This window comes from Natator depressus, chromosome 20, assembly GCF_965152275.1.
Source record: "Natator depressus isolate rNatDep1 chromosome 20, rNatDep2.hap1, whole genome shotgun sequence".
Taxonomy (NCBI): domain Eukaryota; kingdom Metazoa; phylum Chordata; order Testudines; family Cheloniidae; genus Natator; species Natator depressus.
Window position 1 is genome coordinate 24,269,577 of NC_134253.1, and position 137,395 is coordinate 24,406,971.

At 55.7% G+C, this 137,395-nt stretch overlaps 7 protein-coding genes across 8 annotated transcripts; 3 read left to right on the top strand and 4 right to left on the bottom strand.

Moving 5' to 3' along the window:
- Window positions 1-12,315: 12,315 nt before the first annotated feature.
- Window positions 12,316-14,096, top strand: GADD45GIP1 (GADD45G interacting protein 1). Its single transcript, XM_074935785.1, has 2 exons — window positions 12,316-12,659; window positions 13,118-14,096. The coding sequence occupies exons 1-2, from the start codon at window positions 12,316-12,318 to the stop codon at window positions 13,434-13,436; spliced, it is 663 nt and encodes a 220-aa protein (XP_074791886.1). The 3' UTR covers window positions 13,437-14,096.
- Window positions 14,097-17,849: 3,753 nt separating this feature from the next.
- LOC141974856 (tetratricopeptide repeat protein 39A-like) lies at window positions 17,850-30,721 on the bottom strand. Its single transcript, XM_074934875.1, has 17 exons — window positions 30,627-30,721; window positions 30,197-30,328; window positions 29,521-29,591; window positions 29,046-29,113; window positions 28,526-28,590; window positions 28,013-28,112; window positions 27,804-27,869; window positions 27,216-27,324; window positions 26,667-26,734; window positions 26,344-26,403; window positions 25,647-25,808; window positions 24,840-24,931; window positions 23,647-23,767; window positions 23,056-23,167; window positions 21,829-21,943; window positions 21,008-21,124; window positions 17,850-20,628 (listed from the first exon to the last, which is right to left on the bottom strand). Exons 1-17 carry the CDS (start codon window positions 30,689-30,691, stop codon window positions 20,511-20,513), a joined length of 1,641 nt encoding a protein of 546 aa, XP_074790976.1. The 5' UTR covers window positions 30,692-30,721; the 3' UTR covers window positions 17,850-20,510.
- An 8,933-nt stretch (window positions 30,722-39,654) lies between these two features.
- Window positions 39,655-55,530, bottom strand: RAD23A (RAD23 homolog A, nucleotide excision repair protein). The gene is made up of 9 exons (XM_074935454.1): window positions 55,329-55,530; window positions 49,733-49,894; window positions 49,117-49,319; window positions 47,218-47,273; window positions 46,067-46,194; window positions 45,492-45,567; window positions 45,014-45,144; window positions 44,510-44,674; window positions 39,655-39,928 (listed from the first exon to the last, which is right to left on the bottom strand). Exons 1-9 carry the CDS (start codon window positions 55,398-55,400, stop codon window positions 39,815-39,817), a joined length of 1,107 nt encoding a protein of 368 aa, XP_074791555.1. The 5' UTR covers window positions 55,401-55,530; the 3' UTR covers window positions 39,655-39,814.
- Window positions 55,531-57,288: 1,758 nt separating this feature from the next.
- On the bottom strand, window positions 57,289-65,558 carry CALR (calreticulin). The gene is made up of 9 exons (XM_074935453.1): window positions 65,360-65,558; window positions 62,621-62,722; window positions 61,806-62,009; window positions 60,997-61,091; window positions 60,678-60,887; window positions 60,329-60,442; window positions 59,152-59,295; window positions 58,564-58,656; window positions 57,289-57,769 (listed from the first exon to the last, which is right to left on the bottom strand). Exons 1-9 carry the CDS (start codon window positions 65,445-65,447, stop codon window positions 57,569-57,571), a joined length of 1,251 nt encoding a protein of 416 aa, XP_074791554.1. The 5' UTR covers window positions 65,448-65,558; the 3' UTR covers window positions 57,289-57,568.
- A 23,110-nt stretch (window positions 65,559-88,668) lies between these two features.
- Window positions 88,669-98,098, top strand: FARSA (phenylalanyl-tRNA synthetase subunit alpha). The gene is made up of 13 exons (XM_074935723.1): window positions 88,669-88,873; window positions 89,980-90,117; window positions 90,458-90,556; window positions 90,902-91,020; window positions 91,663-91,755; window positions 93,114-93,242; window positions 93,822-93,937; window positions 94,416-94,500; window positions 95,139-95,238; window positions 95,561-95,729; window positions 96,178-96,255; window positions 96,959-97,073; window positions 97,761-98,098. The coding sequence occupies exons 1-13, from the start codon at window positions 88,706-88,708 to the stop codon at window positions 97,864-97,866; spliced, it is 1,515 nt and encodes a 504-aa protein (XP_074791824.1). The 5' UTR covers window positions 88,669-88,705; the 3' UTR covers window positions 97,867-98,098.
- Window positions 98,099-109,087: 10,989 nt separating this feature from the next.
- SYCE2 (synaptonemal complex central element protein 2) lies at window positions 109,088-118,871 on the top strand. The gene is made up of 4 exons (XM_074935628.1): window positions 109,088-109,184; window positions 113,384-113,502; window positions 115,900-116,110; window positions 118,677-118,871. The coding sequence occupies exons 2-4, from the start codon at window positions 113,390-113,392 to the stop codon at window positions 118,869-118,871; spliced, it is 519 nt and encodes a 172-aa protein (XP_074791729.1). The 5' UTR covers window positions 109,088-109,184; window positions 113,384-113,389.
- On the bottom strand, window positions 117,093-132,065 carry GCDH (glutaryl-CoA dehydrogenase). 2 transcript variants are annotated; one of them, XM_074935674.1, is made up of 12 exons: window positions 131,920-132,065; window positions 130,942-131,200; window positions 130,530-130,565; window positions 129,859-130,002; window positions 129,148-129,210; window positions 128,103-128,273; window positions 127,080-127,209; window positions 126,407-126,623; window positions 125,564-125,667; window positions 124,675-124,800; window positions 122,915-123,075; window positions 117,093-121,892 (listed from the first exon to the last, which is right to left on the bottom strand). In XM_074935674.1, exons 2-12 carry the CDS (start codon window positions 131,042-131,044, stop codon window positions 121,819-121,821), a joined length of 1,329 nt encoding a protein of 442 aa, XP_074791775.1. In that variant the 5' UTR covers window positions 131,045-131,200; window positions 131,920-132,065; the 3' UTR covers window positions 117,093-121,818. The 2 variants fall into 2 exon arrangements, with proteins under 2 accessions (XP_074791775.1, XP_074791776.1); XM_074935675.1 differs by having other exon boundaries at window positions 130,942-131,277; window positions 131,920-132,047.
- Between the last annotated feature and the right edge of the window lie 5,330 nt (window positions 132,066-137,395).

Here is a 137,395-nt window from a genome sequence, read left to right on the forward strand (position 1 = left end):
TCAGCGGGAGCAGCATCAGGCCCAATGGTGTCACAAGAGCATCAGATAGACTGGCTCTCAGCCAACGCCCTACATACAGCAATATTGTGAGTGGAGAGCTGCGTGGGATTAATGGATCAATATGTCACATCAGCCACTGTCCCAAGAGGTTGGCACTAGGGACGCACGGTCAGGCATGTTTACAGAGCAGGGCTTAGGGCCTGTACTGAGCCACTCAGCCCCATGCCCAGCTTCAGAGTCAGACCCACACATCTGACCACTCGCAGAGAGTCCTCCCTATAGCTAAGCACTCAGCATGTTGCTACATGGGTTGGTTTGTGCAGTCTGTGTATGGAGTAACTGATTCAAAGTCCATTATACAGGGGTAATATTGGTTGTTACTTTGATATGTGTGTGTGGACAGATAGAAAGATAGATCAGACAGAAGTGTGGCGAGAGAGAGAGAGATGGGTGTAAATGGAGATAAATAGATGGGGGGGATAGATAGATAGATAGATAATGCAATGTTCACATTACTCAAGTAGCAAAGCGGCAAATGAAACAGTCAGTCCACTCCAAACCCATGTCAATGAACCCTTTGTCCCCTCCCATGAGGCAGTCGGTCCGCACCACTTGATATGCAAGAAAACTTCTTTTTAAACTGTTTTGGGACTTTCCTGACATATGCTCCAGGGACTATTTTTCATATCACTCCACTGGCAAAACCAACCAAGAGGTTTGGCTTAACCAGGGCCAGTGTTTTCCAAAAGCGATCGCTGAGCTTGGGCGCTTCTGTTTTGGGGGAATCGAGCTGAGACCACACACGCTCCCCTGCCAAGTTTTCAGAGCACCCACATCTCTGTTTGGAGCTGGAGGCCCCCCGCTGTCCCAGGATACACAGGTGGATTTCAGGGTGAAGACAGACATCGCCAAGCAGACATGATGGGACTAGAGGGAACTGGCTGCATCCGGTGACCCATGACCCCTAAAAGGAGATGGGGAGTGGGGCAAGAGACAACCAAGTGGCCTGAAGAAGACATGGAGACCATTACCATCAAGTTAGGGGAAGGTTTTGTTGACCTGTCTGGAAGCTGTTAGAAGCCCAGGAGCCAGGTCTCGTGAGCAAGTGGTTGTTGGCTGGTTATTGCCCGTCAGATGGCTTGGGATATTTAGACACCTGAGACTATTTCTGTCAGGAGGGGAGAGCTGAGAGAGAGAAAGACAGGCTACAACTTCACCAGATGGGCGCAAACAGATTGTCTGCGAATATGGAACAGTCCCTGGGCCAGCTCTGCGGAGATTCAGTGCGGCCGGCGCTGGCGGGAGAGGAGAAGCATTCTGAGAGGGACCTGCCTACATCCCAGAGTACTGACAGGAGCAGGCCTCAGGACGACTGGGTTCTGTTCCCACAGGGGCCTAGCGCTCAGAGCGCAGGATGGGGCATCAGGAATCAGGAGGTCTGTTGCTACTTCAGGAAGGGTGTGTGGTCCAGTGCTTAGAGCAGGAGGCTGGGAGTGTATTTCCAGCTATGGGAGGGGAGTGGGATCTAGTGGTTAGAGCAGGGTGCAGGCTGGGAGTCAGGACTCCTGGGTTCCTTTCCCAGCTCTGGCAGGGGAGTGGGGTCTAGCGGATTAGAGTCAATATTCCTGGGTTTTAGTCCTACCTCTGTTTGGCAGTGTGGCATTGGGCAAGCTACTGCCCCTCTCTGTGCCTCAGTTTCCCCATCTATAAAACAGCGACCATGTTATCCCATTTTCAAACTGCCCCTTATTGCTCCTCATGCAGCAATTTCATCCCTAGGCCCAAGGTTCATGCCCTGCCCTCCCAGAAAGATAGAAGTAGTGAGAGACTCCCAGATCTCAGGACTCCGATCCTCTCCTCCTCCCCCTATCCCCTTGCCAGCTCCAAAGTGACATCCAGTGGCCAGTTCCATTAATCACAGGGGTAGCTTACAGCCCCTGGAGGCGGTAGGGAGAAACCAGGCATCCTGCAGCACCAGGAGCCTGCTGCGATCTCCTTCGCTCTCGGTGGACAATCTGAGCCTGGGGTCATGTCCTGTGACATGGCCAGCTCTTGGAGAGGGGATATCTGGGAGCGGGAGGTGATTTCACAGGTTGAGGGGTCTGAACCCCGCTTTGTGGGGTGGGGCCCAAACACAGCAGAACCAAGTCAGATGGGGCGGGAGAGCACTTCCCCCACTACTGCTGTGTCTGGCGCTATATCAAAGCCTGCGGATGCAGGGATCGGGCTCTAAAATTCAGCAGATCGGGCCCATCTCTGGCTCACCCAATCAAAATAATGGCTGGGGGGTAAAAGAGCAGCTCGGAGAAGGTGCGCCAGTCCTCACACAGATGCATCCCCCACCCGGTACAGGAGCCCTCTAGACATGGATCCTTCAAGAGTGGCAGGCCAGGCCTGGAGTTACCCCTCTCCTGGTAGTGGGGGGCCGCCAGGCACCCATGGATGGGACCCCAGCAGCTTGGATGGCCTGCCCCTCTCCCCCCCAGCAGGAATGGAGTCCTGCTGCAGCCAGGCCTGGCTCGGAGAAGAATCCGCGGCAGGATGGAGGCGCCCAGGTGACAGAGTGCCAGCTAATGCCATCTGCCACCGTGCCAGCCACAGAGAGGATTCCACCCATCTGTTCACTCCCTTGGATAAGGAGAAGAAGGGCTCGGACTGGATTCCGAGGGGGGCCGTGCATGCGGTTCCTTCCGCCCGGGGGAGAAGTGGGACTGGGTCCAGTCCGCGCTGGAACGGGCTCAGCAGGGCAGTGCTTAGCACCGAGGAGGAGGATGAAGAGGAGCTGTGCAGAGGAGAGAGGGGGAGGAAAAGCCCAGACGTGACCATTGTGAGCTCCTGTCTGACCCGTCTAACACAAACCTTCCCTGGGCCCCGCTCCCTGCCTACAGGGTGAAGCTTAAGGAAACGATTGGGGTGGGGCTGGCCCCCCAACTCCCCTATCCCCGTGGGGCAGGCAGGCAGCCCCCACTCCGGAGCTGAGTGCCAGGAGCAGCATTAACCCAGGCCCACGCCCCAGCTCGCTGGGGCCTGGGAGTGAACAATGGGTGCTAGGAAAACTCCCCTCTCGGCAGTCAAGGCTGCAGCATCTGCTGCACTTCAGAGCCTGCGGCTGGTGCCTGCTGCGGTGACACCATGAATCTGCACATGCCCCGGCCATCCACTGGGCCCATCCTCCCAGCCCCCTTAAAAGCCTCTAAAAGCCTCCGTTCCCCGTGGCCTTTGCCACTGTTATTCCTGCCTTCTCCATTGCAGCTTCTCTGCCAGCAGCCCCCTGCTATCCTGGTTCCAACCTCTCCAGGGCTGGGATAGTGGGGGCTGCGGGTGGGGAGTGAGGGGCACCAGCAGAGCTGAGTGTGGGGCTCAGGGCTGGGATGGCAGGGGCTGCGGGTCGAGATTGAGGAGCACCGGCAGAGCGGTGTGTATGGAGGAGACCAGGGCTGGGATAGTGGGGGCTGCAGGTCGAGAGTGAGGGGCACTGGCAGAGCTGGGGGTGGGGCTCAGGGCTGGGATAGTGGGGGGTGGGGGTGGGCTGTGGGTCAGGATCACGATGCACTAGCAGGGCTGCACTGAGAAGCTCACTCTGCACTTTGGCTTCCTCGGCCTGACTCTGCCGCTCCCCATCACCCTGTGTCTCAGTATAAATGAATGTCCCAACCCGCACCCCCCCAGAGATCCCCCCAACGCCTCTGGGATACACAGCCCCTCACCGCATCCCCTGATCTAGCTTGTCATCCCAGCAGCACGACAACAAGCACTGGGGTTAGGACAGGCCCACGCAAACACATCTGCCAAGACAATGGGACCACTGCAATCTGGACAGGCCGCTTAAGGCCCGGATGCCCCCTCCCCCAGCCGGGCTTTTATTTGTGCGTGCAGGACTCAATGAACCATCCCCCTGCACACACCCTGTGATCCTGTTTGCTCCCCAATTCCCACGCACCGCCCGGCGCCCCCTTGTCCTGCAGCCATCTCTGTTTAGCGGCCTCTTGACACCTGCCTGGATGGCTTGGCAGCAAGGGGAGCTTACAGCCTGAGGGAGAGTAAACATGCTCAGCCACGGGCATGGAGCCATGGGCTTGGAGGCCACACCACTGGCGAGGGGGCCACACAGGATCTAGAAGGTTGACATCACTTCCAGCCGAGGAGTGATTTGTCACCGGGCTGCTCAGAACAAGGCCTGACCGAAGCACCGTGGGGAACATAATGTGTTTATGTGGGGGGAATGAAGGGGTTGTAATGACCTGGACATATCCAGTGGCCCTGGAGTCTATTCCTGGCTCTGCCACTGACTTGTTGGGTGGCCTTGGGCGAGTCACTGACCCACTCTGTGCCGCAGTTTCCCCTCCTGCACTTTGTCTTGTTCATTCACTTGATAAGCTCTTCCGGGCAAGGAGCGTGTCTCACTTGGTGGGTACGTCTACACGGGATCTGGATGATGGAATTTCCACTTCGAGAAGACATACCCACACTAGCTCTGACTGAGCAAACGTGCTAAAAACGGAAGTGTAGCCGCAGGGCGGGAGGCGCAGGAGGAGCTGGCCACCCAGAGCGCGATCCCTTCTGCAACCTTCGGGATGTACTTGGGCAGTTAGCTCTGTGCGCCACCACTTCTGCTTTCAGCCCCCTATCGAATCAGAGCTAGCGTTGGAAAGACCCATTCCAGCTCCAGCACGGCCCAGCCCTGAGCTCGGCCAGGGGCCTATGCAGCACCTGCCACAAAGGGGCCCTGCTCTCCTTTGGGGTCTGCCCCCCACCTGCCACAAAGGGGCCCTGATCTCCTTTGGGGTCTGCCCCCCACCTGCCACAAAGGGGCCCTGATCTCCTTTGGGGTCTGCGCCCCACCTGCCACAAAGGGGGCCTGATCTCCTTTGGGGGCTGCCCCCCACCTGCCACAAAGGGGGCCTGATCTCCTTTGGGATCTGCCCCCCACCTGCCACAAAGGGGGCCTGATCTCCTTTGGGGTCTGCGCCCCACCTGGCACAAGAGGGACCTGCTCTCAGCTAGGCTCTATGCAAATCCCAGCATAATGGGGGCCCTGATCTCAGTCAGGCCTTCTAAGCACTCCTGTAGTACAGCAGAGTTTAGTCAGATCAGGGCCTGGTGGGCTCACACAGCTGGATGCTTACACTGGTAAGGCTGAAGTGTGAGGGCCAGGGAGACGGACCAGCACACCCCCCTCGCCCCCCGACAGGGCGGATGCATTGTTGGGGGGAGGAGAAGCATGTCTTGCTGAGGGCACTACTAGCTCTGGCACGCCCCGAAGCTGCCACGCTCCCATCACGCAAAGGGAATGAGGAAATTCCAGCTCCTCTATGTCTCTCGCCCCACCCCCGCCTCGCCTTTGGCTGCACGCTCCCTGCAGACGGTAGCCCAGAGCACTGGAGCGCTGGCTTCCTGGGGAGCTGGGGTTTGGAGCATGGGCAGACTGGCTCACCAGGGAGCTCCACAGGAGGAGCTGGGATCCGGTCTCTCTTGGGGCACCAGAAGGCTGATCCTGGCTCCAAAGCCTGGGAGCTGCCGCCTGTTTGGCGGATGAAGGGGAAGGGGAGGGGGATGCAGAGTGCAGTCTGCAACGTTACCAAATGTCCTGGCTACCATGCCAGAGCCGACCATCTGCCTCCCCCGGCCTGCTCCCTGCCCAGTACTGTGGCTGCCTGCCATGTCCAATCCCCACGAAAGCTACTCGGGGCCCCCCGTTCCAGCACATCCAGGAACACAGCGGGGAGAAGACCCCCTTGCGGTACTGCCAGCCGGAAGCAGGGTCCCCGCTTTCCCAGCAGGGCTGCTGCTCATGGGCTAGGGAAGGAGCTTTTAATGCCAACACCCCCTGATTGCCAAGCAACCAGTTAGCTCATGCCCTGAGCCCCCAGGACTAGTAAAAATCCCCTGGCACTTTTGGCAAGACTCAGGGCTGTTGCCAAATTCAGTCCTGCCTCTCTACACGCCCCCTGCTCCATTTCAGCTGGATCCAGCTGTCTGCCTCGCTTCCTGCCTCTGGCATGGCTCACCCCAGAGGAGGCTGCATCCCAGCCGCTGGCAAAGGGAAGGGACTGCCAGGTGTGTCAGTCGGTAAATAAATTAAGAATGGCAGCACTTATTTCAATTCACACACCAGAGGGTTTTCACCCCCAAGCGGCGGGAAGGGTCATTACCCTCGTTTTATTGATGGGGAAACTGAGGCCCAGGAGAGAGGCCGTGATTTGCCCAAAGTCGCTTGGAGTCAGGAACAGAACTCAGGTGTCCTCGACGCCCAAGCTAGTGTTCTAACCACTGAACTCTGCTGCCTGTCACCGCAAGCACTTCCAAGAGATGGCACCTGAATCAGTAAGAATCAGAGAGGGGCCCCAGGAGCTCCTTGCGCCAATTCTCCGCTGCCTTACAATAACCAAGGAGCGCCAGAATTTACACTTCTACAACCTGTTCCTCTGCCCTCCCCCAGATCAGAGCCTGCCCCCCAGACCCCATAACCAGACAGACATCTTTTCCCATCATCTTCTGCTCCTTTTCTGCTGCCAACGTACAGCTGAGGCCTGTACGCTCTGCCATTCTGAGCGCACACACTGGGGATGGGAATTAACATCAAGCCAGTTTCACTGGAATCAGAGAAATAATTTACCCCAGTGCAAAGTGAAGTCGGATAATGGCGGGGCTCAGTCATCACGTGCCACCATCCGCGCCACCCTGATACACACACCTACCCCTCCCTGCTCCTCCTTGGGAGCCCGGGGGCAGGTCGAGCCACAGGAGCAATCCAGAAAAAGTCCGAAGGCTCAAGCTGAAGTCCACATTCCTTTCCCCAGGGTACGTTCAAAATCTAGGGCAGCCCTTCCCAGCTCGTACAAAGCACCCCCTTCCTGACCACAGCTCTCTCCAATAAACTAGCCTTATGAATGGCTCCCTGGAGGTCACACCTTGACCTTGGCCATGTGACAGCAGCTCCCCTTTATAAAGGGCCCCCAGAGCCCAGTCCCACCACTATTTCCGGTTCAACTGCATTTTCACGAGGAACCCCCATCCCTGGACATTTTCAAGATCAGGTTAGACAAAGATCTGTCCGGGATGGTCTAGAAATGCTTTGCTTCGTTCTGCTTCAGCCTAGGGAGGCCCCTGTAGTTCTGTAATTCAACGCGTGTGACCCCACAACCGAACTCAGGGTCATCTAGAGGATTTTCTGGTTGCAGGGAGACCTGGCATAGGGGACTCAGAACCCCCCCACACACACACACACACACACAAAACAAAAGCTAGAGTCTGACCCCAAGTGCCTGAAGTTAGGCAGACCCCCCACCCCACCCCCCAAAAATAGTCCCTGTTCTGGGAAACGCAGCCCACTCCCTAATTAGGGGGGAAAGGAGCCAGCCTCGCTACGTTCCCGTCGCCGTCATTGGGGGCTACTTGGCCGCGGATCAACCCGCATGCCTAGTAAATATTTCATCTCACGGGGCTGTGGCGCTGATGAAAGATTCAGAGAAAGGATCTGAGGTGAAGGCAGCAGGCAGGCAGGCTCAGGTACGAAGGACCAAAGCCCGTGCCAAGCTGGCCCTCCCTGCCCCAACCCGCGTGGCTTTTATCTGTCTCTCTTGGCCCTGCTGCTCCTCACTCGGGCCGAATGGAGGTGACGCAGGCCGAAGCACAGCCAGTAGAAAGGTCCACAGGGGAAGCCCGTCAAGTGCGGGAGATGGGGGAGCTGTCTGCGAAGAGTTGACGTGAGTTTTGTTATTTGTCTGCCAGTGCCAGAAGCCATTAAAATGTCGTCTTGTTTCAGAGAAGGGGGGGGTCTCTGAAGACAGGCACTGACAGGAAACAAATAGGCTTAAAGAGAGCAAGAGCGAGCAAAGGAGGGACGGGGGGGTGGGGGGGAGGGGAAGAAAGCCCCAGCCGGCCGCGCTCCTGCCACTGACAAATCCACTCATCTGAACCAAGGCGTTTAATTAGCTTGAAAAAAGGGACGCTGAGTTTCACTTATAGTGTTCTGGCTCGGCCCAGCTAGAGGGGGCCAGGGCAGGGGAAGCCAGAGAAAGCAGGGGAACCAGGGAGAAGTGAAGAAAGCAATTTGTCCTCCATTCTCTTCCACCACGTGCAATTCAGCAGGGAACATTATGTCATTAGTGTGGCTCTTAAGCTTCCCCGGCTCGCTCCCTCTCTGGGGAGAAAGGGGAAGGGGATGCCAGTGAAACAATTAACTAAAAGGCAGTTTAAAGTTGGCAAACGCTATTCGGGGAGCCGGTGCCGGATCACGGCTGGTGGGAAAGCTCTGCCAGAGGCTGACGGCTGAAGGGTATAAAGAGCAGGGGAAAGAGAAGCAAACAAAAGATAACGTGGCCTCGAAATGGCACCATTGGAAACTGCTCTGGTTGTGTCAGATTAGGGGCTGGAGGCTGAGCTGGATGAAGGGATAACAGTGTCAGATTTGCTTTTGTCCTCCCTGCTAGCTGTTGGGTAGGATGGTCCCGGGGTTAGGGCAGGGGCTCAGGACTTTGGCAAGCCAGGTTCAGTTCCCTGCTCTGTCACAGATCTCTTGGGCATGTCATGTGGCCTCTCCTCTGTTGCTCAGCTGTACAATGGGGATAATAATATTTCCCTACTTTATGGATGGGTTGTGAGGATAAATACTTTAAAGATTGTGAAGTGCTTTTGAGGTCTCCATTGCTGAAAAGTGCTATAGAAGAGCTATGAATTATTATTCATTTTCCAGTCACTAATAAGATCCCATATCTCTGCCACTAGGGGGCGACAGGGATAGTTCTCTGATCCTCTTGCCCTCTGTTGGATGGAATCAGGACTGTTCTGCCATGTGTCATATGCCCTGTACTGTTATGGCTAATGAAGTGACTTCTTTTGCTCAGGCTATTGGCGCTTTGGGAACAAGGAGGATCCACGCACTAGTGCATTGGAACAGCTTACCTAGGGTTGTGATGGATTCCTCACTGGCAATTTTTAAATCAAGATTGGATGTTTTTCTACCAGAGAGCCTCTAATTGAAAACAGGAATTAATTCAGGGAAGCTCTCTGGCCTGTGTTACGCTGGAGGTCAGACTAGATGATCATAATGGTCCCTTCTGGCCTTACAAGCTATGAATTCCTGATGGTATCCCAACGTGCCGCATAGCCACAACTCCAAAAGCCCCAGGAAACCACCAATTTTTGGCACAGTATCATTCGGAAGCATCTTTCACCTGAAGGTGCCAAGCTGCATATGCAGGGCTCATTCACTGGCTGCTGAAATGCAGCCACCTCTGGTGGGGACAGCACATAGCTTCACACGGCAACCCCGCAAAAAACATCTTCAGATAGCAATAACATTTGCAACTGAAACCACAGTGCGGAAAGTTAGGGAGGCAGAATTTAATTACCAAAGCTGGATACAGGCCAGGACACCAGGGTTAACACCTTGACTTTTAGGAAAAGTGCCTTGGGATATTTAACGACCACGGGTGCTCACCCTCCTCCCAACTAATTCCAGCACTTAAAACCAGTACAAGTAAACTGAGTGCGAGAAAATTCCTGACATGAGTTAACACTGATTTGGAGGGGGCTGTGTGGCAATCAGACCCCAATTATAGACCTGCGGGGGGGCGGGGGGGAATCTGAGTTTGGATCAGCTTAGCAAAGGGATCATTAGTATTACACTCCCATAGAAAGGCACCATTTTTCCAGCACAGCCATTCTGGTGTCTCATTAAAAGTCATCAGGCTCAAAGCAAACAAACCACTGCATGTCAGTTTGGGTTTTATGGGGAGAAATAATTGTTCCCACAGCCCAATGTGTGTATAAAACTCACCCATAAAACTCGACCTAGCTCTCCAGAGGCTGCTCAGAATAAGGTGTGGGGAGGAGGAGGGGAAAGCCATTGTTCCATTGTTAGTTTCATAACAGGGAGAAGGAAGAAAACCTTAAAGGAAGTGGAAAAGCGAAGAATGAAATATCTAGGAAGCGAAATCAACATACTAAGGGCTCATCTACCTGGGGAAATTTACCAGCATTTAAGTTTATAAGTACCTGCCTGGGGAACACAACTTTGATATTGGGCTCTTCAATCTAGCAGTCAAAGGTCTAGCAAAGGCTGGAAGTTGAAAAGCTAGACAAATTCAGACTGGAAATAAGATGCTAATTTTTAACAGTGAGGGTTATTAACCATTGGAACAATTTACCAAGGCTTGTGGTGGATTCTCCAAGGCTGTACATTTTTAAATCAAATTGGATGTTTTTCTAAAAGAGATGCTCTACATGAACAAGAAATTAATTCAGGGCAATTCTATGGCCTGGGTTATACAGGAGGTCAGACAAGATGATCATAGAGGTCCAATCTGTCTTTATAATCTATTAATTTATACTTATACTGCTATAGCTCTCCCCATATAACTCCCTGTTCAGGGACTGAGCTGTAGCTCACGAAAGCTTATGCTCAAATAAACTGGTTAGTCTCTAAGGTGCCACAAGTCCTCCTTTCCTTTTTGCGAATACAGACTAACACGGCTGTTACTCTGAAACCTGTTCAGGGACTCTTATTCCTAAGGAGGAGGGTATCTTTTTCCGGTTTAGCTATGTCGCTTTGGAAGCAGGAGTTATGTGGGTAGATCTATAACAGTATAATTATATCTGTATAGTTATGCCGGTAAATTTCCTACTGTAGATAACGCCCTGACAGTTCACACTGGATTTGCACTGCCACTGTGACATCACTTTCTCTTAGAACGGCGTTGGATGAAGCTCCAATGATGCTATACACAGGGTGCTAGAGTGGAGCTGATGACCCATTTGCAAAGGCCCAACTGTGTGTGTGTGTGGGTAGGTGTGGGTGTGTATGTGGGGGTGCGTGTGCATGTGCATCTCTCCTGTGTGTTACAGCAGAAGAAATGCAACACAAAACTTTTCTGGGGTTCCCTGAACAGGGGCCTTACCGGTAAACTTCCTGAGACAAGCTGGTACCAGCTGTGCTGAGCTTGGGAGTATCTTTCTTCCTGGCTGAGGTGGCAGGAGCTGCACCTAGGAGCTGCTCATGGCAGGAACTGCAATCCCAGGTCGGAATCAAGTGTATCCATCAGGTTACAAGATATGACATGGTGACATTTCGTGAAGTCATAAAGGTTAAAGTCCTTCACATTTCTCCTTGAGGCTGGAATACTCCAACACACTGGTATCTCAGACCCTGAGATGCTGGTTCTTGATGTGACATACTTTGGCACTACGCTGCCAGTTTGCATCACAGGGCATCAGCTGGGGGTCAGCATAACAACACAACATTGCAACGTGCCATTGTCACATCGTCTTGCGAGGCACGGTTTAGCGGCGCTGTGGGGCATCGACTATTCAACTAGACACTGGCGAGCTGGTATTTCATCTGGACACTGTGCATCGCAGCCAGGACGTGGCAGGAGGCCGTAATGGTGCATGGCTGTTTCATTTCAATGGCGTGCTGTTGCATGAGGCCCCCGTGTTGTGAGGTGCTCGGTTTCCCTCCGATGCTGTTTCTTGTGACACCATTGTGCCACGAGGTGATGGTGTTTCATCTTGGTGCCCCATTCAGACAGCAGCCCACGCCATCCCATTGCCTGGGTGCTCGCATGTCATGCCAAGGCCACTTTCTGACCCAGTGCCCCAGCCTGAGCTCATGCCGTGTTCTAATGTAAATGGAACCCTGCCTGGGGGGGAAGGGCGTGTTGCCACCTGTCCAGGTTCTCCCGGGGTCGTCCCTTCGTGGCGGGGGCTGGCCGGGGAGATCTGTGAGTCAGGGTGCAGAGCACACGCTGCCAGCTGGCCGGTTCTGGGGGCTCTGGCCCAGCCTGGCTGTCCCGGTGTTTTGCTGCTCGGAGGTGGCCGCCCTACGGGGGGGCGACCTGACGACACATCGCCTGGACGTGACACCGGCTCGGCGCCAAGTTTGACTCATGGCCTTCGTCTCAACTCAGCACCACGACGCCAGGCGACGGCGCCGCCTTGCTTCCAGGGCATGGGGAGGAGAGGCCTCAGTTTGGGGGTAAATTCCCCCACCCGATGCCCTGACTCCCTCAGCCTCACTTCCGGTCCCCACTGCCCCGAAAGGTCCCACTTCCGGTCCCCACTGCCCCGAAAGGCCACGCTTCCGGTCCCCATTGACCCCCAAATACCCCGCTTCCGGTCCCCATTGACCCCCAAATGCCCCGCTTCCGGCCTCCATCGCCCCACTTCCGGTCTTTCTGCGCCTTCCCGCAAACCAACTTCCGGCCTCCATCGCCCGACTTCCGGTCAGTGGAGGGCGGGGTGTCAGGCACGTCTCTGGGCAGCCCTCGCGACCGCTGGCAGGACCCGCCCCGTGAGGTCACGTGACCAGCCAAGATGGCGGCGCCCATGCGGCGGGCGTGGCTGGGGCTGCTCCGGGCCGCGCTCCCGGCCGCCCGCCCCTATCACGCCCCGCCCCCGCGGCGCAAGCCGGGCGGCGTGTACCGGCCGGACCCCGGCGATCCCCTCACGCCCCTGTGGCAGCTGCAGCCCGCCTACGAGGCCAAGCTGTACGGGCGCCACGGCTCGGCCTCCGGCGTGGACCCGGCCCGGCTCTGGCCCAGCCCCGAGAAGCTGCAGGAGCTGGAGGCCGAGGAGAGGGAGTGGTTCCCCGGGCTGAGGGAGATGGAGGCGGCGCTGGATGCGAAGGAGCAGCAGGAGGAGAGGCAGCGGGTAGAGAGGTGCGGAGGGGGCTTGACCTGGGGGCCGGAGGTCTGGGTCCTGACTGCCGTGGGAAGGGGCCCTGGAACTTGACTCATGCCTGGGGGAGGGGGAGGACCCTAGTCATGGAGGGGTCAGGGACCCCAAAACCTGACCCAGTTCCTGGGGAGGGAGGACCCTACTCCAGAGGTGGGAGAGATGCTGGAACCTAATCCTAGCCCTGGGGTGATGATCCCTATTTGGGGTGTGACACCATCCCCTCCCCCCCAATACATTGCTCTAGGAAATGCTCCCGCCCCACTCCTATGAGCAAGGTCTCCAGGCCCAAGACCTGCCCTCGGGGAAAGGGAATGGTGACCTCTGTCGCCCCCCCGCAAATTACAGTGTAAGGCTTGGGAGCAGCAGTGGCAGTAGAGATACAAAGAGTCCCCCCCCCCTGTGGTGGGTGTCTCACTGCTGGCTTGTTTGCCCTCCGCAGAGAGAAGCTGATTGCCGCCAACATGGCCAAGATGCCGCAGATGATCGAGGACTGGCGGCGGGAGAAGGCGGCACGCAAGGAGAAGGAGCGGGAGGACAAGGCCCGGCGGGAGCGGCTGCTGGCCGAGGCCCAGGAGCGTTTTGGCCACAAGGTGGACTACCGCAGTGCCAAATTCCAGGAGCTGGTGCAGGAGATGGAGAAGAAGCAGCGCAAGGAGCTCAAGCTGAAGAAGAAACAGCTCAAGGAGGAGGCAAAGAAGAAAACAGCTGCTGACCCAGAACCTGTTCCTGTCTCAGCTGGTGGGCCTGAACCAGCCTAGGGGGGCACATGATCTAGGAGCCTCAGATTGGGTCAGTGCTAGAGCCACAGTTGTCACTGAGCTAAATTCTGTTCCCAGCGCGTGCTAGAAGGGGGCTGAGCAGGGAGCTGGTGGCTCAGGTCTGGAACGCCAATCATGCTTCTTGGAGCAGCAAATCAACACCACCATTTACTCTAATTGGGGTGGGGTGCAGGGGGTGCAGCACTGGGTGAATGGGCACTGCACTGCACTGCAAGGTCAACCCCAGTGTAGGAGCTGCCCCCTGGAGTGTGACAGGGGGCGGGGGCAGCCTCCCTCCCTGCGTGTACAGCCAGCCAGCTCAGCCTGGGTTCTTCAGCCACCCCCAGCTGGACTCAGATCTGTGCACGGGCCACCTAATGGAGTTTGAGTAAGGTAGAGGGAGGTCATTAGAAGGTCCTGCACAAAAGCCCTAGGCTCCCCCCAACTTCAGATTGGGAATGATATGTTGTGGGGGAGCTGGCATTACCCTACAGAGTCCCGGGACTCCCGAATGAATGCTGCTATCGCAGAGAGGGTGATGACCACATGGTGACTGTGTTAGTAATGTAACCACTAGGCTCCTTTCTCAGCCAGTTCTGCCCCTACCAAGCCAGCAACCTGAGATCTCTGTACTTTGTATGTTGAAATAAAAGGCTCCGACCAGGACCTTGGCTGCCTGGGACTTTTCTTTATCAGCCAGTTCTGATCCCAGAAGGTTCTAATGTCTCTCCTGGCCACAAATGTGCCTTAGAGACCACTGGTGCTTCTGGTAAGAGATGAGTCTTGCTTCCCCCGCACCCACCTGTCCCCCCATGGGGTTAGTTCACTAGGATGCCCTTTTAACTTTCTGTCTTGAGCTGTCACATTCCAGCCCAGTGGTGGCTGCATTTCAGCAGTGGGCAAGTGACTCCTGTATATAATCGCTCTTAGCTAGGGCTTTTCATCAGTAGGTCTCAAATAGCTTTCCAAAGGAGGTCAGTATCATGACCTCTGTTTTACAGATGGGAAAACCAAGGCATTGGGAGGAGAAGGGACTTGCCCAAAGTCACACAGCAGATCAGGGATCCCAGGTCTCATGACACCCAGGCCTGTGCTCTATCCACTAGCCTCCTTTCCCTACCTCAAGGAGCAGCACGATTTTGTTAGGAAGGAGTGTGATTCATTGATCTTTCATAGGCAAAATACCCGTCCATGGCCAGTTCCCTGCACTCTCTGCACCTAGTTGCATTTTCTTCCAAATTTGGAGACTGACTCATACATGGCAAGGGTGTAACCAGACACTTTGTCCTTCCCTAGAGCGTCGTTACACTCTAGGGAAGGACAAAGAATGTACCACTGTACGCTCAAAGAATCCCTGAGCGTTTGGCTCCTTTCTCTGCTTCAGGGGAGGAAACGTGATCACAGAAGCGTAGAGCTGGATGGGACCTCCACAAATCATCTGGTCCAGCCCCCATGCTGAGGTAGGACCAAGTAAACTGAGACTGGCCCTGTCAAGTGTTGGGCCAATCCATTCATAAAAGCCCCCAAAGACAGGATTCCTCCCGTGGAAGCCTATTCCAGAGCGTAACTAACTCAGAGGCAGGACATTTTTCCTGGTATCTAACCTAACTTGCTGCAGATTAAGCCCGTTACTTCTTGTCCTACCCTCAGGGAACATGAACAACTGATCCCTGTCCCCTTTAGAACAGCTTTGAAGACTGTCATCAACTCCCCCTCAGTCTTCTCTCCTTGAGACTGAACCTGCACATTTTAGAAAAATCTTTCCTCATATTGTAAGAGTAGGGAAGACTGGGAGCCAGGACCCCTGGGTTCTACCTATATTAGGTACTTACAGGGCCCCATCCCTGAGGTATTTGAGCCCCTCACGATTCTTAATGTATTTATCCTGACACACACCCCTGTGAGGCAGGGCAGTGCTAGTATCCCTGTTTTAGGGATGGGGAAACTGAGGCACAGCATGGTTAAGTGAGTTGCCCCCAGGCAGTCTGATGCAGAGCAGGAAATTGAATGTGGGCCTCTCCTGTGCTGAGTTAGTGCCCTAGTCACCGAGCCATTTCTTACCTCCTGAGTCGCTGAACAGCCTTGGCGAGTCACTTCCCCTCTTGCTGCCTCAGGGGCATGGCTGGGAACTGAAATTTGTGACTATTTTGAAAGTGTTTCACAGCTTGGAGGACAGAGGTTTTCCTCCGCACTCTCTGAGCTGGTTTAGACACTTCACTCCCCCCTCTCCCATCCGTTTGGCATATTTCCTGAGCCGTTTCACACAGCTGGGACAGCTCTCCTGATCAAACAGCAAAACTGGTTTCCTCGCAACACTAGCAGCTGGGCTGTTGGCTTGGGAGACCCTTCTTTATGCAGAGCAGGTGTTCGCACGGTTGAAAAACAAAATCCTCCCTCACGGGTTACAGCTGGGAGAGCCAGGCCCAGCTGAACAGCATGGAATCAAGCTCTGAATGGCAGCTTTGCAGCCGGCAGGGGTGCACTTCCCACGGGGGCCGCTAGGAGGCAGCAGCTGCATTAGTGACTCAAAGCTGCTGACCTAGCCCAGTTACAACCTTATATCTGACCCCCCCCCACCCCCCTTAAGGGAGGTTTTGTTTGCTTATTGGGGATCATGTGTGGCAATCGCAGGCTGACTCATCCCAGAGTCAATGCTCAGGGCTTAGCCACGGTTGGGCTGGATGTTTACCAAGGCAGCAATTTCCCCAGACTACAAGTCGGGTGTCATTCCCTATGGGGTAAGGGGGGCAGTTGCCTGCCCCTCTCTGCCTTTTCATAGGTCCATGGGCTCCGCTTTTGATACTGCTTACAACATTCTCTGTTCTGCCATAACCTTGCTGCCCACCCGCCCAACGAGCGGCCACGTGGGAAACAATCCTGGAATAGTTATTACTTAAATCACCCTTGTACAGCAACCCTTTGCTAAGGGGCAAAAATTTTCCCTCTGTCTCACCAGAGCCCGCACCCGGAAGGAAGTTGAAGCTCGACACATTCAGGTGTGCAGTTTTAACAGGGAGGGTAATTAACTATTGGAACAAACTTGCCCCAGATTGCCGTGGATTCTCCAGCTGGGGTAAGCGTTAAATCGAGCTGGGATGTTTTCCTCAAAGAGCTGCTCTGGTTCGAACAGGAATTCATCCAGGGCTGGTGTAATACAGGAGGTCAGACGAGAAGAGCACAGCACACTCTGAATCCACAGCCCAGGTGCTCCCTGAAATCAGTGGAGTTGGGCCCCTAAGTACCCTTGAAGATCTCGGCCTGTGGAACGATTCTGGTAAGCTTCCACATGTAGCCAAGCCCTCGGAATTCCTAGTGAGAGGGACTTTGTAGTGCATTCAACTTCCCTCCCTCATAAGTTGTACCACTTTAAATACCCCACAACAGTTAAACTGGTACAACCCTCTGTAGCCCAGCTGCCGTTATATAAAGGTGTTTCTAGCAGCATCGCTATGCCCACATGGGAAGTAGAGTAAGCGTGTAATTGCAGCTCTGCTAGAGGTTGGAGCAATATTTGTTTAAATAAAAGGTGATACCAGGACAGAATCTGAGTGTAAAGGAGCACAGTCCCATTGGAAAACCTCTATGACTTGCCAAGTAAAAGTACTTTCGAAAGCCTGACCCAAAGGGGGCACAAAATAGTGAACAGGATAAAGGTGCCTGGCGTGTGTTGTTCCACCCTATCATGGTATGATCATCCCTAGCTCTTCATCAGTAGCTCTCAAAGCACTTTCCAAAGGAGGTCAGTAGCATTAGCCCTATTTTTCAGAATGGGGAAACTGAGGCACAGACCAGTGAAAGTGAGGCTAATGGCAGAGTTGAGGAATAGAACCCTGCTCTCTCAGGACCCAGTCCAGTGCTCTATCCACTAGGACATACTGCCTCCCAGCTCAACACATCTAAATCCCCCCCCGAAGGCAATACTTATTTGTACATAAGGTGCCTTTGACCTGCGGAACCCACCAACACATGATATTGGGCCCAAGATTTTATCAGGATGCAAAAAAGGCGATAATTATGCAGAGGATAAGAACAGCTGCAGTTACATTAGACCAGATAAAAACAAAAATTAGGGTTATAGATTCAAGGCATATGTTGACCCCCTTATTGGCTGGGGTTAGGGAGAAATTACCCCATGGGCTGGATATCCCATCATTGCCTACTGGGAGGTGTCTTGCAGGTGGTGTTGACCTGGCATTTCCTGTGGGCCTGAATTCAGCTGAATCAGTGGGATAAACAAATATACCACCCTAATATCAGGCCCCTGGGCAAAGCTGCATGCTAAATAAAACCAACAGGGGGCAGAGTTCAGTATATTCACAGGTGCCCCCCAAACATTTTTGCATCAGGAGAAAAAAATACCCAACACCCTGGAATACAAATTAAACATCTGTATTTTTTATTACATCATCTCCAGAATTAAAAGGTATTAAAACTCTTGATGGAGCCCAATTCGATTTTAAAATAAGATTCCTCCATACAGATCCCAAACATCCATAATTTAACCAATTGTTCATGTAAAGAAAGTCCCATCACCCCTTTAGCACAGCCACCTCGCGAGGGGTGTTTCTTCTCTCGCCAGCTCTGTGCTGGGGTTAGACATTCACACATGGAGCAGGGATCGAACCAGCTGTCTCTTGGTCATGGGGAAATCGTGCAATACGGGTGCTGGCCCCCTCAATAGCAGTTCTGTCCTCTAACAGGGCGTGTCTATTTGAAAGTGCACCTGTGTAACTAAATGGGTTTAAAAGCAACTGAGTCAATTAAATCAATGCAAGCCCATGTGGACACTTATTTTGGTTTAGCTTAAATCTGTTCCTAATGAACTCAGGCCCGATTACATACAAAGTTGCAGCCACTTCACTGAGGCTTTGGCTGCACTGAAAACTGCACTGGGATAACGCCGTGCGTTTCAGATCTGTCATGACAACAGGACAGACTCCTCCCCACTCGAGCGCATTCAACCTCACACCTGTGGGCCAGCGCCTTGCCCGCCCAGCAGAGGTCTCTTGGCAAACAGCCCAGTGCATCATGGGTATGCATCCCAGCATCCTCCAGCAGGCACGTGGCTTGTGGGGCAGCTGCTGTGCATTGTGGGATCCCCCACTAGTCCATCCCATAACCCAGCGCTCTCTTGTGTAATGTACAAGCGCAGGGAAACAGCCTTCTCCATTGTCCTGCTGCGTTTGCAAGGCCCCAGCACCTGGACTCAGCGTGGGATGGCTGGACTGCGAATGCGGCACTAACCCCGACCCCTAACCTTATCCCAGCCCCCAGCCCGGAGCGACATCACTTCTGCTTCGGTAGCTGGCAAGCGAGGACCCGGCCTGCAGCACACGCAGAGCAGGACCCAGGTTGCTGGCCTTGGCACGCTCCCAGCCATGAGGCGTGTGGCTGCCTGGGTTTGGCCCAGCCGCTCCTTCAGCATGACGGGGCCTTGGCCGGGCCGAATTTGAGTGAGTGGCCCCTGTTGAAAGGGGTCGGCCCGTGGCCCAGGTGGCCTCCAGCTCTGCAGCCTATGGGACTGACCAATATCAACCCAATTTCAACCCATGAGCATCTACGCACAAAGATGCACTGGTTGAACTAAACCAATGTCCGTTAAAGTTGCCCAACTTCTGTGTTTAGACAAGCCCCGCAACAAAACCCAAATAAACCCGGCTTAAACCGGAGTCTTTTGCGCTGATTTCGCTAGATCAGATTAAAGTGTAACCGGTGGGACTTTGAATATAGACAAGGCCAGAGTGGACTGAGGTAAATGGTGACAGATGATTTAGTACCTAAAAAGCACCTGGCCTCAAGAGATCTGCGGTCGATTCCCAGTTTCCCCATTTGGTGTCCTTGGTTCACAGTTGCAGGCCACGTTGCCTCAGTTTCCCCATTTGTCAAACGCGGAGGTTACACTCCTCCCTGCATGTACAGATGCGGGGGGGCATGGCTCAGAGGCTGCCCACCTCATTAAAAACACACTGTAAGAACCGGCCGTAGGATTCGGCCCTTTTCCCTGTGCCGAGGGCTTTCACGGGAGACCTGAATTTCCGGACCAAAAAAGAAGAGGCAGAAATAGAAAAACAAGGCCACGGCTGCATTTAAAAAAAAATCACCTGCCAGTGCAGGAGGCAGCGACAGCTCCTGGGTCCCCAGGATCGTCCCCAAACGAGATCTCCACGGCAAACCATAAGTCAACGCCCCACTGGCGATGACGGAAAGAAATACCCATCCAGCTCTTGGCAAGGCGCCGTGGCTCCCATTCCTACAGGATAATGGGAAATACGGATGCAGAAGGGCCCAGCCACAGGGGGGTGTGGAGCCAGCTGGTCCATGGCGGACCAGAACGGCGGTAGGAGGGGGGAACCCTGGAGGGCCAAGGGACCTGTGGATAGGGAGGTTGCAGCTGGACCAGGGAAACCAGCTAGGAAACACAGGGCACAGTGTTTACGGTGCCCCGTACAGCAGTTGGCACCTCCCCAAGTGACTAGTCCCAAATTAGTTTAATTAAAGTGTGCGTGCGGGGGGGCGAGGTTAGCCCTTATCCTAGGAAACTTGGACAGGGGTGGGCATCGCAGGGTGAACTGGCCCTTTAAGCGTATTTGGGTTCAGACTTAAAGGGCCGGCTCACCATGCGGCACCCTCCCGCAGGATCCAGCTCTGCCTCCCTGCCCCCTGTTTGTCACAGTGGTACCCCCTGGTGCTGTGGGCACACTCCCAAAGGTTTGAGCCTTGGCCTGCTAAATCCAGGGTTGTGAGTTCAATCCTTGAGGGGGCTATTTAGGGATCTGGGGAAAAAATTGGGGATTGGTCCTGCTTTGAGCAGGGGGTTGGACTAGATGACCTCCTGAGGTCCCTTCCAACTTTGATATTCTATGGTTCCTCTGAGACGCACCCCTTCCAGGCTCCGCCTTTGGAGACAAAGAAGTCGCTCTGGGGTGCGGAACGGCGCAGGAAGGGTTAAGTCAATTTGGCTTCATTGAAAGTGCAGGGTCCCTCCTTCGGTGGGGGCTGGGGGGGACGCCAGGTGATTCCATCCCCCAGAGTCCCGTGCCCCCCCGGCTCTTCTCGGCGGCGGGGCGCGGTTCCTTAGGAGGAGCTGGGTCCTTCCATGCCATTCTCCTCCTGATCCGCCTTGAGCCGGGACAGAACCGCGTGGATCCGGAAGAGCGTCCGGGACTCCATGGAATAGTTCTTGTAGTTGTTCCTAAATTGGGAGGGCGGGGGGGGGGTAATCACTGGCCACAAATACACCCTGCTCCCCACCCCCACCCCGCCGGGGCCAGAGTCTCTTCATCATACGCACCGGACTCCCCCCACCCCATTCCTGAGCTCCCGGTGCACTGGCCAGTCCTGGGACCAGCTGAACCAGAACCATCCAGCTGAGTGGGGGGGGGGTTCCTCAACTCCCTCCCCCCCAAGCCCTGTCCCCCCCTAAATCAGCCACACAGACAGTTCCAGCCCCTCTGGCCCCCCAGTGCATTCTGGGATACACCCGCTGGAGCTTCTGGGAAGCATCGTGGGACAGGGGAGCACAGGACAGGCTGACATTGTTGCAACACCCTCCTAGTGTAGACAGGCCCCACCTGGCTCGGCGCAGCAGCGGGATGGCCTCCTCGCTCCGGCCCTGGGCCAGGTGCAGGAGGCCGAGCTCCAGCAGTGTGTTGGGCACCAGGTAGTGATCGTAGCGGATCCGCTTCTCACTGCCAGCGGGAGGGACAGACAGACAGACGGTAATTCACCGGGGAGGGGCTTCCCAGACCAAGACCTGCCCCGGGCAGCACCCTGGGGGCAGGAGTTTGGGGGCAGCACCTGGCCAGGGGCCAGACAGACCCGCAAGAGCACGGCGTCCTCCAGACACCCCCAGGCCCCTAGGAGGGGAATGACACCCCCCCCCGCACAGACCCAGGACCCCCCTGATCCCTAGAGGGGGGAATGACCCTCCCACAGACCCAGGACCCCCCTGATCCCTAGGGGGGAGTGACCCCCACACACAGTCCCAGGACCACTCTGATCCCTAGGGGGGAGTGACCCCCAACACAGTCCCAGGACCCCCTTGATCCCTAGAGGGGGGAATGACCCCCCCACAGACCCAGGACCCCTCTGATCCCTAGGGGGGAGTGACCCCCCCATGGAGCATGGCACCACCTGTGACCCCCAGAACGCAGTTCCTTGCCCAGGCAGTGCCCATGTGCTGGGGGGGGGCATTATCCCATTGGGAAAGCCCATCGGTGGGGTAACCTCGAGAACAGCAAACCGGGGGGGGGGGGGAGAACCAGCAGGACCCTCCCTCTGTCACATCCGCAGGGGGTCAGGAGCCAGAGCCCGCCCAGGATGGGGACTCCCCCCGCCACAGATGCCCTGGGCGCCAGGAGCCAGGCGGAGTCTCCCAGCAGGGGGCGCTCACCTGCCCAGCACGGCGCTGAAGCAGGCCTCCGCCTCGGCCGGGCTCCGCCGGTGCCTCATGCAGAGCCCCTTCAGCAGCAGCAGGAGGCACCGGTCGTCCGTCTGGAACTCGCCGGCTGTGGGCAGAGTTGGGGCGTCAGGGGGGGGCCCCGGGGCCCAGCTCCTCTGGGCATCCCCGCGGGGGAGGGGGGTGGCAGGGAGAGCCCCCACCCCAGTGTGCCAGCCCCCCCACAGCCCCCAACCCCGTGTGCCCCCCCTCCACAGCTCCCCAGCTGTGTCTTCTACCCCCCCCCACTGGCTCTGGGCAGAGATGCGGGGGGCTCAGTCTCTCCACTGGGGCTGAGACCCAACAAACACGATGCAGCCACACACGTGTTCTTCATTCCCACCCTGGGGCCGGATGGGAGCTGGCGCCCCCCAGAGGGGAAAGGCCCCGTGTCCCTTCCCCGCCCCCCTTGAGCAAGCCAGTGCCCCACCCTGGGGCCGGATGGGAGCTGGCGCCCCCCCAGAGGGAAAAGGCCCTGTGTCCCTTCCCCCCCCTCGAGCCAGTCAGTGCCCCACCCTGGGGCCAGATGGGAGCTGGCGCCCCCCCAGAGGGAAAAGGCCCCGTGTCCCTTCCCCCCCGCCCCCCGAGCCAGCCAGTGCCCCACTCTGGGGCCAGATGGGAGCTGGCGCCCCCCAGAGGGGAAAGGCCCCGTGTCCCTTCCCCCCCACCCTTGAGCCAGCCAGTGCCCCACCCTGGGGCCAGATGGGAGCTGGCGCCCCCCAGAGGGGAAAGGCCCCGTGTCCCTTCCCCCCCGCCCCCCGAGCCAGCCAGTGCCCCACTCTGGGGCCAGATGGGAGCTGGCGCCCCCCAGAGGGGAAAGGCCCCGTGTCCCTTCCCCCCCGCCCCCCGAGCCAGCCAGTGCCCCACTCTGGGGCCAGATGGGAGCTGGCGCCCCCCAGAGGGGAAAGGCCCCGTGTCCCTTCCCCCCCCCTCGAGCCAGCCAGTGCCCCACTCTGGGGCCAGATGGGAGCTGGCGCCCCCCAGAGGGGAAAGGCCCCGTGTCCCTTCCCCCCCACCCTTGAGCCAGCCAGTGCCCCACCCTGGGGCCAGATGGGAGCTGGTGCCCCCCAGAGGGGAAAGGCCCCGTGTCCCTTCCCCCCCCCTCGAGCCAGCCAGTGCCCCACTCTGGGGCCAGATGGGAGCTGGCGCCCCCCAGAGGGGAAAGGCCTCACATCCTGTTACCTGGCGACTCCTGCAGCTTCTTCTCAGCCTGCGTCAGCGTCTCCAGCGTCCCCTCCAGCAGCTCCCGCTGCTTGCCCAGCACGGTGAAGCCATTCCACATGTACATCATCTCCTGGGGAGGGACGGGGGGGTGTCAGGGCAACAGCCCGGGCTGCTCACCCTGCAGAGGAGGATCTGGACCCCCAGGACAGCCCCCACATCCCGCTGGACAGTAACTAGCCTGTCCTAGGTTCCCTCCCAGTGCCCCCATCCCCCCCTCACGCTGAGCAGGTTATAGCCACTTGCACTCAGAGCCAATGGGAACTGGGGAAACTGAGGCACAGAGAGGGACACAGCCTGTCCAAGGTCATGTGACAAAGATGGGAAATGGGACCCAGCATTCCTGATTCCCAGCCCCTAGGTTCTAACCACCAGACCCCACTCCCCTCCCCAAGCCAGGGAGAGAACCCAGGAGTCCTGACTCCTAGCCCCTCCCATTCTCCAGCACGGCAGATCCTGGGTGATGGCACCAGTTGAGTCATGGCCTTTCCAAGCAGCATCCAGCACAACTTCCCCCCTCGAATCCTCTCCCCACACTCCCTTCCCCCTCACCAGGGCTGGCACCGGCACAGGGACCGGGCGGCTGCCCTTATAGCGCCGGGCTTTCCGGATGGCAAACTTCTCTGTGGGGGGAGACTTGCCCGCGATCTTCTGCTTAAAAGATGACACCTGCCTGGAGGGAAAGAGAGACAGCTGGGTTGCGATCTGTGGGAGGGGGGGCCGCACTGGGGGTCCCCTGGACCCAGAATTGGGTTCCAGAATCTGCACTGGCATTGAAAGCGAAGGTCCCGGTTGTAGCCGACCCGTTTGCCAAAAGGCAGCCCAGCAACATATGCCTGAGTCTGCAGGCAGCCTGAAACGATGGCTCAGAGAGTGCCTGGTTCAGCTCCCATCCTGTTAACTCTTGAACCTAATGGTTGCACACAGGCATCAGCAATACACATATGTGGCTGATTAAACTATGACGAGAGCAAAAACTGAGTCAAACTGGTACCGGGCGGATCCAGCCCTCAAGCTGTGAATGATCTAATTTAATTTAACACGGCCCATGGCATTTAGATCTGCCTGAAGCCGGCACCGTGTTTCCAGCTGAGACTGCAGCATTTAGCTCCATGGAACATGAACCCTCCCAGAGCTGGGCATAGAACCCAGGAGTCCTGGGTCCCAGCACCCCCCTGCTCTAACCAGTAGACCCCACTCCCCTCTCAGAGCCAGGGAGAGAACCCAGGAGTCCTATCTTATGCCCATGTCTGTCTTGTCTCTAGGTAGCCCCTGCCATTCCCCTACACACCCCAGCTTTGCAGCTGGGATAGGAGGGGAAAGGAAGTGGTAAGATTTGGGGGGCCCTGAGCCAGCCAATGCCCAGGGCTGGATGCAGGACGGAGCCAAGCAGGCAGGTAGGGAGGGAATTACCAGTGCCATACGTTAAGCTGAGGAGCAGAAAGGGGGGACGCAACTTCCCATCTGGGGGTCAGTGTTAGTGGGCAAGTGACAGGGGGTTGGGACACACACAGCCCTGCCAATGCCCCTCACTCCCGACCCACAACCCCTGCTCTCCCAGCCCTGGGCTCCCCACTCAGCTCTGCCAGTGCCCCTCACTCCCGACCCCCACCCCCCAAAAGAAGCTCATGTTCCTTGTGCTGCAAGGCCTGAACCCAGATCTCCCGGTGCCCCTCCTGCCCACCCCCATGTTTGGCACCAAACCCTCCTGCTCCCCCAGCACCAGCACCGCCCATGGCCCCTACCTGAACAGCTGCACCTCGCTCTCCCCAAAGGGCCGGGGCTCCTCGGGGGGCAGCATGCTGAGGAAGGCGGCTTTCATATACACATACATGGCCTGCAGAAAGACACCGGCCTGACCCGTCAGCCCCACGCGCACGGCCGGGGGGATGGCTCAGACCCCCAATGGGCCCGGGACGGGCCCAGAACTAGCAGCCACAGAGCAGACAGCCAGGCCATCCGGCCTGGTTAGGTCTCCAACTCTGGACACCTATGGGAGACCCTACAGAAAACCTCCGGCTGCTGCCGTGAGCGGGGCGGGGCGGGGACTCAGCAGGGGGCGCTCTCCCCCACAGTCAGTGCTGGCCCCAATGCCCCAGGGCGGCACTAGGGGGCGCCATGCTGCAGGGAGCAGGGGCTCAGCAGAGGGCGCTCTCCCCCACAGTCAGTGCTGGCCCCAATGCCCCAGCGCGGCACTAGGGGGCGCCATGCTGCAGGGAGCAGGGGCTCAGCAGGGGGCGCTCTCCCCCACAGTCAGTGCTGGCCCCAATGCCCCAGGGCGGCACTAGGGGGCGCCATGCTGCAGGGAGCAGGGGCTCAGCAGGGGGCGCTCTCCCCCACAGTCAGTGCTGGCCCCAATGCCCCAGGGCGGCACTAGGGGGCGCCATGCTGCAGGGAGCAGGGGCTCAGCAGGGGGCGCTCTCCCCTGCAGTCAGTGCTGGCCCCAATGCCCCAGGGCGGCACTAGGGGGCGCTGTGTGAAGCACTGACAGACCCTCCCCAATAAACCCTTTAGTCCCTGGAGAGGGCAGGGCCCCACCCATAACCCCTCACCTTGGACCAGCGGTTCTCCTTGCTCAGCAGGTCGGCGTAGAAATAGGCCATCTTCCACATGCCCTTGTAGGCGTAACACCACATCAGCTCCCAGTAGCACATGTGGTGGAACTGCTTCCAGGCCTGCTGGGCCGAGCAGCCCGCCTCGAACCTGCAGATGGCCTGTGCAGAGAGGTCGAGAGCCCCGTGAATGGGCACGGGGCCTTCCCCCTCTAGGGGGCGCCGGTTCTGATCCGGCCCCAGGGGAATGGGGGGACTGGCTGGCTCCAGGGGGGTGGGGAATGGGGCACGGGGCCTTCCCCCTCTAGGGGGCGCCGGTTCTGATCCGGCCCCAGGGGGATGGGGGGACTGGCTGGCTCCAGGGGGGTGGGGAATGGGGCACGGAGCCTTCCCCCTCTAGGGGGCGCTGGCTCCGATCTGGCCCCAGGGGGATAGGAGGACTGGCTGGCTCCAGGGGGGTGGGGAATGGGGCACAAGGCCTTCCCCCTCTAGGGGGCGCCGGTTCTGATCCGGCCCTGGAGGGATGGGGGTTCTGGCTGGCTCCAGGGGGGTGGGGAATGGGGCACGGGGCCTTCCCCCTCTAGGGGGACGCCGGCTCCGATCCGATCCCGGGCCAGGGGACTGGTTGGCTCAGGAGCACCCCCTGTCCCAGAGCCTGGCTCTGTGAGGGGGGTCCCCCAGGCGAGGGGTCTCTTACCTCGCTGATGTTCCCTTTGATCTCCTCTATCCTGCCAGCGAAGAAGAGGAAGATGGCGCTCTGCAGAGGGGAGAGAAGGGAGCCGATGGGTGGGGGGCAGTGTCCCTGAGGAAGGGCAAAGTGTGGGGGATGCTGGGATCACCCAGGAAGCAAGTTGGGGCAGGTCTCAGCCCAGTTCTTTCCACTCCCTAGTTTTAGCCGGGGCAGCAAAACCCGTCAGGAGGTCAGAGCATGGGGCAGCCCCAATTCTCCCCAGTGAGGACAGATCCCCCCCGGACCCTCCCACCCCGCAGGGGGAAGGGCCCCGCCGGCTGGTCCCGTACCTTGGGGTAGCGAATGAGGTAGGGTCTCAGCAGGCTCTCGGCTTCCGTGAAATCGTCCTCCCCGATCCCTGCAAGGGTGCAAGGAGGGGTCAGCCTGGGGCGAAGCCACCGCTCCCAGTTCTGAGAGAGATCGGGGACCCCCTGAATGGGAATGGGGGGGCCGGAACAGAGCTGGCACCCCCTGGGGGGAAAGGCCCCGTGTCCCGTCCCCTGCCCCCCTGAGGCAGCCCATCCCTGGCCTGGGGCTGGATCAGAGCTGGCAACCCCTGGGGGGGAAAGGACCCATCCCCTGCCCCCGTGAGCCAGCCCACCCCTGGCCTGGGGCCAGATCAGAGCTGGCACCCCCTGGGGGGAGGCCCCATCCCCTGCCCCCCTGAGCCAGCCAGCCCCTGGCCTAGGGTCAGATCAGAGTTTGCACCCCCTGGGGGGAGGCCCCATCCCCTGCCCCCCTGAGCCAGCCCACCCCTGGCCTGGGGCCGGATCAGAACTGGCACCCCCTGGGGGAGGCCCGGTGTCCCGTCCCCCGCCCCCCGCTGGCTGCGGTCCTACCCAGGATGAAGGTGAGGAAGGTGTAGTAGCAGAGGAGCAGCATGGTGCAGAGCAGGGCCCGCAGGTTCAGGGTGGTCGCGCCCTCGTGCAGCTGCTGCAGCCCGTACTCCTGCGCAGAGAGACACAGCAGAGTGGGGGGGCCATTGGGCGCTTTCACCCTTCCAGAGTCCCAACGCGCTGCCTGATGCGGCCACCTCTGGGGCAGCGCAGCCAGCCACTGCCACACACAACGGCAGGGTGAGGCGCCCTCTGGTGGCAGCTGCAGCCCACCAGGCCAGGAAGAGCTGGGGGGAGGGACAGATGTTCGCCTCCCCCAACCAGAGCCCCGAGAGCTGGGGGTGCGGGACTCAGCCCACAGCTCAATGACTCCCTCTGGCTGATGGAGCACTGGCTGCAATGGGGGTGGGAATGGAGGGAAGGCCCATACCCCAATTTCCCCCCCCGACACACCGCAGCTAGCCCCCCAGACCCTCTCCCCTTGCGGGAACCCCCACAAAACCCCCCTTCTCAGCAGTGACCCGGGGAACCCCCATCGCAGGGACCTGCAGACTGTGTGGGGGATGATGGGAGGCCCAGGCAGGGGGTTACCTTGTCCCCCGAAAACCCAGCAAATTCCAGCAACTTCAGGATCCGTGGAGGGAAGAGAGAGAGAGTCTAGGGAGAGAAGAGAGGAATGAAAGGCCCCGTGTCCCATTCCCGTCAGCCAGTCCCCTGCCCTGGGGCCGGGTCGGAGCCAGTGCCCCCTCAAGGGGAAAGGCCCCATGTCCCATTCCCCACCCCGCTTCCTAGTAATTTACCAGATTAAAGGCGCCGATGCCCAGTGCCACCCCTCCCTCCAAGTGTACGTGGGCAGGGCCTGCTGTACAGTGACTGGACTGGATGAAACTGCTCAGTTCCCTGGAAAAGAAACAGGAGAGTCACAGAGTGCTAACCACTAGCCCCCACGCCCCTCCCAGAGCCGGGGATAGAACCCAGGAGTCCTGGTGCCCAGCTCTAACCACTAGCCCCCACTCTCCTCCCAGAGCTGGGGATAGAACCCAGGAGTCCTGGCACCCAGCTCTAACCACTAGCCCCCACTCTCCTCCCAGAGCCAGGGATAGAACCCAGGAGTCCTAGTGCCCAGCTTCCTGCTCACACCAGTACATCACATTGAGTGCCTCAGGAGAACCATCACATTTCCCACCTTCACAGTACAAGAGCCCTTCTGAGGCTGAGGGCCCCGTCTGGGACCCCTCCTCCCCCGCTGGCCCCAAGGCAGCAGCCTGAAGAGGGGCCCCCTCCCCCAGAACCATCGCTGTGACATCACTCACCTGTAGATCAGGTAGCTGCTCCGCACCTTGATCCCCCCCTTGATGAAATTTACCATGTTCTCATCCTGCAGGGAGAAGGGGGGAAATGAGCAAACCCTGAGGGAAGGGATCCCTCACCCGGTGCTGAGATGCAGCCACCTCTGGGGTGGGGAATGGAGGTTGTTTATAGAGGGACCCCTCACCCGGCACTGAGATGCAGCCACCTTTGCAGTGGGATGCGGGGGTTGTTTATCCAGGGACCCCTCACTCGGCGCTGAGATGCAGCCACCTCTGGGGTGGGGTGCCACACAGCAACGTTGTCTCACAATGAGACAGGAAACGAAGGCGAACCCTTGAAAGTGCCCTGGAGAGTGACCCACAGCACCCCCGAGTGGCCCATTGGGGTCAGCACTGACTGCGAGGGGAGAGTGTCCCCCACTGAGCCCCCACCCTGCTCCCTGCAGCACCGGGGATTTAGCTCAGAACCCAGGTGTCCTGGCCCCCTGGCGCTGTACCAGCCGCGTGGAGAGGGATCCGGTACCTGCAGGAAGGTCAGGGCCGCCCGCTGCAGTAGACACTCTGCGTAGCAGACCTCGGCGTGCAGCTCCACTGTGAGGGAGAGCGACAGGGACTGGGGGGGGGCATGCTCATCCCGAAGCCCCGACCCCGCCTCCAGCAACACCGCCACCGCAGCCTACCCACGGAGCTGGGGATAGAACCCAGGAGTCCTGGCTCCCAGCCCCCTGCTCTGACCACCAGACCCCACTCCCCTTCCCAGAGCCAGGGGTAGAACCCAGGAGTCCTGGCTCCCAGCCCCCTGCTCTGACCACCAGGCCCCACTCCCCTTCTCAGAGCCAGGGATAGAACCCAGGAGTCCTGGCTCCCAACCCCCTGCTCTGACCACCAGACCCCACTCCCCTTCCCAGAGCCAGGGATAGAACCCAGGAATCCTGGCTCCCAGCCCCCTGCTCTGACCCACCCTCCGACACCCTGCGGCCATGCCCTGCGTCTCTTACCCTCGGTGAATGAATCCGCCTTGCTGACCAGGCCGGTGAAGGAGCCGGTCACGCTGGATTTCCTCCGAAACCTGGGGGTGGGAGGAAGACGGCTGGGGTGGGGCAGCTACCTTGCCCCTCCCGCATCTCCCCCTACAGGCCTCCCCAGCCCCGCCCGACCCACAGGGTCAGTAACTGCCGAGGAGGGGGGGGATTTTCCCCAGCGAGGAGCCTGTAACTGGAAGGGTTCCCCCATCTTCGCCCCACAGCCTCCCAGGCCCCAGCTCCCCAGTGGGGTTAGGCTCTAACTCCCCCAAGCCCTGGGAAACTCCCCCTCTGCTGGGCAGCAGGTCTATGACACACGACAGGCAGGTCCGTTCCACCCGACAGTGGGACTGGTGCAGAATGACCCCCACACCCCCTGCCCCAGCCCAGAGACCTCCATGGGGCCCAGCCTGGGGGTCCCATTGCCAGGCCAGCCTCCTGCCCACGCCCTGTCACTCCCCATCCAACCGCCAGCCCCTGTGCACCCCATCTCCCCCCACAACACACACACACCCCATAACCCTCCCTGGGCCTTCCCCAGTCCCTGCTATGCCCCACCCTGATGCCGGAGTCCCATCCCCCATCACCCCTTCCCTGGATGCCCCATCCCTGGATGCCCCATCCCCACCTCCCATGTGCGCCCCACCCCCACCTCTGGCAAATCTCCTGTGCCTCCTTCATGGTCTGCCCGGCCTGCACGATGTCATCGTGCTCGAAGGTCATCATGGCCTGCATCTCCAGGATGGTGGCGTAGACCAGGGCGTGGTACATGCTCTCCTTGGTCCTGCCGGGAGCAGGGGGCAGGTGACAGGAGAGAGACTCCCCCAGCCCCCCAGCAACACTCGCCCCAGGGAGCCCCACCATGCCTTAGCTCATGCTCCATGGCCCAGGGTTGGGGGGGGCACGTTCTAGGGTGGCATGGCCCCTTGTGCCCATTGGGATGCAGCATTGGGGGTGGGGAGGATCGAAGGAACCCCGCAGGCCAGGGCGAGCTTCCCTGACGTGCACCCTGCAGATGCCGGGAGCCCTCGGTCCGGCGAGGAGGATCAGGGCCAGGGACCATGGGCAGCTCCTCCACCCACCTGGGCTGCAGCTTCTCCAGGCTCTTGCTGAACTGGTTGCAGAGGAAGGAGTTCATGGCCTCCATGCACTCGTCTAGGGCGGCCGCCAGGTCAGGCGGGGGCCTGTGGGCGGGGAGCAAAGAGGGGCTGCTTAGAGAGTTAGAGATTCCAAGCGAAGGGACCAGGGGGACCCCCTAGTCTAACCCCCAGAGACCTGCCCTGAGTTACTGCAGGCTGAAAATCGCACCGATCTAGGAAAACATCCCACCCCAGTGTGAAACTAGCCCGTGGTGGAGACTCCACCACAGCCCTGGGTCGGTGGCTCCAGGGGTTATTCACCCTCCTGGTTAAACTCTGTGCCTTCAGCCCTGTCCAGCTTCAGCTTCCATCTCATTTGCTCTGCTCTGCAAGACAGCTGAGCCTGCTGGCAAATGCTGGCTCCCCATGGCTGGGAGCAAGTTGCCCTTCGCCTTCCCTTTGGTACACGAACTAGATCGAGCTCCTGGAGTCTCTGGCAGGTTTTCCGACCCTTTAATCCTCCGCGCGGCTCCTCTCTGACCCCTCCCTGATTTACCAACGTCCTTCCTGAACTGTGCACACAAGTCCAGCAGTGGCCATAAGAACGGCCAGACGGGGTCAGACCGATGGTCCATCCAGGCCAGTGTCCTGTCTGCTGACAGTGGCTGGTGCCAGGCGCTTCAGGGGGAGTGAACAGAACAGGGCAATTATCAAATGATTCATCCCCTGTCGGTCAATCCCAGCTTCTGGCAAACAGAGGCTAAGGACACCATCCCTGCCCAGCCTGGCTAATAGCCATTGATGGACCTGTCCTCCAGGAACTTCTCTAGCTCTTTTTAAAACTCTGTTCTAGTCTTGGCCTTCACAACATCCTCTGGCAGTGAGTTCCACAGGTCGACTGCATTGTGAGAAGAAATACTTCCTTGTGTTTGTTTAAACCGGCTGCCTGTTAATTTCATTGGGTGACCCCTAGTTCTTTTGTTAGGAGGAGGAGTAAATAACCCGTCTTTATTCACTTTCTCCTCACCCGTCAAGATTTTGTAGACTTCTGTCAGATCCCCCCTTAGCCGTCTCTTTTCCAAGCTGAACGGTCCCCGTCTTATTCATCTCTCCTCATATGCCCCCCAAATCACTTTTGTTGCCCTTTTCTGAACCTTTTCCAATTCTAATACACCCCTTTTGTGATGCGGTGACCAGAACGGCAGGCAGTGTTCGAGGTATGGCCGTGCCATGGATTTATATCGTGGCACGGTGATTCCAGAGCCAGACACAGAGGTAAAATCACCTCTCTGCTCCTACTCCAGATTCCCCTGGTTAAGTATTCATGGTTTGCATCAGCCCTTTTGGCCCCAGCATCACACTGGGAGCTCGTGTTCAGCTGATTCTCCACCATGACCCCCAAATCTTTGTCAGAGACGCGGTTCCCCAGGGCAGAGCCCCCCAGCCTGTAAGTATGACCTATTCTTCATTCCCAGACGTTTACACCGGCCGAATTAAAATGCAGATTGTTTGCTTGCGCCCGGTTTGCCAAGCGATCCAGGTCGCTCCGTATCAGTGACCTGCCCTCGTCATGATTTATCACTCTCCCATTCTTTGTGTCGTCCGCAAACGCTGTCCATGGATGATTTGATGTTTTCTCCCAGGCCATTGATAAAATGTCAGATATCATAGGGCCAAGACCCGGTCCCTGCGGGACCCTGCTAGAAACACACCCGCCCAACGGTGATTCTCCATTTGCAGTTACATGTCGAGCCCTCTCAGTTAAACCAGTTTATAATCCACTTCACCTGGACCACACTGAACTGGGACCATTCTAGTTTTTGCAATCAGAACGTCGTGCGGTACCAAGTCACGGCAATCTGCTTGGATGATATCACCCTATCGCCTCTAACAACCAAATTTGTAATCTCATTCAAAAATATCACATCACTTTGACAGGAGCTATTTTCCATAAACCCCTATTGATCAGCATTTGTTACATTACTTGCCTTTAATCCTTTATTAATAGCCTCCCATCTCACCAGTATCTTGCCTGGGGCTGATGTCAGACTGACAGGACTGTAATAATGCAGGTCATCCTGTTTACCCTTTTTAAAGACTTAGAGACTAACCAATTTATTTGAGCATAAGCTTTCGTGAGCTACAGCTCACTTCATCGGATGCATACATCGGATCCACAGTATGCATCCGATGAAGTGAGCTGTAGCTCACGAAAGCTTATGCTCAAATAAATTGGTTAGTCTCTAAGGTGCCACAAGTACTCCTTTTCTTTTTGCGAATACAGACTAACACGGCTGTTACTCTGAAACCTTTTTAAAGACTGGCACACCATTAGCTTTCTTCCAGTCCTTGGGAATGTCCCCATAGTTACAAGGCTTAACTCCTTGGCCAACTCTTTTCAAACTCTAGGATGCAAATGACCTGCCCCAGTGACTGAAACTGTCTAACTTTCACAGCTATTGTTTAACATCTGGCTGTTATTTTTGGAATAGAAAATATTTCATCATCATCATCATATGAAAGGATGATGTGGTCTGGCTTTCCCCCCAAACACAGAACAGATGTTTATTTATTAGCAAGGGCTGCAGGGTCTGTTGCAGGAAGAGACTGTAGGTAGCATAGAAGCAGGTAAGGGGCTGGTGAGTTGCAAAGGTGGGAGAGCCCAGGGCTGGGCGAGCAGGGGTTGTGGGTCAGGATTGAGGGGCACCAGCGGAGCTGGGAGGGGGAGCCCAGGGCTGGGCCATCAGGGGCTGCAGGTCAGAAGTGAGGGGCAGCAGCAGAGCTGGGGGGGTGTTTACTCCGCACTTTTCTCTCCCTCTGGCCAGCACCGATCAACCCCCTGCCCCCCCAGCTATGAACATGGACTGACTCCCCCCTCCCCCAGCTGCCAGCCCCCCCACAGGCCGAGGGCAAGGCCGAGGGGCCCCGCTGCCCCCTCTCCCCATGGCCAGCCTCAGCGCTGTGTTTGCCAAAGGCCGCAGCCAGCGTCGCTCAGCTGAACCGGTGCCCGGGAGTGCTGAGCAAACACGGGCTTGGCAGGGCCCTGCCAGCGCATCCACCCCACCTTCACCAAACAGGGCTGGGCCCGGAGGCTGGGCTGGGCCCCCGCCCCCCCCCTCGGCTCCACGCAGGGCTGAGGAAGGGCTCTGGCCAGCGGGTGCCAGGCTGGGCTGGGCACTAGGCTCAGCTGGCTCATGGCCTCACGGGCAGGGCCCCCCCGCAGGGTCTGGGATCCCCCGCCATCTGGAGCACAGCCCTGCTCACCAGCTCCTGGCAAACACGGGGCTGTCGGGCTTTGCCCCCCTCGACCCTGCGTGCCTCGCCCCCTCTGGGCCCCCCAAAACACATGGCTGCAGCCCAGGAACCCTGGATATTCCCACAGTGCCCTGGGAGGGAGGCACCTGCGCCGGGGGCCCGATTGGACTCATCCTGAGTGAGGACTGACAGTCCAGGGGGGAGGGCCCCAGCTCCCATCTAAACCTTCCCCCCCAATGACCCCCACATCAGCCTGCTCCCCTCCCCCAACACCCCCCCACATCAGCCTGTTCCCCACCCCATCGCCCCCTGCCCCCCATCTTCTGTGCTCGCCCCCCAAGCCCAACCTCCCCTCCCGTAGCTCTGAATCCAGCTGTATATCCCGGCCCCGCCCCGGTCTCCTGGAGCCCCCCGCCCCAGCCTCCCGTCACCCAGCAGGGACCCCCCAGATCCTGGCTGGCCAGGGGGCAGGAGAGGATCCCCCCCAGGCTGACCCAGTGAGGGAAGGGGCTGGGTGCACCCATGTGCCCTGGACCCCCCCCAGGGAGCAGGCACGGGGGGGGGGTGACTCTGCATTGCAGGTGCGTTTCTCTGGGGGGGGCGGGGGGGAGCCCCCAGCAGAAAGACCCAGCGGGCCGGGGGGGGCGGAGCTTTGGGAGGCGGGGGGCTGCAGCGGGGGAGGGGCGCGGGGGGGGAGCAGCCCCGCGCAGAGGGTCCCGCCCCCCTCCAGTCCCGGCTCGGGGCTCCCCGCCGGGGTCTCTCACCTGCCCGCAGCGGCCGCCAGGGCCATGACGGTCCGGTCCGGTCCGGGAGCAGGAAGCGGCTCTGGAGGAATGTGCGGCCGGGACCCGGCGGGGGCGGGGAGGGAGGCGGCTCCGCCCTGCAGGTACCAGGACTCACCTGGCCGGGCCCCCCGGGCAGGGATCCGGCCCCCAGGCGCCGGGACTCACCTGGCCGGGCCCCCCGGGCAGGGATCCGGCCCCCAGGCTCCGGGACTCACCTGGCCGGGGCCCCCCGGGCAGGGATCCGGCCCCCAGGCGCCGGGACTCACCTGGCCAGGTGCCCACAGGCAGGAGTCCGGCCCCCGGGTGCCGGGACTCACCTGGCCGGGGCCCCACGGGCAGGGATCCGGCCCCCAGGTGCAGGGACTCACCTGGCCAGGTGCCAACAGACAGGAGTCTGGCCCCCGGGTGCCAGGGACTCACCTCTCATCTGCCAGCCTGAGTTCTGGGCGGGGGCAGAGCCTATCGGCCTTTACACCAATCTGCCCCTTGCTGGGATCACAGACGCTTCCAGCCTAGCGCTTTGTTTGTGTGAGCAGGGCCAGTTACATCAGGGGGCTGGGTCTGGGTCAGGGGGAGCCTTGCTGCTGGGGCCCTGGAGATCTCGCTTCAAGTCCCAACTCCTCCACAGACTCCCTGCATGACCCTGGGCCAGTCCCTCCCCAGCTCTGTGCCTCAGTTTCCCCTCCTCTCCTTTATCTATTGAGTCTGTGAGCTTTATGGGGCAGGGACAGTTCTCAATGCATCAGTGCAGCGCCCGGCCCAACCCCGGATCTGTTCAGGGCCCGGCCTATGGGGGCCCTGGTCCCGCTCAGGGTCTGTGCAGCACCTGGCACAATGGGGGGCCCCAATTTTTGCTGGGGCTCCTTGGTGCTACTGGGGTATAATTAATATATTGCAGATCTGCCCAAGAGCAGAAACTGCTGAAAAACTCTCCAGCCCCCCTGCACAGCAGCAGCCCCGGTCCTGGAGCCAATAGCAGCTCCGGCAGGCCGCAGAAGGACACAGCTGTCCTAGCGTGGCCTTGCATCGACCCTATCTGCTTTGCACAAATGTGGCCAAACCTGCTTTCTGGGCCTGCCCGGTAGCTGCAAACCTGGCCCTTGCTGGGCGGGGCCCCTCGGGTGGAGCCTGGTGGGTGGGGAACCACTTGGGCTTGGGCTAGTCCACTGTAGCTTAGCCAGGGCCCTCGGCTCACATCACCTGCCTCCAGGCTGCATGAAATGACTCAGCCCTGGAGAAACAGCCCCCAGGGACAACCCAGAGGTGGCTGCATTTCAGCACTGGGCAAGGGATCCCTGCATGAACAGCCCCCGCACCCCACCCAGAGCAGCTGCATTAGTAGCCAGTGGTGCGATCCAGCTATGCTGTTGTACGATGCTTTGAGGGGTGAACGATGCTAGAGAAAACCTGCAATTGGCCTGTCCCACAGCTCCAGACACAGTAGCCAAAGCCTTGTTCCCACGGGGTTTAGCCTCACGGTAACAGTCTCCAAGCTCCTCCCGCCCCTGCAGAGCGGAGCCCTGGCAACCACGAACACAGCCGGTGAGCCACGCTGCCAGCAGCTCCAACAAGGGCTGGGCCCAGCCAGACCCCTTGGCCATGGGGTTCCCAGCTGGCCAGCCGGGAAACGGCCCCTCACCTCGCATGGCTGCTGCCTGGAATCGCTCCAGCGTCCCTGGTGAGGACAGACCCCAGGGAGGGCTGGGGGGCCCGGACCTGGAGCAGCCTCAGGGACACGGGGCCCTGTGGCAGCTCCGAGAGGCTACTGGGAGATTGGCCCCATGTGGACCTTCACCCAGGAACACACACACAGGATGAGGCTGGGGGGGGGGGGTGTCTCAATCAGTGCCAGGTGCCCTGTTCCCACCCTCTGAGGGGGAGGGGCTGGTGGGAAGCAGGGTTCTTACCCCATTCATGGAAAAAGAAGGGCTGAGCCTTCCCTCGCTGACCCCAACCATGAGCTGGAGCCCGGATCTCAGCAGCTGGCCCTGGGGAGCAGCTCCATGCTCCTGTGTGGGAGCCCGGGCCAACCCCCGTCTCCTCCCGGCGCAGGCAAGTTTAATCATCCACACTCACTTATTCTGCGCCTTAAAATAGCTCTCCCCTCTACTCCCCTCAGCTGCTTGCAGCTCCCCCCAGGCATGGGTTGGAAAGAACACGCCGGAGACAGTGGCTTTTAGGAGGTTCTGACCCGCCCTCGTCAGTGAGTGGCGGGGGCAGCTCGTTTATTTCACATTCCATTCATAGCACCCCAAAACCAGTAGGTGTGAAACACTCAGCCTTGGACAGGGAGAGAGGCCGCCTGGGGGAACTGAAAGCTATGGGGGAAACCTGCACCCAGGGGCCAGGCCTGTTTCATTCCCCAGAGCCGGGGGGGGAGGGGGCACCCTGGCCTGGTGTTTCCATCACCCCACTCAGTTTGGGCTAGAGCAGAACAGCTCAAGATTGAAACAAATGAAGCCGGACCCCTGAGCTTGACCAGCCAGCCGAAGCACCTTCCCCTAAGGCTGCTGGGAAATTTAGCTCCCCCCCATTCTGTTAAATCAGCAGCACATGGGCTGCGAGGGCTGGTCTATGCTGAAAATTTACATGGACACATCGCATCTCGCAGGGGTGTGAAAACCCCCCGCCGCCAAGAGCCAACCCCACTAGACCCAGGGACGAATTCTGCCCCGGCCCAAGCTGCCGCTGCTCCAGGAGGTGGATTAACTCCCGGCGCTGGAGCGAGAGTCTATGCTGAAGAGCTCAAGCAGGGTTCTCAGCAGAGACGCAGCCCGAGACTCCCACACCGCCCCAGCATTCGAGGCCAGTCTCCCACGCTACCCCCGTGGCTCTAGAGAGAAACCAACAGGCGCCGGGGCCTCGAAAGCTGCTGCTAAATTAACAGGTGCAACAAAGCCACCGTGGGGCCGGTGCCAGGCAAGGGGGAGCAGGGCCACCCAGAACGGCAGGGTGCAGTCTGACTGACGAGGCTGGGGTGTGGAGGCCCAATTCTAGAACAACCTCCCCAGTTACACTTTCCCTGCCCCACAAGGTGGGTAAGTAAGAACCACCCTCTTTTGGTTTTAAATTTCCATGTAATCCTTCCACCCCAACCCCCACTCCTCCCCTTTTATGTACTTCACCAAATCTATCCCATCCGCCATCTTCACCCCAAGAGCTCGATTGGGCCCTTGGTTAGCAGGTACAGACCCCGCGGCCAGCTAGGAACATTTTAAGTACAACCACGAAAACAAATCAACCCCAAAACAAACTGCAAATGCTAGGACACTGCTCCTTTAAGATGGAACTGTGGCCAGGAGGCAAGGCCTGGATCTAACCAATGGACACTTTTCACTTGAGGCAAAGCTAAGAATGTGGGCCTAGCAAACTCTTGTCCCCACCCACTTTGGAACCCATGTTCCTGCCCCCTTAAAGTCACACGGGCTTAATTTAGCTGAGCCTCTTTCACAGCTACCCTGCAATATCATGGAGCTTAGGAGCTATTTATGGCTTCAGGATTTACTTTCAAGGCAAATACTCTGTTCTCTTTGCAACTGCACAGGCTGGGGAAAGCCAGCCCCAGGTGGGATTTGTATGCAACAGAATGGCCCACAAAAGTCAGGAATTACTTCAACGTGGGGTCAAGGTTTTGGGGGCATGAGACAGGGAGAGAAATAGGGACGCAGAGACGGGTGTGATGATCCAGAAAAAAACAGCCAAGTTGGCACTAAATTAGCAGGGACGAGGGTGGATTTTCATCTGATCTTCTCAGAAGTGGGTCAGAGCACAGCGGCTTCCTAAGGGGAGGAGAAGTGGATTTTTAAATTACCAGAGCGAAGAGGGTATTTTTTAATGTTGTTTTTAAAATAAGCCCATTGTCCTGGGGATAAAAGTTGCCCTGTTTCAAATAAATAGATTTTGATCTAATAAATCTGTGGTTTTTTAATCCCCCAATGAGGAGAAAAATCAAGGTTAAAAAGACATCCTTGTGTTTAGTTCCCTTAAAACTCCAGTAGAATTGGAAACAGGGCTTAAACTCAGCAGAGGAAGGGGCTGATTTGCAGCACTTTTCAAAGGGGTAATTTGAAAAAGATCCTTTTAGGGCAGGCAGGGGTTTAATGGCTTTCCATCTCCCTCGGCACAGCACAGGGACTGAGGTCTGAGGACTAAACACCGCACAAGCGACCCTGTTGAAGGACCTGGCTCCGAGAGTCAAACCCTGTCTTTTCACGGCAGCCCTGGCTCAGCACGGGATGTTCTAAGGCAGCACCCGCCCCTTGCCTTCCACAGCAGCGCAGCGGGGAGCTAGCTGAGTGTTTCGTTTCGATGCATGCCTTGCAGGGAGGGCGGGACAAGTGCCAGAACAGCTGGTTCTTAAACACAGATTGGGCTCACAGGAAGCCAGTTCTCAGCCCTCCCGGATCTGGAGCTAACTGCTAGCAGAGAGCGGCTAGTTTAAACACTGCCTCGTCTAGGAGCAGGGATCTGCGCTCTGCTCAGCACGGATCCAGACTGGCAACATGGTTTAGCCTCCTCTATGCAGGCAAAGCCAACCACTAACACACCAGACTGGGGAGTGGGGTGGGCCCACTGTGATCTGTGTGAGCCGTGCAGGTTCGAAGCGGGACAGATAGGGTCCCACACTGGCTGGTGGCTGGGTCGTGGCAGAAAGCGGGACTGGGGAAGGGAAATTAAAGGAGACCAACACACGGCTAGTGGGTGATGGATGGAAGCAGAGTAGCTCAGCCTTGCCCCAGGGGCTGGTCATCTCAACAGCAAAGCAACCTGCACACAAGTTCTGGGCTGGGCGAGGAGCCCACAGACCCCCTCGACCAGCCCCAAATCCCTTCTCCCCACCCCAGAGCAAGCCCCATGCAGGAGAGGGGTGCAACTGAATTCACCCACGGCCCAGGCGCCGGGGGAGGGGGGCTGGGACTAGGGGCTGGTTCTGTGACTCAGATCCCCAGCTGTCCAGTTCCACGGGGAGGGGGGAAAAAAGAGCATTTCCTCAAGCCAGAAGGCTGGGCTGGTCGAATCTGGATGTAAGTTTGTCTGATTGGGGGGGGAGGGGGGAATTGGGGTCTCTCCCATGTACCCCTTAAATAGACGGGAATAGATATAGAGAGAATTTTTTCATATATAAAATTTTTTTCTTCCTTTTTCCTTGCATCACTCGTCATCGAAGTTCTGACTCAGCAGGAAATTGGCAGCCAGGTTTTCATTCTTCTCACAAGCAAAGTACGCCTGGATGACCAGACTTTCCGGGAATCCTAAGGCCTTTAACTGAGGGGACACAAAGAGAGAAGAGTCAAAAGGATCCTGCCTGGGAACCCTACTCTTCTCTGCCACCCTGTATGTCCCAGCTGCCCTCTGGAAGCAAGCCGCTCCGGAGCAGAGCGCCTGAGCCCACTTGGGATGCTCGAATGCGGGGGTGAAAGAGGGGCTGTGAACCCCTCAGGTTCAGGAGGCCGGGGGAGAACCCCCCCCCGAGTACAGGCACTGCGGAGGACGGCCGTGCTGTCTTTGAGGACTCCCTTGTGCAGGGGCACAGCACTGCACCCCAGGAGACCTGTGACTTCGACAGGGCTGTTACCTTAAAACCAGCTCTCCCCCCCGTTCCCAGCCCCCGTGCTATCTCCTGGAGGCCTGACAACCTCACCCGCGGTCCCCGCACCGGGAGTTGTAACCCGCCACAGGGCGGGGGTGAGGTACCAGCTGGCAGAGCCGAGCCGAGGTTTGGAGATGCAGCTAGAAACCGCGGCTGAGTTGTTCTGAAGCACAGAAGAGCGTGCCGGCTGCAGGGAGCTAAGACGCAGAATGTGGACTTGAGCCTGAACCTACAGGAGGAGGAAAGAATCCACGGGAACAAATGGTACAGCTAGATTCTTGGTGGGATGCAGCCAGGGAGACCACGCCAGGCTGGGGAAGGCACTGAAAGAACTGGAGGCTCAAGTGATCTTCAGTGGGATTCTATCTGGCCCTAGAAGAGGGGAGCGAAGGCGAGAGAAGATGATGATCAACATCTGGCTCAGGCAGTGGTGCTGCCAGGAGGGCTTTGGGATGTTTGACCACTGGGAGGCAGTCACGGGCAGAGGACTGTTCTCCGGGGACAGACACCACCTGAGTGGGGAGGGCGACAGATGTCTGCGATGGAGGTTGGCACAACTGATTAGAAGAAGAGCTTTAAACTAGGGACTCAGGGCGGGCGTAATCTCCACACCTGACTAACAGTGAGCAGGAGGAAAGTCAAGTACAAGAGGATACGGCAAGGGAGAAAGGACCAACGGAGGGTAGGAGAATGGATGACAAGGTCCCAACGCCACTGACAGTAACGTTGGGAAGGGGATACTGCAGTAGAACGACTGTCCCTTATTGGGTGAGGAACGTGGGTGAAGCTGAGCAGATAACGAAGATGTCTGTCCAGCGACGCGAGGTGCTTGGGGAACAATGTGGAGGGACAGGAAGTGAAAGCCGAGACGATCGGGAGAAGAGAACTGGTGAGTGGAGCACAAGCACTGAAGGGAACGTGCCGTGCAGGGGACAGACGTAAAGGTAAAGCGGGGCGGTGCAGCACTGGACGTTAATGACGAGGAAGAGTAGAAAAAAATGAGAAGTGACGGAATGGATAAAATGGAACCTATCTGGGTCACAACCACTTTGGGGAAGAAAGCTCAGAGAGGCTCCGCTGGGATGGTGCTTGGGGTCTGCTATGGACCCTCAGGATCTGGAGAGAGACCTCTAATGAAATCAACATGACTGGGAATTGGGATTACAGGAGACTTTAATTTCCCAGACTAATTGGGGGACAAGCACTCCCAATAACGGTAGGGCCCAGCTGTTCCTTGATGGGACAGCTGACAGATTTCTTCACTGAACCATCAAGAGCTGATTTCGTTTTGGTGAGAAGTGAAGGCCTCATAGAAGAGCTGGTTGTAGAGGGACAACCTTGGTTCGAGTGCTCATGAGCTATTCACCGTAAATGGAAGGATAAACAAAGTAGGTCTGAATCTAGAGTCCTGGATTTCAAAAGGGCAACTTAAAAAAAGTGAAGGGAAGTAGTTTGGGAATCTGACTGGCCTGGAGAACTCAAGGATCTGAATGCGGAGGAGGCTTGGCATTATTTTAAGTCAAAGGTGCAGAAATGGTCTGAAGCCTGCATCCCAAGCATGGGGGGGAAAATCACAGGGAAGGGCTGCACATCAAGCATCTCAACCAGGAGATTGAGAGAGCAGAAAACCTACAAGGAACAGAAGGTGGGATGGATCAGCGAAGAACACTTTCTGACCTCCAAGAGGGAGTGTAGGGGAGAACTGCCAAAAGCCAGGCAGAGCTGGAGCTTGCCAAGGAAATTAAAACCACCAGGAAACGGTTCTTTAGCCATAGAAATAAAAAGAAAACAAGGAAAGAAGAAGTGGGACCGCTAAGCACTGCGGATGGGGAGGAGATTAAAGATAATCTAGGCCTGGCCCAACACCTAAACGAAGGCGGTGTCTCGGTTTTTCATAAGGGTGATGCATTTTGGGGGGGGGGGGGGGGGCAGTGGCAGGGCGGCTGAGGGCACGAGGATACGGAGGTAGAAATGACCATAGCCGAGGTGGAGGCCGAACTCAGTTTAACAGGAGCATGTCGGGGGGCCAGGATAATCTTCATCCAAGAATATTAAAGGAACTGGCATGTAAAATTGCGAGGCCTATAGCAAGGATTTGTAATGAACCTGTAAACTCGAGGGTCGTATCCTGTGACTGTGGAATTGCTAACACAGAACTTGTATTTAAGGGGGATGGGGGAATGACAAAGTGATCCAGGAAACTACAGGCCCTTTAGCGTGACCTCAATTGCCTGCAAAGTCTTATAACAAATTTTGAGAGGAATTAAAGGACAGAGGTAAATGATAATTGGGAATAAAGACAACATGGATTTACAAAAGGTAGATCTCGGACTTTGAGAAGAGCTCTGATTTGTTAGACAAAGGAAGTGCAGTAGATCTAGTCTAGCTGGATTTCAGTAAAGCATCTGGTACAGTTCCCACATGGGAAATTAGTTCTACTGGAGAAGATGGGGATCAAGCAAAAGGCGGGTAAGGAACTGATTAAAGGGAAGACTGATTAAAGGGAAGCTCCTCCCCCCCGGCTCCAACCACTAGACCCCAACTCCCAGCACAGAGCTGGGGATAGAACCCAGGAGTCCTGGCTCCCAACCTCGCCAGCGTCCCCCCGAGACCCCACTGCAGGTCAGGTTGGAGGGATGTTACTAGAGGAGCTGGTCATGGAGCGGTCTAGGGACTAATGTTACTGAACATTTTAAGGTGATGCAGCTGTGTCCTAGGATGCATCAGGCGAGGTATTCCCAGTAGAGACAGGGAATACTGGGTGCACTTCTGGGCTCCCACGTGTAAGAAAGATGAATCTGGATTAGAAATGGTGCAGAGAAGAGCGATCCGAGGAATGGAGAACCCACCTTATGAGAGGAGACTCAAAGAGCGTGGCTCGTTCAGCCTAACCACACGAAGGCTGAGGGGAGATCTGATTGCTCTCTATACATCAGAGGGAAAATATCAGGGAGGGAGAGGAGTTATTTAAGGGCCAATGTTGGCACAAGCACAAATGGCTAGAAACTAGCTATCAACAAGTTTAGGCTTGAAATTAGATGAAGGTTTCTAACCATCAGAGGGGGGGGAAGTTCTGAAGCAGCCTCCCAAGGGGAGCAGTGGGGGGCAAAAAACCCAACTGGCTTCAAGACGGAGCTGATCAGTTTCAGGGGGGATGGAATAGTGAGACTGCCTACAATGGCATGTGGCTGATCTGTGACTGCTAACAGCAAAGATCTCCATGGGCCAGTGATCAGACACTAGGTGGGGAGGGCTCTGAGTTACCACAGAGAATTCTTTCCAGGCGTCTGGCTGGTGGGCCTCACCCACATGCTCAGGTTCTAACCAATCACCAGGTTTGAGGTTGGGAAGGAATTTTTCCCCAGGTCAGACCGGGCAGAGACCCTGGATGTTTTTTCCCTCTGCAATGTGGGGCCTGGGTCACTTGCAGGTTTCAACTAGAGCAAATAGTGGATTCTCTGTAACTTGAAGTCTTTACGTCAAGATTTGAGGCCTTCAGTAACTCAGCCACCCTCTATGGGCCTGTTCCCGGAGGGGGAGGGGGAGGTTCTGTGGTCTGAGATGTGCAGGTCAGCCTAGGTGATCAGGACAGGCCCTTCTGGCCTTAAGGTCAATGAGTCTATGGAGGTCGCCATGAACCCAGCAACGACCCTTCCTGGATCTGACCAGGTGGGAAAGACTCTGAAGACTCCCATATTCACTCTGAAGACTAATGATGTCTTCATTATGTGTCCAGCTCCTCTGGGATGTTGTGGGCGGAGCTTGGCAGCACTGCCCATCAGGGAGGATCACATCCATTTTGGGGGGAGGACCAAATTAATTATGCTCCATTGCTTTGCAAAGTCAGAGATGTCTACTCCCCTCTCCCCACAATGCACCTCTGTCCCGTCTGAATCACCCCCCCCAATGTTATCAAGGCTACAACTTGGCCCTTATATTAATAACTAAACTTGGTTCTTATTCAACCCCCAGCTCCAGGTGCTCAGCATCAGACCAGATCAAGCTTTTGGAGCTGTCAGGGACAGACAGAAACAGACTCCAGGAGTCCTGACCTCCAGCTCCTCCCCCCCGGCTCCAACCACTAGACCCCAACTCCCAGCACAGAGCTGGGGATAGAACCCAGGAGTCCTGGCTCCCAACCTTGCCAGCGTCCCCCCGAGACCCCACTGCACCCTCGTTGGGGCTCTCCAGTGCAGGAATCCTGTGGCATGCCCAGCAGGAAGGATGGCTCCTGGCACAGCCAGCCCCCCTCTTACCCTTTCTATGGCTTCTTTTTCCTGAGGCGTGACCTGGATGTAGTTCATCTGGGGAGATTCCTCTCCGATGGCCCCGATCTCCCCCTCGATGTCAGAGATGTCGGCCATCTCGCCCAGCGGCTCGTTCAGCATCTGGATGAACTGCTCTTGGTGCTGGCTGATTTGCTGGGGAGGCAATGGGAAGGAGATCAGGGTTAGGGAGAGACGTGCCCCCCCCCCTCCCCAGAGCAGGACCTTTACAGTCCCTTTTCCCAGCGGGGAAACTGAGGCACAGAAAGGGGCAGGGACTTGTTCAAGGTCACAAAGTGACCCACTGGTAGAGCCAGGGTTAGAACCTAGGAGTCCTGGCTCCCCGCTCCACCCCCTGCTCTAACCCATCAGACCCCACTCCCCTCCCAGAGCCAGGCATAGAACCTGCCTCCCTCCACTCCAGACACACTCCCCTCCCAGCACTACTTCCCGGCTCCTCCTCCATGGCCTCTTTCAGCTCCTGTCCCCCTTTACCTGCAGTAGCTGGGGGTTCTCCTGGCCCAACTGCTGGAGCAGGGCCGGGAGCAGGGCTGGGTTCTGCTGGATCACCTGTCGCATGTTCTGGAACTGGGGCTGGTCTCTCAGGAACTCCAGCGGGTTCTCGCCTGTGGGGAAGGAGTGTGCGGGGTGAAGCCAGTCCATGCCTTGAAGGGGCAGGGCCCACCTGGGCTATGCTGCCACACAGGTGGGGCACCGGTGATCACAGGATATGGGAGTGTATCTAGCCAGCGGGAAGAGAGCCTGGAGCCACTCCCTCCTTCCTGAAGGACCAGTTTGGGTCACCACTGCCACCCCTGGATGCATGCTTTCAGTGGCCTTCCATAGCCCATGCTCCACAGGAGCAAGAGCCTTCTCCCACGCAGCTCCAGCCCCTGGCCTGGCTGCCCTGGGTCTCCCCCTCCCACCACGGTCCCTAAGTCTCGCATAGGTGTGGGAGGACCATGTCACTGACCTTCCGGTGCTGGCTGCTCTGTGGGTTGGCTCTCCTGGATCGGGGCTCTCTCCGGCTCGGAGGTGCCTGGGATGCCCTGTGAAGTCAAAGGGGCATCGTTAGTGCTGTCCAGTGCCCCTCCCCCCACAACAGCCCCTGCCCCACAGGGCTCACCCCGCAAGGGGCCAGAAAGGAACTCAGTCTCTGGGGTTTGCCTGGCGCCCCATGTCCGGCCAGTGAGGGAGCGAGCTGCCCTCAGGCAATGCAGGCACCCCTGCTCATTTCACACAGGGTCCCAGAGAGCTGGATCAGAACCGGTGACCTTACGGGGTCAGACTCCGTATCCCACTCCTGTAAGCCATCCAGATGTGGATGGAAAAAAAATCATTTGCCCAAAGTCACAGAGCAAGTCAATGGCAATGAAACCCAGGAGTCCTGGCTCCCACACACCGCTCTAACCACTAGACCTCATTCCTCTCAGAGCTGGGGGGATTCCTGGCTCCCAGCCCCCCCTGCTCTAACCCCCGACACCCCCTCCCCTCCCCGAGCTGGGGATAGAATCCAGGAGTCCTGCCCAAGCCCCGGCGCTCCCTTACCGTCAGCAGGTACTCCACGGCGCGGTGGGGATTGTTGTAGCTGGCCCGGAGCGCAGCCACCACCCGCTCCCGCTCATATCCCATGGACATGATCTCGGTCAGCATCGTCTCGTACTCCGAGCCGGTCACTGCAGGCGAAAGGGGACAACAGCCCGGGCTGAGGCAGAGCCAGCAGTCTTGGGGTGCCCAGCACACGCTCACCAAGGGAAAGGGGGGCAGGACTGGGTGCTGGCTACGAACACAGCCCTTCCCCCTCCACCAGCATCTCCCAGCAGAGGGGTTCACCCTCCCCTCCCCAGCGTGGGATCACCTCCCCCCTCCACCTCCAATCCCCACAGGGGAAGTGACTCTACCCTAAATCAGGGGCAGAGCTGGGACTAGAACCCAGGAGTCCTGGCTCCCTGCTCCACACCCCACCCTGTCCATGACTAGGGCTCCTGGGCGCTACCGTAATACAGCTAATTAACACCCACCCACCCCTCATGTCCACCTGAGCTGGAGAAGGAACCCAGCCCACACATGCTGGGAAAAAGCCCAGGAGTCCCGGCTCCCAGCCTTGTCCCCTAACCACTAGACCCCATTCCCCATGCAGAGCTGGGACGGGAACCCAGAAGTCCTGGCTACCAGCCCCCCACCCTTCTTTCCCTAACTCGGCCCCTCTGCTAACGAGTGACTGGAGACGGTCACCTTTTATCCTTGGAACAGACACAGCCCAGGCTGCCCCAGAGCAGCTGCCAGCAGAGACTCAACCAACTCATCAAACAGGGCACCGAACAACCCGGGGCTTGGAACCTGCCCTGCACTGAAACCTGAGATCGCCATGAAGGAGGTAGCTATGAAGGAGGTAGCTCCCAACACCCTGGTCGGGCCACCAGCCCACCCCCACACCCCCCAGACAGAGGGGCAACACTGCGAAGGGGGGTCCTGCTCCTGGCACCCGTACACCAGCATCGGGAAGAGGGGGTTGTTTTATCCAGCGACAGCCACCAGAGGGCGCCCCCACCCAATGAGCTCATGCTGCAGGAGCCAGCTGCAGCATCTGCCCCTTGGGAGCCACGGAGCAGCCAGCCCAGGGTGCTGGCAGGAGCTCTCTGCTGTCACCCAGGGACCCCGGCCGCCTGCCCCAGCCCTAGCGAGGGGATTTCACCTACCCAGGGTGGAAGCCGCGTCGTCTGGGCGCCCCACGCTACCTGAAGAGGGAACAGAGCTGCAAATTTAAAAGAGAGGAATAGTAGCTGGCTCCTTCCAAACAGCCGGGCAACAAGCAAACCACCAGGGGCCAACACTGCGCTGGGACAGCCAGGCCGGGCTCCCTGAGCCGGGAGGAACCACAGGGCGGGAGGCAGCGAAGGTCCCTTCTCCCTGTGATCTGACCCCCAGGCCCTGCCTGCGCTAGGAAAGCAGCGTGGTTCTGAATGTTACTGAGTGTGTTCGAAATCCCATGGACACAGTTTGGTGCCTCTGGAGTTTGCGAGTGGGTCCCCGCTCTGCCTTTCTTGGCTTGAGTGCACTCTGTGTTTGTGCAGCGCCTGGCACACGGGGTCTGGGCACATGGCCTGGGCGGGACCATAATACCACTAATAGCCGCTAGCCACTCTTAGGATCCCAGGTCTCAGATTGTGGCTATGGCAGAAAATTCCTCTGGTTTCAAGTTCAGCTGGATTTTTTGTTTTCAGACAGTGCACACCCCAGGGTGGAGGCCTTTATGCCCTGCTGGGTGACCACGGGCAAGTCACGCCTCCTGCCTCAGTTTCCCCATCTGTAAAATGGGATAATGTTCCTGACCAAGTGCTTTGACGTCTACTGAGGAATTATTATTGTTTCAGCTCGGGTGACACTGTTCCCAGCGGGTTGAAGCTAATCCACCAGACCCAGCTCTGACAGCGGAATCAGGGTCCATCCTGGGGTAACAATGTCCGAATACTGGTGACCTCACAGCTGAATTTTTGGAAGCCTGCCTGATCCTGCTTGGAGCGCTCAGCAGCTGACCCCCCAGCGAGCTGCCACATGCTGGCTCTCCCTCTCCTTGCTGCCGACCCCCTTGCAAGGATGCACCCGAGGGGCGGGATAGCTCAGTGGTTTGAGCATTGGCCTGCTAAACCCAGGGTTGTGAGTTCAATCCTTGAGGGGGCCGTTTAGGAATCTGGGGCAAAAATTGGGCATTGGCCCTGCTTTGAGCAGGGGGTTGGACTAGATGACCTCCTCAGGTCCATTCCAACCCTGATATTCTATGATTCTATCACCATCCGCTGCCACGTTAACCTTCTTGGGGCTAGGCCTGGCAGGACCCAAGCCCACAAGTTTGTGCCGGCTGCTCTCTGACAACAGGGGCATCTTCTCGCCAACACTATTTCGAACAAAGGCTCGTCTTTTCTGCCCAGGAGACAAGCAGGGTCTTCGCCACATCTCAAAGGGCGCCAGGTCACTAACTGAAACTAAACAGATTTTCAATCCACCCTGAAATCAAACCAGTCCCGCTGCTCATGGGGATGGGCTTATTCTGTGCGTCACAGGCAAGCTCGGTGCACCCCCCAACCTCTTTCTGTCCCCACAGCCCAGGGGATGCAATGTGCGTACAGAGACGGCCATTCACCGGCAAGGATCCTGAAGCATGCTGCAGTCTGTGTATGTGGGATCACTGCAGTGTAGCCACCTCTGGGGTGAAAGGTGGCAGCTGCTTAACAGCCACATGGCAACATTACGCTTAACCCCCCCCCCCCCCCAAACACAGGGAGGTAGGTATCACTGCACGGATGGGGAAACTGAGGCACAGAGATGCAAAGTGACTTAGCCAGTCATACAGTGAATCTGTGGAAGGGCTGGGAATAGGACCCAGGAGTCCTGACTCCCAGCCCCTTTGCTCTAACCACTAGACCCCACTCCTCCAAGTTAAAGATGTTCCAGGTTCCCACAAAGGAAGATCAAGCCCGCACCCCGAAGTGGAAGGCATCCCCCTGCCCCGGGGCATGACATTGGGGTACCCGGCATGACTGAGCTATGGGACACAAACAGGCAGGCGCGGGGAGGGGGCACGTGCTCTCAGGGCTTACCCGGCAGTAGATTCGGGCAGCGTGACAACAGCTGGCTCCTCGGGCGGCTTCTCCTCGCTCGGCGCTGCAGGCGCTGGGGGCAGGACAGCGTCGGCACCGGCCGCAGGCGCCAGTGTCTGCCCCACCGACGGGGCTGGCTCCGGGGCACTGGCCGGCCCAGCGTCGCCAGGGGAGGGGGCTGGGACGCCTGAGTTGGATTTGGTCTGAGGAAACAAGCAGCGTTGAAGGGTGCGCCTGGGGTCTCTGTCCCCTGCTCCCCAGCCACACGCGAGGCGCTCAGCTCCCAACCCCCGGGCAGGGAAGCAGCTGCAGCGAAGGGGGGCAGGAAGGAACTTCCCTTCGGCACTGGCTGACTGCGTGTGTTATACAATCAGCACTAACTGTGAGAGGAGAGCGCCCCCTAGCAAGCCCCCCTTCCCTGCTCCCCGCAGCACAGCACCCCCTAGTGCCACTCTGGGGTCAGCGTCAACGGCGAGGGGAGAGCGCCCCCTACTGAGTGGGTGTGAAAAGCAAGCCCATCTTGATGCTGCCTTCCTTCCGCAGCATCCCAGCCAGGGGCAGCTCCTACCTCTGGCCCGGCAGCCCAGCCGCAAGTGGGAGCAGGGCCCGGCCGTACCTTGGTCACCATGACCACCACGAAGTTCTTCTCATCGATCTTGTACTCCTTGATGGCGACATCGTCGCTCAGGATCTTGCCAGCGTAGATGAGCTTCTGGCCTGACACGGGGAAAGCCTCCTTGCCTTTCTCGGCCTCAATCTTCTCCTTGAGGACCCGCACCTGCCAGGCGGGACGAGACGGCCCCGTCAGTTGGGTATGCAGACCCCTGCGTGGCCGGTAGGGGGACAACTCTCCTTCCCCACCCTGCTCCCGGCCCCAGCAGCAATATTAGGTGGGAGGATTAAGGAGGTGACAGGTCAGTTTGGTTTGTTCCCGCCCTGGTTCTCTACATCCTAGTCTGGTCCTGCAGGAAAGGCCCTGACCTGGGACTCAGGAAATCTGGATCTGCCACCAACTTCCTGGGTGTCCCGGGGCAACTCTCTGGCTCTGAGCTGCCAACCTGTTGCCCAGATGCTGCACCCGAGTCCCACCCTGCGTTTACCCTCGTTGTGATGGTGACAGCCTCTCATTGTGTGTGGGCAGTGCCCGGCCCGATGGGACTTGATCTTGGCTGAAGCCTCTAGATAACCCCTAGGTAACCTCATAGCTGCTTAGACTGGAAGCTCTCTGGGGCAGGGACCATCTCTGTTGTGTGTTTGTACAGCGCCCAGAGCAGCGGGGTCCTGGCCATCACCGTAATACAATTAAGTAATACATGAAAGACACCAGATGCGCTCTCTGGGGCAGGTCACTGGATGTCTTGGGCTCACATCTGCCCATTGCCGAGCAGCATCTCCGACTCTCCCCCGGCTGCCAGGATTGCCCAGAGCTCCAGTCATAGCTGAATGGTGCCAACCAAGCCAGGGAGGTGCATGCGCAGACTCGGGACCCCCCCAGCACCCCTCTGCCCGACTCAGGGTGCTTCAAGGGGACATGCTTTGCTTGTGATGGAAGCAGCTTCCCCGCAGGGGCAGGGCCAGGGCCAGGCCGGATTACAGAACCCAGCAGTAGCTCTCGGAACGGGAGGCCGAGGCACTGGGGAACTGGGACAGCTGCTGCTGCAGCTAATGCAAGCCGGAGGCTCCTTCTTGGGGGCACCTAAGGGCTCAGGGGGATCCACGCTGGACACTCGGGGGCCAAGGACGACTCATCACTAGGAACCAAGCTGTATTTCTACACATTTTAACTAGCGTTCGCCCTGGCCAGCCAACACCACACTGTGGCCAGCCCTGACCGTGAGGGGAGAGTGGGCCCTGCTGCACCCCCAGAGCTACTCCCTGCAGCACAGTGCCCCCTACTGCTGCACCAGGGCAGCACTGACTGTGAAGTGCCCCCTGCTGAGCCCCTCCCCCTTGCTCACTGCAGCACAGCGCCCCCTAGTGCCACAATGGGGTCAGCACTGACACACAGGGCAGAATAGCTTCATCTACACCAAGATTTTCACACATGTTGAACACACCCATTTCCCTGAGCGTGAACAGAGCCTGACTGTCCCCTGGGAATCACAGTCAGCCACTGGGAAAGTCTCACTGGTCCTGGAAGCATCTGCATTGGTCTCTGGGTGACTGCAAACCACTCATGCCTTCTCCGCCTCCGTTTCTCCATTGGAGAGACAGAGACATATCTCCTGGTCCTTGAAGGCAAGGGGCAGAGTCATGAGGCTCAACCCTTTCGGGTTTGCAAGGCCCTCTGGAAGGATAACTGAGCAACTGCTTCTGCAAGCATGTATCCCATTCCCCCAGCCCCACACAGCCAAGAAATGGAGCTTTCGCACCAGACGGTCCCCTGCATCCCGGAGGACAATGGTGTCCCAGAGGGGACCCGTCAGAACAGCTGCAGAGCCCTGTGAGACAAGCGAGTAGGAGCCAAGTGATATTTTTGGCTCCTGGGTTGAGCCAAAACGAAGCCTGACGCTCTGTGAAAAGCATGTGGGACTCCAGCTATTTAAAAAAGGAAGCCACTGCCTCACCCCTCTCCTCCCATGGGCAACGACTGTCTGGCTCAGCATGGCGGCAAAACCGTATCACCCACTACTCAAGTGTGGCTGCCTCAGCGGTGGAGCGCAGCAGCTGTTTATACCGAGGTCCCTCGCCTTGCGGGGAGATGCAACCACCTCTGGGGTGGGCTGTTTATACAGACATGGAACAGTGTAGGGCAGGAACTAAACGCTGCTGAATCCAGTGTCCCAATACTGCGGGAGAGGGGAGTGCGCAGAGCAGGAGTTACCACTTACAAAGCCAGCTAGGGAACTGTAGCGGCCAAGCACAGACCCGGGAAATTCAAGGGTGCAGCCGCCAGAGCCGTGCCAACACAAGCCCTGGCACAGACACAGCCATCAGTGGAGCTAACTCGTTGGGGAGGCAGCAGATAAGGTCTGCGCTGCATCTACAAGGGGCTCAGGGGCGCAGACACAGCCCTAGCTGGGAAGGGATCGGGAGTTACAATCAGACAGGGAGCATTCAAGTCAGTTAAAAACCCAGTCTCTGACCGTCGCCTCCTAAGAGCATTAAAGCCGGCCTCGTGCACGTCACCCAATCCCCTTATGCCTCTCGGCTCGCCCCATGAGGACAGGCACAGCAGTTTCACTTTGGTTTTTTAATCAGTTTCACTCAGCTTCATGGGCCCTGCTCCTCAGCCAGCGCTTTCCTTGTTGGCGGCTTGGGCCTGCTTATTGCCAGGGGCTAGTTTGCGTTAAAAGACACCAACAATCCTTCTAAGCACGTTATTCATAATCTGGGGAAGGGCCTGCAAGCTCCAGCATAGACTGGGGCTGCACAGTGCCAGGTGCTGCACAGACATGGAGTGAGAGCTCCCGCCCAAAAGAGCTCACAGGCTGAACAGACAAGACATGGGAGGCCCCTCCCATGACACAGGTGAGGAAACTGAGGCCCGGAACAATGAAGGGATGTGCTCAAGGTCAGACCAGCAGTCTGTGGCAGAGTTGGGAACTAACCCCAGATCTTCAGTCCCACCACAGGGGCTTTACTGGCTATAAACGGGAGGGGAGCTGTCCAGCAAACAGTTTCTGTCTTAAAATGTGATCCATGCTGTGAAAAACATTTGAAACCCCTTTGCCCTCATGAGAAGCTGCTCAGCTGCAAAAGTGACAAGGAATATTTCAAATGGTATTAAAAAAAGATTGATGGTAAGATTTGGATTGCTAGGGTTTATTTTTATATGCATCATACACACAACCTAAATTCTGGACCCCCCACCTCCCCATAAAGGGCCCCTAAAAATCAGCTCTGCCTAAAGCACAAAGCAAAACAGGAGTGCAGGACTCCGCTCCCTGCTAAAACCGAGTCTTGTTCTCAGTCTCAGCTCAGTGTTTAAAAACAGTGGTACGTTTGGAGGGAGAAGAATCCGATTGACAGCGCACTCTACCCACTAGATTGCACTCTTGTCCTACAGCTTGGAACGGGACCCAGGAGTCCTGTCTCCCAGCCACCATCCTCCAACCCACTAAGCTCCACTCCCCTCCCAGAACTGGGAACAGAACCCAGCCTCCCTGCTCTAACTACTAGACCCCACACTTTGCTAGAGCTGGGAACAGATGAGAGGAGTCCTGCCTCCCAGCCCACTGCTCCACCCATTCGTCCTTCCCAAGTCATTCAAATCGACCTCACAAAGTGCCTCCCGCATCCAAACACTAGCAGGGAGATTTTCCATCTTCCCCACACCGGGACCACATGTCACAACAGAAAAAAACAGGGATTGCCCATAAAACTAAAGAAAGGGAGGTGGAGTCACCGCCCCCGAGGGCCTGTTCAGAACCCACAGGCTGAAACCCCAGCCACACGGGACAGCCTCCCCCTCAAGCAAAGCTCCCTTGAAAGCCAAACGACAGCTCCAGGGCAGAGACAAGAACATTCTGGAGATCTGAGACGCCAGTACTGGTGCTACCTGTTTAGCTCTGTGCCCCCGCCGCCTCGGAGCGGGATGCTGAGCAGGGTATATTAATAATCCCTAGCTCTCATAAGGTGCTTTTCATCTATCAGTCGCCAAAGGCTTTACAAAGGAGGTCAGTATGATTCTCCCCATGTTACAGATGGGGAAACTGAGGCTCAAGAGGAGAAATTACTTGTGCCAGGTCACCCTCTGAACCGTGGCAGAGCTGGGAACTGAACCCAGGTCTCTGGAGTCCCAGTCCAATGCTCTAACCACTAGACTGTATGAGCCCGACAAGATAGGGGGTTTAGTTCCTTCAGGGGATGCCAGTCAGCTTTGACACGAGTCACATGAACACGGATCACGAAGGCGTTAAGGTCTCACCTCTAACACCTCAAGGGCGTCTGGTTTCAGAGTAGCAACCGTGTTAGTCTGTATTCGCAAAAAGAAAAGGAGTACTTGTGGCACCTTAGAGACTAACCAATTTATCTGAGCATAAGCTTTCGTGAGCTACAGCTCACTTCATCAGATGCAACATCGATGAAGCGAGCTGTAGCTCACGAAAGCTTATGCTCAAATAAATTGGTTAGTCTCCAAGGTGCCACAAGTCCTCCTTTTCTTTTCAACAGTGTCTGTGACCCAGAGGAGGCCTCTTACGGGGCAGGGAAAGAGAGAGACGCAGGGTGTTTGCACCCCGGTGGAAGCAGGAGGAGATGCTGATGGCAACAGGAGCAGTAGCATCACAGACCCCACTGTGAAACCCCCCCCATCGGAACCGGGAGGTGGAGGGAGCCGCACACCAGCTGGGATCAGCTTGTCTTCCTGCTCCCTGCCTCCCCCAGTCACTCTGGGCCAAGCAGGCGATGCCCAGCAGTGACCACCCAGGCCCCAGGGACACGCACCAGGTCCAGCTTTGCCTGCGGCAGGGCTGCCCTGGTACATTTCTCAACGGGATCTAATAGGGACTTGCTGAAAGGGTCCCAGATGTACCACCTGCTACTGCCCCAGTACGGGGGCACGCAGGCAGCTCGGCTCCCTTACCTCTCTCCTTTCTGAGGCTCCTACCTCCACCCACATGAAGCCATTCACCCCTCCTCCCATGCCTCATACCCTGCTCTTCTGGCGCACCCACCCCATACTTCACTCCCCACACGCCCCCTGAGCCACCCTACCCATACCCCTCAAAGCTGGTATTCTCTCTTACTCTGTGCATCACATTCCCAGGTAGGAAAAAAGGGGATGGGGGAGAGGGAAAAGTGCCCCACGCAGCCTAGGGCCCATCCCATGGGGGTGTTACACCTTTGGGGGGGAAGGTAGGGAGACTGCCCCACATGGCAGGGAGAAATTGGGACCATTCCACATGGGGCTTCTGGGGCAACGGCCCAGGACCGTGTGTGTGTGTGTGGGGGGGGGGCGGGGTGCTGGCTCCACCTGTGGGGAGAATTGGGCCAGGACCATGTGGTGGTGGGGGTCGTCTGACTCCATGCAGGAAGAGGGGGCTGAGATTGTACTGGGGGAGGGGGGCTGCCCCACATGTGGGGGAATTAGGGCAGGACCACGTGGAAGGGGGGCGGGGGGTGTGTGGCCCCACACGGGAAGGGGGAGCTGGGATCGTGCCGGGGGGGGGGGCTGCCCTACCTGCGGGGGAGGGGCGGGGCGGGGCCGGGCTGCGCGGGGGGGGGCTGCCCCCCACGTGGGGGCTGAGCTGGGGCCGCGCCCCCCTCACCGTCTCCTCGGGCTCCATGCGGATCTTGAAGGTTTGCTGCTGCAGCGTCTTGAGGGTGACGGTCACCGCCATGGCGGGCGGGCGGGACGCGCCGGGCGGACGCTTCTTCCCAACGGACTCGGCAGCCCCGCAACATGCAACTCACGCCGCCGCCATCTTAGCGCCCCGCCGCTTCCGGCCCCGGCCAGGGCGCGGGCCCGGCACGTGACAGGGGCGAGGCCGCCTCGATCACGTGACGGGTGGGGGCGAGAAGCTGCGACGCCGAGCGCGCCCCGCGAGGGGAACGCCGCTGGGGCGGGCCGATCACGTGACAACAGACGGCCAGCCGCGGCGATCACATGACGGGGGGGACACAAAATGGCCGCCCCGCTGGGCTAACATGGCTGAGCGCTTGGCCCGGGAGCCCCGTGACTCCCACGCGTGGCCCTGGCGGCGAGGGCAGGCAGTCCCCGCCCAGCGCGGAGGCTGTGTCAGACCCACACAGGCCGGGGGGGGGGGGGGCGGCGGCGGCCCAGTGCAGGGAAGGGTTCATGGGGCACTAGCCCGCCCTGTAGGGGGCATCACCATCCAGTCTTTGAAGCTTATCATAAAGTTTCTCAGGAGACCGGTGGCCCCATGCAGCGACCGTGGCCACCCTTGAGAAGCAGCGAGCCAGGCCGTACTGATCCTACAAACAACGTAGCAGGAGTGAGGCTGGGCCTGGCTCCTTCCTTACACAGCAGCAGGCTCAGTCGCAGCCCACAGCACATCTCCCACCCCATGCACAGGCCCCATGACACCACCCCTCCCTTAAGTCCTTCCAGCCCCTCTTCTCCTGCTTGACATGTGGGTGGTGTATTTCTGTGGGGGCCTGCACTTAAGCCCATTGCTCTCTTTTTACAAAGGGGGCAGCTATGGTTATACCTCTGCTAGGCAGCTAAAAATCCTTGCTGGGATATTACCTTATTGGTTTAGCTACTATGGTTCCCCCCCACGTGAAGTGACTGCAGACCACTCACATCCCAGGAAGAGACCCATAGAAACCAGGCCACAGGCTAGACATGAAATTTAATTTAATAGAAATATTCTTCAATCATTCATACATTCAAGTGTGAACATGAGAAGTCTCCACACCCCTACCTCTGCATTTCACTCCTCCCCCACAATACATTTCAGAGAGTAGGTAGAAGCTTGGACTCAGTATTCCGCTCCCTTACCATCTACCAACCCCCATTCTCTCCTGCCGCCCACCCCCACCCCAGCATTCTGTGACCTCCCTCACCAAGACACCACTCTCTTCATTCTAGCCCATGCCCCATTTCCCCTCCACCCATGCTACAAGACAATAGCTCTATGCAATTTCCAGGGGGGATTCCTGAGAGGTGTCAGGCATGTTACAGAAAATCAAGGAACTACAGATGTTTGCTTTACAGTCCAAAGAAAAGGGAGGAAGTTACTTAGAGTTACCCATCCCACTTAGTCTGAGCTGTTGAAAGCATGTTCTGTTCAACAGTGGATCTAGTTTGGACTGGCCTCCGCACCAGCTGTCAGTGAACCGGAGGCCAAGACAGCTGCTTCAGTTGTAAAAAACAATGCAGCAGCTGCAGCAACATAGTGGGAAATGGATCAATCCACTCATTTTAAGCTGGAGCTCTCCCCACAGCTGTACAGTTCCTGTGAGAACAGACTGCTGAAAATGAGGCCTAATACTGCAGTCTAGTAGATTTCAACCCCTTGGTTCACCAAAGCAGTGCTAGGATGGAGGAAAAGCCAACCCTACCATCCCTGCCCACTCAGGTCACTGACATGGGAGCAGGGGTTGGAATCTGCTTCCATCTGTGAGGAGGGATGGAGCAGGGCGGGTGACTGGGAAGGAGGGCAAGGAGAGGTAGCGGTACACTGCTTCCTATCTATCCCTTTGCAGAGCACCTGGAGGACAGGAGCCGGTAGAGACACCAGCCACCATTAACAAAGTGGTTGATGCTGCTGTTCCTGCCTGAACCAAGGGTTGTGTTTCTACAGTTAACCTTAGCATACATTCATACACTGCAGGGCCGAGACCTGAACTCACATGAATGGATCATTGGGGGCATGTGAAATAAAAAAAACCACAAACAAAACACCAATAAAAAAAGTTCAAGTCTCATAGAGACATTACTGTATCCCCTCCCCCTCTCCTTATTTGGGTTTAACCAAGCGAGCCACATGGTGGGGGCCAAAGGCAAGGCTCAGCGGAGGAGCAGTGCTGTGGGAACGGCCTTTTACAGCTCGTCCTTCAGCGGTGCCTCCGTTTCCTCCTCTTCCTCCTTCTCTGGCTCATCGTCGTCATCCTCCTCCTCTTCCTCATTATCGTCCCCTTCGGGCTCATCGTCCCCTTCCTCCTCTTTCCGCTTCTTGTCCTCCTCCTCTTGTTTCTTCCTCTGCTCCTCGTCCTGCTGCTCCTTCATTTTCTTCTCAGCATCCTGGGAGAGATTGACGGCAAGACGAGTTATCCAAAAGGGAGAGGGAAGATGGTGCAAGTGGTTTGGGTGCTAGCCTGGGCCCCAGATTCTAATTCCCTGCTCTACCAGGCTGCCTTTAGCAAGCCCATGCCTCAGTTTCCCCATCTGCACGAGGAGAAAGACACTGCCATTGGGCTGGGCCAGTCAAGGGGGCCGGTGAGTACCTGAAGGAAGGAGAGATGCAAGGAACCGAGCAGGCTAGACTCTACCCAACCCTCAGAACAGTTTCAGACCACCTTAAACCTTCATGCCTTGGCAAGAACATTTGCCTCACTTCTGATAGGGAAACCCAGGCCAAGAGCAGGTGGGATGTGCCCAGGAGTCCTGCTTCAGCCATAGGCCCATCCTGATAGCCCCCTGATAGCTCCACTCGGAGAGGATGGATTACATTAGAGGGTTTATGTTTCAGAACATTTACTGAACTGTCTGGCCTTCTCCCCCATGCCCAATATCAGATTGTTTCAAAGGTGTTTCTATGCCCTGTTACAGCTGAACAGCCCCATCACCCTCCTAGCACAAGAAATGCAACAGTAAACCCCCTGGATTCAGCCTGCCTTTCCCTGCACTATGATTCCCTGTGGAGCCCCTCGAACAGCTGCAGGTCCTTCCTCTGACCTCAGGGGGTGACTCGGTCACTGCACTGCCTGCCAGCACATGGGCTCTCCCCTTATGTCGACCCAAAGGGAGGAGGACTTTTACTAGCAGGGGAAATCTCTTCTGGGGGAGCAGGAGCACTCCCCAGGGACAGTCATTACCTTAGTGGCCCCCCAGGTCTCATTGCCTGACTCCTCTGCGAACTTCTCATCATCCGTGATCAGGAAGTTGTCGAAGATGGTGCCGGATTTCACCTGAAAGGATAGCAAGCCAGTGACCACGCAGCGGGGAGCAGCCAGACACCCCCATGGTGACTTTGCCCATCTTGCCCCAAGTAAAGGTGGACGGTCAACCAGCAAGACAAGGGTTAAGAGTCAAGTCCTGCCCAGAAGAAAACTTAATGCTGCTCAGCCAGGGCCGAGGCTGAATCTCAAGGATTGGGCAAGAGACAAGCATCTGTTTTGGCTTGGGAAGCGTTCAGACATAAGGGAGCCAGGAGTCCCTGAGGGCGAGTTAAGGTATCTGCCAACAGGGGACAGCGATGCCAGCAGCACAGCCGGGCACAAGGCCCGTGTTCCATTAGACTGGATGCCCCAGCGCTTTAGTGCAGCTGAGGCCCCAGGGGCTCAGCCTGAAGCAGAGCCCATTAAAGGCAAGTTCCCACCCCAGCGCAAGGTGGCATGATCTAGGCTACTGTTCGAGAGCTAGACAAGTCCTGCTCCCAGCCAACCCCCTTGGGAGGAGCGCACCTGCCACAGGTCCAAGCCGATGACGCCGAAGCTGTTGTAGGAGTACAGGCTGGGATCAGGGGTGTAGTCTGGGTTGTCGATCTCAGGGTGCACCCACTTCCCCTTGTAGTCAGGGTTGTCTATCTGGCGGGGTTTCCACTCCCCCTAGGGAGCAGGAGAACAGCATGTGAGAAACCAGCGAGTGGGGAGAGGGATTACACCTGGTCTCCAACAGGCGAGCGCAGCTGGTCTTACAGGGGGAGAAAGATCAAGGAATGGGCCTGGCGTGGGGATGCCAGCTCTGCCAGAAGCTACTGCAGTGTAGGAGTGGGACAGGCTGCCTCCCTCGGTGCACGTGCCACCCTGAGGATCACAGGCCCAGAGTTTATTAAGGGGAGTTGGAACACAAGAGCTCCACCTACAGCTGCTTTCAGAGACATCTGGACTGAGCTGAGGCTGCCATAGAGGAAGCCCAGTGCTAGCACGCTATGGATTCTTCCCTTCTCCCCATGCTGTGCTGGAACCCTGAACCAAGGGCCGTGGTGGATTTGCCATCACTGGCAGTTTTTAAATCAAGACTGGGAGGTTTCCCAGAAGCTCTGATCTAGGAATTATTTCAGACCAGTTTTCTGGCCTGCATTAGGCAGGAGGTCAGACATGACTAGAGGATCACAAAGATTCCAAGGCCAGAGGGGATCAATGACTGAGTAGCCACGTGCCAACTTGAGAACGAGGGAACGTTCCTGCTCAATCTCTGCTCCCCTGCCTGCCCTCGGAAGGTCCCCAAGTCCCTCCTTACCCATGACGAGCTCAGCATGAAGACGATTAGACTGGGGCAGCGTTGCCACAATAGTTTGGAGTTACAAGGGTCTTGATCTCCTCCCTCCAGGGCACAAACCAATGCCCTTGCAGAAGGCTGGAGGTGGCACCAAGAAGGGAATGCTCACTGGCACTGCACAGAGGTGTTATGGGGGTTCATGCCTTTCTCTAGGGCAGGAGACCTTAATGGGGTGCATTTGTCACTGGCAAGTGTCAGGCCTCAGGTCTCATCCCCTGGGTACACAGATACTCAGCACCGACTGCATCGGGGCTGTGGCTCCTCAACTGACAGAAGGCCACGACATTCATGAAAGTTTACAATCAGACACACTAGACCCCCTCCAAACCTCTCCAGACCCAGCCTGTGGGCCAGCCTTACCTTGTACTCTGGGTTCTGGATCACTGGAGGCTCCCACTCCCCGTCCATCTCCTCATCCCAGTCCTCCGGCTTCTTGGCATCGGGGTCAGGAATGTGCTCCGGCTTATCCCAATCCTGAGGGGCAGAGGAAGAGAACCAGGCAGATGTCAGGAAGAGATTCGCCACCAACTCCTCACTCTGATGGATATCCTGCCCCCCATTACCCCATCCAGCCCCACACACAGCAAGAGCTACAGCCGCTATCCCCCACCACCTGGCCACATGGGCAGGGGAAATGTAGCATTACGGTACCAGTCTCTGACCAGCCCCATACGCTGCCCCTGCCCAAGATCTGCAGCCCCTAACCCACCTCTGGCTTAGTGTCCTCGGGGTCGTCTATCTTGGCCCTATCGTCCCAGTCCTCTGGTTTCTTGGCCTCAGGGTCCTTGATCTTCTTGGGAGGCAAGAAGTCCCAGTCTTCCTCCAGGCTGCCTGACTCCACCTTGTTGTTGTCAATCTTCACCTCGTAGGTGTTGTCAGGCCGCACAATGAGGGTGTAGAGGTGGGTGAACTCGTCGTCCTGGGCAAGGGAAGGAGCCAGGGATTAGATGAAGTCTCAGCTTAGAGCCAAGGAGATTCCACTCCAGGCCCATGTCGCAGGGGCAGGAGCCCCTAGCCAGGAGACTCACCTTGCAACGGATGTCTTTGTTGATCAGGACGTTCTTCCCTTTGTAGCTGAAGATCACGTGCACTTTTTTGGTGCCTGGGCCACAGATGTCAGGGCCTGGATTGGAAACAAGCCACAGTTCAGAGGAGCAAACCCAGCCTGCATCAGAAGGGGCTGAAAGTCACCTTGTTCCAGCATGGAGAGCTGGCAAATTCAGCCCCCAGCAGGACCAGCTACTACCTCAGCACCCGTACATCCCCACACTGGCCTTGTTGGCAAGCTCAGTAGAGAGAACATGGGCTGAATGGGGCTCAGACTGGACTCTCCCCCCTGCTGGGAACCCACCAGAAATGACAGGGGGGCAGTGCTGGGGGAACACAGAGGTTGCCCATCTGTTGCTCATGATGGGCCCTAGGGCAGGCTGCTCTCCAGGGCTGTCAGGACACTAGATCCCAGGGAATCTGGGGACAGAATCTGAATTTCAGGTGCAAGCCCCAAGTCCCTTCATCCACCCCAGAGGTGGAGCACAGCAACAGCACATGACCGCTTAGGCCGGGAAGCAAAACCCCGTCAGCAGCTGAAGCTGTGGGTGTATCTGGGGAGATCAGAACAGTATGAGCCACCAAGCTCCCCAGCAGCCCCTAGTGCCATGCTGGGCCAATGAGCACCCCCTACTAAGTGACCCACCCATTCCTAGGGGTTTGGAGAGCTCCCCTCCAGACACTGTGCAAGCCCCACCCTGCTTCACATGAGACCCTACCACAGTCTGGGTCCATGCAGCTAGTCCGTGGCCTGCAGAGGCCACGCAGAGCCCACCCCACAGGCACTCACCAAACATGATGTTGTACTCCGAGTCCCCATGCATGTCCTCCTGGCTCAGGCTCGAGGGGAAGAGCTTGACATAACCACCACCACAGTCAATATTCTGCTCGTGTTTCACCGTGAACTGCACCACCAAGGTCTTGTCCTTGTTGCTGAAGGGGTCAAAGCGGGCAGACAGGGCATAGAAACGGGCGTCCTGGCTTGTCTGGAGGCCTGACAAGGGACAGGGAAAACATACAGTCAAGACCCAGCAGGGAGCGGGAGCGTGATCCCTCCGTAGCTGGCCTCAGAGCTCAGCACATCTGGGCAACAGGCCTGTTCGCGCTCAGCTCCGCTCTGCGGCAGATTGTATGCAGGCACCACGCCGAGCCCCTGTGCTTGTTATCTTACAGCTAAAGCTTCAGGGCACGAGGTGGCAACCAGCAAGGGATTACCCCCCAGCCATGTTCACAGGTGCATTATGGGGGTTTTGTCAGCTTCCCAAGGGGTCAGGTATTGGTGGCTGACAGATGCTGTGTGCTGTTATCTGGACTGTGGTAGTGGCAAGGGCCTGTGCAGACAGCTAAGAGGCAGCCCTGTCCCAGAGAGCACACAATCCAGGTGACACCCAGCGGGTTAACCCATTACAGCCAGAATGGGATGGGAAGGATCTACTGGGCTGATCTGATACGGATTTATAGAAGTGCTGGATGATTTATAGTAACCCTGCCAGGGGAGCCAATGGGTAAGATGGTTAAGAAAAAAAGCCCCAATCTCCCTAGTGCATCCTGGGCGGGTGGGGAGGGACACAGAGCAGAATGCAGCAGGGACACACAATTTCCCACCTTTATCCTTCTCGGCGTCCCCATAGAACTTGCCCGCCGTGAGTTTGAACTTCCCATAGTCCGACTTGTGCTTCGACTCCACCCAGCGGCTCGTCCAGGCATCTGTGGGGAAGAGAGACAGGCATGAAATTTTAACAGCCCCCCGCTATCACCACACGCATTCAAGACAGGGAATATACAGTCCCAGCCCACCCTTGGTCATTATGTGAGGAAGGCCCCACCTCACTAGGACCTCACAGGCCAGAGAAGAGCTCTTGAAGCCAATCACTGGCTGGTGTTCCAGTCACCCATGGAGCCAGGGGCAAGAGCCTCATTTTCACCAGGCAGGGAACTGAGGCAGAAAGGAAGTGGCTTGCCCAAGGTCATATTGAGCCCCCGCAGAGTTCTGACTCCCAGTGCCTGTTCCAGCCACTAGACCATGCCCCCTCCCCATGTGCAATTATGGGCCTGCTTCATCCAGCAGGCAGAGTGAAAGCTGACCATGCAAATGTGTGGCAGAGTATTAAGTGTGGAACAGGATTTTGCATTTCTCCTCTCCCATGAGCCTCAGCACTTCATGAAGAGAAGGACAGGCAACACATAAGGACTGAGTCACCTGCTGCTGAAATGCAGCCTCCACTGGGGTGGAATATGGTAGCTGTTTAACAGTCAATCCTGCATTGGCAGCTTATATTGCTTGTTAGTGCCCTGATCAGCATCCCCCAGGGCATGCTTGTACGCTCAACATCAGTCTAGAATGGCTGGGCCAGCCACCTCTCATCCCTTAGTACTGCAAGCTGCATCATGGACCAGAAGCAAAGGGCTTGTCTGAAGGGCCCCAGCCACAGCCTTTAGAGCCATAAGCCCTTCAGGCAGGAGTCACCAGCTTTCCAGACAAGTTACAACACCTGCTTCTGAACTCATTGATGCGGTCACAGCTGCACAGGAGAAACACACCATGCCATGAGCCGCCTCACCAGTCTCCAGGCCTTGCACGCCCACAGATGCACACTGTATCTATACCAGTTTCCATTTAGCCACCCACATGGGCACAGTGGGACTGAGCTGAGGACTGTAAGCTCTCTGCTTTGAGATCGATGGAGCAGAATTATAAGCCATTTGCTTACATCCTTAACTTGGCACCCATCCATCATCAACTAGGGCAGATTTTTGCTTTTAAACTTGCACATGGTGCACAGCCCCTCATAGGGCTGCACAGTCTGCATGTGCTTAGACACACCCCAAAATGTTTGACCTAGTCCTTACAGAACAGACCATCCCCACAGGGCCCAATAATTAATTATCGATTCCCCACTGCCTGTTCAGTCTAGACTGCACAGGGAGGCGATTATGAAACCGAAGAGGCCTCCAGCCACCCCCCTCCCCTCCCGCCTCCTCTCTATAAGCCCTTAAACACAGAAGACAGGCTGCTGCCTATAGGCAGCAAACATGCCCTCTCCAGATTGAGTTTACCCAAGAAGCATGGTAAGACACCAGGCCTCTGGTTTCAGGCGGTGTTCACACTGTATATTCAGAGGCTCTTACAGTTTCAGCTATGGAACTGCTAGCAAGTGAGTTTTTAATCTGAACTGCTATGTATGATTTTTTTTTGGGGGGGGGGGGGGGAGAGGCAGATTTCCCCCACCCCCCCAAATATTTTCAAAGCCTCTTTTGAAAGGGCTTTAAACTGACATCCTAATGCTATCTAGAGCCCAGGGCAAATGAAATTAATAAGAGACAGACACAGGTTAGCTCACTACTCCCAACCCACAATCCCAAATCCTGCTGAGTCCTGACCAGCCAAAGCAGGATTTTAGGGGGTATTTTTGTGGGTGAAATAGAATTCCTGCCTCCCAACAAGGTTCTCTGCCCCACTGTGTGTGGCCTGCCTCCTCACAGAGAGATCTAGGCTCATTCCATTGCTCTATATGGCCTCGATCCTATTACAACTGTCCCCCTCCCCACACAGAGTTCCCTTTGGTTCTGCAGGGACCATTTATGACATTAGACCTTTAATCATCCCTACAGATACCACCCTATGTTCACAAAACCAGGACGCCCCAACTCTAACCCCATAGATCTGTACCCTATTTAATCCTCCCTACCAACCCCCAGCCCCACCCATGAGCCTGACAGCACAGTGAGTGCTACAGAAAAGCCTTATGTCCTTCACTCCAATGCACGCCCCCCCAGAAGATCTACGCTGATCCCTCCTCCCACAGAGCCCCACACCCTAAGGAGCCCCCCCATCACAGCTGCCCTTCACAGCCTCCCCTTTACTGCACCCCACCCAGGCCAGAGACTAGTAAACCCCGACTAACCCTTCCACCTGCATAGCTAGCCTGACCCCATAGAGACCCCCCCACCCCCATGGGACCCCCATCACCTCCCCCTTCACTCCCACCCCCCGCCCATCTCCTGCATGGCTGGCCTGACCCCATAGAGACCCCCCCTCACCTCCCCCTTCATTCCCACCCCCCCATCTCCTGCAGGGCTGGCCTGACCCCATGGGGACCCCCCCCAGGACCCCCATCACCTCCCCCTTCACTCCCACCCCCCCCATCTTCTGCAGGGCTGGCCTGACCCCATGGGGACCCCCCCCAGGACCCCCATCACCTCCCCCTTCACTCCCACCCCCCCCCATCTTCTGCAGGGCTGGCCTGACCCCATGGGGAGCCCCCCATCACCTCCCCCTTCACTCCCACCCCCCCATCTCCTGCAGGGCTGGCCTGACCCCATGGGGACCCCGCCCCCCCTCACCTCCGTCCCCGAACTCCTCCCGGAAGTACTGGGCGGGCCCCGCCGCCACCAGGCCCAGCAGGCCGCACAGCGCCAGGAGCGGGCTCATCGCGGTGGGTCTCGCGCTAGTCCCCGGGAGGTGCCGGCCTGGCCCGTCACGAGACGCCGACAACCCAGCGGGGCACCAGACACTGACTGCGGGCGCGGAGCCCGAGGCAGCCGCACTTATAGCCGGCCCGGCCGGCCGCCCGGCCCCCGCCGCCGCCCCATTGGCCCGAGCCCGAGCGACGCGCGCTCCCATTGGCCGGCAGCCTGCCCGACGAGTGAGGCTGCGCCCCCGAACGCTGGCGTCCCAGATGGCCGCTTCCCATTGGTTGCCGAGCTCGGCCAATCAGGAGCGACCACGCGTTCCGGGGGAGACGCCCCCTCCCCTCGCTGGCTCTGTCACCGCCGCCTGTCAGGTCACGTGAGCTTTCGGCCTCTCTTAAAGGGGCCAGCTCATGGTGGTTGTGCTAGGTTTCCTCTCCTCTCCACCCCCCTGGGTCACTGCAGGGGGCAACCCACCCCACCCCCTAATAACCACCAGTGGGGGAGGTGATAAAATAACCCAACCTGGGGGAGGAGGAGGAGGAAGAGAGCTGGCGATGCCAGGCGCCGTGGTGTAATGTTGCGCGAGGATGCAAGCAGGTGCTAGGCGTAGCAGGATGGGGCCACAGGCTGGGATCCCGGCTCTGTGCCTCTCTTTGGGAGGGGCAGGGGGTCCAGTGGTCAGCACAGGGGGCTGGGAGCCAGGGCTCCTGGGGTCTTTACTCAGCTCTGCCACTGACTTTTCCTGGGGCTTTGGTCAACTCACTTAGGCACCACTTCCCCCTCTGTGAAGATACCAGCCTACCATTATCGAACGCTCCGCGTCCTCAGCTGAAAGGCAGAGATTTGTGAGGATTATTCTTTATCCTCTGCAAATTGGAACCCGCTGTTGTTCCTTTGGTGTTGAGCGGCTGCCTCCCAGAACTAACAATAAAACAATCGTTAAAGCATAATGTGCTCACCCAGGGACTAGGCAGGGAGCCATGGAAACACCAGTCATTGCGATTGCTACGCCGGTACCAACTCAGAAATCAGGGTTCTAATTCTTTGCTCATCAAGGGTTAGAGAAGTTAATCTTGGTGTCCTGTGCAAACTGCATCTCTGATCTTTTAATTCTGACTCCCTAAGCTCATCCAGTAGTTTCATTTAGTGTTAAGGTTTTTTCTTCGCCTCCAAGTACTGTGCGCTATGAGCTGTCATGCTCTACTCCAGCAGTGGCTGCATTGCAGTGGAGGGTGGCTCACTGGATAGCTGTACCTCTCACTTAATTCACTGATGTTTGTAAAGTGCTTATAGATCATCAGAAGGGGCAAAGGTCTTTTCTGGAGGTCTCTCACTGTCAGTACAAAAACATCCTTGGAATTTCTAAATATTATAGATGGCAATTTCCCAACTTAGAAAGTGATCCAACCAACACAGGGGAATTCTATATTAGACCTAATCCTGACAGATAAAGAGAAATTGATCAGAGAACTAAAAATTAATAGCAGCTTAGGTATAAGTCATCATAGCTTGATCACATTTATAATGTGCAAGCAGAATAAAGTCCAAACCAGTTTACTTACACACACACACAAAGCGCGTGCAAGAGCGCTTTAAAAGGGCCAGTTTCACAAAGCTGAAAAATCATGAGCCAAATCAGCTAGGAAAAAAATTTTCTGATTCAATTCTGAGTGATACTTGGAGATTTGTTAAATGTTCTTAAACAGATGCCCAAAAATTGAGGAAGAAGGCTGTATCAGTTAAAAAAAAAACTGAACTAGGTTAGAGGGGAAATTAAGGCAGCTTTCAGGGTTCCCTCCCCACTCTGAACTCTAGGGTACAGATGTGGGGACCCTCATGAAAGACCCCCCCAAGCTTATCTCTACCAGCTTAGGTTAAAAACTTCCCCAAGGCACAAATTTCTTCCTTGTCCTTGGTATCACTGCCACCACCAAGTGATTTAAACAAACATTCAGGGAAGGCCACTTGGAGCCCTATCTCCGCCAAAATATCCCTCCAAACCCTTACATCCCCTTTCCTGGGGAGGCTTGAGAATAAAATCCTAACCAATTCGTTACAAAAAGTGAGCACAGACCCAAACCCCTGGGTCTTTAGGACACTGAAAATCAATCAGGTTCTTAAAAGAAGAATTTTATTTAAAAAAAAAGTAAAAGAATCACCTCTGTAAAATCAGGATGGAAGGTAACTTTACAGGGTAACAAAAGATTTAAAACACAGAAGAGTTCCCCTCTAGGTTTAACTTCAAAGTTACAAAAAACAGGAATACACCTCCCTCTAGCAAAGGGAAAATTCACAAGCTAAAACAAAAGATAACCTAACACACCTTGCCTTGTTTATTTACACTTTTTGTAATATCAGAGACTCGTTTCAGGACTGTTTGGAGGAGATGGATTATTTCCCTGACATGGTGCCTCTCTGCCTCCCCAGAGAACACAAAAAAAAAAAACAAACCCAACAACAAACAACAAAAACCACAAAAACAAAAACCTTCTCCCACAGATTTGAAAGTATCTTCTCCCCTTATTGGTCCTTTTGGTCAGGTGCCAACCAGGTTATCTGAGCTTCTTAACCCTTTACAGCTAAAGGAGGGATTTTATGATACCCTTAGCTGTATGTTTATGACGCGGACCCCAAATCATAGACAGTGCTGGACAGCCTGCTCCACATTGGCTGTGATTTCTTCCTGGAGCTCTAGGAGAAAACAGAATTAATAAGACACATGCACCTCTAGATATACTACTGATTATATACAAACTAACAATATTTTCCACATTTCAGGGACGATTTTAACCAGTTGTTTCTGGGAAACTTTCACAGGAGACGGCGTCAGCCACTTCGTTAGAAGCTCCTGAGATGTGCTGTATTTCAAAATAACCGAAGAAGTTTTTTGTTATTGTCCTTGATGGTAGGAAGCCACTTCAGCACAGCATGGTCGGTTTGTAGGTGGAAACGCCGTCCCCAAATGTATGGGCGTAGCTTTTCTGGAGCGTAGACAATGGCGTAACATTGCTTTTCGCTGATTGACCAGGGGCTTTCCCTCTCAGACAGCTTCTTGCTGAGAAACACGACAGGATGGAATTCTTGATCCAGTCCTTCCTGCATTAAAACTGCCATGTAAAGGTTTGGACTCACCCCTGCGGCACCTCCTGCTGGTAGTCGTCAGGAATTAGCTCATCCAGCCCCCGGAGCACCCTCTGCAGACCGGTGATCTGCCTTACCGCCGGCCCCCACGTCCCTCCCAGGACCTGGTGACCCTTTCTTTGGGGTGCTGCCCCCCTGGCAGTACCCCCACACTCTCAGGTTCTGGGTCTCCCCACCCAGGGGGACCCCCACCCTCTAACCCCTCCCACCTCACCTCAGTCTGGGCTACTGCCAGTCCCCACTTAGCCCCTTGTATTGGGGGCAGACTGCAGTGTATACACCACTCATCACAGGCAAGGGGGTTTTGGACCTGCTGCCTCCGCCTACCCGTGGGCTGCTCCTCTGCAACCCTGCGCCTATTCGGCCTGTAGTCAGGCCTGCAGCCTGAGGCTTTCCAGGCCAGAGCTCCCAGCTCCTCTGGCTCTTCCCCAGCCCTTGTCCAATCTAGGTGTCCTGCTCGGCACCTTGCAGCCAGGCCTTTCTCCCTCTTCAGGCAGAGGGAAACTGACTGGGCTCCTGCCTCACAGCCTCTTATAGGGGCCAGCTGGGCCTGATGGAGCTGGCCACAGCTGCGGCTGTTCCCTTAATCCGGCTGGGCTTTGCCCCACAGCCCCAGCCCTCTCCCTGGGCTGGCATCAGCCCTGTCAGGGCCGGAGCAGGTAATCACCCCGCTACATGTCCCCACACCACGCTCGGACACATCTGTGGTTACTAGGAATGGTTTGTTAAAGTCTGGGGCCCTTAGCACTGGGTCAGACATGAGTGTCGCTTTAAGCTGGTTAAAGGCCTTCTGATGCTCTTCAGCCCACTGCACTGCATTTGGCTGTTTCTTTTTGGTTAGGTCTGTCAGTGGGGCGGCGATTTGGCTGTAGTGTGGTACAAATCGCCTGTAATACCCAGCCAAGCCTAAGAAGGATAGGACCTGTTTCTTTGACTTTGGGACAGGCCACTTTTGGATAGCATCCACTTTGGCCTGTAGGGGGCTGATAGTTCCTTGACCCACCTGGTGTCCAAGGTAAGTCACTCTGTTTAGGCCTATTTGACGCTTTTTAGCCTTAACAGTTAGCCCCGCCTCCCTAATGTGCTCGAAGACTTTTTTCAGATGCTCCAGGTGTTCTTCCCATGAATCAGAAAAGATGGCCACATCATCAATGTAGGCGACTGCAGATTCTCGCAATCCCACTAGGAGACTATCTAACAGTTTTTGGAAAATGGCGGGTGCATTTCATAACCCGAAAGGGAGCTCATTAAATTCATACAGCCCAACATAGGTGATGAAGGCTGACCTTTCCTTGGCGGATTCATCCAGCGGTACCTGCCAGTACCCCTTGGTTAAATCCAAGGTAGAGATGAACTAGGCATGTCCCAGTTTCTTCAATAGCTCATCTGTGCGTGGCATTGGATAGTTGTCTGGGTGAGTTACAGCATTTAACTTACGGTAGTCCATGCAAAAGAGTATCTCCCCATCTGGTTTGGGAACTAGATCCACTGGAGATGCCCATGCATTGTTAGAGGGGCGGATTACACCCATCTGTAGCATGTCCCGGATCTCTTGTTCTATAGTAGTTTTGGCTTGAGGAGACACCCGGTAAGGTTGGGCTCTAATTGGGCGAGCATTACCTGTATCAATGGAGTGGTATGCCCATTTGGTCCGTCCTGGGGTGGCTGAGAACATCGGCGCAAAGCTAGCGCACAGCTCCTTGATCTGCTGTCACTGCATACGTCCAAGAGTCATGGAGAGGTTCACCTCTTCCACACCACCGTCACTTTTTCCTTTGTAGTAGACACCTTCAGGCCACTCAGGGTCATCTCCTCCCTGGGCTGTAAACTGACAAACCTTTAATTCTCTGGAATAAAAGGGCTTTAGAGAATTAACATGGTACACTTTAGGCTTTAGGTTTGAAGTGGGGGATGCTATGAGACAGTTAACAGCTCCCAGGTGCTCTTGGACTGTGAATGGCCCTTCCCACGACACTTCCATCTTCTGGGCCTGGAGCGCCTTCAAGACCATGACCTGGTCCCCTACTTTGAAGGAACACTCTCTGGCATGTTTATCATACCAGGCTTTTTGCTCTTCCTGAGCATCTTTTAGGTTTTCTCTAGCAAGAGCTAAAGAGGTTCAGAGGGTGTTTTGTAGGTTGTTTACAAAGTCCAGAATGTTAGTTCCTGGAGAAGGCGTAAACCCCTCCCATTGCTGTTTCACCAACTGTAATGGCCCCTTAACCTCGCAGACATACACAAGTTCAAATGGTGAAAACCCTAAACTGGGATGTGGTACAGCTCTGTAGGGAAAGAGCAACTGCTGCAAAACTAGGTCCCAATCACTGGAGTGCTCATTTACGAATTTACACATCATGGCCCCCAAAGTTCCACTAAACTTCTCCACCAGGCCATTTGTTTGATGGTGGTAAGGGGTGGCAACCAAGTGGTTCACCCCATGAGCTTCCCACAGGCTTTTTATGGTCCCTGCCAGGAAATTAGTTCCCGGATCTGTAAGGATGTTGGAGGACCAACCTACCCTGGCAAAAATATCTGTTAGTGGCTGGCACACACTTTTAGCTCTGGTGTTGCTTAGAGCTACTGCTTCCGGCCCTCGGGTGGCAAAATCCATGAAAGTCAGTATGTACTGCTTTCCTCTGGGTGTCTTTTTCGGAAAAGGACCCAGAATATCCACAACTATTCGCTGAAATGGGACCTCAATGATGGGGAGTGGCTGGAGAGGGGCTTTGACCTGGTCTTGGGGTTTTCCCACTCTTTGGCACACCTCACAAGCAGAAACATCCTTGCCCATTCCCTCCCAGTGGAATAACCTCCCCAAATGGTCTTTGGTCCTGTTCACCCCAGCATGGCCATTAGGGTGATCGTGGGCTAAGCTCAAGAGCTTTTCCTGGTACTCAGTTGGAACTACCAACTGTCTCTGTGATGCCAGTTCTCCTGGTGCCTCCCAGAAAGAGTTTCCTTGTATAAAAGTCCTCTGTCTACCACAAACCGGGATTGGTTAGAAGAGTTGAGAGGGGGTGGGTTGATCCATGCCGCCATCCAAGCTCCCTGGAAGCTTTTATCTGCTTCCTGCTTGGCCTGGAACTGTTCCCTTGATGCTGGGGACATCAGTTCCTCACTGGATGGTGGACCTGGGCTTGGTCCCTTGGGAAGCAATGTGGGGGATGGGGCTGGTTCCAGGGACGGTGACCCGCTCTCCGCGGGTGCGCTAGGTTGCGGTTCAGGCTCCAGCTGACCCTCTCGTGCAGGTTTAGCTGCTGCTGTCAGGGCAGGTTCGGTGGTGCCCTCTGGCGTTGGAGCTGCAGACGGGGTTGCAAGTGCTGGACTCAGGGCTGGCAACGGTTCTGGTGCTGGTTGCTCTGCCAGTTCCGGTTCTGGGACTGGCTCTGGCTGGATCTCTGTGACTGGATCCATGACTGCTGTCGCAGACGTTGGCCTGGGGTCCGATTCCACCACCTCAGTCTGGGTCTCTGGTAACACAGACAGGGCCCTGGTAGAAGTTTCCGGAACAGAGCTAGGTGTGACAGCTTGCTTAGCCTGGCTGCAGGTGACCATTCTCACCCTCTTGGCTAGCTTTACATGGTTGGCCAAGTCTTCCTCCAGCAGCATGGGAATGGGATAATCATCATAGACCGCAAAAGTCCACATTCCTGACCAGCCCTTGTACTGGACAGGCAACTTGGCTGTAGGCAAGTCAAAAGAGTTTGACTTGAAGGGTTGAATCATCACTTGTGCTTCTGGGTTGATGAATTTGGGGTCCACTAAGGAGTGGTGGATAGCTGACACCTGTGCTCCAGTGTCCCTCCACGCGATAACCTTCTTCCCGCCCATACCCTCAGAGCGAAGGGACACTGTGAGTATCTGGGAGGCATCTGGGCCTGAGGACCTTTGGTGGGACCCCGGTGCAATGAACTATAATCTTTTGGGGTTCTTGGGGCAGCGAGGTGGGTTGCTGGAGAATGGTGTGGTGGGAGGATAAGGTGTTGGGGGTTTTCCTTGGGGTGTAGTTGGGGCTTTGGGCTGCCCCCAGTGGTATGGTGTGGTCTCAGGGTGTCCCTTCTGGTATCCGCCCAAACCGCGACCAGGGTTTTTCCTCTCTGCTACCTCTACCCGTTTGGTTCCAATTTGCCCCGCCTCCCTAACGGTCTGGGACTGCTCGTAATGATCAGCATAAGAAGCAAGACTTTCTGCTGAGTCCATTTTCTGATCCCATTAACACTGTTTTATATCATCATTGGTCAAAATCAGGAACTGCTCTTGTATAACCAAATCACACATCCCTTCAAAGCTAGTTACACCCCTTCCTTTGACCCATTTATCTAACAGATGCTTCATCTGGTTTACATAAGCTGCATTACTTAGTCCAGGCCCTCTCTTAAGGGCTCTAAATTTTACTCTGTATGTTTCACGTGTAATTTGAAATTGTTTCAAAACCAAATCCTTAAATTTACCATAGTCAGAAGCATCCTCAATAGGCATCTTGCTGAATATGCCCAGAGCTCTGCCAGTCAATTTTGCTACCAATGTGGTCATCTTGTGATTGTCAGGAATTGCATGGAGTGTGCACAGTCTCTCAAAGGTGATGAAATATTCAACAATATCACTGGATTCATCATACTGTGGACATAGTCGCTCCCATTTGTGGATTTTTCGGGAAGGATTGTTAGGGTTATCCGGTAGACCCATCTTAGCCCTTTCCAGGTCTAAGCGCTTCAGCGCTAACACTGCCTCCAAGCGTTTTGCTTCCATTTCCGTCTCCAAGCATTTTGCCTCTGCCTCTGCTTCCAAGCGCTTTAAGGCCATCTGCCTTTCATGTTCTTTCTGTCTCTCTTCAGCTTCAAATCTGGCTAATTCTAGTTTTCTCTGGACATCACTTTCTGTCATCCTAGCCTTCCTGCGCTTAGCCTAGCCTAAACCGAGAGCTAAAAAGAAAAAAAACAGCTTGTGAATTCCATTGCTGTAACTCAACTCCTCTGCCTTCAGGCAAAATAAAAAAAACTCCAGTTGCTCTCAGCTTTTAAAAAAAAAAAGAAAAAAGAATCACCTCTGTAAAGTCAGAATGGAAGGTAACTTTACAGGGTAACAAAAGATTTAAAACAGAGGAATTCCCCTCTAGGTTTAACTTCAAAAGTTACAAAAAACAGGAATACATCTCCCTCTAGCAAAAGGAAAATTCACAAACTAAAACAAAAGATAACCTAACGCGCTTTGCCTTGTTTTCTTACACTTTTTGTAATATCAGAGACTCGTTTCAGGATTGTTTGGAGAAAATGGGTTTCCCTGACCTGGTGCCTCTCTGCCTCCCCAGAGAACACAAAGAAACACAAAAACAAAAACCTTCTCCCACAGATTTGAAAGTATCTTCTCCCCTTATTGGTCCTTTTGGTCAGGTGCCAACCAGGTTATCTGAGCTTCTTAACCCTTTACAAGTAAAGGAGGGATTTTATGATACCCTTAGCTGTATGTTTATGACAGCAGCTAAAACAATTATATAACAAATAGAAGAAAGGGAAGTTGATAGTAATGTAAATCAGAAGCTAGGGATTGTAGAAAACGGATAAGGAAAGTCAAGGGGCACAAGGAGAAATCTATGGCTAGCAGAATTAAGAACAATAAGAAGGAGTTTTATTAAGTATGTTAGGAACAAAAATAATTCTATCAACAGTAATGGTCCACTACTAGATGGAAATGGTAGACGTGTCAATAATAATTAAGAAAAGGCAGAAGTGTTCAATAAATATTTCTGTTCCCTAATAGGGGAAAAACCAGATGATGTATTCATCATATGATGATGATAACACTCTAACATCCTCAAGAGATACTAGTGGAATGGAAAAACAGCAGCTACTAACGTCAGACATTTTTAAATCAGCAGGTCCAGACAACTTGCATCCAAGAGTTTTAAAAGAGCTGGCTGAAGAGCTCACGGGACCATTGATATTGATTTTCATTTAGTCTTGGAACACTGGGGAAGTTCCAGAAGACTGGGGGAAAAAAGCTAATGTTGTGCCCACATTTTAAAAGGGCCAGCGGGATGACCTGGGTAATTATATTCCTGTCAGTCTGACATTAATCCCAGGCAAGATAATGGAGTGGCTGATATGGGACTTGATTAGTAAAGAATTAAAGGAGGGTAATACACTTAATGCCAATCAACATGAGTTAATGGAAAATAGACCCTGTCAAACTAAATGATTCTTTTTTATTCTATTACAAGTTTGGTTGATAAAGGTAATAATGTTGATGTAATATACTAGGGTTCTGTAAGGCACTGGACTTGGTATTGCACAACATTGTGATTAAAACCTAAGAATGATACAAAATTAACATGACACATTAAATAGATAAAAAGCTGGCTCAAAACTTAATTGTAAATGGAGAAGCATCGAGTAGGTATGTTTATAGTGGAGTCCCACACAGATCTGTTCTTGGTCCTACGCCATTAAACATTTCATCAATGACCTTGAAGAAAACAAAAACATAAAATCACGTTTGCAGATGACACAAAAAGAGTGAGCAGTAAATAATGAAGAGGACAGGTCAGTAATACAGAGCCATCTCAATCGGTTGGTAAACTAGCACGTCTCTACTCAAGTAGCAATAGAGAGGTTCGTTTATCTCTGTATTTGGCACAGGTGCAACCGCTGCTAGACTCCAATGTCCAGTTCTGGTGTCCCCTATTCAAGAAGGATGTTGATAAATTGGAGAGGGATCAGAAAAGAGCCACAAGAATGATGGAAGGATTAGAAAACCTGCCTTACAGTGAGAGACTCACGGAGCTCAATCTATTTAGCCTAACACAGAGGTTAAGAGGGGACTTGATCACAGTCTATCAGTACCTACATGGGAAACAAATATTTAATAATGGGCTCTTCAGTCTAGCAGAGAAAGGTCTAACACAATCCAATGGCTGGGAGTTGAAGTTAGACAAATTTGGATTAGACATGAGGCATACATTTTTAACATTGAGGGTAATTAACCATTGGAACCACCAAGGTTGTGGTGGATTCTCCATCACTGGCCATTTTAAAATCCAGATTGGATCTTTTTTCTAAAAGATCTGCCCTAGGTATTATTTAGGGGAAGATCTCTGGCCTGTGTTATACAGAAGGTCAGTCAAGGAGATCACAGCAGTCCCGTCTGGCCTTGGAATCTATGAAAAGTGTTATCTTCATTGCCGGTCAGGGATCTAGGTTCCCTGACTGTCTCTTTGCCTTTTGAACAGCCTGGCAAAGAACCCTAAACAAGAGAAATATCCAGCACCTGTGCTCTGTGCTGGGTCATTGAGCTAAAAATACTAACATGGAGCTAGTAGTTCTAATAACAGGGCCTCCCCATTTCTACAGTCTCTTTCATCCTACAGAATCACAAAGGCTTTGCAAGCTGTGTGGACAGAGATCACTGAAATGCAGCCACCCTGGCAGTGGGTAACTGTTTATCCCGGGTTCCCGCAACCACCACTAATATGCAGCACCTTCTGGGGTAGGGCACAGCAACTGTTTATACAGGGATCCTTCACCCAATGCTGAGATGTAGCTGTCTCTGGACTGGGGGAGGGGGCGCACGCAGGGGCTGTTTATACAGGGATCCCTCGGCCAGCGCAAAGATGCAGGCACCTTGTGGGTGGGGCTGGCTATCTGTTTAACAGCTCAGAACAACACTGTTCAAAATGTCTGATAAAAAAACCAACCCAAACAGAAACAGTTCTGGGATGTTATCCATACCCAGCAAATACTGAGGCATCTGGCTGGCCAACCTGTGCCCAGGCTACCAGTGAGGAGGGGGCCTGTGCCCCAGGCCAGTTCAGGACCCCACAATTAGGTAATTCTGAGGTAGTTACTCTATTAAAACCTTCTCTCTCCCCAAATACATGCTCTATCCATCCATCCCTTCACACACCCACTACCCATCCATCCCCATATACACCCTCCCATCCTCACACACCCCTCTATCCCCCTACACACCCCACTATCCAGCCATGCATTTATCCCATACACCCCCCTCCATCCAAACGCATACACACCCCACTATTTATCCATCCATCCCTCCATCAATCCCCATATGCACCCCTCTCTCCTTCCACCTATCTCCATACACATCTTCCAGCCCCATACTCACCCGCCCATCCACCCAAACCCATACACACATCCCACTAGTCATCCCTCCATTCCCATATGCACCCCTCCCCGATACTCATCGCTCCATCCACCCATCCTATACACATGCATCCCTCCATCCATCCCCATACGTACCCCTCCATGCACCCCCCATACACACTCATCTATCTGTGGATTTTTGCTAGTGCCTATCACCTTGGGCACCTATGAACACAGATGTCCTTGCTCTCTTACCACCCTGTGGCTGGCATCATTTACAAAACAGACAGGCTATCCGACCTCACCCACCCTTGGAGTCTGTTGTGCCATAAGATGTCAATTACACAAGCTCCTGGGCCCACGAGGCGAGGTTGCCACACAAACGGATTTTATTTTGCAATCCAAACGGCTTCGCTGGCAACCAGGCCAGAGAAAGATGGCAGAGGGAAGAGGCAAGGCATCCCAGAGAGATAAGAAAGGGAGGAAAAGAAAGAGGGAAGTAGCTGGCGTATCTGGAAGGCTGGGCCAGCCAGGTGGTTGGACTCATTGAGTTTCTCATTATTACAAATCCCAAGCGCCTGGTCTCTCCCCTTACCCAGAGCGCCTCGCAGGAGAGAATTCGAGATAAGCAGCAGCTGTTGTGTTCTGAGCTGGTGGGACCTTCACTTCCCCACGGGACTGCCCATGCCGACGCCGTGCCGCTGGTCTCAGTTCAGAGGCCGGGAGCTAGGCTGGGTGGGCGATCACTGAGCCAAATCCTAGGTCGCTTCTGCAAGGGGCTTTTGGCAGCTCAGCAGTGTGTGTCTCTCGAGTCAGGGCCGAGCCCCCGGCTCCATCAGATGCCGCATTACAGGAGGGGTCTTAGGTCTTGCCAGGTTGTGGCCATTAAAGACCCCCCAGCCCTTTTCACAGGAGTGGAGGTGGCAATGCCAGAGTCCTGCCCGGGGCAGAGCCAGGCTTTGCACCAGGCATGGCGATGGGTCATTGGCAGGAAAGCAAGTCCACCCAGCACCCACCTAGCAGCGGCGGCTTCTGTCCTGTGGGGCTGGGCCCGGTTCCCCATTCCGGGTGTTGAGACCTGGCATTCTTCCTTTTGTCAATCAGATAATATGTTTGAAAAGGTGCCACACGTACACCAAAATGCTGCCGGGGGGTAGGGGTAGGGGAGGGGTTGTGACCCCTTGGTACAGCTGGCAGAGGGCACAGGCATGCATAGGATTACAGGGATCCCGTGGGTCTGATATCTACATTATAGCGCGCCAGAGGGTGGCATGTGAGGTCTCTACCCACAGCCAGCAATGAATGGGGACGGCATGACGAAGGCAAAACGTACATACAGATGATATTTAAGGAGCTATGTCTCTATACTGAACATTATGGTCTTAGCCCTGGTCTACACTAGGACTTTAGGTCGAATTTAGCAGCGTTAAATCGATGTAAACCTGCACCCGTCCACACGATGAAGCCCTTTATTTCGACTTAAAGGGCTCTTAAAAATCGATTTCCTTACTCCGCCCCTGACAAGTGGATTAGCGCTTAAATCGGCCTTGCCGGGTCGAATTTGGGGTACTGTGGACACAATTCGACGGTATTGGCCTCCGGGAGCTATCCCAGAGTGCTCCATTGTGACCGCTCTGGACAGCACTCTCAACTCAGATGCACTGGCCAGGTAGACAGGAAAAGAACCGCAAACTTTTGAATCTCATTTCTTGTTTGGCAAGCTGCAGGTGACCATGCAGAGCTCATCAGCAGAGGTGACCATGATGGAATCCCAGAATCACAAAAGAGCTCCAGCGTGGACTGAACGGGAGGTACGGGATCTGATCGCTGTATGGGGAGAGGAATCCGTGCTATCAGAACTCCGTTGCAGTTTTCGAAATGCCAAAACCTTTGTCAAAATCTCCCAGGGCATGAAGGACAAAGGCCATAACAGGGACCCGAAGCAGTGCCGCGTGAAACTTAAGGAGCTGAGGCAAGCCTACCAGAAAACCAGAGAGGCGAACGGCCGCTTCGGGTCAGAGCCCCAAACATGCCGCTTCTATGATGAGCTGCATGCCATTTTAGGGGGTTCAGCCACCACTACCCGAGCCGTGTTGTTTCACTCCTTCAATGGAGATGGAGGCAACACGGAAGCAGGTTTTGGGGACGAAGAAGATGATGATGATGATGATGAGGTTGTAGATAGCTCACAGCAAGCAAGCGGAGAAACCGGTTTTCCGGACAGCCAGGAACTGTTTCTCACCCTGGACCTGGAGCCAGTACGCCCCGAACCCACCCAAGGCTACCTCCTGGACCCGGCAGGCAGAGAAGGGACCTCCAGTGAGTGTACCTTTTAAAATACTATACATGGTTTAAAAGCAAGCATGTGAAAGGATTAATTTGCCCTGGCATTCGCGGCTCTCCTGGATGTACTCCCAAAGCCTTTGCAAAAGTTTCTGGGGAGGGCAGCCTTATTGCGTCCTCCATGGTAGGACACTTTACCACTCCAGGCCAGTAACACGTACTCGGGAATCATTGTACAACAAAGCATTGCCGTGTATGTTTGCTGGCGTTCAAACAACATCCGTTCTTTATCTCTCTGTGTTATCCTCAGGAGAGTGAGATATCATTCATGGTCACCTGATTGAAATAGGGTGCTTTTCTTCAGGGGACACTCAGAGGTGCCCGTTCCTGCTGGGCTGTTTGCCTGTGTCTGAACAGAAATGTTCCCCGCTGTTAGCCACGGGGAGGGGGGAGGGTTGAGGGGGTAGCCACGCGGTGGGGGGCGGCAAAATGCGACCTTGTAACGAAAGCACATGTGCTATGTATGTAATGTTAACAGCAAGGTTTACCCTGAAAGAGTGTAGCCACTGTTTTATAAAATGTGTCTTTTTAAATACCACTGTCCCTTTTTTTTTCCTCCACCAGCTGCATGTGTTTCAATGATCACAGGATCTTCTCCTTCCCAGAGGCTAGTGAAGATTAGAAAGAAAAAAAAAACGCACTCGTGATGAAATGTTCTCTGAGCTCATGCTGTCCTCCCACTCTGACAGAGCACAGACCAATGTGTGGAGGCAAATAATGTCAGAGTGCAGGAAATCACAAAATGACCGGGAGGAGAGGTGGCGGGCTGAAGAGAGTAAGTGGCGGGCTGAAGACAGGGCTGAAGCTCAAATGTGGCGGCAGCGTGATGAGAGGAGGCAGGATTCAATGCTGAGGCTGCTGGAGGGTCAAACCAGTATGCTCCAGTGTATGGTTGAGCTGCAGGAAAGGCAGCTGGAGCACAGACCGCCACTACAGCCCCTGTGTAACCAACCGCCCTCCTCCCCAAGTTCCATAGCCTCCACACCCAGACGCCCAAGAACGGGGTGGGGGGGCTCCGGCCAACCAGCCACTCCACCACAGAGGATTGCCCAAAAACCAGAAGGCTGGCATTCAATAAATTTTAAAGTTGTAAACTTTTAAAGTGCTGTGTGGCATTTTCCTTCCCTCCTCCACCACCCCTCCTGGGCTACCTTGGTAGTCATCCCCCTATTTGTGTGATGAATGAATAAAGAATGCATGAATGTGAAGCAACAATGACTTTATTGCCTCTGCAAGCGGTGATTGAAGGGAGGAGGGGAGGGTGGTTGGCTTACAGGGAAGTAGAGTGAACCAAGGGGCGGGGGTTTCATCAAGGAGAAACAAACAGAACTTTTATACCGTAGCCTGGCCAGTCATGAAACTGGTTTTCAAAGCTTCTCTGATGCGCACCGAGCCCTCCTGTGCTCTTCTAACTGCCCTGGTGTCTGGCTGCACATAACCAGCAGCCAGGTGATTTGCCTCAACCTCCCACCCCGCCATAAACGTCTCCCCCTTACTCTCACAGATATTGTGGAGCACACAGCAAGCAGTAATAACAATGGGAATATTGGTTTCGCTGAGGTCTAAGCAAGTCAGTAAACTGCGCCAGCGCGCCTTTAAACATCCAAATGCACATTCTACCACCATTCTGCACTTGCTCAGCCTGTAGTTGAACAGCTCCTGACTACTGTCCAGGCTGCCTGTGTACGGCTTCATGAGCCATGGCATTAAGGGGTAGGCTGGGTCCCCAAGGATAACTATAGGCATTTCAACATCCCCAACAGTTATTTTCTGGTCTGGGAATAAAGTCCCTTCCTGCAGCTTTTGAAACAGACCAGAGTTCCTGAAGATGCGAGCGTCACGTACCTTTCCCGGACATCCCACGTTGATGTTGGTGAAATGTCCCTTGTGATCCACCAGAGCTTGCAGCACTATTGAAAAGTACCCCTTGCGGTTTATGTACTCGCCGGCTTGGTGCTCCGGTGCCAAGATAGGGATATGGGTTCCGTCTATGGCCCCACCACAGTTAGGGAATCCCATTGCAGCAAAGCCATCCACTATGACCTGCACATTTCCCAGGGTCACTACCCTTGATATCAGCAGATCTTTGATTGCGTGGGCTACTTGCATCACAGCAGTCCCCACAGTAGATTTGCCCACTCCAAATTGATTCCCAACTGACCGGTAGCTGTCTGGCGTTGCAAGCTTCCACAGGGCTATCGTCACCCGCTTCTCAACTGTGAGGACTGCTCTCATCTTAGTATTCATGCACTTCAGGGCAGGGGAAAGCAAGTCACAAAGTTCCATGAAAGTGCCCTTACGCATGCGAAAGTTTCGCAGCCACTGGGAATCATCCCAGGCCTGCAACACTATGCGGACCCACCAGTCTGTGCTTGTTTCCCGAGCCCAGAATCGGTATTCCACAGCATGAACCAGCCCTATTAGCACCATGATGCATGCATTGGCAGGGTCCATGCTTTCAGAGAAATCTGTGTCCATGCCCTGATCACTCACGTGACCGCGCTGACGTCGCCTCCTCACCCGGTATCGCTCTGCCAGGTTCGGGTGCTACATATACTGCTGGATAATGCGTGTGGTGTTTAATGTGCTCCTAATTGCCAAAGTGAGCTGAGCGGCCTCCATGCTTGCCTTGGTATGGCGTCCGCACAGAAAAAAGGGGTGGAACGATTGTCTGCCGTTGCTCTGATGGAGGGAGGGGTGACTGACGACATGGCTTACAGGGTTGGCTTACAGGGAATTAAAATCAACAAAGGGGGTGGCTTTACATCAATGAGTATTTCAGGCAGGACTTCACGGAGGGTTCCAATAAGAAATGGTGCACCTAAGTAATTCTTCTTATTGGAACAAGCAGGTTGGTCTGGCCTCTGATTGATACATGGCTAGATTTACCTCGCTGCACCTTCTCTGTGAGTGACTGCAGTGTGACCTAGAGGAATGAGTCCCCTAGACGGGGGAGAGGGGGAAACAAATGAGTACAAAACAAATCTGGTCTATTTCTTGTTTTGATCCACTCCATCTATCTTCTACATCTTTGGCTGGCAGCAGACGGTGCAGAAGGACTGCAAGCCATCCACATCTCATGGCTGCTCGGCAGAAGACGGTGCAGTAGGACTGCTAGCCATCCTCATCTCTTGCCTGCCTGGCAGAAGATGGTACAGTAGGACTGCTAGCAATCCGTATCGCCTGCCTGCTCACCATAAGATGGTTTAATAGGACTGACTGCAGGACTAAAGAGAATGACCTGGTCAAGTCACTCCAAATTTAGTCCCTGCACCCATGTCTGCCCCGGCACTCCTGGCCTGACGATGACGGCTACCAGTCGTACTGTACCGTCTGCTGCCACAAGGCAATGGGTTGCTGCTGCTGTGTAGCAATGCCGTACCACGTCTGCCAGCACCCAGGAGATATACGGTGACAGTTACCTGAGCGGGCTCCATGCTTGCCGTGGTATGGTGTCTGCACAGGTAACTCAGGAAAAAAGGCGCGAAACGATTGTCTGCCCTTGCTTTCACGGAGGGAGGGAGGGAACGGGGGCCTGACGATATGTACCCAGAACCACCCGCGACAATGTTTTAGCCCCATCAGGCATTGGGATCTCAACCCAGAATTCCAATGGGCAGCGGAGACTGCGGGATAGCTACCCACAGTGCAACACTCTGGAAGTCGACGCTTGCCTCGGTACTGTGGAAGCACTCCGCCGAGTTAATGCACTTAATGCACTTAGAGCATTTTCTGTGGGGACACACACACTTGAATATATAAAACCGATTTCTAAAAAACTGACTTCTATAAATTCGACCTAATTTCGTAGTGTAGACATACCCTTAAGGTCTGTGAGGTAAAGCAGGTCCCCATGCAGGAGGGAACAGACACTTATCCCTTTCTGTCTGGGCTGGGCACATGTATATTGCATGCCCAGGGCTAACTCAGTCAGCATATAAAACAACGGACACCAACAAGACAAGCTACCTTTGCTGTCCGGGCCAGGGGCAGGCCGGAGGATTTGCAAAGACAGAAGACCCCACGATGAGTCTCTGAAGGGGGGGCCTCTTGGGGGAAGGGATCTTATTCCATAGCTACATAACAGAAGAGGAGAGGGGATGAGGTTTGATCTTTCATTTAGGAACTAGGCTGCCAGCTCAGGGGTGCCTATCGCTAACCTGTGGAGGGACAGTGGTTGAGAGGGGCTCTCAGCCCCACCTATAGCTAGTGGAGTCGGGGAGCCAAGCCCTGGCAGGCACAGACCCAGGCTTCCTCAAGCTAAGGGCAGGTGGTAGCGAGGGGCCTTGCAACCCTGGGTACCCCCGGGAGGTTGACCCCCATGCTTCCCTATCAGCTCTGCCACTGGTCCCCACCAAATCCCAGTGGCCGTGATCTCCTTTTCACCCACTCGGTTTTTATACCGTTCCCATCACTCTGGTACCAGAGTGCTTGGGGGATTCTTCGGACGAGGACTGTTGCGGGACACTGACCAGCTGAGGTGTTCCACTCCAGAGGGGGCTTTGGCGTGTGACATGGTCCCTATATACGTGTACCAAGGCAAAGAAACCTAAATTAAGATGCAATTAAGATGGAGAGTCCAGATCAGTAACCAAAGGGTAAAAACAGGACAGGGATATTGTACACCAGGACTTTCATAGTGAAAGTGACACTTAAAAGACATCCAATCATGTTAAGGCTGGAAACCAACAGTTAAGGCACCCAAACAACCTTAACTCTGCCCATGCAATGACCAAAACTTTATCCATAGAGATTAAGGACAGAAGGGACCACTATGAGCCTGACCCAATTGCGCAGGCCATTACGCTTCACCCAGTTACCCTGCGCTGAGCCCAGTGACTCGTGTTTGCCTAAAGCCGCTTCCAGAACAGGCCTCATGTGTGGACGGGACGCCATCAAGTTCTGCGGATTCCATCCCTGCCCCTGGCCGTTTGTCCCATGGGCAAGCAGCCTGATTTAAACATTGGTGCCTCATTTCTCATTTGGGTTCAGCTTCCAGCCATTGTTGTTTGTTCTGCCTGTCTCTGCTAGAATGAAGAGCCAGGATTTTCTCCCTGAGACGCTGCTGAAACAGCCACCTCATCACCTCGCTAGCTTTTGGCTAAGCTCAACAGCTCCAGCTCTTTCAGCCCCACAGTCAGGCGTTTCCTCCAGCCTGGGGGTCCTTTTTGAGGCTCTCTAGGTGGGCTCTGGTCCCGGCCCCAGACTTCCAGCCACGGTCTCCCCAGTTGTGACTTAACAATTCTGGCCAAGGCACCTCAGGCTGTGCTCTGTGCAGAGTTTCCGTGCAGTATAATTATTGCTAGACCTGTGACTTTGTACAGAGACAGTTCTACCTGTACAACGCCGGGTGTGAATGCACTTATATCAGCATACAGGTGCCTTACGGGACACCTCTCCCCTCCCAGAGCTGAGACTAGAACCCAGGAATCCTGCTCCCAGTCCCCTCTAAACCTGCTCTAACTACTGGACCCCGCTACCAGTAGCCAGACGGGCCAGTTTTACCTCCTGGGACGGCAGTTGCAGGGGCTGGATTTTAAAGACGGTGTGCCTTTTGTTTGTCGCTTTTACGGTGCAAGAGAGTTATAACCCGTGCCCTGAACATCCTGTTCTACAGGCAGAGTAAGGTGTTTCTGTTGAGACTCCAACTCAGCCCATACTTGGTTTGGGCTCAGGACAGGAATGATGGTGGAGGGGAGGGGGACAGTATCCAGGGAGAGGAGTGGCTAGTGGTCTGAGAAGACGCTCATGCGATGAACTCCGGGTCTCTCGTCCTTGGGAAGGAGTGGGGGCTAGCAGTCAGAGCAGGGGAAGGGAAATGGGAGTCAGGATACGGTTTTATTCCCAGTTGTGGTGGTGAGAGTGGAGGGGCAAAGCTAGGAATCAGGACTCCTGGGTTCAATTCCCAGCTCTAGGAGGGGACTAGGAGTCAGGTTCTACTCCCAGCTCTGAAAGGAGCCTGGGGGATAAGCAGGAATGGAGGACTCCTGGCTCTAGTCCCAGCCCTCGGAGAGGTCTACCTGTTCTGCCACTGACCTGTAGATTGTATGTAGCTCCAGGAGAACAGAACATCCTCTATCGGCTGGTCCTGCTCTGCCGCCTAAAGCTCAAAGCCTCTTTCCGGGCAGCCAGCAAGTGTTACTGTCCATCCCTCTCGCTGGGGTTGCACTAAGGAAGTTACAGTGAATCCAGACCACCTGCCCCAGCTCCACACCCTGGTAGCAACCCAAACGCAAGCACCTCCCAGCCTGTAATTAGTCCATTATCCCGCTTTAACAGACAGGAACCTGAAGCCCAGATCCTCAAAGGCATTTAGGCTCCTAATTTCCATTGAAATCAATGGAATGAGGGGAAGGGAAGTGAATCAAGAGAATGATTTCAGTGAGTCCTGACACCCTGTTCCTATCACTAGACCCCACTCCCCTCTCAAAACCTGGAAATAGAACCCAGGAGTCCTGGATCCCAGTACCCCTGCTCTAACCCTCTATACACGATTCCCTTCCCAGAGCCGTGGATTGAACCCAGGAGTGCTGGCTCCCTGCTCCACCCTTCTCTAATCCATTAGGCTCCTCTCTCCCCACAGTGCTGGGCATAGAACCCAGGAGTCCGGATTCCCAGCCCCCTGCTCTAATCTGTAGCCTCCCCTCCCAGAAAAGAGCTTGCATGCCCCTGTTTTAAATCTAGTTACCAGAGAATCTGGAAATACAGGAGGGCAACTCCTAGAGCCAAATGAAACTGCAAGTGTGTAGGATGGGGACTCCTTGGCAGGTGGGACCTAATTACCAGGGTGCCAATTAATGCCCTGACTTTTAGGACAATACCGCAGCATCCGTGCTGACCACCAGGAGGCAGGGCCTCACTTCTAAAATACTGTATACCTTTTGCCGTTTACAGTCTCTTCCATTCATTCAGAGCTTCAGGGGGCTGCTCTTGAGATTCTCCTTGAAACCTTTTATCAGCTGGAAGGTGCCCAGCTGAGCCAGGGGAACTTCCCACTCGCTCCTCCACAGCCACCCCTCTCCTGCCCCCAGGATCCTGGAGAACAAAACATCACAGACCAACTGTCAATCGCAGTTGACTTCCCAGGCCCACCTGGGGGCTGATGGCTGTGTCTCCGCTGAGTGATTAGGGATCAAGCAAGGGGAGCCCTAAGCATCTTGCACCCAACTCACAAATCCAGGGAGGAGGCAAAATAAGCAGCTGGCATCTCAAATGAGTTTGGATGCCGTGCAGATGAGCTCTTGAGATCCAGAGTCCTCTGCTGGGGTCAGCTGCTCCACTAACGAGGAACGGAAAGGCTCATTAGATCCTGCACCCAGATTCCTGTCCCCTTGCAGTCTGTTCTTGCCTGTTCCTAGCTTTAAGTGTCCTCTGAGTGATGGGGCTCCTACCTTTCTTTGGGGAGACTCCCCCCACACCCATCACTGCAGGGTTTAGGGGCAGTCTCCACAGTCAGCCACTGTCAGCCCCCACAGGATCCCGCAGAGGACACACTGTTTGGGTTCATCTCTGGCAGTGCTGTAGATATGTCTTCATTGAGATATCAAGTGCTCTGTGACATGACTGGAGGGTTTTTTTAGGGTCTGTAAGGTTTAGGGCAGGTATTCCCAACCTTTCTGGGACCATTCCCACACACCCCTCCTGCTCAATATGGGAAGGGCAAGGTGGTCACAGCATCTCCACAGCCCCTGTCATGACCCCCAGCTGGAGAACCCCAGACTTAGGGGAAAGGCATTCAGAGCCTTTCATGTCTACGCTGCCACTTCAGATCCAGCCCAGTAGCGATCAGAACCCATTCCCATCTGATGCCCCCACCATGTGATACGAGTTTGCTGGGGCTCAGCCAAATTGCTAGTGGGACAGGTGCCCACAACACCCAAAAAGGCAGTCTATTTAGCACAAACCTGCTCCCAGTTTGGCAGTGTTGGCAGAGGGCATGGCGACCAAGTGAGCTCTCTTCCCTCTGAGATAGGGCAGCGGCACCTTGGTAGGGGGCACTGAATCGTGCCCTGCCAATGGCTGGGCTGCACCTGGTTTGTGGCTAAAGGATTCTTATTCACTTTCTATTGCTGGAACTCATTAGCTAGCTTTGCCCATAAGCAAACAAGCTGTGTTTAGCCAGCAGGAGGAAGTTGTAATTACAACTACCAGGAGGCCCCAGGTGGATTAAAGGTCCATGGAGCCTACTTTGCATTGCTGCATGCTGCCCAGCTGTGGTTTCCATCTGTCACGGTGTGTGTGGGGGTGTCTGGCACACCCCCTGCCTGGTATTTAACAAACAGATTTTCTTTCCATGATGATCCAACACCCATCATTGTCCTGACAATTTCTAGGGCTACCCATAGAGAGGAACTGCTGTTCATCTTTGTGTCTGGGTTGCCGTTTTAGGTGATTTTATCACAAGTCTCATGACCTTTGGGGTTTGTCTTAAAGCACCAGCTCCCAGAGTCGTGGGTTTACAGGAGAACTGCAGCTTTCGTTGAAAGAGAGTTTCTTGACCTTGTAGTTGTGGAGAAAAGCTTGAAAATGTGACCTGCGTGCGGCCGAAAGGCTCAGACATGAGAAGGCAAAGGAAAAGAACCCAAAATGTATTATTTTAAAAAAAATAAATTATTTTTAAGCCAATCTCATGATTTTCGAGGCCTGACTCGTGATTTTTGGATGCTTGGAGTTGACAACGCTGTGTTCCCCCTGCTGACACACGTGAATAAGTAGCCCTCTGGTTTCAGGAGCACCTGATGTTTCGCACGCTTGGTGCACACACAGGGCCGCTGGAATGCAGCCACCTCTGGGCTGGAGAGCACCAGGCCGAGTTGCACAGCAGAAAGGGGAGGAGTCTCAGTCCAGATACATGGTCACATCCACCCATGGCAGCTGTGCTGTAATATCCTGAGGCAACAACCAGGGCGAATAGCCTGTGCCCATCGCCATGGTAACCAGGTGCCTTGGCATGGAACTTGGGCCCATCGCCATGGCAATAGAGGGCGGCCTCACAGCATGGCCTCGTGGCGCCTCAGAAGGTGCGATACACATGTTGTCATGGTAACCAAGCGCCTCATGCCATCCTCACAGCCTGTCACGGCTGCCCAGGTGGGTGGGATGGGCCCATCGCCACGGTAACCAAATGCCGCCCCATGCCCCCACCTGATGTCACAGCCACCCAGGTGGGTGGGATGCGCCTGTTGCTGTGGTAACCAAGCCCCTCATGACATCATCCTCAGGCCCTGTCATGTCTGTGGAGGCCCCAGTGGCCCCGTGAATGCAGCCACCTGCACAAGGCTGCCCTGTCTTCCCCCTCCAGGCCCCACACCCACCCCACAGCTGGGGATGAGGCCGCATGGGAGAGGTGCTGCCACACTCAAGATGGCACCTCCTCCCACGTTCAGGGGTGGCGGCCGCGGGGCTTTAGCAGTCTCCCTTGTATGCCACACTCAAGATGGCAGACACTAGGCGGCCCTCCCGATGTTGCCCTTATTGCCACACTCAACATGGCGTCCGCCCGCTCGTCGATCGATTCGTGCCACGCCCAAGATGGCAACCGCGTTGGGCCGCCCCTCGTGTGCCACACGAAAAATGGCGGCCACCGGGCGGTAATGAGAGAAATTCCATATCCCCCGGAAGTGGGGGAGGTTTTCGAGACCACTTCCGGGTCGAGAGGTCACCCGGTTTTTTGCCCGCCCCGCCCCCTCCGGCAGGCATGTCCCCCGCCATGGCGACGGACGGGCCCGCGCTGGCCGAGCTGCTGCTGCAGCGGCTGGAGCGGGCGGGGGGTGGCGGCCTGGGCAGCCTGGAGGCGGCCGCGGCGCTGGGCCTGGAGCACCAGCAGCTGGTGGGGGCCGTGAAGAGCCTGCAGGCGCTGGGGGAGGTAGGTCCGGGGGGGAGGGGCAATGGGCGTGGGGAGGTGGGGGATCCCGGGGGAGGGGCAGTGGGGCGTGAGGGCCAGCAGGGGGAGGGGCAGTGGGAGGTGGGGGTTCCTGGGGGAGGGGCAGTGGGGTGTGGGGGCCAGCAGGGGGAGGGGCATGGGGGATGGGTATGGGGCAGTGGGAGCTGGGGGTTCCTGGGGGAGGGGCAGTGGGAGCTGGGGGTTCCCGGGGGAGGGGGCCTGCGGGGGTGGGACGGGACTGTTGAGCCTGAGGAGAGGTGAACAGATGGGCTGGGGGGAGGCTCCTAGGGAAAAGGGAGTGGGGGTGTTGAGGGCCATGTTGAGGTGTCCTTCAGGACAGCAGCTTCTCTCCCCCCCCCTCCCCCTTACAAAAGGTCCCCTTCTGTATCTTTCTTTACCCCGATACCCCTCCACGCACCCACTGCCTCTGAAATCACTCCTTGATCCTGTTCCCCCAAACCATTCCCCTTGTTCCCTGTCCCACCCCTTTGTGCCCTCAGTCATTCCCAGTATCTCTTTGATCCTTGCAGGAGCTCCCTGCGCTTCTCACCCTGCCCTTCTGGAGCAGCCATGGAATTGTGCCAGTCCCGGCCGGACTGGAGTAGGCTGAGCTGTGGCAGTTGAAGTATCCATGGTATCCCTATAATCACTCACTGTCTTTTTAATCTTGCTCTGTTGGTCTCAACGATGTCCGGTGGCAGCAAGTCCCACAGACTTTTCACTTGGTACATACATACATACATAACCTGTGGAACTCCCTGCTACAGGATGTTGCTGTGTTCAAGAGCTCATCAAGATTCAAAGCGGAATAGCAGAAATATCCTGAAGGGCGATTGCTGATGCTAAAATAAGAGTCCCAGAAGGGATAAAAACACTTCATGCTGCCCAATCAATCTATGAGGGAATAGGAGGAGATCTTCATGGGGGAAAATTATTCCTCCCTGACTGCGGTGTGGCTTTCATGCCTTCCTCTGAAGCACTTGGTACTGATCACTGTCAGAGACAGGATACTGCACTTAAATGGGCCTTGGGTCTGATCCAGTGTGACGGTCCCTATATTTCACAGCCCCCCTGTGTGTTCCCCTCAGGTCATCGAGGCTGAGCAGCAATCCTCTAAACGCTGGGAGCTGACACCCGAGGGGAAGGAGATCATCCAGGAGGGAAGCCATGAGGCGCGTGTCTTTGACAGCATCCCTGCTGAAGGGCTGCCCCAGAGCGAGCTGATGGTGAGGCTGGCTTCCCATCCCTCACGTCTTCAGTGTCTCATCTCCTGCCAGAACTTCGCTGTTCTTCTACATTCTGCAGCCTGGGAGTCAGGACTCCTGGGTTCACTTCCTGACTCTGGGAGGGGAGTGGGGCTGGGAGTCAGGAAGCCAGGGTCCCGTTGTAAAATTGGGATAACTCTGGCCTTCCCCATGAGGGTGGTTGTGATGCTTGACCAAGTGCCTGTAAACATTTCTGAGCCCTGGGAGGGAGGGCAGAATATCCTGCTTGTCCCCCCTTCCCCTGGGGGTGTTTCTTTTCTGCTCCGCCTGGATCTGAAATCTCCCTTGTCTCTCGTTGCAGAATCTGCCGAGTGGGAAAGTGGGGTTCAGCAAGGCCATGTCCAACAAGTGGGTGCGGCTGGACAAGAACGCGGACGGGGGTCCGCGCATCTTCCGGGCTGTGAGTGTTTTGTGGCGGGGCTTTCGTCAGAAGGGAGATTTCCAAGCTGGGCCCTCCTGGCCCCCAAATCCCCCTTTGAATCTCCCTGGGCCGAGCAGAGACCCTTTAGCTCTCGCAGGTCAGTCGGTGAGCACCGGGCGGGTGGTTGGACCCCTGAGGTGAAAGGCACTACGGAAATGAACAAGCTTATACCACCCTCCACCATTAGGAATGGCACAGTGCTGTCACAGCTCGAGCTTACTGAGTCCCTGGCTTACGCTGGGCCAAGCTGCCTGGGGCACCTCAGGGATGGGGGAATGCTCCCACACCCAGGGGGGTGCTCACTGCTGCTCTCCTGTCCCCCAGGTGGAGAGCGTGCAGGACTCCGTGCGGGAGAAGCTGCAGCTGGTGCAGCAGGGAGAGGCTGAGAGCCTGGAGGAAAAAGACAGGAACGAACTGAAGAAACGGAAACTCCTGATGGAAGTGTGAGTTGGTGCCCCCCTTCCCCTCCACCGGCTTGAATCCCTCTGCTGCTGCAGCACGGTCAGGAGTTAGGGATTCTCCCCAGCAGTAATGTGGGGTGCTGGGGCTCCACTGTGCTCAGGAAGCAGGCATGGGTCTGATTGTACCTTTGGGGTGCACATTTTCCTCTCCCCACTAGAGGGCAGCAGCTGGTGGGTCCGTTTCCCCGCTGCATCTGTGCAGTGTCCCCTGCTTCTGGTCTCTCCTTTGGTGGTGGGGAAGCTCCCATGTCTGACAGCCTGCGCGTGCGCGCACACCCACACCCCTACCTCCCCGCCCCTCCAGGCTGTACTGCTTAGCCCAGGGACGTCCAGTCCTGCTGAGGGTCGTCGGTGTCCTGGCTCGTGGACTGGTGCAGCCGGCTCAGACTACAGCTCCCAGCATGCATGGCTTGGGTGGAGACAGACTGGGCCATGCTGGGATTTGTTGTCTAGATGAGCTGCGCCGCCACTGTAAAGGACAGTAGAAGTCCCAAGGGCCCGATGTGGCTCGTTAGGCAAATGGGCTGCCTGCTTCTGCTGTGCCCTTCTCCCAGTCCCAAGCCATGATCTTCGGCACTAGGCTTCCCACTGGGGTCACCTCTCCGCCTCCCTTCTTGTGTACAGGGTCATCAAGACCTACTGGATCCGGAAGGGCAGTGCCTTCAGCACCACGGTCACCAAGCAGGAGACGGACCTCACGCCAGAGATGATCGCCAGGTGAGGCGCATGCTGCCTCCGGCAGAGTCTGCATCTTTGCTCTCCGCCCTGCGCCAGGACCGTGGGGGAGCCGCAGCCGCACACATGTAAATGTGGCTCTTCGGAATCCCTCTGCAAACGGCCAAGGCCTGCCTGCCTGTGGACGCCCCTGCCCCCTGTCAGGGCTCTGCGGTTTCTGCAATGGCAGACGGGCAACCCCCAGCGTGCGCGTATGCTATTTAAAAGGCCACGAACGAGGCTGTAAGAACATTGTGAGCTGTGATTTTTGTTGCAGAAACTGGGGGGGGTGGGTTATGGCTTTCGCACATATGAGTGGTGTGGCCCTGCGTGCCAGGTCGCAACTCCGCTTACCCAGGTTTGGCCCAGCCTCCCCTTCAGGCCAGATTTGAGTGGCGTTTTGTCCTGGCATGTGGGGTCACTACGCCACTCAAAAAAATGCTTTTCTATGGTTTTGGGTGGGGGGGGTTAAACGTGGGGTTTTATGGTGCTGGAACCGACCTCACCAAAACTGCAACGTTAACAACCATGACCACAACTTTTGAACTAAAACCTCTGGGCTTCCTTACAGCCTTCGCTCTTACCCAATGTCTAGACCCTAGAGTCGCTCCTGGGTGGACAGGGGGCTGGAGGTGAGGGGATACTAGTGTCCTCTGAGCAGCTTGGAGTGCCGGTACTGTAGGGCCCATGGGGCGGGTATCCCGATGAATAGGCAGCCATGGGGCAGCTGAGCAGGTGGGTGTGGGGGGTACAGAATGTGTGAGCATCTTCCCCAGTGCCTCAGGCAGAGCTTGTTTCCCCACTTGACGAGGTGGGTGGGGCTGGGGGCTGTTGGCTCAGGAAGCAGCTGGAGTTGCTCTGTGCTTGCTGACTGGTCATGACGGGGGTGGGAGTGTGAAACGGATGACACCCGATTCTCCAGGCGTCAGCTGGGACGGTTGGCCTCCTTCCTGCCTCGGCAGCTCCCACTTTACCTGCTTCCAGCTATGGCTGAAATGTCGACCCAGCCCCGTTCTCTGGGCTCCAAGTGCCAGGTTTTCCTCCACGTTCACTGTGGGTTCATATCCCCCCTGGGGTCCCCTCCCCGCACCTGTAGATGTGCAAACCCCCTGTGGCTCAGCCTCGTGGGTCTTTCAGACGAGCCCTGCCCACTCTGCATGGACAGTGACAGGCTTGTGGCCTGGGTCCTCTTGTCCCCACCGTTACGTGCTGGCTGGCAGTTGCCCTCCACCTCAGAGGTGGCTGCATCTCAGTGGCACCATGGACTATAGGTGGGTGGAAGGTGCTGTACAAAGCCTGTTACTCGCTCAGTCAGTTCCCCAGGGCTCGCCCCGTGACCTTTCCCCATCCTTCGTCCACAGTGGCTCGTGGCGTGACCTGAAGTTCAAGGCGTACAACTTCGAGGCGCTGGGGATCATGCCCGAGAGCGGGCACCTCCACCCGCTGCTCAAGGTCCGCACCCAGTTCAGACAGATCTTCCTTGAGATGGGGTGAGTAGCCACATGTGCCCCTGCAGTCCCTACCCTGGCGGTTGGTGGGGGCATCTGCCTGGGGGGCTGCGGTGCAGAATGCAGACCATGTCCTGCAGTGGCGGGTACCGGCTGGGGTCTGCACAGCTGCTGCCAGCCCTCTTGTTTGGGAGGGGCAGGGAGACAGAGAGCACCCACTAGGTTCCAGCCAGCCCGGCCCAAGGTTCTCGGATGGGACTGTTCCCTTCAGCATGATCTCCAGTGTTGGGAGCCAGGACTCCTGGGTTCTCTCCATGGTTCAGGGAGGGGAGGAGGTGTAGGGGTTAGAGTGGGGGAGTTGGGAGTCCTGGCTCAGCTGTTCCTTTGCTGTGTAGCTTTGGGCAAGTCACTCCCCTCTCTGTGCCCAGTGGGGCTACCCGGTGCCGTCCCCCAGGGGGATGGGTGTGTGTGGAAACTGCTCTGGGCTCCTCTTGTGACCTCTCCTCTCACCATCCAGAGGCCTTGTGCCCCTGCCCATGTGGATGGCGGTGCCCGCACAGTGCCAGGATTGCCCTGCGCTCTCTGGAACGGGGGTGCTCACTGGTCCCGTGTCTCGCTCAGTTTCACAGAAATGCCCACCAATAACTTCATCGAGAGCTCCTTCTGGAACTTCGACGCCCTCTTCCAGCCACAGCAGCACCCGGCCCGCGATCAGCACGACACCTTCTTCCTGCAGGGTCAGTCATCCGCCAGCCCCTGCTGCCAGCAGGCCTATCTGCTGCTGTGGGGAGCACAGCAAGGAGTGGGCCTTTCCCCTCTAGGGGGCGCCGCCTGCACCCCAGGGCTGGCTCAGGGTGCGGGAATGGCTTCTGTGCGAGCTTGCAGGGTGTCCACCAGTCCCTACCTGGCCAGGTCTCCTTATCTCAGTGGTGCTGGCAGAGGCGCTGTGGGGAGTGACCAGAGTCCCAACCCCCCGCTGGGCTGGGGTGCAGTGAGGGGTGGGTTGCTCACCCAGGCCTGTGGCTAAATGGGGGGCATCAGGCTGGGGGGGGTGCAGCATCTTCCATGCACATTAGCCCCACTTGCCACCCCTGCTGCCCCTCTGGCTCCCCGCTGCCCCCTTGGGCCCCCTCCCAGACCATTTAGCATCCCCGGGTCCCTGGTGGGTCAGGGGGAGTCACTCCAGCCCCCTTTGCACCCCCTGGATTCCCCCAGATCCTGCCGAAGCCACGGATTTCCCCATGGACTATCTGAAGAGAGTGAAGAAGATCCACTCGCAAGGAGGCTACGGTTCCCAGGGGTGAGTGTCCCCAGCTGTCGAGCTGGGCTTGGAGCCCAGAGGAACAGGCTGATCTCGGGGTGGGGGTGGGAAATGGGACATGGGGCCTTTCCCCACTTGGGGGCGCTAGCTCTGATCTGGACCGGGGGCTGGCTGGCTCAGGGTGGTGGGGAATGGGGACACGGGGCCTTTCCCCTGTAGAGGGCACTGGCTCCAAACCGGCCCCAGGGGTGGGGGGGACTGGCTGGCTCAGAGTGGCGGGGAAGGGGACATGAGGCCTTTCTTCCCTAGGGGACGCTGGCTCTGATCCAGCCCAGGCTGGGAGGGCTGCCTGGCTTGGGGGGGGCGGGGAATGGGATTTGGGGCCTCTCCACTCTAGGCTGCTCCTTTGGTCTGGGGCAGCTCCCCTCCCCCGTTGCTGCTTGGGGAACCTCCCTGTTCCGGGGGCACCACTTAACCCTTTGGCGCCTGGATTGGGGGGGACTTGGGGGGGGGGGGGATGTTCCGCCCTCCCCTTCCCCCAGCGATTTGCCCGCAGCAGCCTGGTGCCATGGGGAGCTCTCCCCGCCCATCCGGGGATTGCTCTGCTGCGCTCCTGCCCCACCCCCATGCCCAGCGTGTGTCGGATCTCACGCCTCCGTACCCCCCCGCCCCCCCAGGTACAAATATGACTGGACGCTGGAGGAGGCGCGGAAGAACATCCTGCGGACGCACACCACGGCTGTCAGCGCCCGCATGCTCTACCGGCTGGCCCAGCAGGTGGGAGGTGCCATGACTCCCCCCCCCCAACTCGTGCCCCCCCCCCAACTCCCTGAGCCCTGGCTGCAGCTGCCCCTCAGCCAGACCCAGGGCCCCACCCTGACTGTGTGTGTGTGGGGAAGGGGAATGGGAGATGCCGGGGCGCAGGAGGAGCTGGGGGGCAGGGCTCTGCTGCCCCCAGTGGCTGGGGCTCAAGGGGCCGGGGGTGAATCTGGCCTGGGGCTGGGATCCCATGCTGCAGTGGCCTGGTGGGTGGAGTCCAGGGGATGGGCTGGGGCTATGATTGACACCTCTCTTCCCTGCCCCCCCCCCCCCCCCCCAGGAGAAGTTCACCCCAGCCAAGTATTTCTCCATTGACCGGGTCTTCCGGAACGAGACGCTGGACGCCACCCACCTGGCCGAGTTCCACCAGATCGAGGGGGTGGTGGCCGACTACGGCCTGACGCTGGGGGACCTCATGGGCACCCTCAGGGAGTTCTTCACCAAGCTGGGTACGTGCCAGCTGCCCGCCGATGGGGGGACAGACAGCGCCGTGTGCGGAAGGGCGGGAAAGCCGACCTCTGCGAGGAGCTGGCAGGATGGGGGACCCCCATCCCGGCTTCCCTGATAGGGGAGGTTTGGGGGCACTCAGCGGTATCTGCTGCCAGCGAACACCCTGGACAAAGCCCAATCCAGGGCTGAGCTTCTGCCACCATCAGGCTCCAGAGGAGGGTCCTAGCAGGAAGGGGCGGGGGCCAGGCAGGGTGGGGGTGTAGGAGAGGACACAGGGTCTGGCAGGCTGTGGGGTGGGTTCAGGATGGAGGGCCAGGCAGGGTGTGGGGTGCAGGAGGGGACATGAGTCTGGTAGGATGTGCAGGGAGGAGGGGGCCTGGCGGTCCGTGGGGTGGCTGCAGGGGGCCCAGAAGGGCCGCACGCTCTCACTGGCCCGTCTCTTGGCAGGGATCAGCCAGCTGCGTTTCAAGCCGGCCTACAACCCCTACACGGAGCCCAGCATGGAGGTGTTCAGCTACCACCAAGGTGAGGTGGCGCCAGCCCCTCGCAGCCAGATCAGCCCCTTCTCCCCTGAGCAGCACATGCTGGGCCTGCCGGCTGCGGGGGGCAGGGCAGCTTCAGGGTCTCGGATGAGGGAGTTGCAGGTTGGGGTGGCATGTGCCCCCTAGCCAGGATGAGCTGTGGTGCCCGCTGCAGCGTCTCCCAGCCCCCCGGGAATCAAGGTGTTCCCTGATCCTGAGCCGCACAAACCAGCACTGGGCGGCGAAAGACCCGAAGTCAGGCCCTGGGGTCAGCAGAGGGGGTCCCCTTCCCCCTGGCAGGCTGGCACTGTGGGGCTCCTGCTCTCCACAGTCATGCCCTGCACATCCATGCCTGGCCCAGCAGCAGCCAGGCCAGGGACCTGCTGGGTCCAGCCCAGGGATCCCCAAGCTCACAACGCCCCCATCCAATCCCACAGGGACAAAGGGGTCAGGGTTTGGGGTGGGGGCTGGCCTGGCAGTCCTGGCCCCATGGCAGGGCCTTGGATCCCACTCAGAACAGAACCGTCTGCTCCAGTCGCTTCTCTAGATGCCCGGGAGTCTCTCTCCCCCGGCTCCCTAGCCCTGCTTAGGGGGCCCCGACCGACACTAACCGAGCTGTCGGGGAGCATCTCTCCCCCGGCTCCATCACCCTGCTTAGGGGGGCCCGACCGAGACTAACCGAGCTGCCATCTCCCTTCCCGTTGCAGGGCTCCAGAAGTGGGTGGAGGTGGGTAATTCGGGGATCTTCCGCCCAGAGATGCTGCTGCCGATGGGCCTGCCGGAGGGCGTGTCGGTCATCGCCTGGGGCCTCTCTCTGGAGCGGTGAGGAGGACGCTGTGGGAGGGGGTGGGCACAAAGGCTCACAGGGGGTGGGCTCACAGGGGGCTTTGAGGGTGCCAGTGGAGGCAGTCAGGGCCCCTTACAGCTCCTGCTAATGTGGGGGGCCATAGGGCTGGCCATGCTGGGAAGGGGATGGAGACACCCAGCGTGTGCCATGGCTGCAGGGCAGCTCCCAACTCTTCTTCCTGTGCCTGCCTGACACCCGGCACTGCCCGTAGATGGTAATGACTTGTGCTAATCCCCATGTAATTCTGCGCCTGTGGGAGGGGGTGTCTGCACAGCCCGGGCGGAGCTCTGGGGACCAGCACCCCTCTCAGCCGGGGTGACTCAGAGCCAGGGGGTTTCCAGCCAGCAACAGCCATGCTCTCTGGATCTGGATTGAGGGGCACTGGCAGAGCTATGGGGCGGGAGCCCAGGGCTGAGCTAGCAGGGGGCTGTGGGTCAGGATTGAAGGGCACTAGCAGAGCTGTGGGACGGGAGCCCAGGGCTGGGCTAGCAGGGGGCTGCGGGTCAGGACTGAGGGGCACCGGCAGAGTTTGGGCAAGGGAACCCTCCTCTCCTGGGGTTGGGGACGTGCTCGCCCTGTGCCCTCGGTTGCCCAGTGGAGGGTCCGTTATGGGTGGGTCAGCAGCAGGGCCGCACTCCCCTAACACCCGCCTTCTCCTCCAGCCCCACCATGATCAAATACGGCATCAACAACATCCGGGAGCTGGTTGGGCACAAGGTGAACCTGCAGATGGTGTACGACGGCCCGCTCTGCCGCCTCGACGCGTAGGGTTCTGCCGCTGGGCCAGCCCCGTATTTATTAGTGTCCTCTCCGGGGGCTCCCCTCCCCCTCTGCAGCTGGGCCGGGGCTGCCCCCCTTCCTGGGCAGAGGGCTGGCAGGGCGCCCTCGGCCCCCTTCCGTCCAGCCCCCTGCTCTGCCCTCCCCGCTGGGGGACACAGCAGAGCTGCCCGGGCCAGTGCCGGCATCTGCAGCCTGTTGCGCCCCAATAAAGGGCTAGTGTCTGGGTTGGTGACTCTGCTCTGTTTGGAATGGGGAGAGGGTGGGGCCACCTCCCCATGGAGTGCACTCCTGATGGGCTGTGGGCTTTGGGGTGGGGTGGGGTGGGGGGAGAGAAGGACTCCTGGGTCCTGTTCCAGGCTCGGGGGCATGGTGGGGGTGAGAGTCATGACTACAGGTTCTTCCCCCAGCTGTGGGCAGGCAGTGGGGTGTAAAGGCTAGTGCAGGGACCTGGGCTCTCTCCCTCCCAGCCCTGTTTGTACGTGGGGTGACTGCACCCCATATGATGGGGGTGGGGCCCGCACCACAGCTGCGAAGGCCGGGGCAGCATGTTGGGGGGTGATTTCCTGACCCCCACCATCTGCTCGGGGTGTGTGCTGGGGGCTTTGTTCAAAGGAGGGTGGGGGCAGCACTGAGCCTGTGGCCCCAGGGCACAGAGCTGGGGGGAGCCTCATGGCCCCTTCCTCTGCAGGGCTGGACGGGGGGGAATGGGAGTGAAATCTCCACCTCAGCCCTGGGGCTGGGAGTGAGAAGGGCTGACCTCGGGGCTCTTTCAAGAGCCCCCTCTGGCACGTGGGGCTCGGGGCTCTGTGAACCAACGACCGGAGCCAGGGGAATTTTCTGAGTCCATATTTTATTTAACAAACCGATCCCAGTCCCTTGTGCTGCCAGAGCCCGGGGGGGCCCTTCCTCCACAGGCACCTCGGGGCAGGGGCCATGTCCAGAGCGAAGTGTCCCCTGTCCCTGTGGTGCAGCGGGGCTTCTGGCTGGGGCGGAGCACCCCTTCCGGCTGGGGGAAATGGCCCCCACTGTGACCCCCAGTCAGAGCGGCCCGAAGGCAGCACCTGCCCTTCCCTTCTCCAGGCCTCGGCTCGCTCAGCCCTCCAGCACAGACCCGCCCTCCTTGGTCCAGGCACCGTCGGCGCAGCCACCCTCCTGGGGGGTTACAGCTGCAGGGCCAGGAGGAATCTCTGCTGGTGCGGGGGCTCACTAGCCACTGGAGCTCCCCCCGTCACAGGGACCCCAGCCGGGTTGCTGGCGTCGGGTGAAGGACGCGAAGCGACAGGGACGGAGCTGGGAGTGAACGGCAGTCCCCCCGATGTCTGCGGTGGGGGTCTTGCCTGCCCTTGGGCACCGTCCGTCCCGGCTGGGGCTCTGGGCTGTGCGGTGTGTTGGGCTGGTGGCTGGCACAGCGGGCTGGTGGTCTCTGGGTGCACCCGCCGGCTCAACCCCTCCTGTCCATGGCTGGGCGGGGCCTGCCCTACGTGGGCTGGGCCGCCCCCTGTAGCATGATGTGCACCTCGCCGGGGCTGTGGGGCTCAGCCATGGGGGGCTGCGCACGGTAGAACCCTGAGGGGGGTGCGGGCGCGGCGTCCGAGTCGTTCTCCTTGTCGGGTGCGTCAGGCTGTGGCCCCAGCAGCCAATCTGGGGGGAGATGGGACAGCAGTGAGCGGGGGGACGTCGCCCTGACCCCCAGCTGCACCCCGTGTCATGACCCTCAGCCATGCACTCTGAGCCTCTCAGGCGCTCTTGGTCTACATCTCTGTGGGGAAACTGAGGCACAGAAGAGACTGACCTGAGGTCACTCAAAGCTGGGAATAGAGGAGAGGAATTCTGACCCCGCCCTGCTCCTATTTAGGACTCTTGGGTTCTAGCCTGGCTCTGGGAGGGGAGTGGGGTCTAGTGGTTAGAGCAGGGGCCTAGGTGCCCAGTTCTCCAAGTGTCTTCTTCTTCCCCTCTCTGGGGGCAGCTTGGATGGTTCTGAGCCTGTTGGGGGTTCCCCTGGGTCACAGCCAGGCAGGGTCCCCATCCCAGGGAGAAAGACTCTTCTCTCCCCAAGTGGGGGTAGAAATGGGGGGCTCCTAGCAGGAGGAGCGGGGGCTCATTCTCCATGGCCCAGTCATCCGCTGGCTTCGAGCTGCTGGCAATCAGCCCGCCTGGCCGCAGAAGGCTTTTTTTGGGGGGGTGGGGGGCACTGGAAACCTAAAAGCCTTCAACCTTCCCCCCCCCTTTTTTTTTCAAGTTTCTAAAAACTCTGAGTTTTAACGGCAGCTTTTGGAAACTCAGCTGCTGGTTTTTCCAGGTGTGAATAACGCCCCGCCCTGAGTGACGTCCGTGCTGTTGCCAGCGCTGTCCATACCAGCACTTCTGTCCGTGCGAGAGCTCCAGTCGCTTGCGGCAGTGGGTTTATTAAGCCGATGGGAGAACTCTCTCCCATCGGCCAGCCTGCAGTGTGACCTTGGACAGGTCGCTGCCCTGTTCTGTGCCTCGGTTTGCCCTTCTGTGAAATGGGGCTAATGCTGCTGCTCTTGTAGTGCTTAGGGGCTGCCTGAGGAAAGGCACTGGATAAGAGCGGTTATGACCTACAGGAATCACCCTGCTGCCGCGCAGCCACCTCTGGGGTGGAACGTGGCTGCTGTTTAACACCCCACAGCACCAGCATCGCAGGGAAGTCGAGGCTGCCCTAGTGCTCCAACCTGGCAGCAAGAGATGATGATTTACCGCTCGTGCCCCTCCGTCCGTCTCTCACGCCCCGACTCACCTATGAGGTCATGGGCCAGGTCCTTGATGAGGTGCCCCACAATGGCGTAGGCCACGCCCACCACCACGAGGGCGGCCATGAGGAGGTAGAGCACGGCCTTGGGCAGGGGGATGAGGTCGCGGACGGGCGGCTTGTACTCGCTGTACAGGGGCTGCTCGTTGGCGGACGAGTGCTGGGACAGGAGCCCCACTGCTTCGGTGCGATTGAGGCTGGTCAAGTTCATGAGCTGCAGGGCGGACACGGCTTCCATGCCCTGGGGCGGGGGGCGGGGAGGCGCCCGGACGCCTGGGGCGGGAGCTTCAGGGTGGGTGGAGATGGCCTGCAGCATGGGGACAAAGGTCTCATCCCTGTTATGGATGGGGAAACTGAGGCAAGGGGTGGGGCTAGGCTCATGTGGTGAGTCAGTGATGGCTGGGAATTGAACCCTGGCATCCTGGCTCCTACCTCCTCCTTTTATCTGCTTCATTGCAAAACTTCCTGCTTCAGGGAGAAAAATCCAGTCTCTGCCCCACTTCTAACCACTAGACCACACTCCCTTCAAGGAGTTGGGATGGGAACCCAGGAGTCCTGGCTCCCAGCCCTCCCCTGCCACTCTAACCCACTAGCTCCCACTCCTCTCCCAGAGCTGGGGATGGAACCCAGGAGTCCTGGCTTCCTGTCCTCTGCTCTAACCACCTGACCCTACTCCCCTCCCCAAGCTGGCAACAGACCCAGGAGTCATGACTCACCTTCCCTCTAACTGCTTCATTCTACAACTTCCAGGCTAAGAACCCAGGAGTCCTGATGCTCCATGTCTAACCGCTAGACAACACTCCCTTCCCAGAGGTGGGGTAAGAACCTGACCCCCAGTCCATTTCCTGACCCCCAGTCCATTTCCCCCCTGCCCTGCTGGAGCTGGGTATAGGACCCAGGAGTCCTGGCTCCTACTCCCCTGCTCTGACAAGGTGGTCGAACCCATGTATCCCGATTCCATAGGCCTTGCTGTAACCAGGGGGCCTGCTCCCCTCATCCGGCTTGGGGGCAGGCAGGTGGAGGGAGGGGGTCTGGAGCTTCGGCCCTCTGGGCTCTGGTGTGGAGCAGGCGGAGTTTAAGCCTGCACTTGCTGGTCTGGGCCCTTTGTCATTTTCCTTGTGCTCTGGATCTTAGTCTCACTAGCAGGCGGAGCTGGAAAATCACTCCTGGTTCCTGAGCCCTCCGCCCTGGCAGGACTGTTCCCCACGGCACTCCCTGTGCCTCCTGCAGGCTTCCCTGCTGCACCCTGCGGTGTGCCGGCCAGGTGTGCTCGGGTCCGGGCTCAGCAGCTGGGCTCAGGCCTGACCTGTCACCCCTTTGGCTGATTCCCCACTAGCTGCTGGTTAGCCACAGAGCGATGTGGGGCAGGGGCTGGGAGCTCCGGAGGGCGGGCATGGCTCAGAGGGGAAGCTCACACTCCCGCAGTGTGGCGGGGTTTGCCCATTGGGAGCTGAAGAGGCTAATTTGGAGCAATACATATTTTGCGTTCTAGTCATGACTGGAGTCCTCAGCCAAGGTCAGACCCTGTTGTGCCAGGGGCTGCACAGACCTGATCCCAAAATTGGGGTCCCCATGATGCTGGGGGCCAGACAGACCCCTGAGATCTGGGCCCCCACTGGGGGCCACAGAGACCCCCCCCCAAGATTGAGGACCCCATTAGGCCAGGGGCTGCCCACATGCAGAGCGAGAGCTTATGAGCTAATTGGCCAAGGCAGAACCGTTATCCTCACTTTACTGACGGGGGAAACTGAGGCCCAGATTGACCAAGTGGCTTGCCTGAGGTCAGCCAGGCTGCTTGTGGGACTTTCCTCCCTGAGGGCAGCACAATCCAGTCAGCAGGGCAGAGCTGGGTTCTGCTGTCAGCTCTGCCCCCGGGGCCAAACCCTTCCCCCCCATCCCCTCGGCTGCGGGTTCCCCTCCCAGTGTCCCTGGAGACAGCGAGCTCTGGGGCAGGGGCTGGCTCTCTGTTGGTTAGAACAGAGGACAGGGAGCCAGAGCAAACAGGGCCCCTGATCGATCTGTGCCTCCAGCGTTTCTGGAACACAAGCAGCCCTAACTCAAACCAGTTGTGCCCTGGGGGGAGGGTGCCTGCTGGGGGGGGCCTGGCCCAGGCCCGCTTTCTAGGAAAGTCCAGTGACGTCAAAGCAGCTAAACCCTCACTCAGGCAATTGATCACGCTGCTCTGCTGGGGTCAGCCCCCCCCCATCTCCCCCCTCCCCAGGAGTGTTACTGGGATCTCAGGGCTTGCGCGGGGCCCTGGCCCTGTCCTGCTGGAAGAACCCAGCAGCTTTGTCCCTGGCACTAGGGTAATTTCACTTTTATTCCCTTTTGCTGCTCCAGGTCTCCCCTGGCTTCGGGGGGAGCCCCCACCCCAGTGGGTGGCCGCCTGGGTCCCAGAACACCCCTCCCCTGTACGTTTCTCCAGGCGATGCTTCTGCTGAAAGCAGCAGAACTGCCACCCCTCACTAGCCATCCTGGGGGAACCAAGGGTTCAGCTCGGCCCCCTAGTGAGAGACCAGCCCTGCCCCTCAAAATCCTCCTTTACCAAATGTGGCTCCGATCCTGGCAGGACCCCTCCCCCATGAAGTGCACCCATCTGGCTCTGCCAGCCTCTGCCCTCTCTTGGGCTGTCTCAGGAGGGGTTCGCCTGCAGGTGCCAACCCCCAGGCTCAAAAATCATGAGCCCCCCAAATCTCGAGCCTGGGTCGCAAACCCTGAGCTCAACCAGCCCCCACTGTGGGGTAGTCGGCTATCTGCCTCCGGCATTTCGGGGTTGCAGTGCCCAGCTTGTCTCCACAGCAGAGAGTTCACAGCTCCCTCTTTGTGCAGCACTACTTGCCCTACGGCAAATAGCCCAACCCGAACTCCAGCTATTGCCAGCGTTATCACCCTGACAATGGTGGGCACCCACCCAGGGCTGACATGGGGCTGTAGGACCTCCCGCACCCAGAGCTGTGTTAAGTCTCTGGGGGGAGCTCAGGTCTCGGCCCACGTAGTCAGTAGCAGGAGCGGGCCCTGCATGGTTCAGTTCAGGGGTGGGCCTGGCTGCCATCACCCTCCTGCTCCAAGGGGTTTCATCGGGGTTCAGAACTGAGCCCTACATTTGCACACGCCCTGCAGGCGAGGCAGCCCCTGATCTCTGTGCTTCTGCAAAGCAGGGAGAACAGGCCCAGCTTCCTTTGGCCCAGCTGGCTTCAGGACTGTCTCTCACCACATAGAATCATAGACTAGAATCATAGAATATCAGGGTTGGAAGGGACCTTAGGAGGTCATCTAGTCCAACCCCCTGCTCAAAGCAGGACCAATCCCCCATTTTTGCCCCCGATCCCTAAATGGCCCCCTCAAGGATTGAACTCACAACCCTGGCTTTAGCAGGCCAATGCTCAAACCACTGAGCTATCCCTCCCCTGCAGCACCTGGCACCATGGGCATCCCCTGACCTCAGCCAGGGGTCTGTGCAGCCCCTGGCATCATGGGGGGCCCTGATCTCAGCCGGGGGATCCATGCAGCCCCTGGTACCATGAGGGTCCTCCCCACCCCCAGGATTTCAGCTGGGGTCATGTTGTGCTGCCATAATACAAATAATAGAAGTGTCCTTACTCTGACTTTTTTGGTCAACTCCAGGGTCTTTCCCTTCTGCCTCTTGGCTGGGGCGAGCAAGCCCTAAGCCCAGAAAACAAGCCATGGGTGTTCGAGCAGGTCTGGGCTATAAAGGCCGGATGGGAGCACTGTGCCCTCTAGCCTGTCCTGCTCAGCCCAGCCCAGGGCTCCCTCCCAGCCAGTCCTGCATCCAGGCCAGTAACTTCCCAGCTAGAAAGTCGCCGAGGCTCGATTTGGTGACTCCCCAGTGCCACAGACCCCACCCTGGAGAGTCAGTTCAAGGGTCAATTCCCTGCCCTGTTAATGGGCTCCTTCCTAGGAGGGGCCCCCAGAAGAGCCAGAGGCGTGGGGATTCCCCACTGGGCAGCAGGCTAATTCCCTTTGCGCAACAGTCTGGGCTGGGAGCCAAGGGCTTTGCCGAATGCTGAGACTGGGCCCAAGCTTTCCAAGGAGTCACAGATTTATGAGGCTTAAAATAACTCCCCCATCGCACAGGGCATGGAGCTAACACCAGGGGCAGCAGAGGGGAAGGGGCGACACAGCTGCCGGGCGAGGATGTCTGGAGAGCTCTCGATTCAACTGTTAACTGTCCATCTGCTGCGACCCCGCCTCCAGGAACAGCATGTAGGAGTCCTGACTCCCAGTCTCCCTTGAGTCCCTTGCAGCTCTGAACCCACTCCTGGGACCAGAGAGAGAACCCAGGAATCCTGGCTCCCAGTGCTCTAACCACTAGACCCAGCTCCCCTCCCAGAGCCACGGTTAGAACCCAGGAGTCCTGGCTCCCAGTGCTCTAACCACTAGACCCCACTCCCCTCCCAGAGCCAGGGATAGAACCCAGGAGTCCTGGCTCCCAGTGCTCTAACCACTCGACCCAGCTCCCCTTTCTCACCTGGGCTGCGTGGATTCTGTCTGCTCTGTTGCTTGATGGTGCATCTGTTCCCACTTGGTGGCTTCACCCAGGCGGTGAATGGGACAGGCCCAGCCAGGAGCGCTGTCCGGGAGGTGGGGAGCTGGGCGTCCCTGGAGCGATGAGCCACAGTCGGACCCTCTGGAACGATCAGAGCAGACAGCTGGAGGTGAGCATTAAGGGAGAGGCTCCACCCACACAGTTATGTCATTACCAGGGCTGTGGGTGATTGGCTGCCTGGGACTGTTCAATAGGGGGCATTGCAAAGGGGAGACCTAGGCTGTGGGGTTTGTTGTGTGAAATTATGCTCTGGACACCTGGGTTCTATTTCCAGCTCTGGGAGGGGAGCGGAGACTAGTGGTTAAAGCAGGAGGGCTGGGAGTCAAGACTCCTGGGTTGTATTCTGGGCCTGGGGAGGGGAGCGAGGACTAGTGGTTAGAGTAGGAGGGGGGAGGAAGGCTGTGGGTCAGGACTCCTGGGTTCTATCACCAGTTCATACAAGGTCCTGAGCTGGCAGTTCTTAACCAGGACAGAGCACAGACAGACTCCAGTCTGGGAAATCGTTAAATCTTGCTTTCCTAAAGGCCCTTGGCAGCTTCTGTTTCATACCGCGTTCTTCCTCGCGTCCAGTTCCAAACTGCAGGTCAGCTGCGATCACCTTCCACCCAAGGCACAGCTGTGTTAGATGAAGTGATGAAAATGAGGAGGGATCCCCCCCAAGGTGTGATGTAACTATAAGGTAAAATACATTACAGTGAAATGGGATCCGTCCCTCAGGCCAAAGGATATCAGCATGCTTTGTGCTCTGAAACTGCTGTTCAAACGCTAACAAGTGCAGGGATTATTTGCCCACCAGTGAAATGGAGCCACCTCTGGGGTGGACCGTGGCAGCTATTTATACGGGGGATCACTCACACAGCACTGAAATGCAGCCACTTCTGAGGTGTAGTGTGGCAGTTGTTTAACAGCACAGCAAGGCTGCAAAGCAGTTCAGGACAGGAGAATCTAGCTAGCTAGTGGTTTCTGGCTGTCTAGCCGCCATTCAAGGAAGCTAGCCATGGGAGTCGTGGTCTGGGAGTTTTCTTTGCAACCCTAAGACCCTTCGTTATTTATTTTAATGAAAGCCTGACATCTGCAAAGCCTGCTACCGCAGCTCTTGTGTTGCTCGTTGGGTGCAGCCCCGCACCCCCATTCCAGTGAAGGGGACAGGGGATAAGTAGGTCTAGAAAGAGGTAGCCTGGTTTATTGGCTAGGGCACTGCACAAGGACTCAGGACTCCTGGGTTCTATTTCCCATCCTGCTGTCTGACCTTGAGCAAATCCGTTCCTCAGTTTCCCCTCCCATTCGGTGTCTACTGAGACGGTGTGCACCCAGCACCCTGCGACCCTGGACTCGGAGTGGGGCCTGAGGCACTACAGGAATACACATACGATATGACTACAGGTGCGTGGGGTAATTTTCAGACTTGTCTTCCTATGATGAGCTGAATCTGGGAGTTGCTGCATAGGCAGAACACAGTGTGGGCAGGTTTCTATCTCCCAGCCCTTCCCCAAAAGGGGTGAAGCCAGGATCACTAGCTCCAGAGCACAATTTCCAGCTGGGAGCAGTAAGGAGCCTCTGTCCTCTGCCCTGGGGACACAGACTGCGAAGGCAAGGATGGCAATCTCCCAGGGCAATCTGTGAGGCCAGGGCAATTGTGGGCACAGGATGGGCCCCGCTGTTCCTCCTCACTTCACCATTCCTCCTGCTTCCCCCCTCCGGCTGCTCAGGAAGATGACGAGCTGGGAGTGCGAAGAGCAGAGGGGTGTTAACGAGATAGTGTCAGTGCCGGGTGGAGTGCTGGTGTGAAGTACTGAGTGCAGTGTGTCGGGCCTCTCTCTGCAGGCCTGGCGGCATGGAGCTCTCCTGGCAGGAGATGTGGGAGCTGACGTGATCCAGCACAGAATGAAGCAGGGGCCTGATCCTGGAGCTCTAGCCGATGTAGGGATTCGACAGGGCAGGGCCCAGTGGGCTGTGGGAGGGTGTTCGCTGCTGATTCACTCGGGTGCATTCCAGCTACCAAGGTTCAGAAAATTCCACCCAACAGCGATTCCCACGGTGTCTAACTGTCCTGAGGAAAGTGGGAGGGAAGGAAACAGGGAAACCACAGGAGGTCTGATGAAATGGAGGAGAAAGAGAGCCTGAGGGAACCACCGGGTTGGCTCTGTCCAGCAGCCTCTTTGAAGTGTAGATCAAGCTTTTGCCACCAGGGTGGAAGAATTCCCTGCAGATAAAGGAGTGGGGCATATGAGAGAGAGAGAGCAATCTCGGGTCGACCAGAAGGCAATGGACTAGCTGATCAGATGGATCTGATCTGATTGGAGTCCAGCAGCCTGAACCGACCCTCTTGTCAATGTGACCTGGTTCTGCAATGCTGAGGGCGACCTGCTGCTAATGGTATTTAGGTGACAAGGTGAGAAGCTGAGACATCAGATGTTGGCACCTCCACTGCTATAAATATCACCCTGCTGCTCCCTGCACAGATGCCAGGCTCAGAAGAGAAGCTTCCGATCTGGGTCCCCACACGTGGGGCTTTAGCCCTGGTACACTTGACATGTGGGAAATAAACACCTGCTGAACTTGACAAGTTCAAGAAAGGAGCTGGTGGGAGGTGCCTCTAAACTTGAATCTTTCTCCTTCAGATTTGGGCCAAGAGCCTGTTGAGTGCCTGGGCAAGCAAGGGGGTTGAGGTGCCGGAGAGCAGAGGGGGCAGAGAGAGCAAGACAGATCTTGATGTGTATATGGTCGTCCAGATGCAGAAGTGATGTGTAAAGTGGTGTGAGCCCCCCTTTCACTCAGACTCTAGCCATGTGTGAAAGGGTCTAATGCTGCCTGCAATATACACACCTCGGGGCTGGAAGAAAGTTTACATTAAACAAGGCCCTTTCCTACCTCAACTTACACCCTAGTGTTGGGCAGGACGGGGGCAGGAGAATTCCATGCAGAGCCAACGGCTCAAGAGGAGCTGATTACAACATATCCCCTTCAATGCTGTAGGAAGTGACTAAGGCAGGTGCGAGGATGGGAATTGGCAGCAAGTTACTTCCCCATCCAGTCCTGCTGAGCAAGCCGATTGCATGGCCCTGTGAGACAAAGCAGGGCCTCAGTCTGGTCAGTCACTCATCACTCCTGCCTTGGTCGCTAAACCCATTTGCATGGAGCCCAGTTAGCCACAGCAGCATTGCTGTCAACTTTGAAATGGCATGCCTAAGAGAGAGGCTGATCCAAACACCCCCACATCGTACACCGCGAAGCTCATCTCTGAACATGACTCTGCTCTCTGCTAACACTTGGCTCAGATGCCCTGGCCTCCATCTCCAAGATTACCATGCTGCAATCCCACCCAGGTCTTTGTTGGGCCGTTTGCTGCATTTCTCATGCTCTGCTCCTCCAGGGTCAGTTTCAGCATATTCTTTCTGGCCCACGCATGCAGGTGGTGTGGATTTTTCATTCTTGAGTGGCACAGTTTCCAGATCTTAAATTCTCTCTGGGAAGGGGGAAAAAGCAACCAACCACCAAACCCTGTTTCATGAGGTGGAAGGTGCTGCTATTCCAGGCACCAATGGATTACAAGTGTAAAAATAACACAAGCTGGAAGAACTAGCCTGTGATGTCACCCAAATCCCAGATGGGAACCATTCACAAGTTCTTACAGAGCAGGGATCACACTGAACTTCTCAGTCCCAAACCTGTGAAATTTGATATTTGCCACAAAACGTTTGTTTACAAAATGTGCCTTTCTTGTCCAACGATCCCTGGAGTGAGATGAGCTGTCAGATAAGGTCGGGGGAAGTGTCTATTTTATGATCAGAAAGACAGTAAACGTTATTAGTCCTCTTGCTGCCATAGTTTCTTGTTGAGTCCCTAGAACTGTTAAAGCTGCCAGAATACCTGCTTCCTGTAAAACATCTGGACTTTTGTGGAGATTTTCGGAGGCTATTGACTACACTACAAGCACTACCGTGGCACTGGGATTTTTTTCTCATCAAAGTAATTGGCTCACTGTTCTGAGAGATAGTAGCGAGATCAAGGGTGGTACATTGTGTCTACCCTGGAGGTTAGGTTGACCTAACTATGGCACCTTTGGGCGCAATTTTTTTCACGGCCCTGAGCGACGTAACTAGGTCAATCTAATTTTTTTGTGTAGACCAGGCCTGAGTTGCCTTATTGGAAGAAGGCACTAGTCTCCTACTGAATTTCAGTGGGGTATAAACACCTATTTGGAAATCCCAGCCTTCTTCAATGGACTGTTTTTTAAATGATTCTTATTAGAAGTGAAGTCATCAGGTAAACAGAATGAAGGCAATGACACATACATGTGAGGTATCCCCTGTTCTTAAATACTGGATCTTTGATCAATCTGAAATGGTTATTCCTGGACAGGGACTTCCTGTGTGGAACTGAGGATGGACTACCCTTAACAAGAGAGGAGCCAGGAAGTGACACAAGCCTTTTGTTCAGATGTCCATTTGTGTGTAGATAGCATGACGCCCGCGTGGCCATTCAATGGGGTCGATTCGCTGTCACACTGATAATGGTAGCATAAAGGAGGCTCAAGGTGGGTCGAAATGGTTCCAGAATACAGGCCCATCGGGGGCCACTGGCAGCAGACCATAAACTAGAGCAACCTCAAAGACACTGTAATTTACGGGGACCTGCACAGCCTCAGAATATGGAAAAAGAAAAGGAGTACTTGTGGCACCTTAGAGACTAACAAATTTATTTGAGCTTAAGCTTTCGTGAGCTGTAGTCTCTAAGGTGCCACAAGTACTCCTTTTCTTTTTGCAAATACAGACGAACACGGCTGCTACTCTGAAACCAGAACCTCACTGAGATTCTAGCCCGGGACTTCCCCCCCACGGCTCCTCAATCCCCACCTGCAACAGGAGTGTAAACAATGCTTTCTGGGTGGGGGGGCTAGCTTCTGTTCCAGACTCAGTGTTTCCTTTATTAATGCAATCTCTAGATTTGGGGGGATGAAAATCCCCCCAACACTGCAGTGGTCTACACCCAGGCCCCCTGCTAGTCCAGCTGTCTTTTGAGCAACTAATTCTGCCAAACTGTGCTGTGGTTGGATGTGCCCCCCCCACCCCGCAGCCTGGACCCCCCACCCTAGACCCCAGCTCAGCCCCCCTCCCCTCCCCCAGCCTGGTCCCCCCAGCTCAGCTCCCCTCCCCCAACCTGGACCCCTCAACCCTGCCCCCTTCTCCCAGCCTGGACCCCACCACCTCTGCCTTCCCCAGCCTGGACTCCCCCGGAGGCCAGCCCCCTCACTCCCCGCCTTCATGCCCTCTCGACCTCTCATTGGAGGAGCTGAGGGCGGGGAGGGCGCTGATTGGCCAGCAGGGCTGGCATTCTCCGGCCCAGGCCCGGCCCACCCGTCTTCTCAGCGGGGCCGTTAAGGGGCAGGGAAGTGGCGGGAAAAGCTGCGGTGAGGGGGGAGGGGCGCTGGGAGCCCCGATTCAGCCCAATCTCTGGGATGAGCCCCCCCGCGGCCCCACCGAGAGGCTTGAAATAATAGAGTGGCCACATCTATATGGGAGCCTAATACAGGCCTCCCCAGTTCTATATGGGCCCCCCTGGGAGCCCCAATACAGCCCACCCGGTTCTATATGGGCCCCCCTGGGAGCCCCAATACAGCCCCCCCAGTTCTATATGGGCCCCCCTGGTGAGCCCTGATATCGGGTCCTCATCCATCTACAGGCTGCTCACCCCCCTATGGGGTCTCCCGCACTGTGAGCCTCGGTACAGCTGTCCCATGTGGGGGTCCTCTCCCCTAGGGGCTCGTCACACCGGCCCATTGGGGATCCCCCCAGCCTTGCTATAGGGCACCACATGCTCCTATGGGGTCGGTATAGGAGCCCCTTCACCCTTAGGAGGGAACAAAACAAGAACCCCACCCTACAGAATTAAATCAAATTAGAGGGGTTTATTTTTATATATATATACACACACACACACACACCGGTGGGATTCACCGATCTATTTATCTAGCTGGCTATACACACACCCATCTAGCTATCCATCTCCTCTAATTTGATTGAATTGACTAATTTCAATGTATTTAACACTTACCATCGGTATTCAGACGCAGTGGGAATTCTTTTAGGCCCTTTTTGAGCATGAGAAAATCTTTGATCAATTGATTTTTTTTAAAGCAGATATTAAGAGTCACAATACTGCCAACCCAAAAAAATCCAACCCCAAATTCTAAAAAAATCATGGCTTAAAAATAATCAATAGACAAATAAATTTGGGTTGACAGATTACAATGACAGATTATTTGCTGTCTTTAGCGGGTCATGATTTCAAGCATTTATTCTCATCCACAAGACCTAGGAATGACTTCTTTCATTTTTTGTTTTTAATGAAAACTGAGATGCTCACATGATTCCAGGAGCTGGGGCTTTAAGAAAAACAGCTAATGTCCCAGAGGTGGGAATCCTGAAGTCAGATTTTTCCCAGTAAAATTTATCTAGTTATATAAAAGAGAGAGGGTGTGGAATTGTAGTGATTGGTCAACAGCTAGCTTCCTGCAACATTTCAGTTTAGTAAATGATGTGAATTTAACAATCATTGTATGTACTTATCTCTCCTTTTCAAAATTAAATTCCTATAGAGTTTTGAAGATCTTGGTTGAGGTCAGACAAGGTTACACTTTCAAATCCAGGTAACCAGTGTAGGTTCTAGGTGTTTTATTATTAATTATTATTATTATTTCTATTTTAGTAATTGCTAGAACCTCTTGACTGGGGATAGAAAAGGAGTACTTGTGGCACCTTAGAGACTAACCAATTTATTTGAGCATAAGCTTTTGTGAGCTACAGCTCACTTCATCGAATGCGTACTGTGGAAAATATAGAAGATGTTTTTATACACACAAACCATGAAAAAATGGGTGTTTATCACTACAAAAGGTTTTCTCTCCCCCCACCCCACTCTCCTGCTGGTAATAGCTTATCTAAAGCAATCACTCTCCTTACAATGTGTATGATAATCAAGGTGGGCCATTTCCAGCACAAATCCAGTGGGGATAGTGTTAGATGTGGTACATACAACAATAACAAAAAGACAGTCCTTATCTCACAGAATTTACAATCTAGGTAAATACAATTGACTTATACAGCTAGAAAGCTAAAAATGTTTCTAGATCTATGTAATTTTGTAGTCCTCTAACAGAGGTTAGAGTTGCAGTGTCTTTATATTTATATATATGTCCTCAGTGTTTTAATAGTTTTTCTTAGCAAATTTTGTTCTATAATACATCTAATAAAATACAGACTATTTCAAACTCTCCAAGCAAAATCAAGTCAGAGATAAAAATAGTATATTTTGTCCAGCTCTCTAGGTAAATTGGGAGTAACTCCAGTGAAGTTATATCAGTGTAAAACTAGTGTAGAAGAGAAGCAGACTCAATATTAGAGCTGGTCAGGAAATGGATTTTCCATTCTATGACAAATTTTGAGAGTTTGACTTTTTTCCTGGTTCCAAATAGGGACGAAGAGCCAAAGTCTCAAAATTTTTCATAAACTGAAACACTGAAAAAAATGATTTGGGGTAAATTGAAATATTTCCTTTCCATTAATTCAATATGTCGTGTTTCAGTTTTGACCTTTTTTATTTTAAAAACATTTTAAAATATAAAATAACATAGATTTTTAAACTAAAAGTAGTTTTGAACTGAAAATTCCAAATGTTTAATTATGAAAATGTCAAAACTGGCTGTTTTGATATTTTTCAAAAAATTCTTTTTCAAAACAAAAAAATAATTGAAACTGACATGGTCCCATGGGAAGATTCAGTTAGGAGGAATCAGCATTTTCCAATCCCCCATAAATGTCATCAAAAGTTCCTATCAAGCTCTACTGGATATGAGTTTAAAACTCTCAGTTTGATTTAGTAGCTCATGTAGGTCAGTGATTATTCTGTTATTCTTATTAATTATATGTGTTACTATAGAGACTAGAGGCTGCAACAAGACCAGGGCCCCATTTTGCTAAGAGTTGTACAAATACTTTGTAAGAGACAGTCCCTGCCCTGAAGAGCTTCAACTCTAAATAGACAAGGTAGAAGGGAAGTGACTTGCTCAGGTCACACAGCAAATTAGTGGCAGAGCCAAGGGCTAGAATGAGTCCCAGTGCAGTGCCTGATCCATGCAGCCTCCTGAAAAATCTCTCTAATTTTTAAAGGTTACGATGTCTAATCAGGAATGTGAAAGTCCAGAGCCAGAAGAGGAGCAGGCTAAACCGGACAGCCCGTTCTTTGATGATATAGAAAGACGTGAATTACATAGTGAGATCCTGTCCAGGTGAGGTGTTTTGCAGAATTCTGTCTAATATTTGCTGAGAGCCAGAGAAAGGGGAGAAAATGCTTTGCCTTGTGCCAGGAATATGTCAACAGAAACTTCCCAAAGGAGAAATGTGTTTTTAATAAATATATAGTTGGGAATGCCCTGGTTGTTCATGTTAATTGTAGTAATTTCCCAGCCTGTATTCAGATTAGGTTTTCTAATTAATATAATTGGGTATGGACAATGTTTCTAATTGCATTCTTAAGTTAAAAAGTTAGTTTGGAGGCAGAATTTCCCAATGGATAGAGCACTGGAATGGCACTCAGGAGACCTAGGTTCAATTCCTGGCTCTGCCACTAGTTTGCTGGGTGACTTTGGGCAAGTAATGGCCCTTGCCTCAGTTTCCCCAGCTGTAAAATGAGGGTAATGATGCTGACCTCTTTTGTAAAGTGCTTTGAGATCTCCTGATGCAAAGTGCTGTCTAATTAATGATTCACACATTCTCTTGTGTTGAGCACAGGCAGAATTACTCATTTTAAGTCCTATAAAGTGGTTCCCAGAACATCTACTGCTTTTAAAGAGGTGGTGACAGTCAGTGCATTTACGCCTACTCTCAACATAGGCTTTGGACCAATGTAATTATTTCAGTTGGGGTATGATTAGATATTAGTTTAGTATAGTTACATTGGGATACCCCTAGTGTGTGAATGCAATGACATATGCTACACTGAAAAAAAAAGACACTGTCTGACGAGACTAAGAGTTATAACCATATTGGTTTCATTTTCCCGAGACAAGACCTACATGTAGCTAACAGTACCCACACTAGAGGGTTGTACTGCTTTATACTGGTTCATAGGTGCTGGAACTAGGGGTGATGCCGCACCCACTGGCTTGAAGTGGATTCCACTATATACAGGGTTTACAGTTTGGTTCATAAGCTTTCGTGAGCTATAGCTCACTTCATCGGATGCAAATGCATCCGATGAAGTGAGCTGCAGCTCACGAAAGCTTATGCTCAAATAAATTGGTTAGTCTCTAAGGTGCCACAAGTACTCCTTTTCTTTTTGCGAATACAGACTAACACGGCTGTTACTCTGAAACCAGTTTGGTTCAATGACTCTCAGCACTTCCACTATACAAATTGTTCCAACACCCCTGTACTGGTTTGAAACTGATACAAAAGCTGTGTGTAGACAACCCCTTGGATGGGAGCAGTTATGCTAGGCAGTTTGTCTTTCAACTCCTCTCTATGGGACTTAAATGGCCCCCCAGCACCTGACACTTTTAGTGTATTTATTTAGAACCCAGATCTCCTGCCTCCCAGGGCAGTGCCCAATCCAGTGGGCCACACTGCCTCTCTTGTAGTAGCTGTGTACATACAGCGCACTGAGTGTATACAAAGCCACCTGGCATGGAGGTTGTTTACTTGTACTTCTGTACAAGAGGACAGAGCTAATCAACAGCAGGTGTCTCTGGCTTTTAATTCCATCACTGAGCTGTTTCACCTTGGCAGATGGCTTGGTTTATTTAGACCCATTTCCTCCACGCCTCCTCAGGACCAAATGCCAACATAAGGCAACATAAGGCAAGGTTAAGAAACATTGATGTAGGCATGCCGGCCAATAGCATCAGGAGTTGAGCGGGAATCCTGATCAGTACAGTGTATAATGTGCTAATACAATAATGTACCCAGAAGGCTGATCCTAAGCACACTGCCTTCCATAGGCAAGGGTACTGATTTAGAACCTGAGGCTGCTCATCATGTGTGTCATTCCCCCCCCCCACCCCCATCAAATGGAATTAGATGTCAATTTTGCTAGCATTGCAGAAATAGTTTCACAAACAAGTCCGCCAACAGGGACTCTGTATTTCCTTTATAAAATAGAATTAGCTAACACAGGAGCTGTCAAGTTTGTGATGAATGGATTCTGGTTAATAAGCTGCTTTAATTATTGGATACACAAATGTAAAGGACTAAAATTCCCACAAGAGAGAAATTAACAAAATAGCTGGGAACAGTTTTCTTTGGCATCTGATTTTGCTCGATAACTTTGGCTCTAGTCTTTGTAATTTTTCTTCATGTATTGAATTGTGATGGTAGTTTTGTATAGCTGCAGCCTTCTTACATGCATACAGGCACCAGTGAACAGGGGAGGATCTGACCTTCTGTGTTTGGTTTTAAAATGCTCCCTTTCTTTAGGAGTGACAGCAAGGGAAAGGATGGGAAGTTTACCTTTTCCATAGAGCAGGTAAACTTCCCCCCTTGCTTCAGATATGTCAGTTACTGTTATCTGGAAACAAAGTGAATGCTTTCACAATGAGTCCTCAAACTTACCTGAGTTTTGGCCTTTGAGTGTAAGTTGGGGTACAGGTGAATACAACACACGTTCATTTATTTCAATTTAAATGCAGGAAGGAATCGCCCAGCACAGCTCTGCTCTGCCCCACTGCAGATGTGCCTGTAGCAGCATTGGATGGCAAGTCATCCAATTATTTCGCAGCCCTGGATTCAAACATTGAAAATCTGCAGAAAAGAACGCAGCAGCTGATTGAGAAGATCAACGAGAACCGGAAGAAAGACCACACTGTCATGAGCAATTTCAGGGAGAGCCTCCTGCTGAAGGTGAAGTGGATAGTGAGATGGCTATATACAAGGGCTCAAGGGTGGAAGCCAAAGGAAGGAAGAGAAGTTAGCTAGCTTGGTGAAAAAGGAGGGGCTTTAATGCTGAGCAAAGGAAAATGTGTGTGTGGGGGAAGTGCTGTATCGGGGGGCGGATTGCCCCCTTCCATGGTATAAACCCCATGTCATTCCAGCACGGAGGCAGGGTTTGCCCCAGGCTGGAACAGGCAGCAGGACCCACCATATATCCCAGGGGATTGGCCTGAGGCCAGAGACATCTGCACGAAAGCCCTTTGCTTCTGATGCATCCCCCCCCCACACACACCCTGGAGTCTCCCTAGAAGGCCCTCCCAAGCAGGAGCTGCACTAGGGCCCCTCCTCAGAGGGATATGTCACACAGCACGGTGGTGATAGCGCGGTGGGAAAGGTAATACAGCCCAGAACTGTGTTCTCTTTTCCTTTTTAACTTCACTGGGTGCAGCGTTCTCGAACCCACACGCCTCCTCCAACAGTCATGCTCCTATGCTCTTCCCCCCCCCCCCCCCCCAACAGATCCCAAGACAACTGGGCCGAGGGGAGGGATGGCTGAGCCCTCCATTTTCATGGGAGTGGGAAAAGCCGTGTGAGGAAGGTCTTCTTCCCAGGGACCCATACTGGGTTATGGAATCATCTCCCCAAGGAAAGTCGGGGGAGTTTCACTGTATAGAGCATTTAAAAGTAGATCAGACAGAACAAAAGAGGGGAGCAGCAGCTAGACTCTACTTGAAAGGTGGACTAGAGGGGCCCTGTCGGTCTCCATGTTCTCCAATTCTTTGCTACGTTGCAGCGAATCAGTACAGAGCTTGTTTTTAATGTAAAACCACTTTACCTGCCAACATCAGTGAAATCCCAACGTCACGCCTCACACACTAACTTGAATCCCTGTGACATGCAGCAACCCCCATTGCCTCGCTAATCTCCTCTCCACTCTGACTGCACACACATTAAAGATTGTGCGCTCACAGAATGTTTATTTAAATGTATTTTAATCATGTTAATCAGTCACAGATCACCCACCTGAATGTCCTCCTTGCCTCCAAGGCATTAAATCAGATGCTTTAGAGCATACTTTTACATACATGTAAAGAAAAATAATGTAACAGTGGGGCGCTTTCCATTATAAAATCAGCTACAGACTCTAACGTGTAATATATAGAACGCCTGGCTCTTATCTAGCGCTTTTCATTCATAGATCTCAAAGCACCTTACAAAAAGTCAGAATTGTTGTAAAATGGGGAAACCGAGGCACAGCAGGTCAATATGACTTGTCCAAGCTCACCCAGCAGGCCCGTGGAAGAACTGGGAATAGAACCCAGGCCTCCCAAGTGCTATACGAGAGTGAGATATTTATTATTATTATTAAGAGAGGCAGTGTGGCTTATAGGATACAGTACTGGACTAGGACCCAGGAGACCAAGGTTCTATTCTTGGCTCTGCAACTGGCCTGCTGGGTGACCTTGGACAAATCACTTCACCTCTTTGTGCCTCAATTTCCCCAGGGTGATAATGGTACTGACCTCCTTTGTGAAGTACTTTGAGATCTACTGATAAAAACTAGGGATTATTATGCAAATGGAATAACAAACCAAAGCTTCATTTTATGCCAGTGACTTCAAAGCATGGAGCTAAGTTAAGAGGAAAGTCATTCGAATTCTTTACCACCTTCTGATCGCTGTGGTCTAATGCACTCCAACTTGCCATAAGGCTTCCACTTCCATCTCCAACAGATGCAGAAACCAACACATCTCCCATTTCACACTGGCACTCGCAAAACCTTCATCATGGTCTCTACTAGGAGCAGCTCAGCACATCTCCTGTCACACATTCCATGCACGTGGGAAGTTATTTCCGCCTTACCATTGCTGAGGCGGTCATTAAAGTTTTGGGCCAGATTTTCAAAAGTATTTAGGAGCCCTAAAAATGCAGCTTGGGGCTTTTGAAAATCACGCTAGCCACCTAACTCCTGGGAGAGCTGGAAATAGAACCCAGGTGACCTGAATTGCAGTCCAGGGCCCTGATCTCTGGGGCACATGGCCTCTAGTAGGCTAGAATCCTCTTGTGTGCCATATTGCTGTTTCCCATGAAGATCCCACTCCTGCATTCAGATCCATGCAGGCAGATCCTCATGGAGTTGCACTGAAGTGCTGCATGGACCAGTTGCAGGGCTGGGGTCTGCATAGGAATAAGGAATTGCCAGCCTGGCCCAGGCTAGCAGTCCCTGGAGTCAGTATCCTGGCTCCCACATGGGCAGCCGCAGATGCTTTCAGAAGATGGTGTAAGAAGCCTGCAGTAAGCATTTACATTTATGCACAAATCAGTTTTGGTCTACTCTGTCTAAAACTCATGAAAAAAAGTCACACTTAGGGCAAGACTCAGCCCCATCCCAACATGGCAGAGCACCCATTGAAATCAACGATAGTTGCATCCTGTTACTCTGGGAGTGGGGGGACAATGCAACCCTTAATATTCAAGCCATCAGCCTCTGATCCATTTTAATTCCTAAGGCCTGTCTTTCCTCGCACTGCAAAAGGTTTCAAGTTTGGCAGAGAAGCTGGAGGAAATGATGTTTCTCGTTTACGATCGCCATAACAAGCAAATGCAGGATAAGCTCCAAGAGCTCTCGGAGATAATGGAGAGGATCAGCCAGATCCAAACGGAGCTCAGACAAGTCTGCCACACTGTGGAGGCAGCTTATAAAGACTTCTGTGTGCAGCCGGAGGTGTGAGAACACTGGGAAGAAGGGCCAGCTGGAATCAAAAGCCCAAAGGAACCACTCAAACCATCGTGTAGCTACTATTCTGATGCAAAAGGAAAAATAAGACTACAGGTCAGATAAGGGCCCCTTTTTCTATTCCTGTTGCAGTTTGTTTAATTGTTAAAGTTGTTTTAAAAACTCCTAAACTTTCAAGCTCTGATAGTGTCCTAAAGGGCATGAAGCCAGACAGGTTAAAAACCACGGCTGGCAAGTGTCAGTCTTCATAAAAGTGGGAATAAGTCTTACCTACGTGGGAGGGAATGTTGAGATGTCATTAAAGCCCACTGAAGATACGAAAGGATCATGCAATGGCCAGTGGCTGTTGTCAAACTTCTGCACCCTGCTGCCTTTGAAATGTCTTTCTTCCAGTGTGGCAGGGGGAGATTGTTGTCGCTAACTCTCTCCTAGCGCTGTTTATTGTAAAAGGCATTTTATAAAGATCATATGAATGTTACATTCCACTTTATTGGTTTATCAATAGCTGTAAACATGTCTCCTTCAGTGACTTGCCTGTTCGTTGTTTCCAACCGCTGTCTGTGCTGATATGAAAAACACAATGGGATTTAAAGCAAAAACATAAGATTCTGTCGCTCAGTTTCTTTACAGGAGAACAGAGTTTAAGCTGCTGTTCCTGATAAGCCCTTATTATTCTCAAACGCAGAGAACAAAAAGACCACTTACACATGCAGGGGCTGAAAACAGAACCTGTTCTGCTGCCCATCAGACCTACAGCAAAGGAACAAAATGTCCTAGCCAAGCGGGGGTGTGTGGGGAAAAGGGCAGGGAGCACTGCACTTTCTGTCCTAAGAAGCCACTTCCACCCATCAGTCACAGCCAGCAGATCAGAAAACCGGCAAGTTATTTTTATATACTGTTCCCGTTGCCCAATGCTGGACACGGCTATTTTATAATTCCTGGGGCAGCCCCAATTGTCTTAGCACATGTAGGTGGGCTGGGACTTTTTGCCACAGTCATGGGACCTGAAGCGGTGTGGAGGAGAAGGGTCATTTCAGGTGGATCAATCCAGAGAAACCACCCTGGTTGTTAAAGAGTTTTCTAGCAAGGATGGCTCAGCTGTCTAATCCCCTTGATAAGGACACATCTCCGACTCTTGGTCTAATGTCCATTTCACATAACGAACAGTACAGACCAGATTGTCAAAGTTGGGTGTTGAGCACTTTGAAAAAAATCTGGAGCTACATGTAGTCATACTGGTTCTTGTGCAAAGATGGACTGTGCACTGAAAACTCAACCGCCAGCACATCACTAGAGCTAGGGCAGCTATTCTGCGTAGGTTCTTATACCACCCCATCACTGTCATATCTGAGTGCTTGAGCCAAACACCTTGGAAAAAAAGGCAGGCCTGAGGGCCAGAAGTTTCAAGAGAATTCAGCATCCACCATCGGACCTAGATCAAGGAAAGAGCTCAGGGCATCAGGCGTTGATATCTCTCGCAAATCTGGCTTCAATTGTGGGGGCCAAGCACTTGAAAAATCTGGCCCTGGTTTCTTTGGAAAACTTTTCCCTGAAGGAGGTCAAGTTGTGCACCCAGAGCTCCCGTGACTGCATCTCACATACACAACCCGAGGGACACATTTCCAATCCTTCTGCCCTGATGATTGTGGGAGCATTACAGTGAGTTACTGAACATCTTGATCTGTGCTCAGCCACTCTGCAACTGCTCAGACTTCACCACTCACCTCCACGCCCTACAATCCGAGAGGTCTCAACAACCTTCCCAAGTCAAGAAAGTTACCTTTGAGTGAAGGGATGTGAAATTTGAACACAGCCTATTGCTGGTCATTTTCTTCTGTTTTGCAATGGCCAGGGCAACCAGCCACCAAATGTTAACAGTTTACACAGTTCAGCGGCTCTGATTCTATCCAGCAGCGGGCTGCAGGGTACACAAACAACTAACCACCGCAAACCGAAAAACCAAGATACATGAATAAATTTTAAAATATATGGTAAGTAACAGAAGGGATATGAGATCAGCTGGGTTCAACTGTGGGCTACTGTGAAAGAGAAATTTGGTAACAGGAATGCTAAATGGTCTTCTGTGATTCTTACAGCTGGGGAAACTGAGGCATAGAGTTGCCTGCAGTGGGTCCGTGGCAGAACCAGGAATTTAACCCCATTCTGACCCCCAGCCCTGTACAGCATTGCTTCACCTCGGTAACAACGTTTAGCTCAGTAGCTACATTGTGCAGATACCTGTTTGACATGTCCCATGACCTGGCTGTGCATGAAGATTCAGGTTTTAAGGCTTCAACACAGCTTTGTAAAGAGCAGAGAGTTCTCCCAGCATGCAATAGTGCCTCCATTCAGATAATTCTGAGAAGCAAGTTAGCTGAACTTGGACATCCAGTGGAAGGAGAGGTGAACCACTGATGATTGAGACTGCATTCCCACCCTGTTGAAACAGACAGCCTTTCCCACACAGCTCCTGAATTTACAATCAAGGAGAAAGCAAGCAAGCCAGCTCCATGCATCAAGCAGCCAATCCAGCATCACAAATCCACTGACTTTTGTTACATGACAATCCACTTCACAGAAGTTTCGCTAATTTCACCCTCTCCCATACCCCCAAAATACAAATGCAATGCTGGCAAAGACGGTCCGTTACTGAGCCTCTCTCCTTGATCCTTTACTGCAAACAGAGCGGAAGAAGACCTCCCAGATCCTTGAGCTTGAAAACCAACTAGCTGATTTGGGAGGGAATTGTATTGCAAAGTAAGAGAGAATCCAGGAGTCAGCCCAAAGAGCTACATTCAGATTCTGTATCACAGCAGCAGCCTCTGGCTTGTGACTTATTATCTTGAGAAAGAAAAATCAAAAATCTTTGTATACAAAACAATCATTCTTCTGATGTAGTGAATTTAAGGCAAAGGTGATATAGGCCTCCTCCATATTGGATTTATTTGCCGACGGTGAAGGATTGAAGTCCGGTGATTGCTCTGCCAAGGATGAGAGCATGGATATCATGCGTGCCTGTGGAGTGAAGAGAAACGGGAACAAAGATCTCACTGGGTGATGTTTAGGATAACCGGAAGTCACCAATATACGTGCGGTATGTCTCAGTTCCATGGAACTGCCTCTCCGGAGCTAGCAAGGACAGATTTTGGCTGCTTTGTTGCAGAGAGGATGGTTTGCATCATAACCATGAGAGAATATGGATCCCTTTGTAAGGAAACAAACCCCAAACCTTTCCCCCCAGCAGCATGGCTTTTGTAGCACGAAACCCAGGAGACTAGAAAAGGTAAAACTGAAATCCAGTGAAAGAGGAACTAATACAAGGTCTTGGCTACATACAGAAGTTTAACTATACTGGCATGGCTAAAATGGTTCCAGTGGTACAACCACTACCTGTGTGGACACAGTTTTACTGGTGCTACATACCAGTGAAGTTCCTGACCTATGGGAAGGGGAATATGCCATATCAGTATAAGGCACCTTTATTCCCCTTCTATCATGTCCACACTAGTGGTTGTACTCGTGTAACTATATTGGTAAATGAAAGTCACCCTCTGCCCCCCCGACAAACACCATTATCGGGGTAAAACCTATGTATAGACCAGGCGTAAATCATCAGATGCTACAGGGATGAGCATGTTCCAAGATTATCCATCAAACAGTGGCAGGGGTTGCTTCCCCCGGAAGGTGAAAAAAGACTATATTAGCGACGAGCGAAGCAAATCACTAACATGCACCCACCTCTGGGGTGGAACATGGCAGCTGTTTCAGCAGCATACAGCAATGGCGAACAAGAAAGGGGGCAGGAAGTGAAGAACATCATATTCAGTTGGAGCTGTAAGCCCCAACGTGACACAGGGAGATTAGATTGGAGGGGAGAATGCCTCCTACTGAGGCCCACCCTGCTCCCTGAAGCACAGCACCCCCGAGCATCCTGCTTTCTATCCCTTACCTCCACGGTCCCAAAGGAGCTGGAAAATCCTAGGAACCTTCATGACATTTGATACAGAGGTGTATGGGGGGGGGAGGCGGAGATTTACCTTCGTAGGTGTTCACAGCCTCCAGGTTCATGACGTGCCGGATGACATGGTATTCGTCAGCGATGCCGTTGCCCCCCAGCATGTCCCTGGCCTGGCGGGCAATATCCAGGGCTTTGCCGCAGGAGTTCCGCTTCAGCATGGAGATCATCTCGGGGGCAGCCCTGCAGCAACAGCAGCAATCAAGGGGACTAGGGTGGAAGGACGAGCTCCCCGGTGGAGCCAGGGTTTGTGCCATGTTGGCACCAGGCTTAGACCCAGCAGCCTCGTTTCACACTGGGGAGACCTAGCAGCTTGGTCAAAGGGGAACAGCCTGTTTTTCTCTAATCACGTGGTCTGGATCAGAACCAACACTCCTAGAGGGGAATAGGACCCCCTTCCCCACCTGCATGAGCCAGGCAGTCCCCGAATTTGGGGCTGGATTGGAGCCATTGCCCCTTAGAAGGAAAAGGCCCTGTATGTCACACATACAAATTGGGAAATGACTGCCTAGGAAAGAGTACTGCTGAAAGGGATCTGGGGGTCACAGTGGATCATAAGCTAAATATGAGTCAACAGTGTAACGCTGTTGCAAAAAAAGCAAACAATTCTGGGCTGTATTAGCAGGAGTGTTGTAAGCAAGACAACAAGAAGTAATTCTTCCACTCTACTCCGCATTGATTAGGCCTCAACTGGAGTATTGTGTCCAGTTCTGGGCGCCACATGTCAGGAAAGATGTGGACAAATTGGAGAGAGTCCAGAGAACAGCAACAAAAAATGATTAAAGGTCTAGAAAACATGACCTATGAGGGAAGATTGAAAAAAAAAAATTGGGTTTGTTTAGTCTGGAGAAGAGAAGACTGAGAGGGGACATAAGAACAGTTTTCAAGTACATAAAAGGTTGTTACAAGGAGGCGGGAGAAGAATTGTTCTTCTTAACCTCTGTGGATGGGACAAGAAGCAACGGCCTTAAATTGCAGCAAGGGCGGTTTAGGTTGGACATTAGGAAAAACTTCCTAACTGTCAGGGCAGTTAAGCACTGGAATAAATTGCCTCGGGAAGTTGTGGAATCTCCATCATTGGGGATTTTTAAGAGCAGTTGGACAAACACCTGTCAGGGACGGTCTAGATCAGGGACAACCAACCCGCGCCTGAGAAGGAGCCAGAATTGACCTATGTACGTTGCTGAAGAGCCACAGTAATACGTCAGCAGTCCGCCCGCCTGCCAGCAGCCCTGCTGATCAGTGCCTCCCCCTCCTTCCCCATGCCTCCTGCAGCATGCAGGAGGCTCTGGGAGGAGCGGGAGGAGTGAGGGCATGGCAGGCTCAGGGAAGGAGGCAGGAAGGAGAGGGGCCTTGGGTGAAGTAGGGGCAGGGCCTGTGGCAGAGTCAGGGGTTGAGCAGTGAGCACCCTCCCTCCCGGCACATTGGAAAGTCGGTGCCTGTAGCTCCAGCCCCGGAGTTGGTGCCTATGCAAGGAGCCACATATTAACTTCTGAAGAGCCGCATGAGGCTCCGGAGCCACAGGTTGGCCACCCCTGGTCTAGAGAATACTGAGTCCTGCCTTGAGTGCAGGGGACTTCCAATGTTATGATTCTATCTCATTCCACAATGCCTTACGCCACCAGTCCCACCCCCCAGCCTGGGGCTGGATCAAAGCTGGTGTTCCCTGGAAGGATAAGACCCGGGATCCCATTCCCCACCCCTGAGCCAGCCAAACCCCTTCTAGCTTTGCAGTCTAACCCACAGAATAACTTTTTTTAGTTAAGAAAGGCAGGTACATACTTGTCTTCATCCTTTAGCCTCCCCAGCTGCAGGCAAGCCTGTAAGCCAATGGTGATCTCAGTGAGCATATCAGCCAGCTTCTTCTGGACCAGCTGGTTCCTAGCCAGCGGCACCCCAAACTGGATCCTAGGGGCGGACAACTTAGTTAGGAGGCTGAGGAGCAAAAGTCACTTAAAACTGCTCGGGCAGATCCGCCTCTGGTGACTGACTTTAACTGGGATGGAGCATTATACTAGGTGTATTAGGTAGTGCCTAAAGGCCCCATCCAAAATCCACATTGTGCTGGGTGCTCTCCTGATAAGCTCACACGGTGGAAGGGGAAACCAAGGCCCAGAGATAGGAAGGGACGGCAGAATCAGGGACAGAACCTAGGTGTCTAAGTCACAGTTCAGTGCCTTATGCACTACACCGTCCTTGCTTCTCATTTGACCTGATCTCTGCCCAGCGACAAAGAGTTCCATCGGACGCTCTACAACGGACAGTTCTTCTGAGAGCTAGAACGCTTCATATATACTGCATGTAATCGGCTGGCAGCATAACTGGACTGGAAAGAGCTAGTGAGCCCCATGAAAGCCCTTCACTGCTGGACTCCACCGTGTTCTCCCACAGCTAACTGCTGGCAGTCACCCTGGTGGGTTAGGGAAGGGGGCTGGGAGTCAGGACTCTCAGGTCCCATTCCCAGCTCTGCTACTGATCCACTGTGCGACCTTGGTCAAGTCCCTTCACCTCTCTCCCTCAGTTTCCCCTCCTGTCAAGGACTCTCCCATGAGGTCTGAATTAATAAGTGCCTTTAAAAAGAGGCAGGCAGGGATCCCCCAAACCTACGTGGGGCTTCCACCCACCCCAGGCACAAAGAGTTCTTCCCCCCCACCCCACATGCAGTCATTACCTGTCCAAGGCATACTGCCTAGCTGTCTCCAAGCAGAATTCAGCAGCGCCGAGCGCTCCCCAGGCAATGCCATACCTAGCGTTGTTTAGACAGCCAAACGGACCCTGGCAGGACACGAGACAGAGCCTTGATCATTAACCTCCAGGCAACGTTGCCAAGGAAGAGCACATGACCTCTGCTCCCGCCAGCCCCCTGCATTAACAGGGCAACAGGATCCTGGCTTCGTGCCATTGTCTCTCTCTGCCCAGAAGGATTTGGGGACCACATTTCTAAGTTCATTGGCATCCATCAAAACTGACCTGTTAAAGCCACAGGAACGGCTCATCTCTCCAACGGAACGCCCCTGTACAGTGGGAGCTGTTTTACACAGCGATCACTCACCCCCTGAGGAAATGCAGTTGTCTCTGGAGTGGAGAACAGCAGCTACTTATCCAGGGATCAATTGGCCCTGTGCTGAAATGTAGCTGCTGCTGGGGTTGGGGCGGGGCACAGCAGCTGTTTTCATCAACCACACAGCAACCATACCCAAGACAGGATCCAACAAAGAAGAATCCAGCAGTCGATTGCTTCCTGTGGTTTGGGAAGCTGAAGGCAATTGCCAAGGTGAGGCTCAGGCCAGGACACCTGGATTAACATCCCTTGGTTTAAAGGCCATTCCCTGCAGCACAGTGCCCCCTAGCACCGCACTGGTGCTCTATGGGGAAACCATCCGCTGCTGGCCCCCCTCCCCACAGCAGCTGGAGTCTCTCCTCCTAGCAGCGTCCCCAGCCAACAACCCTGCTTAGGCTGCGAGATCATGGGGAACCGAAGAATCGGCTGGTGGGGAGGAGAGGCTGGACTTACCGCGAGCCCGGAGACATGCGGCAGCAGGTTCTCCTCCGGCACCTCCACATCCTCCATCAGGATCATGCCGGTGGTGGAGGCCCGCAGGGAGAACTTGCCCTCGATCCTGGGTGTCGACAGGCCCTTCATCCCCCTCTCCAGAAGGAAGCCCCGGATCCTCCCGTCCTCACACACGGCCCACACCACGCAGAGATCCGCCAGTGGGGAGTTGGTGATCCTGGGAGGAGGAGATGTGAGACCCAGCTCATCTCGGAGCCTCCCAGAGCTCCCTCCTCAAAGGAGGCAGGATGGTACCATCCAAACAGGGAAAATGAGCTAGAGGGGAGATGTGAAACGCCCCAGCAACTCAGTAACGGAGCCGGGGATAGAACCCAGGAGGCCTGGCTCCCTGCTCTAACCACTGGACCCCACTCCCACCCTAGAGCTGGGGACAGAACCCAGGAGTCCTGGAGAGGCCCAGGATTGGCTGAGCCATGGGGAGCAACAAGGCAGGGCCAAGGTTATCGGGGTACAGCAGTTGTCTGGGAAGAGGGGGCTTGCCCAGCTCTGGGGCCCCAGAGGATCTGGTCTCAGGACAGGGTGGCAGTGAGACCAAGGGCCTGGAGTGTGGGTGGCTGCTGAGAGCCGAGGGCAGGGCTAGCGGCCGGGCTGCCGGGGCCTGGCTCTGTCTCACCAGGTCTTGGAGCCGTTGAGCGTGTAGGTCTTGCTGGCCGGGTGGTAGCGAGCCCTGGTCTCCATGCCCCCAGGGTCGCTGCCGTGGTTGGGCTCAGTCAGCCCAAAGCAGCCCAGCAGCTCCCCTGTGGCTGAGGACAGGAAGCCAGTGGGCTTGGGCTGGAGCCGCTGCCCCAACCCTCCCCCCAGGTCCTGCACCCTCCCCCACCTCCCATCCCCGAGACACCCTCCCCCACGGCCCAGGTCCTGCACCGACCCCTCCCTCCACCAATTCCCACCTCTCTTGCGACCCTCCCACCAGGTTCCTGCACTGCCTCTCCCCCATCAATTCCCACCCCCCATCTCATCCCTGCCCCAGCTCCTGCACTGCCCCTCAACCACCAGGCAGTGCCCGTCCCCCCGCCCATTTGCTGCCCCCAACCACTTTTCTCCTAGGTTCCCCCCAGCTCCCAAGCCCCTACTCATCCCAATGCCCTCCCCCTGTCCACCCCACTAAAGGCCCCTCTCCCTCCCCCAATTCTGCCCCCAACACCCTCCCCATGGGTCCTGCCCCTCCAACCTAGTTCCCACCCTCCAGACGATACCCAATCCCACAGTTGCCACCCCTCCCCCCATGGCTCTCACGTCACCCAGGCCCAATACCTGCCCTGCCCCCCGACTTCTGCATCCTCCCTCCCCCGACATTCTCCTCATGGCTCCTTCGCCACCAGTGGCCACCCCCCACTCCCTGTATGCCTGCCCCCACAGACCTTCCCCACCCTGTGCTCCCTCCCAGCAGCCCGCCTCAGGGGGGCAGGGGGCAGTTCCTTCCCCCTCCTGCCAACCCCACTCCTTCCAGGTTATCCCAGCAGAGAGCATTGTGGGAAAGAACCATCCCAACATCCTCCCTGCTCTGCCAGCTGGCTGGACAGCCGGGGCCCAGCTACAGGGGATGTCTACCAGCTCCGGAGCCAGCAGCCTCCCGGGTGGATCCACGCTCCCCGCTCCTAGCCAGGGAGAGCCCCCACCCGCACCTCTCGCTCACCCAGACGGGGCAGGTATTTCTGCTTCTGCTGCTCCGTGCCGTAGGCGTTGATGGGGTGCATCACCAGGGACGACTGGACGCTCAGGACTGAACGGTAGCTGCTGTCCACTCGCTCGATCTCCCGAGCCAGCAGCCCGTAGGCCACGTACGTGGTTCCGGCACAGCCATAACCTGAGACGGGCACAGAACGTGGACAGGACACACATCAGCAGCAGCTCGGGTCCGAACCCCGCCCTGGGTCAGTCAAGACAAGAACCCCCTCCCCGCCTGAGGACAGCTGGGGAACGGCTCCCCTCAGCACCTGCTACCCTGTGTGCCAAGGACTGACGGGGGCCATGCGGGCAGAGTGGATGGAGGAGCTCAGAAGGGCTGAGACATGCCAGTAGGGGGCATCGTGTGCACTGGGAATAGTCCATGGGCACCTGCCGCCTTCCCAAACGGAGCCACAGGGCCTGCATCGCCCGGGCACAAAGCCATAGGGTTTGAGATGCCACAGCAGCCACTGGAAAATTGGTCCCTAGATACTGGGGGGCCCAATTCAGCACAGCCGTGTGACCCCTTTCTGCCACCCAGGCTGGTGTAAAAGGGCCTTGGGACTGGTGCAACCCCACCCCCTCACAGGCAGGAGGTGTTGTACCCCCCTCAGCCACAGGGGGCATCCCAGGTGGGGCAGAGGTGGGCGTGGCCAAGGCAGGAGGAGGCATGACTGGGGCGAATGTGAAGGCAAGGAGGGGCATGTCAAAGGGGGGCTGTGGCCATTACACGGTCCCAGGTGAGCACAGGTCAGATCAGCTCTCGGGACTGTCCATAGGGGTATCCAGCAGAGCTCTCAGGGGCTTCCCCACCCATGGTGCCCATCCGTCGGCTGCTGCTGCTCTCGCCCACCATCCCTCTGCCCCGTGTCAGCTGGTGAGATCCCTCCCCGTGGCGTGCCAGCCCCTCCCTCCATGGGATGCACTGTCCTCGAACTGAGATCCACTCCACGTTCCGGCCAGTGACCCTCCCAGCCATGGCCAGAGGGGAATCCCTCCTGGGTCCAGCTCACCTTTGATGGTGGAGCCCAGGATTCCCAGCTCCCCCAGCTCCGACACGATGTCCCGGTGAAAGACTGGAAAGAGGAGACACCAAAGTGTGTCTGTGAGTGCAAAAGGCAGAGTCACTGCCCTCTGCCTCCTCCCCCCACCGGACACAGGGATCCCCAAACCAGCTCAGGACTGGAACTCCAGTCATGCAGCCCACCTGGCTCTCCCCGACAGCAACGCACAATCCCTGCAGCCCCACCAGCGGGTTTAATCTGCAGTTCCCTCCCCCAAATGCATTTAATTCAGGCATCCACCAGGCCCTGAAGGAGGCTACAGACATACAGGCACGTTCCGATCTCAGTGAGCCCTGGGTAAATCTGGAGTCACTCCCTGACTACAATGGGGTCAGGGCCGGATTCTGATCTCGGAGCCCCTGGGGTCAATCCAGAGTCACCCACTGAATTTAAAAGAGGAAGCTGGAAGAACAGAGGGCGGCATCTGGGTCTGTAAATTACCCCCAAGCACCTCTGGTTTGCATGCAGCCATGGCACGTGGATCTCTGGGACGGGCGGGTCTGGGCAACGCTGCCACAGACTGGACGCAATCGGACAGCTCCCGGTGCTAGCGGCTGCAGTCAGCATCTAAATCCAAAAGAGCTACTGGGGGCTCCGGGGACAGAGACATGGGTTTTTGGAACAGTCACGGGTTCTATCCCTGGTGCTGGCTTCAGGCACCTTCATTCCGGTTGGCCATGACAATTCGTGGCATCAACTTCTCCTGGCAGTAGGTGCGGAAGGAATCCCGGATCATGAGCTCCTCCTGGGTTAGCTGCCTCTCCAGCTGCAGGGGATCTTGCCAGTCAAACTGGGCTCCCGGGGCTGGAGGAAGACAGTCAGAGCTAGATGCACACCTAACAGCTTCAGCGCCAACCCCTACCCCTACCCATGCAGGGAGAGGGGAAATGACAAGCCAGGTATCTCATCTTCTCAACCCAACCTCCCTCGGGCTGGAGGCAGATCACAAACGGGAACTTTAATCCCAAAAGTAAAGCGTGAGGGTATTGGCTGCGGGGTGGGGGGCCCAAGGCTGGAATAGCAGGGGCGGTGGGTCAGAATTGAGGGGCATGGGATGGAAGCCATTCATTAAAGCCGATTCCTGCTCAGCCTTTACTGGAATCAAATTAGTAATTAATAATAGACCTAGTTCAAGCCAATGCTTTAAACCCCTGATTTACAGACACTGGGAACCCCTTGTTGTAAAAAACCCCAAGCGCTGCCTTCTGGCTGTTTCACTTTCTGCTACTGATGGATTCGTAGAGGCACTCTGACCCTGTTCTCTTCAGTTTCTCCAGCTGTCCAAGGGTCAAAAAGTCGTTTCCAATGGGAGCTGGAGGGTGGGCAGTTACCTTTCAGGGGCTTCTCTTGGGCCTTCGTTTCTTTTTCTGGAAAAGCAGAGAAGAAGCCGGGCAGGTGAGTTATTTTATCCCTGCTCTGCTGAGGACGCAAAGCGGGAATCACTGGATCAGATCTCTACCCTGTGCCAGGCTGAAGGGACGCCTTCTGGGCATCCCATTACCCGTGCCAGCTTCTTAGCCCTGCAGAGCTAAAAAGCCAGGAATACGGAGGTGGGGCTGTGACAGACTCAGACCCTCCGTGGTTGGGGGACTTGTGACACCAGTGGGTCCACGGTGATGGGGGCCTGTACTTCCCCCATAGCTCCAGCCCTCCACCCCCACCCCCCCCCTTTAAAAAAACCCCCAACATTTAGGGGGTCTGGCTTGGGGGGTGTTGGGAGGGGCCGCACCTGCTCCTACTCACCCTTCTGTGCCGCTATGGTGCCCTGGAGCCGGCTGGCGCCTATCCCCGCCACGCAGCAGTGGCTGCTTCTTAGCAGCCTGGTCGTGGCGAGTCTCAGAGCCATCTGGGGTTGCTGCTCGTCGGGAAGGGAGATGAGAGAGGCTGCTTGGGGGCGACCGCCAGACTCACTGATAAATCACTCTCACGATGCGGGGCGTAGACAGGCCCCGCTGATCTTGTAAGCCTGTTTCCCCGATGTTTTTCCTGGATGTCGTTCTGTCTACACGACAAGGCAGGGCGGCGTTTTAATGACACTAGGGCAGCTGTGTTGCAGCCGGGGCCCTCCCACGGGTTCTGCTGTGTAGACAAGACCCACAGCACCCCTTGTTGCTTTGCGAAGGGGCAGGAATTGCCCAGACACACAGTCCACACTGGATCTCTGAGCCAAGCCCCACCTCTGGGTGGGGAGTGGGGTCTAATAGTTAGAGCAGGGGGCTGGGAGCCAGGATTCCTGGGTTCTCTCCCTAGCTCTGGGTGGGGGGAGCAGGGGAGGAAGGCAAGCGCAGCTGGGAGCCAGGACTCCTGGGTTCTATTCTTGGCTCTGAGTCTCCTCCCAGTGCAGCTCCCCACGGATTCGGGAGGGCTCTGCTAATGGACCCAACTCCAGGATCGGGGCCTTCGTTAGGTTACAAGCCCCGGTGGGTCAAAACCTTTATAAACCCGCCTTCCCGCGGCGGCACAAACGCCTGTGCATTAACCCCCTGGCTGCCAGCCCCCAGCCCCTTTGCTTTAGCTGCCGGGGGAGGGGAGAGGGCCAGGCATCGCCCAGCTGCGGGAGCCCGACCGAGCCCAAGGCACCACGGGGGCCTCAGCAACTGGGCCCCGGGAGCTGAGCTAAGCAAACCCCCCCCATGGAGAGCCCCCCCCCCAGGCTTGCTGCTCCCCCAAGCTGCCCCGAGCAAAGACACCGACCCCCACCCCCAGCACAGAGCGACTCACCTGGGGGAGGTTCTGAAACTGACCCGGGGGCAACACGGGAGACCTTGGGGTGACGTCAGCAGGAATGGGGGCGGGGCGACATTTTGAGTGTGGCGGAAGAGAGAGAGATTAACCCCTTGCTGTCCCTCTGGCTCAGCAGCGAGGCCGCAGCAGGTTGGGGGGGGGGGGGTGCATGCCACATGCAGGTACCGCGGTGCGGGCACATATTGCCTGTAACAGACCGCATCATGCGAGCTTGCACGTGGCTGCACTGGACACGCCAGTGCATGCTGCATGCAACCCCTGTGTGGCGGCCACTTCACCTTGCAGCTACACGTGGGTGAATCATCTGTATGGGTGTGCAAACGCTGCAAGCATGCAACCTCACGGCGCATGCAACGCTCATGCGCAGCATTTGCAGACACGCAGGGGGAGAAATCATGCATGCCTGCAACAGGCGCATGCCGGCCCCCTCTGCCTGCAGCAGCCGCGCACTTGTGAAAGCGGCGTGCAACCCCTGGGTGCCTGCAGCGTTTGCATGCAGAATCTGCAAACACGGGGAGGAGGAGATTGTGCATGCATGCAACAGGCGCTTGCCGGCCGCCTCTGCCTGCCGTAACTGCCTGCTTGCAAAGGCCGCTTGCCACAATAAGAGGCACACTGCATTTGTTTGCAATATCTGCATGCATGCAGCATCTCCTGGCTGCTAACTGCTCCTGCAAACGCTGGATCCTTCTCTGCCTGGAGCTGGGCTGCCCGGGGGTGAAGAGATTTGGGGGTTAAAAAAACCGGTGAGAGAAATTATCAAAGGGGAGGAGGGACGAGAAAGGGAGCGCACCCCGCCTTTCACCGGGGGTGGGGCGTGGTTGACAAGCCTCCGTCCGTGATTGGCCACCGAGAGGGGGCGTGCGAAGGATCTTGAGCAACGTAGCCGAGGGGGGGGAGCCCGTGGTGCAGAAACAGCCCCGCCCCCGCTGTCAACGTAGGCCGCACACAGATAAAGTGCATGGGGGGGGATATCAATATTAAATGTCCCCCCAAGCTCCGCCCCCCAGAGCAGGTGGGGGCTGTGATTGGGTGAATAGGCGGACCCCCCCCCAACCCCTGCTGTCAGGGCGGGTTAAGACAGCTTCGGAAATGGGACCCCACTTCGCTCAGTGGGGGGGGGGGTGACATTGGTAAAGTGGGGGGGGGAATGCCTGGCAACCCAAACCAGCCGGTCCCTTCCACCCAGAGCGCCCCCCCCCCAGCTGGTCCCTTCCAACTAGAGCTCCCCCTTCCCCAGCCGGTCCCTTCCAGCCAGAGCGCCCACCGCCCAGCCCCAGCTGCAGATTCTAGCCCGGGGCATCTGGCCCACTGGATCCCTGCATCAAATGGGTGGGGGCCCCATTGATGCTTTTCTCTCTCTCTCTCTCTCTCTCTCTCTCTCTCTCTGACACACACACACACACACACAGAGCCTGCCCCCTCCCCCTCCCCCCCCAGCGAGCCTGGACACCCCAGTCTGTGAAATGCAGATGTCAGGACGCAGGCATGGGCCAGGTATGGCCAGCAGAGGGCCCCACTGGCCATGGATTGCGGGCCCTCTCCCCCCCCCCCCCCAGCAGACACCTTGAGATTCCTGTGCTCCATGGGCCGGAGGTGGGAGCAAAATAGGAGAAAGGAGTCGGGAGGGGTTTGTGGTGCCCCTCACTCCCGACCCGCAGCCCCCTGCTGTCCCAGCCCTGAGCCCCCCACCCCGCTCTGCTGGTGCCCCTCACTCCTGACCCGCAGCCCCCTGCTGTCCCAGCCCTGAGCTCCCCCCACCCCAGACAGCTGTGACAATGCACCTTGAGGAAGGGGCCTGGGAGTTAGCGCTCCCCCTGGGTTCTATTCCCAGTTCCAGGAGGGGAGAGGGGTCTAGTGATTACACCGCGGGGGCTGGGAGTCCTGGACTCCTGGGTTCTGCTCCCACCTTTGCCACTGGCGCACTGGGTGACCTTGGGCAAATGACTTTCCCCACTCTGTGCCTCAGTTTCCCCAGGGAGATGACACCAATCCCTCTCCTGGGAGCGCAGGGAAGGCATTTGGCAGTGGAAGCCCTGAGTGGGAGGGGAGCGGCCCTGGGTCTCCACCCCCAAGTGCAGAGGTAAGAAGGGGTTTCTCAGAAAAACCCTTGAGGTTGTAATGTGGAAAGAGCGCAACAGGCCCCACTTCCCCAAATTTCTGTGGGGGGATGGGCAGACGACGCAAACAGCCCGATAAGGGAGGTGAAAAGGTCCCTGTGACATGATGCCACCAGCCTGGGAGGTCACAGGCCGGGCAGGTCGTGCCCTAAACCACCCCAACTCTCTCCTTGTTTATTTACTATCTGTGAAATGGGCACATCTGCAACCAGCCCCATTGTACCAGGCTCTGCACAGACCGCAAGCAAGATCAGGGCCCCATTGTGCCAGATGCTGCCAGACCCTGACCGAGATCGGGGCCCCCTTGTGCCAGGCGTTGCACAGACACAGAATGAGCGACAGTCCTTGCCCCAAAGAACTTACAAACTAAATATACAGAAGGTGGGAGGGGAAACTGAGGCACCAATGAGGGAAAGGGCCTTGCTCAGAGTCAGGAAGCACATCGGGGGCAGAGCTGGGAATAGAACCCAGGGGTCCCAGTCTCGGCTGAAGCCCTAGTCACTAAGCCAAGCTGCCACCCTGCCAATCTTCCCACCCACTTTTTAAAAGACCCTTTACCTCTTTCTTGCACAGAATTTCTAAACCCAGCAGAATCCAGTTCGCCTGCTCAGAGGCCCATGCGCAGGGTCGCTCCTTCCGTCAAAGAGGGGGGGCTTAAAGAGGGGGGGGCTTTAAGAGGGGGGTCCAGCTGAGCTCTAATGCAGAGAGGTACGGGGAGGCGGGAGCTGCATGCAGTGGAGAAGGCTCTTGATCCCAGAGGGCAGAGCTGCATTAATGTCCAGGGGCTCTAGACCTGTGTCGAGGGCCTAGCTCCCAGTGTCACCATGAGGCTCAGAGAGGGCTGTGTAACTGACACAGAGATGCTGCCTGAGTCAGATGAGAGCCTAAGCCCGTTGCTCCCAGCAGGGGGAGCTGCCCTGTGGCAACTCAGTGAGGTGTTGACTCTGAGCCCCACAGCTCTGGTGGCCCTGTGTGGGGCAGGAGGGGGAGAGCCAAGGGATCATCTCCCAAGCAGAGACAGCCTGGCTGCGTAGGGAAGTATGGGGGACCCCACTGCTACCACCAATGTCTCTCTGGGAGTGGAGGTGGGGACAGTGGGGGTGAGGTCAGAGGGGAGCTGGGTCCTTATGGGGCATGGGGAGATCTGTCGGGGGGCTGTGTGGGAGGGGCTCTCCCTGCCACACACCACCCTCACTCTGCGGGCATCCAGAAGGCAAAAGGCCACAGGCGGGGCCAGCCCCGAGGGCTGGGCACCTGCTGCCTGCCACATGGTCTGTGCCTGGCAGGGATCATGCCCTGGGCGGGGGTGGGGCTGTCACATGGCTCATTGTGGCAGCAGGGACATGGGCCAGAGGAGCCACAAACGGCCGAATTTGGGGAACGAATCACTTCCCCTTTTCTACCCGCTTGACCTCTGGCAGGGCCTGTGTGTGCAGGGGGCACAGTTCTGCCAGTGCCCCTCACTCCCGACCCGCAGCCCCCTGCTAGCCCACCCCTGGGCTCCCCCCCAGCTCTCCCAATGCCCCTCACTCCTGAACTGCAGCCCCTGCTATCCCACCCCTGGGCTCCCCCCAGCTCTGCCAGTGCCCCTCAGTCCCAATAAGCAGCCCCCTGCTCTGGGAGAGCAGGGGGACTGGGAGTCAGGACTCCTGGGTTCTATTCCTGGCTCTGCCCTGACTCGCTGGGAGAGTTCCGGTTTGGTTTCCCGCTCTGCCTCATGGGGATAAGTTTCTCAGCCCTTTCCCCAGCATGGGGTCAGGGAGGGGGGGTGCGAGGCTGGTCCCTGGGGGCCGCCTAGTGCTCAGAGAGCCTGGTAGGGCTCTGATCTCACAGCTCTGCCCCCCCTTCCCCAGCACTAATCAGGGCTCACACATGGCCTGGTGCGACAGGAGCTGCAGATTAGGGCCCAGCAGCCCCTAACTGCCAACAGCCGCAGGAGCTTGGGGAGCTGGTGGGGGGGTCGGAGCAGCTAATGGGGGGGGTGGACCTGATCCCAGCTCCCCACCTCTGTGCAGCCATCGCCCTGGGGCTGGGATCCCCCCCCACACGGACCTTTTGGGAGGCTGCAGGCTCCGTGGCCTGGTTTTGGGGTCAGGGGTTAGAACTGATTGGGCTGAGGCCTGGTGAGCTCGTCTCACGCAGGGGTCAGGCCATGGCTGCTGGGCAGGGAGGGAGCGAGGGCCTGGGGGAAACACTCAGTGCCCCTCCCCCCAGCTCATCTGCCCCCCTTCTCTGTGCCCAGTGGGGCAGAGGGAGAGATGCAATGCCTTCTGGGATCAGGGGTGAGAGCGAGGTTGGGGTAGGCAGAGGGGACCCCCAGGGGAGGCAGGGGGGGCTCCCCACTGCACTGGGAATTGGGTATGTTGTTCCCCCAGCCCTGGCAACCCCTGGGGCAGCCAGGTGGGTCAAAACCCATCACCGAACTCCCAGAGGCCAAGGCGCCCCCGGACTCAGACCCAGGATTTGGGGACATGAAGCTGACCCAATCCCTCCCCCGCTCCAGGTTATTCCCGCCCTGGGCCCCATCCCAGCTCTTTGGTGCCCCTCAATCCCGACCTGCAGCCCCGTTATAGCCCAGCCTTCGCTCTTCTGCCCAACAGGGACTGCCTCCCCCATGTCTCAGCTGGAAAGGTCCCCGCTGCTGGAGCCGGGGTAGATCCGGGGACTTTATCTCCAGCTCTGCCCCGGTATCAGGGCTGGGGCAGGTGGCCGGGCCACTCTGGGGCAGTCCGATAAAGCTCAGGCGGATGGTGATCTACGTCTGCGTACTTCCCTGAGAGCGGTGGGCTGGGTATCTGGAAAGGGGGGTTGTCTCTTCAGGGAAGACCTGGCTCGAGGGGGGACGGGACAATGGGGAGACAGAGCCACCAGGGAACAGGAGAGAGTAAATAGCTGCTTCAGACAATCAGGATCAGAACCCAGGAGTCCTGGCTCCCAGCCCCCCTACTCTAACCACTACACTGTACTCCCTCCCTCGGCTGGTGTCAGGAGGGTGCGGTTCCCTGAATCTTGTTTTGTTTCTCAGGAAATTCTCAGCATTTCTGGTTCCTTGTTTCCTTTCATGAAATTCGAAAGGGGCTGAGGCCGGAAGAGAGAAAATAGTGCCATATAAAAATCCAGGACCGGCAGGGTTAGGGGGGCAGAGAGTGAGAAATGGGACTCCCGGGTTCTCTCCCTAGCACGGGGTGGGCAGTGGGGTCTAGTGGTTAGAGCAGGGGGCTTGGGGGGCGGGACTCCTGGGTTCTCTCCCTAGCTCGGGGTGGGCAATGGGGTCTAGTGGTTAGAGCAGGGGGCTTGGGAGCTGGGACTCCTGGGTTCTCTCCCTAGCTCGG

Coding starts and splice junctions, on each gene's coding strand:
- GADD45GIP1 (XM_074935785.1), top strand. CDS start 12,316: ATGGCGGCGCCCATGCGGCGGGCGTGGCTGGGGCTGCTCCGGGCCGCG. Junction 12,660..13,117: donor GAGAGGCAGCGGGTAGAGAG/GTGCGGAGGGGG, acceptor TGCCCTCCGCAG/AGAGAAGCTGATTGCCGCCA.
- LOC141974856 (XM_074934875.1), bottom strand. CDS start 30,691: ATGGAGGCCATGAACTCCTTCCTCTGCAACCAGTTCAGCAAGAGCCTG. Junction 27,870..28,012: donor GCATCGGCGCCTTTAATCTG/GTAAATTACTAG, acceptor TTCTCTCCCTAG/ACTCTCTCTCTCTTCCCTCC. Junction 23,168..23,646: donor CTGTGCCGGTGCCAGCCCTG/GTGAGGGGGAAG, acceptor GTCCCTCCCCAG/GAGATGATGTACATGTGGAA.
- RAD23A (XM_074935454.1), bottom strand. CDS start 55,400: ATGGCGGTGACCGTCACCCTCAAGACGCTGCAGCAGCAAACCTTCAAG. Junction 49,320..49,732: donor TGGTGGTCATGGTGACCAAG/GTACGGCCGGGC, acceptor TTGTTTCCTCAG/ACCAAATCCAACTCAGGCGT. Junction 44,675..45,013: donor AGAACCCCCAGCTACTGCAG/GTAAAGGGGGAC, acceptor TTGCCTCCCCAG/CAAATCAGCCAGCACCAAGA.
- CALR (XM_074935453.1), bottom strand. CDS start 65,447: ATGAGCCCGCTCCTGGCGCTGTGCGGCCTGCTGGGCCTGGTGGCGGCG. Junction 60,888..60,996: donor ACAAAGACATCCGTTGCAAG/GTGAGTCTCCTG, acceptor TCCCTTGCCCAG/GACGACGAGTTCACCCACCT. Junction 59,296..60,328: donor TCCAGAACCCAGAGTACAAG/GTAAGGCTGGCC, acceptor CCTGCTCCCTAG/GGGGAGTGGAAACCCCGCCA.
- FARSA (XM_074935723.1), top strand. CDS start 88,706: ATGTCCCCCGCCATGGCGACGGACGGGCCCGCGCTGGCCGAGCTGCTG. Junction 88,874..89,979: donor GCCTGCAGGCGCTGGGGGAG/GTAGGTCCGGGG, acceptor TGTTCCCCTCAG/GTCATCGAGGCTGAGCAGCA. Junction 90,118..90,457: donor TGCCCCAGAGCGAGCTGATG/GTGAGGCTGGCT, acceptor CTCTCGTTGCAG/AATCTGCCGAGTGGGAAAGT.
- SYCE2 (XM_074935628.1), top strand. CDS start 113,390: ATGTCTAATCAGGAATGTGAAAGTCCAGAGCCAGAAGAGGAGCAGGCT. Junction 113,503..115,899: donor CATAGTGAGATCCTGTCCAG/GTGAGGTGTTTT, acceptor ATTTAAATGCAG/GAAGGAATCGCCCAGCACAG. Junction 116,111..118,676: donor GGGAGAGCCTCCTGCTGAAG/GTGAAGTGGATA, acceptor GCACTGCAAAAG/GTTTCAAGTTTGGCAGAGAA.
- GCDH (XM_074935674.1), bottom strand. CDS start 131,044: ATGGCTCTGAGACTCGCCACGACCAGGCTGCTAAGAAGCAGCCACTGC. Junction 128,274..129,147: donor CCTGGGCTCCACCATCAAAG/GTGAGCTGGACC, acceptor TGCCCGTCTCAG/GTTATGGCTGTGCCGGAACC. Junction 124,801..125,563: donor AGGCAGTATGCCTTGGACAG/GTAATGACTGCA, acceptor GTCCGCCCCTAG/GATCCAGTTTGGGGTGCCGC.